This window comes from Carcharhinus amblyrhynchos, chromosome 7 (assembly GCF_965287045.1).
Source record: "Carcharhinus amblyrhynchos chromosome 7, sCarAmb.v2.hapA, whole genome shotgun sequence".
NCBI lineage: Eukaryota > Metazoa > Chordata > Chondrichthyes > Carcharhiniformes > Carcharhinidae > Carcharhinus > Carcharhinus amblyrhynchos.
The window spans coordinates 116868317-117012495 of NC_137330.1; the positions used below are offsets into that span (position 1 = coordinate 116868317).

The 144179-nt window shown below is 45.1% G+C and overlaps 1 protein-coding gene across 1 annotated transcript; it reads right to left on the reverse strand.

Moving 5' to 3' along the window:
- Positions 1 to 6045: 6045 nt before the first annotated feature.
- xdh (xanthine dehydrogenase) lies at positions 6046 to 110765 on the reverse strand. Its single transcript, XM_080193450.1, has 37 exons — positions 110754 to 110765; positions 109015 to 109072; positions 104914 to 105010; positions 103301 to 103409; positions 100764 to 100890; positions 100478 to 100539; positions 90595 to 90649; positions 87261 to 87265; positions 85950 to 86030; positions 84571 to 84712; positions 81497 to 81589; positions 79559 to 79710; positions 74895 to 74988; positions 74707 to 74816; positions 73168 to 73352; positions 69463 to 69634; positions 67423 to 67512; positions 65201 to 65370; positions 63743 to 63869; positions 61901 to 62020; positions 58425 to 58521; positions 56736 to 56860; positions 54010 to 54143; positions 50964 to 51051; positions 50786 to 50872; positions 49174 to 49365; positions 45964 to 46109; positions 43370 to 43451; positions 42261 to 42356; positions 38206 to 38334; positions 37998 to 38072; positions 37033 to 37085; positions 25905 to 26019; positions 25131 to 25196; positions 24176 to 24364; positions 20856 to 21023; positions 6046 to 6908 (listed from the first exon to the last, which is right to left on the reverse strand). The coding sequence occupies exons 1-37, from the start codon at positions 110763 to 110765 to the stop codon at positions 6858 to 6860; spliced, it is 3954 nt and encodes a 1317-aa protein (XP_080049576.1). The 3' UTR covers positions 6046 to 6857.
- Positions 110766 to 144179: the final 33414 nt, after the last annotated feature.

Below are 144179 nucleotides of genomic sequence, written 5' to 3' on the forward strand. Positions count from 1 at the left end.
CCTAACCCACACATCTTTGGACTGTGGGAGGAAACAAGAGTACCCAGAGGAAACCCACACAGACATGAGGAGAACGTGCAAATTCCACGCAGACAGTGACCCGAGCTGGGAATCAAACCCAGGACCCTAGAGCTGTGAAACAGCATTGCTAACCACTGTGCTATCATGCCACCTAGAATCAGAGAGACCAAATGTAGACTGGGTGATTGCTTTGCTGTGTGCTGTGCTGTGTTGTGTTGTTCTTTGCTGAGCATCTTCAGTCTGTGCCCAAGCAGGACCCTGACCTTCCGGTTGCTTGCCACTTTAACACACGATCCTGCTCCCATGCCTGTCCTTGACTTGCTGCAATGTTCCTGTGAAACTCAACACAAACTGGAGGAACAGCATCTCATCTTCCAGCTACGCGCTTTACAGCCTCCCAGTCTCAACATCGAATTCAACAACCTCAGATAATTTGCTCTGTCTCACCTCGACCCCTCTGCTTTCATTCTATTTTTTTTTACTGTTCTCTATACCATTTATTTCTTTATTGTCTTTCTCCATTTTCCTTCCCACTCTTTCTCCCTACTTTATATCCCTTTCCTTACCTTTTCTCCCCCTTTTCTAAATCTTTACCTATGTCCGATCCATTTTGCTCCCCCCAACCCCTCCAACAACATCTTCATTTTTGCTTCTCTGCAGTTTGACCGTTCATATTCTTTATTCTCTTTGTGGGCTGCCATTAGCAGCCTTTTCCCCTGGTTTCTGTGGCTATGCCTCATCTTTCATTCCCTCACCCTGCAGTATAAATATCTATGCTTTCTATGCCTTTTAGCTTTGGCAAAGGGCCATCCAGACTGGAAACATCAGCTTTTTACTCTCCTTACAGATACTGCCAGACCTGCTGAGGTTTTCCAGCATTGTCTCTTTTGGTTTCACATTCCAGCATCCGCAGTAATTTGCTTTTATCTAGGTTTACCTCAGCGATGCCCCAAAACTAACAAGAAACTAATTTCTCACTTGCAGGTATGAAATTGTCTGGTTTCTGTGGGAAAGAGAAGTCACAGACAGTTGAGTTTTGAAACTTCCTAAAGTTTATTTATTAGTCACAAGCAGGCTTACATTAATACTGCAATGGAGTTACTGTGACAATCCCCTAGTCGCCACACTCCGGTGCCTGTTTGGGTACACTGAGGGAGAACTTAGCACGATCAATGCACCCAGCCTGTATCTTTGGACTGTGGGAGGAAACCCACCCAGACATGGGGAGAATGTGCAAACTCCACACAGACAGCGACCCAGGCTGGGAATCGAACCTGGGTCCCTGGCACTGTGAAGCAACATTGCTAACCACTGTGCGCTCATCACAACGAAAGAAAACAAAGAACAAAGAAAATTACAGCACAGGAACAGGCCCTTCGGCCCTCCATGCCTGCACTGACCATGCTGCCCGACTGAACTAAAATCCCCTACCCTTCCAGGGACCATATCCCTCTATTCCCATCCTGTTCATGTATTTGTTATGATGCCCCTTAAAAGTCATTATTATATCTGCTTCCACTACCTCACCCGGCAGTGAGTTCCAGGCACCCACAACCCTCTATGTAAAAAAAACCTGCCTTGTACATCTCTTTTAAATCTTGCCCCTCGCACCTTCAGTTTGTGCCCCCCCTTGTAACTGACTCTCCCACCCTGGGAAAAAGCTTCTGACTATCCAAACAAATAGACTCTCACAACCATCTGCAAATTGCATTTTATTTTACATTTAATAATTTAATATTCAAATTTAAAATTTAAATTCAATACAGAGGTTTGAAACTGAATTTGAATTTAATTCATTTAAAGTTAGTACGCAGATACAGCAAATGATTTGAAAGGCACATCAGTTATTGCACAGGGAATGGAGTACAAAAGTAGGGCAGTTTTACTGCAGCTGTACAGGGCCTCAGTGAGACCGCAGGCTGCATTCTCTGATCTCGCCCACAGCTGGGATTCCCCAGTCCCGCTGCAGTAAATGGAGATTTGGCTGAGTGCCAAGTTTTCCACTCTCGTTGGTGTCGATGGCAGGGCGTGAATGGTCGGAGAACTCTAGCCAACATCTGGAGCGCTGTGCACAGTTTTGAGGTGCACTGTGACCGGCCGTTCACGCCACGCCCCCGCTGCAGCGAGGTTGGAGAATTTGGCAGCCAGCTAACTCTCTGTTCACTGCAGCGGGATGGGAAAACCCTGCGGTGGTAAGATTCCACCCACAAGCTCTTTATTTATAAAAAGATCTAATTTGATTTGATTTATTATTGTCACAAAAGTACTGTACCTTGCCCACTGTACAGGCAAAGCACACCGTTCATAGAGAAAGAAAGGAGAGAATGCAGAATGTGATGTTACAGTCATAGCTAGGGTGTAGACAAAGATCAACTAATGCGACGTAGGTCCATTCAAAAGTCTGACAGCAGCAGGGAAGAAGCTGTTCTTGAGTCGGTTGGTACGTGACCTCAGACTTTTGTATCTTTTTCCTGATGGAAGAAAGTGGAAGAGAGAATGTCCGAGGTGCGTGGGATCCTTAATAATATTGGCTGCTTTGCCAAGGCAGTGGGAACAGTCGACAGAGTCAATGGATGGGAGGCTGGTTTGCGTGATGGATTGGGCTATGTTCACGATCTTTCATAAGGTAGTTTAATTACCTTAGAAGCCACTCAGGGAAGGTTTAATAAACTCAATCCTGGGATGAAGGGCTTATAAGATTGAACATGTTGGGCCTACCTTCATTGGAGTTTAGAAGAAGGAGAGGTAATCTTATTGAAACAAGTAAGACCCTGAGGGGACTGGAGACAATGTTTCCTTGTGTCCGGGAGACTAAAACTAGGGGACATTGTTTAAGAAAAGAGATCTCCTTTTCTAGAAAGAAATGGGGGGATTTTTTTTTCTACCAGATGATCATTAATCCATGGAATTCTTTTCCCCAGAAAGAAATGGTGGCTGGGCCATCAAATTTATTCACAGTGGAGTTAGATAGATAGATCATGTTAGATAGATGTTTAACAGATAACAGAGTCAGGGAGTAGGAGGGGCTGACAGGAATATGGAGCTGAAATCTCAGTCGCTTCAGTCATGGTCTTACTGAATGACAGAACAGGTTTGAAGGGCCAAATGGCCTCCTCCTGCTCTTAAGTCCAATGTTCCTAATACGTGAATGGCAGAATACACTGATATGACTGATATATTTTATTGTAGTCTAAATATTAAAATCTACATACTGCATTTACTTATTCACGGTATTAATTATTCACAACCTCTTCAGAGTGAGAAGTGTGCATCTTCAACACTTTCTGGCATGTATATCTGTGCGTATGTTATTTTGTTGTCGTTCTGAATAAAAGGCACAATAAACATAAGATAACTAGAATCTATGAACTGGATCCAACCACGAAGGTGTTAGATTATACTGGTAATATTACAAGATGCTAGATTGTAAGGCTAAGTGTTAGTGTTAAATTATGTTAGAGTTTACAATTAGAATATGAGCATAAAGCTGCAATGTTAAATTGTTATAAATTATAACACTGACTGTAATATTGTTAAATTTTTATCTGAACTGTGGTGTAGATTTAATTGTAATATAAATTCTGCTAAATGATGTCAGTATCGAAAATTTAAATTGTACTGTCAATTCTAACAGATGATGATTTTATGGGGCAATGCTTAATGCTACAGAGTGCTTTTTATAATGTTGAATGTAAAGGCGTATACCATTAAAGATATTAAAATGTGGAATCCTTTACTACTGCACTTTTCACTATTGCACTTGCCACTATTGCAAGTCATTATTCTTTCATCAGCTATCAACTGTCTACGTAAAGATAACAGGGAAATACTTTCACATTTAGAATCCTTAGAATCACAAAAAAAAACCTATAACAATGGGTGGAATTTTCACTCCTGCGAAACTGAAACTCCTGCCCAACGTCAATGGACCGTTTACTGTTCCAGCAATCTTGCCATCCCACTTGTGAGGATTCTTGCGGTGGAAATTCCCACGGAACATGTTTATTTTCACTATCAGGTCAAATTGAATGTGTTTTTTTGATGGTGGGGGGGAATGGTGGAAACATAAACGATTTGCCATTTTTTCAATAACTGAAAGTTCTGATTTCCAAAAATAAAACAAAAAGTCAACAAAATACATATTTCATAAGAACAGAGTTAAATTTACTCATTAAAATTTTCTTTTGTGTTAGTAAATGTTTCTCTTTGTTCCCTCAGCCTGGGTTGTGAAAAGGTTTTTTTTAATCTTAGGAGATAGAGATAGAGAGAGATCTTAACCAGTTGATGTGCACTCAATGTGGAATGCAGTCAATATGCAGCTAACAGAGTTTCCTAGCAGGCTATCATTATATTAGACGATCATTACATTATCAGAAGGGGAAGGTTGGAAAGATGTACTACATGAATTTGGCAGAAAAAGGGAGTTTCTTTGCGTCTTCCTAAAGGCATGGCTTCTGAAAACTTTTATCCCACACAAATCCTGACACTTATTGTTCTGATATAAATTGTGGCCGACATCATCTCAGATCATCAGCAGCTGAAATTCATCACAACGACAGTAGAATCAAACAATGACACAGGAGGCCACTCAGCCCCTCAGGCCTATTAAAATCAGCGCAACTTGTGGGCCGAAGGGCCTGTTTGTGCTGTATTGTTCTATATTCTAAAATTGTGCCAATTGAGATTGGGATTTACTTTTGTTACAAGTGCTGTTAAAACATTTCCGTGTTCTGGGGAGGTGATGGCCTCGTGGTATTAATGGCAGACTATCAACGCAGAAGCTCAGCTAATGTTTTGGCGACCCAGGTTCGAATCCTGGCAGGACAGATGGTGGAATGTGAGTTCAGTAAAAGATATCTAGAATTAAGAATTTACTGATGACTGCGAAACCATTGTCGGAAAACCCCATCTCGTTCACTAATGTCCTTTCGGGAAGGAAATCTGCTGCCCTTACCTGTCTCACCTACAGGTGACTCCAATACCACAACAATGTGGTTGATTCTCAACTTCCTCGAGGGATGGGCAATAAATGCTGGCCAGCCAGCGAATCCTGTGTCCCATGAATGAACAAAAAATAAATTCTGATACATTTATAAGGCTTGAGGAATTTTTCCATGCACTAACACGAAATTGGTGTTCTTTGAGCATTTCTGAGGTATATTTGTTTGTTTCTATTTTGAAGATTGCGCAGGGTAGAGATGTTTCTTGGCCTTGCTCCTTTGGTTCATGGAAGATAACGGAGGTGGGTGACCCAGTGTGTAACTCTGAGATTATCGCTTTTACATTGGCAATGCCAGTTTGACACCAGATTGAAAACCACATCTTCATCTTTCTTCATCTCCCTGCTTCTCATGCATCCATTAAGACGGTGGGCGGGATTTTCTGGCTACGGTTCCTGTGGCAGGCAGGATGGGAAACTCACCTCCCAAGAGTTTGGCCAACTCTCACAGCGTCCCCTTCTTGGCTTCATATTCATTTTCACCCAACACAGTCTCTGTGGAAGGTCTCTGAAAATTTACCATGTTGAGAGAGGGAATGTGGTTTGTGACTGGGACCAACAAAAAAGTCTTCAACCCTCCAAATATTTAAATGAACCTTATCTCAACCAATCTTATACAGCGCTATCAAATCTCCCTTCAGTCATCTTAAAATCATGGAATCCCCACAGTGCAAAAGGAGGCCATTCAGCCCATCGAGTCTGCACCGACCACAACCCCACCCAGATCCTATCCCCATGTATTTGTCCAGCTAATCCCGCTGATACTGAGGGGCAATTTACCATGGCCAATCCACCTAATCTGCACATTTTTGGACTGTGGGAGGAAACCCACATAGACATGGGGAGAACATGCAAACTTCATGCACACAGCTACTCAAGCCGGGAATCGAACTCAGGTCCCTGGTGCTCTGAAGCGGCAGTGCTAACCGCTGTGCCACCATGTCGCCCAAACTTAGCTGGAAGGAGAATAAACCCACTCTTTCCAACCTAAATATTCTGGTGAACCTCCTCTGCCCCCCAGGGAACCGTACATCACTCCTCAAATGTGGTAGCCAGAACTGGATGCAATACTCGAGTTGGGGCCTACTTTATAAAGGTTTAGCTTAAACTTCCCTGCTTTTATTCTCAATACCTCCACTGATAAAATCCAAAGATGTGCGAGTTAAGTTGATTGGTCGTGTTAAATTGCTCCTTAGTATCAGTGGGATTAGCAGGGTAAAAGCATGGGGATAGGGGTCTGGTGGATTGTTGGTGCAGGATCGATGGGCTGAATGGCCTCCTTCTGCATTGTAGGGATCCTATGACGTCCCAGATCATTGATGCATTGTCAACCACTCACTTAGTATATATCGGTGCACAAACACCCCTGTGTCGTTCTGTTCTAGCACACATTAAGTCTTTCTTGCCTTCCTTAGCCCTTGTGCCAAAATCACACTTCCCTGTATTAAATCTGCCACTTGCCCATCCATTTTGCTAACCTGTGTCACATTGCAGTACCCGTCCATATAAAGCACCATATTAATTTTTTTGCACAGCAATTAGAATAGTTTTTCCGACTGCTCCTTTGAATTTAAATATTGATAGAACTGCCTGATTGTGTGATGTGGAAAATAGTCCATTAGCGGACAATCAGTTGGGTTCTACATGGTTATTTGATCTGAAGAGGGCATGTGTTGGGATGTGGGGTGGGCGGAGGGTGTGTGGTGGGGCTGACACTAGCTGTGTCAGTGTGGAGTGGCTAAACCCCACTTGATTGTATTTCATTGATGAGTGTTCCCGAGGTAAGGTGCAGATCAAAGTGTCCTTGGCCGAATGCTCCCTCATTGCTGGCCAGAGGTTACACCTCGATATTCCAGGGTGTAAAAGTGCCGGGCTCTGCAGGAGGACACTAGAAAAAAATTAAAACCAAGTTAATTCAGCTTCAGAGACAGAAACATTAACCCCGCTGTTAAAAAAATAAGAACAATACCTCTAATCAAAGACTTGTTAATTAAAATTCGGATATTAATTACCAGCTTTGGATACCTGTCATTATTTACAGATAATGTGTCAGTATTTACAATGAGTCCCCGGATAATGTGTCAGTATTTACAGTGAGTCCCCGGATAATGTGTCAGTATTTACAGTGAGTCCCCGGATAATGTGTCAGTATTTACAGTGAGTCCCCGGATAATGTGTCAGTGTTTACAGTGAGTCCCCGGATAATGTGTCAGTATTTACAGTGAGTCCCATGGATAATGTGTCAGTATTTACAGTGAGTCCCCTGGATAATGTGTCAGTATTTACAGTGAGTTCCCGGATAATGTGTCAGTATTTACAGTGAGTCCGCGGATAATGTGTCAGTATTTACAGTGAGTCCCATGGATAATGTGTCAGTATTTACAGTGAGTCCCCGGATAATGTGTCAGTATTTACAGTGAGTCCCATGGATAATGTGTCAGTATTTACAGTGAGTCCCATGGATAATGTGTTAGTATTTACAGTGAGTCCCATGGAAAATGTGTCAGTATTTACAGTGAGTCCCCGGATAATGTGTCAGTATTTACAGTGAGTCCCATGGATAATGTGTCAGTATTTACAGTGAGTCCCCGGATAATGTGTCAGTATTTACAGTGAGTCCCCGGATAATGTGTCAGTATTTACAGTGAGTCCCCGGATAATGTGTCAGTATTTACAGTGAGTCCCCGGATAATGTGTCAGTATTTACAGTGAGTCCCCGGATAATGTGTCAGTATTTACAGTGAGTCCCATGGATAATGTGTCAGTATTTACAGTGAGTCCCCAGATAATGTGTCAGTATTTACAGTGAGTCCCCGGATAATGTGTCAGTATTTACAGTGAGTCCCCGGATAATGTGTCAGTATTTACAGTGAGTCCCCGGATAATGTGTCAGTATTTACAGTGAGTTCCCGGATCATGTGTCAGTATTTACAGTGAGTCCCATGGATAATGTGTCAGTATTTACAGTGAGTCCCCGGATAATGTGTCAGTATTTACAGTGAGTCCCATGGATAATGTGTCAGTATTTACAGTGAGTCCCCGGATAATGTGTCAGTATTTACAGTGAGTCCCCGGATAATGTGTCAGTATTTACAGTGAGTTCCCGGATAATGTGTCAGTATTTACAGTGAGTTCCCGGATAATGTGTCAGTATTTACAGTGAGTCCCCGGATAATGTGTCAGTATTTACAGTGAGTTCCCGGATAATGTGTCAGTATTTACAGTGAGTCCCCGGATAATGTGTCAGTATTTACAGTGAGTTCCCGGATAATGTGTCAGTATTTACAGTGAGTCCCATGGATAATGTGTCAGTATTTACAGTGAGTCCCCGGATAATGTGTCAGTATTTACAGTGAGTCCCATGGATAATGTGTCAGTATTTACAGTGAGTCCCCGGATAATGTGTCAGTATTTACAGTGAGTCCCCGGATAATGTGTCATTATTTACAGTGAGTCCCATGGATAATGTGTCAGTATTTACAGTGAGTCCCCGGATAATGTGTCAGTATTTACAGTGAGTCCCCGGATAATGTGTCAGTATTTACAGTGAGTCCCCGGATAATGTGTCAGTATTTACAGTGAGTCCCATGGATAATGTGTCAGTATTTACAGTGAGTCCCATGGATAATGTGTCAGTATTTACAGTGAGTCCCCGGATAATGTGTCAGTATTTACAGTGAGTCCCATGGATAATGTGTCAGTATTTACAGTGAGTCCCATGGATAATGTGTCAGTATTTACAGTGAGTCCTGGATAATGTGTCAGTATTTACAGTGAGTCCCCGGATAATGTGTCAGTATTTACAGTGAGTCCCATGGATAATGTGTCAGTATTTACAGTGAGTCCCATGGATAATGTGTCAGTATTTACAGTGAGTCCCATGGATAATGTGTCAGTATTTACAGTGAGTCCCATGGATAATGTGTCAGTACTTACAGTGAGTCCTGGATAATGTGTCAGTATTTACAGTGAGTCCCATGGATAATGTGTCAGTATTTACAGTGAGTTCCCGGATAATGTGTCAGTATTTACAGTGAGTCCCCGGATAATGTGTCAGTATTTACAGTGAGTCCCCGGATAATGTGTCAGTATTTACAGTGAGTCCCATGGATAATGTGTCAGTATTTACAGTGAGTCCCATGGATAATGTGTCAGTATTTACAGTGAGTCCCCTGGATAATGTGTCAGTATTTACAGTGAGTTCCCGGATAATGTGTCAGTATTTACAGTGAGTCCGCGGATAATGTGTCAGTATTTACAGTGAGTCCCATGGATAATGTGTCAGTATTTACAGTGAGTCCCCGGATAATGTGTCAGTATTTACAGTGAGTCCCATGGATAATGTGTCAGTATTTACAGTGAGTCCCATGGATAATGTGTTAGTATTTACAGTGAGTCCCATGGAAAATGTGTCAGTATTTACAGTGAGTCCCCGGATAATGTGTCAGTATTTACAGTGAGTCCCATGGATAATGTGTCAGTATTTACAGTGAGTCCCCGGATAATGTGTCAGTATTTACAGTGAGTCCCCGGATAATGTGTCAGTATTTACAGTGAGTCCCCGGATAATGTGTCAGTATTTACAGTGAGTCCCCGGATAATGTGTCAGTATTTACAGTGAGTCCCCGGATAATGTGTCAGTATTTACAGTGAGTCCCATGGATAATGTGTCAGTATTTACAGTGAGTCCCCAGATAATGTGTCAGTGTTTACAGTGAGTCCCCGGATAATGTGTCAGTATTTACAGTGAGTCCCCGGATAATGTGTCAGTGTTTACAGTGAGTCCCCGGATAATGTGTCAGTGTTTACAGTGAGTCCCCGGATAATGTGTCAGTATTTACAGTGAGTCCCCGGATAATGTGTCAGTATTTACAGTGAGTCCCCGGATAATGTGTCAGTATTTACAGTGAGTCCCCGGATAATGTGTCAGTATTTACAGTGAGTCCCATGGATAATGTGTCAGTATTTACAGTGAGTCCCATGGATAATGTGTCAGTATTTACAGTGAGTCCCAGGGATAATGTGTCAGTATTTACAGTGAGTCCCCGGATAATGTGTCAGTATTTACAGTGAGTCCCCGGATAATGTGTCAGTATTTACAGTGAGTCCCCGGATAATGTGTCAGTATTTACAGTGAGTCCCATGGATAATGTGTCAGTATTTACAGTGAGTCCCCAGATAATGTGTCAGTATTTACAGTGAGTCCCATGGATAATGTGTCAGTATTTACAGTGAGTCCTGGATAATGTGTCAGTATTTACAGTGAGTCCCCGGATGATGTGTCAGTATTTACAGTGAGTCCCAGGATAATGTGTCAGTATTTACAGTGAGTCCCCGGATAATGTGTCAGTATTTACAGTGAGTCCCCTGGATAATGTGTCAGTATTTACAGTGAGTCCCCGGATAATGTGTCAGTATTTACAGTGAGCCCCGGATAATGTGTCAGTATTTACAGTGAGTCCCCGGGTAATGTGTCAGTATTTACAGTGAGTCCCCTGGATAATGTGTCAGTATTTACAGTGAGTCCCATGGATAATGTGTCAGTATTTACAGTGAGTCCCCGGATGATGTGTCAGTATTTACAGTGAGTCCCAGGATAATGTGTCAGTATTTACAGTGAGTCCCCGGATAATGTGTCAGTATTTACAGTGAGTCCCCGGATAATGTGTCAGTATTTACAGTGAGTCCCATGGATAATGTGTCAGTATTTACAGTGAGTCCCCTGGATAATGTGTCAGTATTTACAGTGAGTCCCCGGATAATGTGTCAGTATTTACAGTGAGTCCCATGGATAATGTGTCAGTATTTACAGTGAGCCCCGGATAATGTGTCAGTATTTACAGTGAGTCCCCGGATAATGTGTCAATATTTACAGTGAGTCCCATGGATAATGTGTCAGTATTTACAGTGAGTCCCCGGATAATGTGTCAGTATTTACAGTGAGTCCCCGGATAATGTGTCAGTATTTACAGTGAGTCCCCTGGATAATGTGTCAGTATTTACAGTGAGTCCCCGGATAATGTGTCAGTATTTACAGTGAGTCCCCGGATAATGTATCAGTATTTACAGTGAGTCCCATGGATAATGTGTCAGTATTTACAGTGAGTCCTCGATAATGTGTCAGTATTTACAGTGAGTCCCCGGATAATGTGTCAGTATTTACAGTGAGTCCCCTGGATAATGTGTCAGTATTTACAGTGAGTCCCATGGATAATGTGTCAGTATTTACAGTGAGTCCCATGGATAATGTGTCAGTACTTACAGTGAGTCCTGGATAATGTGTCAGTATTTACAGTGAGTCCCATGGATAATGTGTCAGTATTTACAGTGAGTTCCCGGATAATGTGTCAGTATTTACAGTGAGTCCCCGGATAATGTGTCAGTATTTACAGTGAGTCCCCGGATAATGTGTCAGTATTTACAGTGAGTCCCATGGATAATGTGTCAGTATTTACAGTGAGTCCCATGGATAATGTGTCAGTATTTACAGTGAGTCCCCTGGATAATGTGTCAGTATTTACAGTGAGTTCCCGGATAATGTGTCAGTATTTACAGTGAGTCCGCGGATAATGTGTCAGTATTTACAGTGAGTCCCATGGATAATGTGTCAGTATTTACAGTGAGTCCCCGGATAATGTGTCAGTATTTACAGTGAGTCCCATGGATAATGTGTCAGTATTTACAGTGAGTCCCATGGATAATGTGTTAGTATTTACAGTGAGTCCCATGGAAAATGTGTCAGTATTTACAGTGAGTCCCCGGATAATGTGTCAGTATTTACAGTGAGTCCCATGGATAATGTGTCAGTATTTACAGTGAGTCCCCGGATAATGTGTCAGTATTTACAGTGAGTCCCCGGATAATGTGTCAGTATTTACAGTGAGTCCCCGGATAATGTGTCAGTATTTACAGTGAGTCCCCGGATAATGTGTCAGTATTTACAGTGAGTCCCCGGATAATGTGTCAGTATTTACAGTGAGTCCCCGGATAATGTGTCAGTATTTACAGTGAGTCCCCGGATAATGTGTCAGTATTTACAGTGAGTCCCATGGATAATGTGTCAGTATTTACAGTGAGTCCCCGGATAATGTGTCAGTATTTACAGTGAGTCCCCGGATAATGTGTCAGTATTTACAGTGAGTCCCCGGATAATGTGTCAGTATTTACAGTGAGTCCCATGGATAATGTGTCAGTATTTACAGTGAGTCCCCAGATAATGTGTCAGTATTTACAGTGAGTCCCCGGATAATGTGTCAGTATTTACAGTGAGTCCCCGGATAATGTGTCAGTATTTACAGTGAGTCCCCGGATAATGTGTCAGTATTTACAGTGAGTTCCCGGATCATGTGTCAGTATTTACAGTGAGTCCCATGGATAATGTGTCAGTATTTACAGTGAGTCCCCGGATAATGTGTCAGTATTTACAGTGAGTCCCATGGATAATGTGTCAGTATTTACAGTGAGTCCCCGGATAATGTGTCAGTATTTACAGTGAGTCCCCGGATAATGTGTCAGTATTTACAGTGAGTTCCCGGATAATGTGTCAGTATTTACAGTGAGTTCCCGGATAATGTGTCAGTATTTACAGTGAGTCCCCGGATAATGTGTCAGTATTTACAGTGAGTTCCCGGATAATGTGTCAGTATTTACAGTGAGTCCCCGGATAATGTGTCAGTATTTACAGTGAGTTCCCGGATAATGTGTCAGTATTTACAGTGAGTCCCATGGATAATGTGTCAGTATTTACAGTGAGTCCCCGGATAATGTGTCAGTATTTACAGTGAGTCCCATGGATAATGTGTCAGTATTTACAGTGAGTCCCCGGATAATGTGTCAGTATTTACAGTGAGTCCCCGGATAATGTGTCATTATTTACAGTGAGTCCCATGGATAATGTGTCAGTATTTACAGTGAGTCCCCGGATAATGTGTCAGTATTTACAGTGAGTCCCCGGATAATGTGTCAGTATTTACAGTGAGTCCCCGGATAATGTGTCAGTATTTACAGTGAGTCCCATGGATAATGTGTCAGTATTTACAGTGAGTCCCATGGATAATGTGTCAGTATTTACAGTGAGTCCCCGGATAATGTGTCAGTATTTACAGTGAGTCCCATGGATAATGTGTCAGTATTTACAGTGAGTCCCATGGATAATGTGTCAGTATTTACAGTGAGTCCTGGATAATGTGTCAGTATTTACAGTGAGTCCCCGGATAATGTGTCAGTATTTACAGTGAGTCCCATGGATAATGTGTCAGTATTTACAGTGAGTCCCATGGATAATGTGTCAGTATTTACAGTGAGTCCCATGGATAATGTGTCAGTATTTACAGTGAGTCCCATGGATAATGTGTCAGTACTTACAGTGAGTCCTGGATAATGTGTCAGTATTTACAGTGAGTCCCATGGATAATGTGTCAGTATTTACAGTGAGTTCCCGGATAATGTGTCAGTATTTACAGTGAGTCCCCGGATAATGTGTCAGTATTTACAGTGAGTCCCCGGATAATGTGTCAGTATTTACAGTGAGTCCCATGGATAATGTGTCAGTATTTACAGTGAGTCCCATGGATAATGTGTCAGTATTTACAGTGAGTCCCCTGGATAATGTGTCAGTATTTACAGTGAGTTCCCGGATAATGTGTCAGTATTTACAGTGAGTCCGCGGATAATGTGTCAGTATTTACAGTGAGTCCCATGGATAATGTGTCAGTATTTACAGTGAGTCCCCGGATAATGTGTCAGTATTTACAGTGAGTCCCATGGATAATGTGTCAGTATTTACAGTGAGTCCCATGGATAATGTGTTAGTATTTACAGTGAGTCCCATGGAAAATGTGTCAGTATTTACAGTGAGTCCCCGGATAATGTGTCAGTATTTACAGTGAGTCCCATGGATAATGTGTCAGTATTTACAGTGAGTCCCCGGATAATGTGTCAGTATTTACAGTGAGTCCCCGGATAATGTGTCAGTATTTACAGTGAGTCCCCGGATAATGTGTCAGTATTTACAGTGAGTCCCCGGATAATGTGTCAGTATTTACAGTGAGTCCCCGGATAATGTGTCAGTATTTACAGTGAGTCCCATGGATAATGTGTCAGTATTTACAGTGAGTCCCCAGATAATGTGTCAGTATTTACAGTGAGTCCCCGGATAATGTGTCAGTATTTACAGTGAGTCCCCGGATAATGTGTCAGTATTTACAGTGAGTCCCCGGATAATGTGTCAGTATTTACAGTGAGTTCCCGGATCATGTGTCAGTATTTACAGTGAGTCCCATGGATAATGTGTCAGTATTTACAGTGAGTCCCCGGATAATGTGTCAGTATTTACAGTGAGTCCCATGGATAATGTGTCAGTATTTACAGTGAGTCCCCGGATAATGTGTCAGTATTTACAGTGAGTCCCCGGATAATGTGTCAGTATTTACAGTGAGTTCCCGGATAATGTGTCAGTATTTACAGTGAGTTCCCGGATAATGTGTCAGTATTTACAGTGAGTCCCCGGATAATGTGTCAGTATTTACAGTGAGTTCCCGGATAATGTGTCAGTATTTACAGTGAGTCCCCGGATAATGTGTCAGTATTTACAGTGAGTTCCCGGATAATGTGTCAGTATTTACAGTGAGTCCCATGGATAATGTGTCAGTATTTACAGTGAGTCCCCGGATAATGTGTCAGTATTTACAGTGAGTCCCATGGATAATGTGTCAGTATTTACAGTGAGTCCCCGGATAATGTGTCAGTATTTACAGTGAGTCCCCGGATAATGTGTCATTATTTACAGTGAGTCCCATGGATAATGTGTCAGTATTTACAGTGAGTCCCCGGATAATGTGTCAGTATTTACAGTGAGTCCCCGGATAATGTGTCAGTATTTACAGTGAGTCCCCGGATAATGTGTCAGTATTTACAGTGAGTCCCATGGATAATGTGTCAGTATTTACAGTGAGTCCCATGGATAATGTGTCAGTATTTACAGTGAGTCCCCGGATAATGTGTCAGTATTTACAGTGAGTCCCATGGATAATGTGTCAGTATTTACAGTGAGTCCCATGGATAATGTGTCAGTATTTACAGTGAGTCCTGGATAATGTGTCAGTATTTACAGTGAGTCCCCGGATAATGTGTCAGTATTTACAGTGAGTCCCATGGATAATGTGTCAGTATTTACAGTGAGTCCCATGGATAATGTGTCAGTATTTACAGTGAGTCCCATGGATAATGTGTCAGTATTTACAGTGAGTCCCCGGATAATGTGTCAGTATTTACAGTGAGTCCCATGGATAATGTGTCAGTATTTACAGTGAGTCCCATGGATAATGTGTCAGTATTTACAGTGAGTCCCCGGATAATGTGTCAGTATTTACAGTGAGTCCCCGGATAATGTGTCAGTATTTACAGTGAGTCCCATGGATAATGTGTCAGTATTTACAGTGAGTTCCCGGATAATGTTTCAGTATTTACAGTGAGTCCCCGGATAATGTGTCAGTATTTACAGTGAGTCCCCGGATAATGTGTCAGTATTTACAGTGAGTCCCATGGATAATGTGTCAGTATTTACAGTGAGTCCCCTGGATAATGTGTCAGTATTTACAGTGAGTCCCATGGATAATGTGTCAGTATTTACAGTGAGTCCCCTGGATAATGTGTCAGTATTTACAGTGAGTCCCCTGGATAATGTGTCAGTATTTACAGTGAGTCCCAGGATAATGTGTCAGTATTTACAGTGAGTCCCACGGATAATGTGTCAGTATTTACAGTGAGTCCCCGGATAATGTGTCAGTATTTACAGTGAGTCCCATGGATAATGTGTCAGTATTTACAGTGAGTCCCATGGATAATGTGTCAGTATTTACAGTGAGTCCCCGGATAATGTGTCAGTATTTACAGTGAGTCCCCGGATAATGTGTCAGCATTTACAGTGAGTCCCCGGATAATGTGTCAGTATTTACAGTGAGTCCCATGGATAATGTGTCAGTATTTACAGTGAGTCCCCGGATAATGTGTCAGTATTTACAGTGAGTCCCCGGATAATGTGTCAGTATTTACAGTGAGTCCCCGGATAATGTGTCAGCATTTACAGTGAGTCCACGGATAATGTGTCAGTATTTACAGTGAGTCCCGGATAATGTGTCAGTATTTACAGTGAGTCCCCGGATAATGTGTCAGTATTTACAGTGAGTCCCATGGATAATGTGTCAGTATTTACAGTGAGTCCCCGGATAATGTGTCAGTATTTTCAGTGAGTCCCCGGATAATGTGTCAGTATTTACAATGAGCCCCGGATAATGTGTCAGTATTTACAGTGAGTCCCCTGGATAATGTGTCAGTATTTACAGTGAGTCCCGGTCATGAGTATAGGGGGAAATTGGCCAAATGGAGGCAATTGGGATTAGTTTAGGGGTTTAAAAAAAAGGTGGCATGAGCAAGTTGGGCTGAATGGCCTGTTTCTGTACTATAAGCTTCTAAGACTCTGTGACAATGTCTCTGTGTATGGTCTTGCACGCCATATCAACAATGCAATTCTGTTCATACGGAAAGAAAGGAGAGAGTGTAGAATGTAGTGTTACAGTCATGGTTAGGGTGTGGAGAAACATCAACTTATTGCGAGGTTGGTCCATTCGAAAGTCTGATGGCAGCAGGGATGAAGCTGTTCTTGAGTCGGTCGGTACGAGAATTCAGACAATGGCGCCCTCTGCTGCTCCCAGCCAGCATTCAGGCGATTTCGGCCCCACCCCTCCCCTGGCAGGCAAGGGACCATTTGTGTTGATTTTCTAGTCATTTAAAATCGAGGTTGAAATGGAGAATCATAGAACCCCTACAGCGCCATTCAGCCCATTGAGTCTGCACCCATCACAATCCTAACCAGGCCCTATTCCCGTCACCCCGCATACTTACCCTGCTAATCCCCTGACACTAAGGGTCAATTTAGCTAATCCGCGCAGGGACATTATTCTCTGGAGAATAGGAGGCTTAGGGGTGATCTTATAGCGGTTGATAAAACAATGAGGGGCAATATAATTTTGTCTTTTAAAATGCATTTGTACAGTTGCATGGGTAAGATGGCTATAGAGGGGTATAGGTGGAACACTGGCAATTGGGACCAGGTCAATGATAAAAACTGGGCGGCATGGGCAAGTTGGGCTGAAGGGCCAGTCTCAATGCTGTAAACCTCTATGGCTCTACCTGAAATTCTACCACTTCACGCACCCCGGAATTGGGGCAGGTGAGGTTCTGGGAGAGGAAATCTCCACTGACCTTGCAGCCTCCTTGGTAAGACCGTTAAATCCTGCCCTACGCATCAGTATTTACAGGGGGTCCCCGGGGAGTGTGTCTGTATTTACAGGGGGTCCCCGGGGAGTGTGTCAGTATTTACAGGGGGTGCACGGGGAGTGTGTCAGTATTTACAGGGGGTCCCCGGGGAGTGTGTCAGTATTTACAGGGGGTCCCAGGGAGTGTGTCAGTATTTACAGGGGGTCCCCGGGGAGTGTGTCAGTATTTACAGGGGGTCCCCGGGGAGTGTGTCAGTATTTACAGGGGGTCCCCGGGGAGTGTGTCAGTATTTACAGGGGGTCCCCGGGGAGTGTGTCAGTATGTACAGGGGGTCCCAGGGAGTGTGTCAGTATTTACAGAGGGTCCCCGGGGAGTGTGTCAGTATTTACAGGGGGTCCCCGGGGAGTGTGTCAGTATTTACAGGGGGTCCCCGGGGAGTGTGTCAGTATTTACAGGGGGTCCCCGAGGAGTGTGTCAGTATTTACAGGGGGTCCCCGGGGAGTGTGTCAGTATTTACAGGGGGTCCCCGGGGAGTGTGTCAGTATTTACAGAGGGTCCCCGGGGAGTGTGTCAGTATTTACAGGGGGTCCCCGGGGAGTGTGTCAGTATTTACAGGGGGTCCCAGGGAGTGTGTCAGTATTTACAGAGGGTCCCCGGGGAGTGTGTCAGTATTTACAGGGGGTCCCTGGGGAGTGTGTCAGTATTTACAGGGGGTGCACGGGGAGTGTGTCAGTATTTACAGGGGGTCCCCGGGGAGTGTGTCAGTATTTACAGGGGGTCCCCGGGGAGTGTGTCAGTATTTACAGGGGGTCCCAGGGAGTGTGTCAGTATTTACAGGGGGTCCCCGGGGAGTGTGTCAGTATTTACAGGGGGTCCCAGGGAGTGTGTCAGTATTTACAGGGGATCCCCGGGGAGTGTGTCAGTATTTACAGGGGGTCCCCGGGGAGTGTGTCAGTATTTACAGGGGGTCCCCGAGGAGTGTGTCAGTATTTACAGGGGGTCCCCGGGGAGTGTGTCAGTATTTACAGGGGGTCCCCGAGGAGTGTGTCAGTATTTACAGGGGGTCCCCGGGGAGTGTGTCAGTATTTACAGGGGGTCCCCGGGGAGTGTGTCAGTATTTACAGGGGGTCCCCGGGGAGTGTGTCAGTATTTACAGGGGGTCCCCGGGGAGTGTGTCAGTATTTACAGGGGGTCCCCGGGGAGTGTGTCAGTATTTACAGGGGGTCCCCGGGGAGTGTGTCAGTATTTACAGGGGGTCCCCAGGGAGTGTGTCAGTATTTACAGGGGGTCCCCGAGGAGTGTGTCAGTATTTACAGGGGGTCCCCGGGGAGTGTGTCAGTATTTACAGGGGGAACATGGGGTGTGTGTCAGTATTTTCAGGGGGTCCCCGGGGAGTGTGTCAGTATTTACAGGGGATCCCCAGTGAGCGAAGAGAAGTCAAAAAGAGGACCTAGAGCCAGTGCCCACCATCTTTTAGCTAAAGGCAAGTGTAGGATTAAGTGTAGGATCAAGTAGTGCCTGTTCATGTCAGCATGGATCTAGTATGGTCCCATTTGTGGAGACCATGAATTGGATTCAGTTTGAATTTAGTTTTTGGAGTAAGCAAGGAGATTGATTAGGGGCTTGCTGTGTCCACTCTACCTGTTAGCTGTGAAACTCTGAGAAAGCAATGATTTCTTAAATCCAGAAGATTGGATGGAAAGCAGACGCAGAGGTAGTATCCACCACCGATGAAAAAATCGTGAAATGACTTGTGGAGGCAGTGATTACCGCCAAAAAGGACGGGTGAAAAGAGAACTCGGCAATGCCTGGAATGCACCCTCAGAGGCGTAGGTTGAAGCAGATTAGAAAGGTTTTGCATGTCAGTGCAGGCTTGATGGGCTGAAGGGCCTGTTTGTGTACTTTACTGTTTGTTCTTCGCTTAACAATGAATATAAATAATCCAAGGTAATATACAGTTAGGACATGGCAGGGCAACTCAGTTGAGTGGGATGTGTGTCCTGTAAAATGTGGGAAATCATGGGCACTATCAATGTAGTCGACCACCAAGTGTGCAGGAAGTGCTGTTGGGTTTGAGTGGTGACTGGAATCACTCAACATACCGCATTCATGAGGCTGAGAACTATGTGAACAGCAGTCATGGCATAACTTAGGAATTTGGAAGTAGATGGGGAATGGGTAAGCACCAGGCTGTCCAAGAGAACTAAGCAGGTTAACACAGGATCCCTCCAGGGTCCTGCTCATAAATCGATTTAAGAAGCTGGTGAGGGCGCTAGCTCCTCAGATGAGTGCAGTCAAAGCCAGGTCTGTGGCAGCACAAGTGGTTCAACTGCACTGGAGGGGAGGCAAAAGAAAGGAAAAGCAATAGAGCTCAGAGATTCATTAGTTAGAGGAATGGATAGCCGTTTCTGTGGCTGTAGATGTGATGGTATGTTGTCTCCCTGCTTCCAGGCTCAAGGATATCAGTGAGTGGCTACAGGGTATCTGGGGCAGGGTGAACGGCCAGAGGTCATGGTTTGAGGACTCTGGGTCTATACTCAATGGAATTTCGAAGGATGAGGGCAGATCTCATTGAAATTTACAGAATACTGAAAGGCCTGGATAGAGAGGATGTGGGAAAATTGTTCCCATTAGTAGGAGAGACTAGGATGCGAGGGCACAGCCTCAGAGTAAAGGCACGACCCTTTACAACTGAGTTGAGGAGGAATCTCTTCAGCCAGAGAGTGGTTAATCTGTGGAGTTCATTGCCACAGAAGGTTGTGGAGGCCAGGTCATTGAGTGTCTTTAAGACAGAAATAGATATGTCCGTGATTGGTAAGGGGATCAAAGGTAATGGGGAAAAGACAGGAGAATGGGATTGAGAAACTAATCAGCCATGATTGAGTGGCAGAGCAGACTCGATGGGCCGAGTGGCCTAATTCTGCTCCTGTATCTTCTGGTCTTATGGTCAATGTTGGTACCAATGATTTGGGTAGGAAGAGGGATGGGGTCCTGCAATCAGAATTTAGGGAGTTAGGCAGAAAACTAGTAAGCAGGAGCTCAAATGTGCTAACTTCTGGATTACTCCCAGAGTCAGTTGCGAGAAATGGTATAGAAGGATAAGGCTTGGTGAACTGACGGGCCCGTTCCTGTGCTTTACTGTTTGTTCTTTGTATAATAGAGTCATATAAATAACCCAAGGTAACATACAGTAAGTGTAAGGGAAGTAAAGTTAAGACATGGCAGGGCAAGTCAGTCAAATGGGATGTGTGTCCTGTGAAATGTGGGAAATCAGGAACACCACCAGTATATGAGACGACCATGTGTGCAGGAAGTGCTGTCAGCTATAGAAAGGTGTGTCCCGCATTTTGTGACTGGAATGTGGTGCGTTCATGAGGCTGCGCTGGAGGGGGAAGGGAAAGACTGTGCAGGAGGGAGATCTTTAGTTTCCTGGGACACCGGAGCTGGCTCAGCAGTCTCCTGAGACACTCAGCAGCAGATTGTGTTAGGCTTGAGGGATGGGGCAGACACTGTGGAAGAGTTAACTTGGCCAATTTTGGCCATGGGAAGACCCACATACCATCTGCGTCAGGTTATCGATGCAGGCGTTACGTATCTTCTCTGGTGTTGCCGGGCTGTTCAGTTGGAAGAAGCCCTTTACTCCGGACGCTGCCCTGGCAGTGACAATGGCATCCTTGATGGCGAAGAATACAGAGGCGGCAAGGAATAGAGGGGGTTCTCCAACAGCCTGGAATAAACAAACAGTGTTTATGTCCCACAATCCTGGGATAGGGTTAATCACTTACACCAATTCAGTTAATAAACAGAGATTGTTTAACCCAGTGGTATTACTGAACGGCGGAGCAGAATCGATCATTTGTATTTTTTTAGAGTTCAAATCTAACCATCTACTCTGGTGGGATTTGAACCTGGAACCCCAGAGAATTGCTCTAGATGTGTGTGGTTTAGTAGTTCAGTGACCTATACCACTAGGCACTGTCAGTTGGATTCCTGCTCCTATTTTCTGTACCCTTCTGTTCATCCATCCCTGTTACTATTTGAGTAAATGTCAACTGCACCCTCCAAGGACTTGGCATCCTTTCTATAATGTGATGCCCTCAAATGGGCATAACGCTAATTCAAAGTGATTTTGTTACATTGACTACCCCACAGGCACGGGCCATTTGATCAGTCGTTCCTGGCAGGGTTGATGTTCCACATGAACCTCCTCCCACCCCAGCTCAGTTAATCCAATTGGCAGCACACCTTTGCAGTTGGCAGATTGAACAGCACTGGCTCAACACTCCTGAGTGTGCTTACATCTACACTAACAACTAATTTAACAGAGGGCACAGCGGCTTCATGGCAATGTCACTGGACTCGTGATCCGGACTCCCAGGTTAAACAGGAAGCTAAACATGTAAAGCAGGGAGGGGAAATTAGAAAGATAGGTTGCTAAAAAGAGTGATGTGTGGCTGAATCTCACTCATCAGGACAAATACAAGAATACCAAATTTCACAACAAGTTATTCTACAGGAGAAAGGCATGCTGACTAGTAGGCAAATCAATTAATTGGCTGAGGTGTTGCCATAGAAAGAACAATGAGGAACTATAGACTCCAAAATTCCTGAGTAATTCATAAGCAGCTCAGGGCTTGAATGTATTCCTTTTGTTTGCAGAAGATGTGGATGAATGCATGGGTTTAAATACCACCAACTGGAATTTCAATTCAATTGATAAAAAAATTCTGGAATCAAAAACTAAACCCCAGGATGGTGACCATGAAACTGTCATCAATTGTTGTCAAAATCCATCCGGTTCACTAATGTCCTTTAGGGAAGGAAATCTGCCATCCTCACCTGGTCTGGCCTACATGTGACTCCAGACTCACAACAATGTGGCTGACTCTCAATTGCCCTCTGGAAAGGCCCACGAAGCTACACAATTCAAGGGCAATTTAGGGGTGGCACGGTGGCACAGTGGTTCTCACTGCTGCCTCACAGCACAACAAACCCAAGTTCAATTCCGGCCTCGGGTCACTGTGTGGAGTTTGCACATTCTCCCCGTGCCTGCGTGGGTTTCCTCACACACTCCAAAGATGTGCGGTTTAGGTGAATTGGCCATGCCAAAATTGCCCCATAGTGTCAGGTGGCTTAGTGGGACAAATAGTTGGGGTTACAGGAGATAAAGCCTGACAGGGTTCGTGTCAGTGCAGGCTTGATGGGCCAAATGGCCTCCTTCTGCACTGTAGGGATCCTATGATTTAAGAATAGGCTTGAATTACTGGTCTTGCCAGCAACACCCATCAAATAAGGAAAAAAAATACTGGTGGAGCTCATAATGTAGCTCATATGTTAACAAGAAGTGACGTGCATTCATCCACATCTTCTGCAAACAAAAGGAATACATTCAAACCCTGAGCTGCTTATGAATTACTCAGAAATTTTGGGAGTCTATAGTTCCTCATTGTTCTTTCTCTACTAACACCTCAGCCAATTAATTGATTTGCCTACTAGTCAGCATGCCTTTCTCCTGTAGAATAACTTGTTGTGAAATTTGGTATTCTTGTATTTGTCCTGATGTGTGAGATGCAGCCAAACATCACTCTTTTTAGCAACCTATCTTTCTAATTTTCCCTCCCTGCTTTACATTTTTAGCTTCCTCTTTAAGGCTTCTGTGCATGGGTGAATAAAGGCTGACCATAACTTCCTTGTTATGTTTACTCAAGGCCTCTAAAGCCAGAGAAGCAAACTTCTTCCAGCTCTACAAATCCTACAGTTCAGGCCAGAGCTGCTGTCTCCTCTGTCCTTATATTACCAATAATCACCAAGTCAGAAGAGGTGATGACCTAGTGGTATTATCACTAGACTATTAATTCAGAAACTCAGTTAATGTTCCGGGGATCCAGGTTCGAATCCCACCATGGCAGATGATGGAATTTAAATTCAATTTAAAAAATCTGGAATTAAGGAGCTACTGATGACCATGAAATGATTGTCGGAAAAACCCATCTGGTTCACTAATGTCCTTTAGGGAAGGAAACCTGTCGTCCTTACCTGGTCTGGCTGGGTGACTCCAGAACCACAGCAATGTGGTTAACTCTCAACCACCCTCGGCTAAATATGGGCAAGAAATGCTAGCTAGCCAGTGACGCCCATGTCCCATGAATGAATAAAGAAATAGTAAGTGTGTAACCAATAATATGATGTTATAACAACATGGGTGGCACTGTTGCACAATGATTAGCACTGCTGCCTCACAGCGCCAGGAACGCAGGTTCGATTCCTGGCTTGGGTCACTGTCTGTGTGGAGTTTGCACATTCTCCTCGTGTCTGCTTGGGTATCCTCTGGATGCTGCGGTTTCCTCCCACAGTCTGAAAGATGTGCTGGTTAGGTGCATTGGCCATACTAAATTCTCCCTCAGTGTACCCAAACAGGCGCCAGAGTGTGGTGACTTGGGGATTTTCACAGTAACCTCATTGTGGTGTTAACGTAAGCCTACTTGTGACTAATGAATAAATGAACTTTACTTTTACTTCAGAAAGTAGAAGCTGGAGTAGGCCATTGAGCGCTTTGAGCCTGCTCCCTCATTCATTTTGATCATGGCTGATCATCAAACTCAATATCCTGATCCCACCTTCTTCCCATATCCTTTGATCCCTTTAGCCCCAAGAGCTATATCTAATTTCTCCTTGGAATCACACAACTTTTTGTCCTCAACTACATTCTGTGGGAGTGAATTCCACACATTCACCACCCTCTGGGTGAAGAAATTCCTCCTCACCTCAGTCTTAAAAGGGTCACCCTTTACCCTTAAATTATTACCCCCTAGTTTTGATACTGGAGCAAATATTTCCTTCACTCTGCTGGTTAAACTATGGATAAAGGGGTGTCGTTACCTTGGAAGAATAGATAGCTTTCCGATTCGGACATTCCCGAAGGAGCGATACATTGAATTGAATTGGAATGTCGCCGGCTGATGGGATTTTGTACATCCCTGGCCCTCGGGTGTACAGGACACCTTCTGGTGAATACCGCAGCTCCTCCATGACAAAGTAGCCAAGGCCCTGTATAAAGGCTCCTTCCACCTGAACAATAGGGAGAGAGAATGACAAAATCAGTTTCCTTGCAAACTGCTGACGTTAACTTCTAGTTTTTCTTCTTTCAAATGATACGTCAAACCCTTTGCTGCGTCTTCGCGATGTGAGAGATCCAGGTTAAAGAAGAGCAGGGGAGCTCTCTTCAATATCCTGAGCTCATATTTATCTCTCAACAACATTGCCGGTATCTGCTCATTATCACATTACTCTTTGAGGGAATCTTGCCCTGAACAAATTGGCTGCTTTGTTTCCGCTATCAGTGGCACAGTGGTTGGGGTGGCACAGTGGTCAGCACTGCTGCCTCACAGTGCCAGAGACCCAGGTTCAGTTCCTGGCTTGGGTCACTGTCTGTGCGGAGTCTGCACATCCTCTGTGTGGGTTTCCTCCGGAAGCTCCGGTTTCCTCCCACAGTCCGAAAGACAGGCTGGCTATGTGCATTAGCCATACTAAATTTTCCTTCAATCTACCCGAACGGGCACCAGAGTGCGGTGAGCAGGGGATTTTCACAGTAATTTCATTGCAGTGTTAATGTAAGCCTACTTGTGACAACAATAAACTTTAAATATTCCCTAAGTAACCATACTTCAAAAAGCTTTAGCAGCGAGGTGACTAGGGAGATCCTGAGGTCACAAGAGGTGCTATAGGAATGCAAGTCACTCATTCTTTCTTCGTGCCTATTTTTAATTTTTTTTATTACAACCCCCTAACCCTCATCTCCACCCATCAGACTCCGCACAATGTTAAAGTAGCTCACCTGCCCAATATCCACCGCAGGGTTCAGGCTATTCCCCACATCCATGACGATGTCAGTGCGAATGTTCTGAAATCAAGAATATTTTGGAGTGAAACTCTGAATGTGACACTAAATCATCTGGATCTGTACTCTCTGACGGGGGTTCACACAACGATATAAGACAGTTACATGGGTAAGATGGGTGTAGAGGGATGTGGGCCAATTGCGAGCGATTGGGACTAGCTTAATGTTAAAAACTGGGTGATATGGGCCTCGAAAGGGAGCTGCCTTCTTGATCCGCTGCAGTCTCTGAGGTGTAGGTGATGTTAGGGAGGGAATTCCAGGATTTTGACCCAGTGACTGCAAAGGACCGGTGATAAATTTCCAAGTCAGCATGGTGTGTGGATTGGAGGGAAACTTGCAGGTAGTGGATCTGATGCCCTTGTCCTTCCAGACGGAAGCGATCTTGAGTTTAGAAGGTGCTGCCTAAGGAGCCTCGGTGAATTGCTGAAATACTTGAATTGTTTGGTGAAGTTTCTTGCCCCGAACACTTGGTGGGGAGAGTGGGGGATTGGTGGTGGATCCTGTAGATCCTCATCTACAGCTCGTAGTGAACTTACCCATCGTATGCCTCTTGCAACACGCTGCTCTATAATATTCTACCCTTTCGCCAAGTCTCATCTGCTTAATACCCCTGCACTCACTGCCCTGTAGTGACTCCTGGTTCAGACGAGAATGTTACTATGGTAAAGGCGCTATATCAATTCAAGTTTGTTGCTGTTGTTGAGTACTTACCTTGTGATCCCCAGTGAGGCAGTCGATTTCAACTTCTGAGCAAGCCACACCGTAGCTATAATAATGGAAAGCCTTTCCTTCATTCTTCTCAAAGTCATAGCTCAGATCAGGAGTCCTATTTGAGGAACACCAACTTGCGTCAGTACCTTTTCAAACCATAATTCGCTGCAACGACTCTTAGCAAAGCTCGACAGAACTGTCGACACACTTTATTCATAGAACATAGAACAGTACAGCACAGTACAGGCCCTCAATGTTGTGCCGAGCTTTTTCTGAAACCAAGATTAAGCTATCCTACTCCATATCATTCTGGTGTGCTCCGTGTGCCTATCCGATATCCGCTTGAAAGTTCCTAAAGTGTTCGACCCCACTATCACAGCAGGCAGTCTATTCCACACCCCAACCACTCTCTGAGTAAAGAACCTACCCCGGACATCCCTCCTATATCTCCTACCATGAACCTTATAGTTATGCCCCCTAGTAACAGCTACATCCACCCAAGGAAATAGTCTCGGAATTCCACTCTTTCTATCCTCCTTATCATTTTTTAAACCTCTATTAGGTCACCTCTCATCCTCCTCTTCTCTAAAAAGAAAAGCCCCAGCTCCCTCAACCTTTCCTCATAAGACCTACCCTCCAAACCAGGCAGCATCCTGGTAAATCTCCTCTGCACTCTCTCCAATGCTTCCACATCCTTCTTATAGTGAGGTGTCCAGAACTAACACAATATTCCAAATGTGGTCTCACCAAGGTCCTGTACAGTGCAGCATAACCCCACGGCTCTTAAACTCAAACCCTCTGTTAATAAACGCTAACACACTATAGGCCTTCTTCATGACTCTATCCACTTGAGGCAACCTTCAGAGATCTGTGGATATGAACCCCAAGATCTCTCTGTTCCTCCATATTCCTTAGAACCCTGTCTGTGACAGCTCTTTGAAATAATTAGCGATCTTTTATAAGACCATAAGATATAGAAACAGAATGTAATCCGCATTCAAGTTTATCCTACCAAAATGAATCACCTTGCACTTATCAGGGTTAAACTCCATCTGCCATTTTACGGCCCAGCTCTGCATCCTATCAATGTCTCTTTGCAGCCTACCACAGATTCAAGATTTACTTCCCAATCACCCAATCAACCAAAGGCTGAGAATTCTATAGTGAGTAACTCAACCTCCTGACTCCCAAAATTCAACTTTCTACTATGCCTAAGTTGCCTGCACTTAGGAAAAGATTTACTAGATGTGTAACCCCTGTCAAATACCAAAGAATTCATAAAATGATAGGGCATTGTGTCTGAGACAGCTCTTTGAAAGAACTAGCGACCTTTCATAAGACCATAAGATATAGGAACAGAATTAGACCATTCGGCCCATCGGGTCTGCTCCACCATTCGATCCAGGCTGATATGTTTCTCAACATCAATATCCCGCCTTGTTCTCCTGAACCTTCGATTCCTTTTCCAATCAAAAAATGTCTTAAATGCACTCAATGGGTGGAATTTTACGGCCTTACTCCTGCCGAAATCATAAAATCCCTCCCAAGGTCAACGGATTTTCCCATTGTCCGTCCTTCGCCTCTTCCGATTCCCTTGGTGGGCCAGGCGGTAAAATTCCAGCCAGTGACTTGTCCTCCAGAGCCCTCTGTGACAATGAATTCCACAGATGAGGAATTCGCCACGGTCCTGTAAATCAACGAATCCACTTCAATTCGTTTTTCAAACTTCCCGGCAAAATCTGCCTCTGCTCCATCCATCCTTACAGTGACGGTGCATTCAGATCACAATGACTTGCCACGGAAAAAAAATCATGTTCCCCCTTGTGCCAGATTTGTGTCGTCTGGTGAACCCAGTACCTTCTCAGGGATAATGGACGATAAAAATGGCAGCTGAGAAACTGATGCCCATGTCTCAAGAAGTATTGAAAAAAGAACCCTCTTGCCAATGGAAACTGTTTCTCCCTATCCACTCTATTAAAACACTTCCCAATTTTGGGCACCTCTATTAAGTGGAACTGAGCCACTTCGGATCAGCCATGATCTTATTGAATGGCGGGGCAGGCTCGAAGGGCTAGATGGCCTACTCCTGCTCCTATTTCTTATGTTCTTATTAAATCTCCCTGTATCCTTCTCTGCTCAAAGTGTATCATTCCATTTTCACTCGCGTGTTTTCTGAACAGAAATTCCTCTTCCCTAGTACTGCATTTGGAATATTGTGTGCAATTCTGGTCACCACACTACCAGGAGGATGTGGAGGCTTGGCAGACACGTGCAAAGAAGGTTCACCAAGATGTTGCCTGGTCTCAAGGGTGTTGGCTATGAGGAGAGGTTGAATAAACTAGGATTGTTTTCAACAGAAAAACGGAGGCTGAGGGGAGACCTGATAGAAGTCTACAAGATTATTGTTTGTTTATTCCTGTTACAGGTAGGCTTACATTAACACTGCAATAAAGTTACTGTGAAAAACCCCTAGTTGCTACACTCCAGTGCCTGGTCGGGTACACTGAGGGAGAATTTAGCATGGCCAATGCACCTAACCAGTGTGTTTTTCGGACTGCGGGAGGAAACTGGAACACCCGGAGGAGACTCACGCAGACACGGGGAGAATGTGCAGACTCCACACAGACAATGACCCAAGTTGGGAATCAAACCCATGTCCCTGGCGCTATGAGGCAGCAATGGTAAGCACTGTGCCACCATATCCAACCTAACCTATGAGACATATAGATTAGGGTGGATAGTCAGAAGCTTTATCCTAGGGTGGAAGTGTCAATTATTTGGGGGCACATGTCCAAGGTGAGAGATGATAAGCTTAGTGGAAGACGTGCAGGGAAAATTTTTCCCACAGAGGGTGGTGGATGTCTGGGACACACTGCCAGTGGAGGTAGTGAATCAGGTACGTTAGCAACATTCAAGGTGTATCTCGATAGACACATGAACAAGGCACGAACAGAAGGATGGAAACTGGGCTTTGGCGCAGGTTTGGTAATGTAGTCTGATTTCAAGAAGAAATTAGATATAACTCTAGGGGCTAAAGGGATCAAGGGATATGGGAGGGAGCGGGGGATCAGGAGATTGAATCAGCAATGATCATAACGAATGGTGGAGTAGGCTATAAAGGCCAAATGGCCTACCCCCACTTCTGGTTTCTTTGTTTCTATGTACTGTTCTTTGTTCATTTTAATTAAACCTTCTCTCTTTGAGGTCTTATCATTCCTCCTGAAGTCTGTTGCCCAAAATTAGCCTGGCCTGTGATTTATAAGGATTCAACATTCTGGTTTTTGAATTCTGTGCCTCTATTGATGTAGCCAAGGATCCTGCACATGCTTTAGATCCTTTCCTACAAAAGATTTGTGCGTAGACACTGTTCATTGATGGGAGGTGATGACCTCGTGGCACTGTCGTTAGATTATTAATCCAGCAATTCAGTTAATGTTCTGGGGATCCGGGTTCGAATCCCGCCATGGTACACGTTGGAATTTGAATTCAATTAAATAACTGGAAAGCAGAATCTACTGATGACCACGAAACTATTGTCGATTGTCGGAAAAACCCATCTGGTTCACTAATGTCCTTTAGGGAAGGAAATCTGCCGTCCTTATCTGGTCTGGCCTACATGTGAATCCAGAGCCACAGCAATGTGGTTGACTCTCAACTGCCCTTTGAATGGGCGAGTGAGCTACTCAATTGTTACAACCACTACAAAATCTCAACAAAGAACTGAAGCCAAATAAACCACCTGGCATTGACCTAGGCACCGGATAAGACAATGGCAAAACAAACAACCCTGTCGACACTGCAAAGTCCCTGTAACTTCATTGCAGTGATAATGTAAGAACAATGTAAACTTTTAGACAGGCATCATTTTTGGCGCAGGCTTGGAGGGTTGAAGTGCCTGTTCCTGTGCTGTACTGTTCTTTGTTCTTTAGTTATTACCTTCCAGCAACTCACCACAGCTATTTCAATAGCACCTTCCAAACCTGCACCCTCCACCATCTAGAAGGATAAGATCAACAGGATACATGGAAACACCATCACCTGGACGTTTAGGGCTAACGGTAGGACTCTGAATAGTGTGGATGAGCAGAGGGATCTAGGTGTATGTGTACATAGATCCCTGAAAGTTGGGAATCAAGTAGATAAGGTAGTTAGGAAGGCATATGGCGTCTTGGCGTTTATTGGTAGGGGGATTGAATTTAGGAGCCGCAACGTCATATTGCAACTGTACACAACTCTGGTGCGTCCGCACTTGGAGTATTGTGTGCAGTTCTGGTCCCCACATTATAGGAAGGATGTGGAGGCATTGGAGAGGGTGCAGAGGAGGTTTACCAGGATGTGCCCTGGTATGGAGGGAAGGTCCTATGAGGGGAGACTGAGGGATTTGGGGTTGTTTTCGTTAGAAAGAAGGCGGCTAAGAGGGGACCTTATTGAAACATATAAGATGATTAGAGGTTTAGACAGAGTGGACAGTGATAGCCTTTTTCCTCGGATGGAGAAAGCTAGCACGAGGGGGCTTAGCTTTAAATTAAGGGGTGGTAGATATAGGACGGATGTCAGAGGTAGGTTCTTTACCCAGAGGGTGGTGAGGGATTGGAATGCCCTGCCTGCTGCAGTTGTAAATGTGCCTAGTTTGGGGGCGTTTAAGAGATCCGTGGATAGGTTTATGGATGAAAAGGGATTGGTTTAGGTTAGAGGGTCATTGCTTTTTTAATTGGTCGGCGCAACATCATGGGCCGAAGGGCCTGTTCTGCGCTGTAATGTTCTATGTTTCCTTTCAAACTGCTCACTGTCCTAACTTGGAGATATATCAGCTGTTCCTTCACAGTCATAAGAACATAAGAACATAAGAAATAGGAGCAGGAGTAGGCCATCTAGCCCTTCGGGCCTGCCCCGCCATTCAATAAGATCATGGCTGATCTGTCGTGGCTCAGTTCAGTAAAAAGTCTGACAACACCAGGTTTTAGTCCAACCTATTTATTTGATAATATTCTCACTAGCTTTCGAGGGGACAGCCTCTTCGTCAGGTGAATGGAGAGTTCTGGCCTCAGACAGAGCATATAAAGCACAGACAGTTTAGAGATTACTGATTAAAATGCGAATCCTTACACCTAACCTGCTGTTCAAGACCTGAAGTGGCTGACAATGTGAGTGGTAGGAGCACTGATCACAGTTTAAAGAGATGTGTATTGTCTCCAGACAGTACAGTGAGTGAGGTTTTGCAAACCCAGGCAAGTCACGGGGGTTACAGATAGTGCGACATGAACCCAAGATCCCTGTTGAGACCATCCTCATGTGTGCGGAACTTGGCTATCAGTCTCTGCTCAGCGACTCTGCGCTGTCGTGTGTCGTGAAGGCCGCCTTGGAGAATGCTTACCCGAAGGTCAGAGGCTGAATGCCCGTGACCACTGAAGTGTTCGCCAACAGGAAGGGAACAGTCTTGCCTGGTGACTGTCGAGCGATGTTCATTCATCCGTTGTCGTAGCGTCTGCATGGTCTCCCCAATGTACCATGCTTCGGGACATCCTTTCTTGCAACTTATCAGGTAGACAATGTTGGCCGAGTTGCAAGAGTATTTACCATGTACCTGGTGGATGGTATTCTCACGTGTGATGATGGTGTCCATGTCGATGATCCGGCATGTCTTGCAGAGGTTGCTGTGACAGGGTTGTGTGGTATTGTGGTCACTGTTCTCCTGAAGGCTGGGTAGTTTGCTGCGAACAATGGTCTGTTTGAGGTTGTGTGGTTGTCTGAAAGCAAGAAGTGGGGGTGTGGGGATGGCCCTGGCGAGATGTTCGTCTTCATCAATGATATGTTGAAGACTCCGGAGAAGATGTCGTAGCTTCTCCGCTCCGGGGAAGTACTGGACGACGAAGGGAACTCTGTCCACTGTGTCCCGTGTTTGTCTTCTGAGGAGATCGGTGCGGTTTTTCGCTGTGGCGCATCGAAACTGCCGATCTATGAGTCGAGCACCATATCCTGTTCTTACGAGGGCATCTTTCAGGGTCTGGAGGTGTCTGTCACGATCCTCCTCATCTGAGCAAATCCTGTGTATACGGAGGGCTTGTCCATAGGGAATGGCTTCTTTAACATGTTTAGGGTGGAAACTGGAGAAGTGGAGCATTGTGAGATTGTCTGTGGGCTTGCGGTACAGTGAGGTGCTGAGGTGACCGTCCTTAATGGAGATGCGTGTGTCCAAGAATGCAACTGATTCTGGGGAATAGTCCATGGTGAGTCTGATGGTGGGGTGGAATTTGTTGATATCATCATATAGTTGTTTCAGTGATTGTTCACCATGAGGCCAGAGGAAGAAAATGTCATCGATGTATCTAGTGTACAGCATCGGTTGAAGATTCTGTGCAGTGAAGAAGTCTTGTTCGATCCTGTGCATGAAGATGTTGGCATATTGAGGCGCAAATTTGGTCCCCATGGCTGTTCCATGTGTCTGGATGAAAAACTGGTTGTTGAAGGTGAAGACATTGTGGTCCAGGATAAAGCGGATGAGTTGTAAAATTGCATCTGGAAACTGGCAGTTGTCAGCATTGAGTACTGATGCAGTCGCAGCAATGCCATCGTCGTGGGGGATGTTGGTGTAGAGCGCTGAGACATCCATTGTGACGAGGAGTGTCCCTGGTTCAACTGCTCCATGTGTGCTGAGTTTCAGTAGGAAGTCCGTAGTGTCGCGACAAAAGCTGGGGGTTCTTTGTACAATGGGTTTCAGGATGCCCACTGAAACAACTATATGATGATATCAACAAATTCCACCCCACCATCAGACTCACCATGGACTATTCCCCAGAATCAGTTGCATTCTTGGACACACGCATCTCCATTAAGGACGGTCACCTCAGCACCTCACTGTACCGCAAGCCCACAGACAATCTCACAATGCTCCACTTCTCCAGTTTCCACCCTAAACATGTTAAAGAAGCCATTCCCTATGGACAAGCCCTCCGTATACACAGGATTTGCTCAGATGAGGAGGATCGTGACAGACACCTCCAGACCCTGAAAGATGCCCTCGTAAGAACAGGATATGGTGCTCGACTCATAGATCGGCAGTTTCGATGCGCCACAGCGAAAAACCGCACCGATCTCCTCAGAAGACAAACACGGGACACAGTGGACAGAGTTCCCTTCGTCGTCCAGTACTTCCCCGGAGCGGAGAAGCTACGACATCTTCTCCGGAGTCTTCAACATATCATTGATGAAGACGAACATCTCGCCAGGGCCATCCCCACACCCCCACTTGCTTTCAGACAACCACACAACCTCAAACAGACCATTGTTCGCAGCAAACTACCCAGCCTTCAGGAGAACAGTGACCACAATACCACACAACCCTGTCACAGCAACCTCTGCAAGACATGCCGGATCATCGACATGGACACCATCATCACACGTGAGAATACCATCCACCAGGTACATGGTAAATACTCTTGCAACTCGGCCAACATTGTCTACCTGATACGTTGCAAGAAAGGATGTCCCGAAGCATGGTACATTGGGGAGACCATGCAGACGCTACAACAACGGATGAATGAACATCGCTCGACAGTCACCAGGCAAGACTGTTCCCTTCCTGTTGGCGAACACTTCAGTGGTCACGGGCATTCAGCCTCTGACCTTCGGGTAAGCATTCTCCAAGGCGGCCTTCACGACACACGACAGCGCAGAGTCACTGAGCAGAGACTGATAGCCAAGTTCCACACACATGAGGACGGTCTCAACAGGGATCTTGGGTTCATGTCGCACTATCTGTAACCCCCGTGACTTGCCTGGGTTTGCAAAACCTCACTTACTGTACTGTCTGGAGACAATACACATCTCTTTAAACTGTGATCAGTGCTCCTACCACTCACATTGTCAGCCACTTCAGGTCTTGAACAGCAGGTTAGGTGTAAGGATTCGCATTTTAATCAGTAATCTCTAAACTGTCTGTGCTTTATATGCTCTGTCTGAGGCCAGAACTCTCCATTCACCTGACGAAGAGGCTGTCCCCTCGAAAGCTAGTGAGAATATTATCAAATAAATAGGTTGGACTAAAACCTGGTGTTGTCAGACTTTTTACTGTGTTTACGCCAGTCCAACGCCGGCATACCCACATCGTGGCTCAGTTCCACATTCCCGCCCTCTCCTCATAACCCTTAATCCCCTCAATCAAAATCCTGGAATTCCCTCCTTAACAGCACTAAAAGGGGAGGTGATGACCTGCTGGTATTATCACTAGACTATTAATCCAAAAACTCAGCTAAAGTTCTGGGAATCCAGGTTCGAATCCTGCCAAGGCAGATGGTAGAATTTGAATTCAGTAAAAAAAATCTGGAATTAAGAACCTACTGATAACCATGAAACCATTGTCAATTGTTGGAAAAACCCATCTGACCCCTCTAGCTCTAGCTCATTAGAGGGGTCAGTTTTTGCACAAAGCGTGCAGGAAGGTTTTTTGACTCAGTATGTAGATAGACCAACTAGAGGTGAGGCTATATTGGATTTGGTGCTGGGAAATGAGCCAGACCAGGTGCTAGACTTGGAAGTTGGTGTGCATTTTGGTGATAGTGACCTCAATTCGGTTACGTTCACCTTAGTGATGGAAAGGGATAGGCATGAACCTCGGGTCAGTAGTTTTAGCTGGGGGAAGGGTAATTATGAGGCTATTAGGAGAGAATTAGGAAGCATAGGTTGGACTAGGAGACTACAGGGTCTCGGAACGTCGGAAATGTGGAGTTTTTTCAAGGAGCAGCTACTGCGAGTCCTTGATATGTATGTCCCTGTCAGGCAGGGAGGAATTGGTCGAGCTAGGGAACCGTGGTGCACTAGGAAAGTTGATTCGCTGGTTAAAAAGAAAAAGGAGGCTTATGTCCGGATGAGACTTGAGGGCTCGGGTAGTGCACTAGAAAGCTTTAGATTGGCTAGGAGGGAGTTAAAGAGAGTTAAGAAGGGCTAAAAGAGGACATGAGAAGACTTTGGCTGATAGGATTAAGGAGAATCCTAAGGCGTTCTATAGATATGTTAAGAACAAAAGGTTGGTTAGGGCAAGATTAGGGCCAGTTACAGACAGCAGTGGGAATTTATGTGTGGAACCGGAAGAGATTGGAGAGGCATTGAACCAATATTTCTCTTCGGTGTTCACGCAGGGGGACATAAACGTAGCTGTGGAGAACACTGGGTTACAGGGTTGTAAACTGGACAGTATTGCAGTTGATAAGGAGGATGTGCTAGATATTCTTGAGGGTTTGAAAATAGATAAGTCCCCTGGGCCGGATGGGATTTACCCTAGGATTCTCTGGGAGGCAAGGGAGGCGATTGCAGAGCCTCTGGCTCTGATCTTCAGGTCGTTGTTGGTCACCGGTATAGTGCCAGAAGATTGGAGGTTAGCGAATGTTGTCCCATTGTTTAAGAAGGGGAACAGAGTCTTCCCCGGGAATTATAGACCGGTGAGTCTTACTTCTGTTGTGGGCAAGGTTTTAGAAAAAATTATTAGGGATAGGATTTATAGTTATTTAGAGAGTAATGAATTGATTGGAGATAGTCAGCATGGTTTTGTGGAGGGTAGGTCGTGCCTTACTAACCTTATTGAGTTCTTTGAGAAAGTGATCAAAGAGGTGGATGGGGGAAAGGCAGTTGATGTGGTATAAATGGACTTTAGTAAGGCGTTTGATAAGGTTCACCATGGAAGCCTTCTGCAGAAATTGCAGATGTATGGGATTGAGGGTGATTTAGGAAATTGGATTAGGAATTGGCTGGCGGATAGGAGACAGAGGGTGGTGGTTGATGGTAAGTATTCGACATGGAGTTCAGTTACGAGTGGTGTGCCTCAGGGATCTGTTTTGGGGCCACTGCTGTTTGTAATTTTTATAAATGATCTGGATGAGGGTATAGTTGGGTGGATTAGTAAATTTGCTGATGACACCAAAGTCGGAGGTGTGGTAGATAGTGAGGAAGGGTGTCTTAGTCTACAGGGAGACTTAGACAAGTTGCAGAGCTGGGCCGAGAGGTGGAGGATGGAGTTTAATGCGGAAAAGTGTGAGGTAATTCACTTTGGCAGGAATAACGGATGTGTAGAGTATAGGGCTAACGGTAGGACTCTGAATAGTGTGGATGAACAGAGGGATCTAGGTGTATGTGTACATAGATCCTTGAAAGTTGGGAATCAAGTAGATAGGGTTGTCAGGAAGGCATATGGTGTCTTGGCGTTTATTGGTAGGGGGATTGAATTTAGGAGCCGCAGCGTCATGTTGCAACTGTACAAAACTCTGGTGCGTCCGCACTTGGAGTATTGTGTGCAGTTCTGGTCCCCACATTATAGGAAGGATGTGGAGGCTTTGGAGAGGGTGCAGAGGAGGTTTACCAGGATGTTGCCTGGTATGGAGGGGAGGTCCAATGAGGAGAGACTGAGGGATTTGAGGTTGTTTTCGTTAGAAAGAAGGCGGCTAAGAGGGGACCTTATTGAAACATATAAGATGATTAGAGGTTTAGATAGGGTGGGCAGTGATAGCCTTTTTCCTCGGATGGAGAAAGCTAGCACGAGGGGGCATAGCTTTAAATTAAGGGGTGGCAGTGATAGGACGGATGTCAGGGGTAGGTTATTTACCCAGAGGGTGGTGAGGGATTGGAATGCCCTGCCTGCTGCAGTTGTAAATGCGCCTAGTTTGGGGGCATTTAAGAGATCTGTGGATAGGTTTATGGATGGAAAGGGTTTGGTTTAGGTCAGAGGGTCATTGTTTTTTAACCGGTCGGCGCAACATCGTGGGCCGAAGGGCCTGTTCTGCGCTGTAATGTTCTATGTTCTATGGTTCACTAATGTCCTTTAGGGAAAGAAATCTGCCATCTTTACCTGGTCTGGCCTACATGTGACTCCGGAGGCACAGCAATGTGGTTGACTCTCACCTGCCCTCAGGCAACTGGGGATGGGCAATAAATTCTGGCCAGCCAGTGACGCCCATGTCCCAGGAATGAATAAAAGAAACTCTCCGGGTCTCTCTCTTCTTGAAACCTCTTTAATATTATAACACTTAGTTCATGCAGTGTGGCTCCTCAGTCTATTGATCACTTTGTCTGTTTTATTCATCTGTCTATCTCAGAAGCTGGTCCAGACATAAACCAACAGCAAGCAGACATCAGTATTTACCTGTAGAATCCAGCCGCTGACAGACTCACTCTCTCCATATAAGCTGCGGAGATCTAGAAAGGGAGAGACAGCACAGAATTAAACAGGAAAGTTAAAGATCTGTCCCGCGGGTTTGAATTCTGGGTCAACCATATCTCTTGTGATGAAGCAGCGTGGTAAGCAATTCTGCTGCCATGGCGATTTACTTCATGTCATTTTCCCGGGTTGGAGAACCCGGAACAAGGGATCACAGTCTCAAGGTAAGGAATTGGCCATTTAAGCCTGAGGTGAGGAGTTCTCTTCACTCGAGAGGGTTGAAGATCTTTGGAACTCTCTACTGCTAAGATCTGCACATAGAGTCATAGAAGGTTACAGCATGGAAACAGGTCCTTTGGCCCAGCTGGTCCATGCTGCCCTTTTTTATTAAACCCCTAAGCTAATCCCAATTGCCCGCATTTGGCCCACATCCTTCTACACCCATCTTACCCATGTAACATGCTTTTTAAAAGACAAAATTGTACCCGCCTCTACTATTACTTCAGGTAGTTTGTCCCAGACACTCACCACCCTCTTGTGAAAAAAATTGCCCCCCTGGACACTTTTGTATTTCTCCCTTCTCACCTTAAACCTATGCCCTCTTGTTTTAGACTCCCCTAACTTTGGTAAATATCTAGCTGGTCTATGCCCTTCCTTATTTTATAGACCTCTATAAGATCACCCCTCAGCCTCCTACGTTCCAGAGGAAAAAATCCCAGTCTATCCACCTCTCTTTATGGCATGCATTAGTCATCGAACTTATTCAAGACTGATTTTTATTAACAGATTTTGGGACACTAGGGCAATCAAAACCAGTCCTGAAGATTTCATTAAGTGCAATATGTAGACTCTCACCTCTTCCAACCATGAGATCTGGATATATTATCATCAGAGATGAGAGAGGTGTTAAATCTGAAATGAAAGGCCATTGCTGTTGATTTTGTACCTACCCATTGGTCCCAGGTCCCATTTGGATTGGCGAGCTTTATTGGTTCCAGCCTCTTCAGAAGGATCTGGCATGCGTTCTGAAACAAACAGCCACCACAGGGTTATTGGGGGAAGTTGAATCGCTGTTTATTTCGAGGGGGAGGGGTTTCAAGTGGAATCATGTAAAGAATTTAAGTAAAGCAGAGAGGTTTCCCAAGGCTGAACTCTTACATAGATTGCCATTCCATTCAGGTCAGAGCTCACAGAGGCCGCTGTCGGACTTGTGTTGGGGACGGTGTTGGTACTTGTCTCGGAGATGTGAATCCGGGATACTGGAATTCCCAGAGCTTTACTGGCAGTCTACACAACAAGGAATATTCAGAAAGATAGTCATTTAGTTAAATGTTGCAGAGCAAGGGCCCAGTGTAGGCTTTTATGTTTCTCTCCATTTGTTTTTGGGATGTGGCCATTAGTGGGGTAGGAAACATTTATTGCCCCTCTCCAGTTGCCCTGAGATGGAATGAGAGCAATGCTGTATTGACCTGATGGGCTAGATTCCAATCTTCCATCTTCCCAAGGTTTTACCTGGTCTGAAAGGTATTAGCTCTGGCGAAAGTTTGGAGAAACTCAGTTTGTTGTCACCGGAATGACAGAGATTGAGGGGCGACCTGATAGAGGTTTACAAGATGGAATGGCATGGACAGAGTGGATAGTCAGATACCTTCTCCTAGGGTAGAAAAGTCAAGTACTAGGGGATATAAGTTTAAGGTGCTTGGGGAAAAATTAAGAGGAGACGTGCGAGGCAAGTTTTTTCACGCAGAGGGTAGTGAATGTCTGGAACGCACTGCCTGGGGTGGGAGCAGATATGTTAGGGACATTTAAGGGGCATCTAGAAGAATACATGAGTAGGATGGGAATGGAAAGATACGGACTCCGTAAGTGCATATAGTTTTAGTTTAGTGGCAACATGGTGGCACAATGGTTAGCACTGGTACCTCACAGCGCCAGGGACACAGGTTCAATTCTAGGCTTGGGTTATTGCCTGTGTAGAGTTTGCGCATTCTCCCTGTGTCTACATGGGTTTCCTCTGGGTGCTCCAGTTTCCTCCCTCAGTCCAAAGATGTGCAGGTTAGGTGAATCGGTCATGCTAAATTCTCCCTCAGTGTACCCGAACAGGTGCCGGAGTCTGGTGATTAGAGGATTTTCACAGTAACTTCATTGCAGTGTTAATGTAAGCCTACTTGTGACTAATAAATAAACTTTTAGACAGGCATCATATTTGGTGCAGGCTCGGGGGGGTCGAAGGGCCTGTCCTTGTGCTGTACTGTTCTTTGATCTTTGTTCTTTAGTTATTACCTTTCAGAATCTCACTGCACCTGTTGCAATAGCACCCTCCAAACCTGTGACTTCTACCATCTAGAAGGATAAGGTCAACAGGTACATGGAAACATCTCCACCTGGAAATTTCCCTCTAAGTCACTCACCATCCTGATTTGGAAATCTGTCAACTGTCCCCTCACAGTCACTAGTTCAAAATGCTGGAATTCCCTCCTTAACAACACTAACAGGAGAAGCAATGGCCTCGTGGTATCATTGCTGGACTATTAATCCAAAAACTCAGCCAGTGTTTTGGGAATCCAGGTTCGAATCCTGCCGTAGCAGATGGTGGAATTTGAACTGATATATAATAAAAATCTGGAATTAAGAATCTATGATGACCATGAAACCATTGTCGATTGTTGGAAAAACCTATCTGGTTCACTAATGTGTTTTGGGAAGGAAATCTGCTGTCCTTATCTGGTCTGGCCTACATGTGACTCCAGAGCCACAGCAATGTGGTTGACTCTCAACTGCCCTCGGGCAACTAGGAGCAGGCAATAAATGCTGGCCAGCCAGTGATGCCCATGCCCCATGAATGAATGAAAAAAAACTGTAAGTACCTACCCCTAAGGGGATGGGGTGGTGTGGTGGCACAGTGGTTGGCACTACTGTCCAGCAACTCCAGGGGCCTGGGTTCAACTCCGGGCTTAAGTCATTGTTTGTGCAAGAGTTTGCACATTCTCCCCATGTCTGCATGGGTTTCCTCTAGGTGCTCCCGTTTCCTCCCACAATCCAAAGATGTGCAGGTTAAGTTAATTAGGCATTGTCCCTTAGTGTCAGGGGAATAGCAGGGCAAATAAGTGGACTTATGGGGATTGGGAAGGATTGTGATCGGTGCAGACTCGATGGGCCAAATGGCCTCTTCCTGTACTGTTGGGATTTGATGATTCTATGACTACAGTGGTTCAAGAAGGCTGCTCACCGTTGTCTCCCCTAGGGCAATCAGAGATGGGGAATAAATACCAGCCTAGCCAGTGACACCTCCATCTGGAGCAAAGTACAAAAATAACGTATCCTCAGGTTGCATTGCTGTTGCCACGATAATCGTTACACCAGGGGCTCCCAAGTTTTGACACAGCAAGACTGGTGAAAGGACTTAATGGCTAAAATTTTACCGGCACCCCCCCGTCCCGGCTCGGAGAGCAGCGTTCCATTAGCCTCGGGCGGGATTGTGCAAATGGGCTGTGCGATCTGGAAGTGAATCTTGAATGTGTTAGCATTCCCAGCAGATCACAACCTGTGTGTTCCATATGGATATGTGTTGTGAATCTGGGAGATTCTAGTGTTGGGGGGATGACGGGTGGTGTTAGAATCCTAGAATAATACAGCACAGAAAGCAGCCATTCTGCCCATTGTTGTCTCTTTAAAAGAACTACTTGTCAGTCTCGCTCTCCCTTTCCATTTATCCTCAGAAGCATTTCTGTTTAAAATATTTATCCAATTCTTTTTTAAAAGTTACTTCCCAGTAACCTTTCCAGCAGTGAATTCCAGACACAGAATGCGGATAAAAAAACCCCTACTCACCTGGTCTCTGGAACAACAACAAAGCGAATGACCAATCAGGCTTTTCTTCGCTCTGTCGGTTCAGGGACTGCTGCCAAATATTTGCAACCAAGGTGGCCATCTGCATCTGGAAATTTCCTGGTTCAGTGGGAAAAGGGTCTCAAATGTCCGAGGTGAGATGGGACGGGGCAGGACAGGATGGAGGAGGGAGGGGGGCATGTTTCGAGTCTGGAATAGCATGAGGTCAAAAGACTTTGGAAGCAGAGTATTGGAAGTCATTGAAATAGCCGAGTACTGAGCTGCGCTGGTTAGATGGCCACTTCCGTTTTCTGGGACATCACCCTAATTGTGTTGTAAGATATTAGGCTCTGCATCCCTTACCCTACCCACCTCCATAGTCTTTATACCTCCATGTCAACTCATCTAGAATCCACACTGGGCAGACATCAGGAGCCATGCGGGGATGAAATAAAATAATTTCTAAAATTCTCACACATGTTTTACCATATGCATTTGTTAGCAAAAAAAATTCATGAAATCCCATTTACTTTTTAAAAACATCATTAGTGCTTAGTTTTGTATACAAATAAACAAACTTTTATGCATTTCCCCACAAAGACAACTGATCCTTAATAGCCTCTTTGGGCTGTCAAACAAATTGTGAAATCAGAACTTCCTGCAGAGATAATTGTAGCTTTTGGAAACCAGCCAAGCATTCATTAATACCCCATGGAGAAATAGCTACAAACAACTATTGAAATGCTAGAAATGTTTTTAAAAAAATCTCATGGACACCTGCAATCAGTTTTGTTTGATTTTAGAGGTGAGAGATTTAGATAACATCAGATCAGACAGTTAAATGGCTCTGTAGAGTTCAGCTTTCCCTGATGTGTAAATCACACCCAATTCCCTTTCTTCCATTGACAAGAAATTGATGTTACACAAACGGAGGCAGGGGGTTGGCATCTGGATCCTTGCCACCATTTTGGAAGCTCTGTGGACTCAGAACCACTTTGTAAAAATCTTGGCCACCAGGTTGAGATATTATTAAGATATGGAAATGGCCAAGGGGACAAGTTAGATCAGGCTCGTGGGTCGTCACCAGCGGAAAATGTCCAAAAAGGGCTACTTTGGTGAATCATTTTGCGTAGGAACAATGATGGATAGAAATAGCTGGTCTATCCCACTTGGATGGCTTCAAGCACCAAAACCAATAGCCAAATAATCTGCTCGGAGAGCACGAGAAACCAGATACAGAGTTGGCATTAGCATCTCCGTCATTTCATTTCATTGCATTGCCTGTTCTAAATGGAGATGGAATATAAATATAACTCAAAGACAAAACATCGGATGTTCCTTGAATATTGAGTGTGGTTTTTATCCTGCGGAGCCTCTATTCATACCTGCACCATCTTGGTATGGAGGCCTTGTCCCATCTCAGTCCCACCATGGGTCAGTAGGACTGAGCCATCAGTGTAAATATGGACCAAAGCACCTGCCTGAAACAAAAGACAGGGGAAGGGTCATTCCATTGCTAAGGTGATAAGTTACCAATTACAAAGATGAAGTATCGTCCATTGCGCCCACCACAAATCCGCCCCACCCTGCATACCACCCCCCCCCCACCACAAATACTTTGATTTGTGCCCCCCACTAGTCGTGGCTTCTTGCCAGACCATTAAAGTTCATTGACTCTGGAATCACGTGTAGACCAGACCCAGGTTAGAGTCATAGAATCCCTACGGTGCAGAAGGAGGCCATTTGGCCCATTTAGTCTGCACTGACCACAATCCCCCCCCCACAGGCCCTATCCCCATAACCCCATACATTTACCCTAGCTAAGCCCCCTGACAGTGAGGGGCAATTTAGCATGGCCAATCCATCCACATCTTTGGATGGGTTAGTTGGATTGGGTAAGAAGGGCAGGTTTCCTTCTTTGCGAACCAATTGGATTTTTAAAGACAGGCCTCTGGTTTTGTAATTATTAATAAGATGACCGTTTTAATCCAGGTATATTAGTTAATTAATTGAATTTTGATTCATCCTCTTACCATGGCAGGATTCAAACTCATGTTTTCAGAGCATTAATCCAGGTCTTTGGATTACAAAGTCAGCTATATTACCACTCTATTCCAATTCACACCTTTCCTTCACCAACTTCCTCATCTTTGTGGTCTTTGGAAGCCACAATGTGCTCCAGAGGGGAGACGTTGCTGTAGTGGTATTATCACTGGGCTAGTAATCCAGGCCATATGCAGGGGAACTGGACTCGAATCCCACTATAGCATGTGGTGAAATTCAAATGAATTAAAAATTTGGAACTGAAAGTCTAAGGATTGTTGTAAAGATCCATCTGGTTCACTGATACCCCTTCAGGCAAAGAAATCTGCCATCCTTACTTGGTCTGGCCTACATGTGACATTTGGCTTGGCCGATTAAGGATGGGCAATAAATGCTGGAACAGTCAGAGATGCCAACATTCTACGAATGAATAAAACCCCTTGCAGTCTACCTGATTCAAGAATATAGCATTAAAGCTTATCCCGAACTTGGTTGGGATGATAGCCAGCCCTCTCTTCTTCCAACGGTGTTGCCTACACATAATGAATGAAGAAATAGTGAACTCTCGCACTCCAAAATCCTCTGTCTATAATGAAGGGAAGATCTTTGCATGTGTATAACACCTTAATGGTCTTTGATTTGATTTATTATTGTCAAATGTGTGCCACATTTAAAATAATGTGTACAGTTCTGGTCACCTTATTGTAGCAAGGATATTATTAAACTAGAAAGAATGCAGAAGACATTTACTAAGATGCTACCGGGACTTGATGGTTTGAGTTATAAGGAGAGGCTGGATAGACTGGGACTTTTTTCTCTGGAGCATAGATGCTGAGGGCTGATTTTATAGGAGGACTATAAAATAATGAAAGGCATTGATCAGCTAGATAGTCAATATCTTTTCCCAAAGGTAGGGGAGTCTAAAACAAGAAGACATAGGTTTAAAATGAGAGGGGAATGATACAAAAGGGTCCAGAAGGGCAATTTTTTCACACAGAGGGTAGTGAGTGGCTGGAACAAGCTGCCAGAGGTAATAGGTTCAATTTTGTCTTTTAAAAATTGTTTAGACAGTTACATGGGTAAAATGGGTATAGAGGGATATGGGCCAAATGCAGGCAATTGGGACTAGCTTAGGGGTCTAAACAAAAAAGATGGCATGGACAAATTAGGCTGAGGGGCCTGTTTCCATTCTGTAAACCTCTATGATTCTATGACTCTATAGAAAGTAGAGGCATTGGTGGGCTTTCTTAAGGATTTGAAAAGCAGTTGCCATTGTAATGTGTGGAAAATGGCAGCCAATTTGAGCCCAACAAACTCCCACAAACAGCTAGAAGGCCAGGTTATCCGAGGATTGAATATTGGCATCCACTTGAGATGACAGCTGGGAACTCTTGTCAAAGATGGCAACTCTGACAGTGCAGCACAGGAGCCTTAGGTTTTGTGCTTGAGTCAAAGATTCATAGGATGGGATTTCCCTGTCCTGTCTTGCTGTGGAATTGCAGCAGGAGGGGGGCAGATCATGTAAAGATCCATTGTCCTAAGGCAGGATTTTCTGGTCTTGGGGCAAGTGTGGTTAGCAAATCCTGCCCACAGAGTAATACAACATGGAAACAGGCCCTTCGGCCCAACCAGTTCATGCTGCCCTCCCAGCTAGTCCCAATTACCTGCATTTGGCCCACATCCCTCTAATTCCATCCATGAACATATCCAAGTGCTTTTTAAATGTTGCTATTGTACCTGCCTCAACCACTTTCTCTGGCAGTCCATATACCCACCACCCTCTGTGTGAAGAAGTTACCCCTCAGGTCCCTTTTAAATCTTTCCCCTCTCACTTTAGACCTATGCCCCCGAGTTTTCAATTCCCCTTTCCTGGGAAAAAAGACTATTTTGTGGCCTCGCTTGAGCAAGACTAGACATTCCTTCTCAAAGTCAACAGACATTTCCATTGTCTTCCCCTCGCTCCCTCCAATTCCATGGCAGGCGGGTTGGCAGCGTACTGGTGTATGTGCGTTCATCCTATCTATGCCCCTCATGATTTTATACACCTCAATAAGATCACCCCTCTGGAGAAGGGACATAAAACGTACAACTTGCTGTGATGTTAGTGTACCTTTAAGAAGGTTTTTTTTAAAATCATGGTCTCTGGATCTCTCACAGCTTCAGTGTTTCGCATTGCTGCTGAGCTGTCTACCAGATGTCCTTTTAAAGTGTCTTAAATGGGGACCTCAGGTACTTCCTGAGATTAGTTTTATGACCCTAAATTGTTAGGAAGAAAACTGGTTGGCAGGTCACTTGACAGGAGCTTTCTCATTTTCAGTTCTGAGTTGCAGGTCAGTTTTTAGAAGGGACAGCAAGCTAAAAAGAGATGTTTCTCTCTCTCTCCCTGTTTTATTTGGAAATTCTGCTGGTTATCTGAAAACAAGGCCTGGCCTTCCTGGAGTAGAACATTTGTTGTTGATGGCTTGACTGGAGTCTCTTCCTAGAGTTCTTAGAAGATATTCTGACTTCAAATTATTCTGGGTGTGTCAGGAGGTCTGTTAGAATTTACAAGATTGAGAATTTTCAATTCTCCAACCAAAAGACTCAATTCTAGCAGCACATGAGCATTAGACTTTGCTGCGTTAAACAGTGTTCATGGGATTGGTTAGATTGGAATATCTTAGATACATTTATTAAGGATTATACATTATCGTGGTTGTTTTTTGGTTGTAATTGATAAAAGTTCTTGCTAATTTTCTTATTATACATGTTAACTATATTCTTCAATAATCTTTGTTTGAAAAAAGCTCCCGAGTGGATCATTTGAATCATACCTGAAGTGAAACCTATCATGCTTATCCTAATCAAATTAAGATGCAAAACCTATGACCCAGGCAGACTCCATAAAACACTTTGGAGTTTCCGACCTGAACCATAACCCTTCGAACTCAAGAGGTGAGAATGTCACAAACTTAGTCACAACCAACAAGCTGACAGGCAAAGGAGGGAGCCGTGATTTTATAAAACAAGTTCAAAGCAACACACAGGAATGTTTCCATATCCCACCTGTTAAATTCATCCACTGCTTTCCTCCTGCTGTGATAGGATGAACTTTCCAAACATTCGTCCCAACATTTTCGGATGTTAACATCTTCCAGCTTTTGATTGGCGTAGGTAAAGTCTCCCTCCTGGTATAGGTTCAGCCTCTGGACCTTGAGATGAAAAGGGTGCAAGATTATTGTGGGTGACTGGTCACTCCTGCAGGGGGAGGGCAAGCGTGGGTGGCATCTGCGGCCAAATGATTGAACCTATCAACAGCCAGGCCGAAGAAGGTCAGTCAGCTCTTCAGTGCTACTTTCCTGTAATGGAAGGTCAGAAATGGACTCAATCCCACCCCCCTCACCCTCCCCCCCACCCCAGCCACTTCCTTTTCATCCATTCTCGGGGTACAGGCATTGCTGGCAGGTTTGATATTGACTGCTGGGCCCCAGCTGAGACAATTGGAGATGGGCACCTCGTGGCGTGTCTCACGGGGATCTTGTCAGAGACTCACTGGGATCATTCAGAGTCAGTGTGCGATGGGCATCATGTACAGGCCCGACTCTCGATAGCCATCCTTTCATGATCCTATGACCATGCTGCCCCACTCTCCCCACCACCATTCACCCCGCTCCCCCCCTCCCCACAACACCTCAATAAATCCTATTGCACCTTGCTAGGATTGCTTTTGGAGGGGTCGTTTAAACATTCCCCTCCCCACTAACACCAACCAAACCCATCTCCCACCAATCCATGTCACCAACTTGGATTCTTGCCTACCGTCATCAACACAGTAATTGTCCTTTAAGAGCAGGAGTTTGCTGCGGCTGTATAGGGCATTGGTGAGGCCGCAGCTGGAGTACTGTGTGCAGTTTTGGGCGCCGTACTTACGCAAGGATATTTTGGCCTTGGTGGGAGTGCAGAGGAGGTTTACTAGGCTGATACTGGAGTTGAGGGGGTTGAACTACGAGGAGAGGCTGAATAAACTAGGCTTGTACTCGTTAGAGTTTAGAAGAATGAGGGGAGATCTCATTGAGACGTATAAGATGATGAATGGGATGGATAGGATAGAGGTGGAGAGACTCTTCCTGCTCAGAAAGGACAGTAGGACTAGGGGGCACAGCCTCAAGATAAAGGGGGAGCGGTTTAGAACGGAGTTGAGGAGGAACTTCTTCACTTAAAGGGCGGTGAATCTCTGGAATTCTCTGCCGGTTGAGGTGGTGGAGGCTGCCTCGCTAAATATTTTTAAGACGCGGGTTGATGGGTTTTTGATAAGCGAGGGGATTAAGGGTTATGGGGAGAGGGCGGGAATGTGGAACTGAGCCACGACAGATCAGCCATGATCTTATTGAATGGCGGGGCAGGCTCGAGGGGCTAGATGGCCTACTCCTGCTCCTATTTCTTATGTTCTTATGTTATGTTCAAAATGGGAAGGAGCAGGCATTAGATTCCTGCCTCTGAGTCAAGTCTGTCGGAAGCAAAGGTCAGCTGTTATGATCTACCTGCGCCATTATTCTCATTTCATACCCTCAGGTGCACCATAGAAAGCATCCTTTCTGGTTGTATCACAGTATGGCTCCTGCTCTGTCCAAGACTGCAAGGAGCTACAAAAGGTCATGAAGGAAGCCCAATCCATCACTCAAATCAGCCTCCCATCCATTGACTCTATCTACACTTCCTGCCGTCTCGGAAAAGCAGCCAGCTTACTTAAGGACCCCACGAACCCCGGACATTCCCTCTTCCACCTTCTTCCATCGGGAAAAAGGTATAAAAATCTGAGATCACGTACCAATTGACTCAAGAACAGCTTCCTTTGATAAGGTACCTCACAAGAGGTTACTGCAGAAGGTCAGAGGACATGGAGTTGGGGGTAGGGTGTTAGCGTGGATAGAGGATTGGTTGTCAAATAGGAGGCAGAGAGTGGGGGTCAATGGGTGCTATTCGGATTGGCGGTTGATGACTAGTGGGGTGCCCCAGGGGTCGGTGCTGGGGCCTCAGCTATTTACCATTTATATAGATGATCTGGAGGAGGGAACCGAGTGCAGGGTGTCGAAATTTGCTGATGACACCAAGAATGGGGGAAAGGCAAATTGTGCGGAGGGTGTGGAGAGTCTGCAGAAGGATCTAGATAGGCTGGGCGAATGGGCCAGGAAATGGCAAATGGAATTTAATGTTGGCAAGTGTGAGGTGGTCCACTTTGGTAGGAAGAATGGTAGGAAGGACTATTACTTACGTGGCGAAAAACTGCAGCAGGCGACGGTGCAGAGGGACCTCGGGGTCCTTGTGCATGAGTCGCAAAAACCCAGCCTGCAGGTGCAGCAGGTGGTCAGGAAGGCGAATGGGATGCTGGCCTTCATAGCGAGGGGGATTGAATATAAAAGTAGGGAGGTCTTGCTGCAGCTGTATAGGGCATTGGTGAGGCCGCAGCTGGAGTACTGTGTGCAGTTTTGGGTGCCGCACCTGCGCAAGGATATTTTGGCCTTGGAGGGAGTGCAGAGGAGGTTTACTAGGCTGATACCGGAGTTGAGGGGGTTGAGCTATGAGGAGAGGCTGAATAAACTAGGCTTGTACTCGTTAGAGTTTAGAAGAATGAGGGGAGATCTCATTGAGACGTATAAGATGATGAATGGGATGGATAGGATAGAGGTGGAGAGACTCTTCCCGCTCAAAAAAGACAGTAGGACTAGGGGGCACAGCCTCAAGATAAAGGGGGGACGGTTTAGAACGGAGTTGAGGAGGAACTTCTTCACTCAAAGGGTGGTGAATCTCTGGAATTCTCTGCCCATTGAAGTGGTGGAGGCTGCCTCGCTAAATATTTTTAAGAAGCGGGTTGATGGGTTTTTGATAAGAGAGGGGATTAAGGGTTATGGGGAGAGGGCGGGAAAGTGGAACTGAGCCACGACAGATCAGCCATGATCTTATTGAATGGCGGGGCAGGCTCGAAGGGCCAGATGGCCTACTCCTGCTCCTATTTCTTATGTTCTTATGTTCTTCCCTGCTGCCATCAGACTTTTAAATGGACGTATCTCACATTAAATTGATCTTTCTCTACACCCTAGCTATGACTGTAACACTACATTCTCCTTTCCTTCTCTACGAATGGTATGCTTTGTCTGTACAGCGAGAAAGAAACAATACTTTTCACTGTATCCCAATACATGTGACAATAATAAATCAAATCAAAAAGTTATGATCTGGTCCCGGTGCCCCTCCCCAGTAGTCCTTGCCACACCGTACCTGATCTGAAGGCAGCCCGCACTTTGCAACAATATCGTTCATCCAGCTCTCGGCCAGCATCATTGCCTGAGGAGCCCCAAATCCGCGGAATGCCGTGTTGGAAGGTAGGTTCGTCTTGCAGATATAGCTGACCCCGCGAATATTCGGGATTTTGTATGCGTTGTCCATGTGGAATAAGGCACGAGTCATGACCTGGTTTCAGAGATGGACAGAAAGGAGGCTGTGTAAAGAACCTTTCTTTGTGTTTTTTTGAGTTAGAGTCAGCATGGAAATAAGCCCTTCGGCCCAATTGGCCCAGTTTTTAAGCGAGTCCCAATTGCCCGCATTTTGGCCCATATTCCTCCATACCCATCCATAACTGTCTAAATGCTTTTCAAAAGACAAAATTGTACCCACCTCTACTACTACCTCTGGCAGCTTGTTCCAGACACTCACCACTCTCTGCGTGAAAAAATTGCCCCTCTGGACACTTTTGTATCTCTCCCCTCTCACCTTAAACCTATGCCCATTAGTTTTTGACTCCCCTACTTTGGGAAAAGATATTGACTATCTGGCTGATCTGTGCCCCTCATTGTTTTACAGGTCTCAATAAGATCGTCCCTGAGCCTCCTACATTCAAAGGAAAAAAGTCACGGTTTATCCAGCCTCTCCTTTATAACTCAAACCATCAAGTCCTGGTAGCAGCCTAGTAAATCTTTTCTGCACTCTTACTAGTTTAATAATATCCTTTCTATAGTAGGGTGACCAGAACTGTACACAGTAAGTTTAAAGTGTAGCATCACATGTAGGCTTATATTAACACTGCAGTGAAGTTACTGTGAAAAAGCTCTAGTCGCCACACTCCAGCATGAGAATTTTGCATGGCCAATGCATCAAACCAGTACTTTCATTGCAGCGTTAATGTAAGCCTCCTTGTGACACAAATAAATAAAACTTTAAAAGCATGTTTTGAGGATCTCTGCCTCCATCACCTCTTCAGGCAGTGAGTTCAGACTCCCACCAGCCTCTGGGTAGAAAGGTTTTTCCTCACATCCCCTCTAAACATCCGGTCCCTTACCTTAAATTGATGACCCTGGTCATCGATCCCTCCACCAAGGGGAAAAGCTTCTCCTTGCCTACTCTACCTATGCCCCTCATAATTTTATACATCTCAATCATGTTCCAATTCAGGGGGAAATCTTATTGGCTCGCCACACCACTGGGACAGTGGGGCACCTGCGCAATGGCGCCCCTAGAGCTCAGCAGCCGGCTTCATTGGCAAGCTGAGGCTCTGCCTCTTCCCTCTGCTGACAAGATTTGCATTCTGGCTTCTGCATTGCAAAGAGTGCCATAAATTCGCATCCCAAAACTACTGTTTTCTCATCCATTCAATGCTTTGAGTTTTTTTGAGAAAATTTCAGAATTCCAAAAGTTCACAACCCTGTGACTGAAGAAATTTCTCCTAATCTCAGTTTGACATGGCCATCTCTCTTATTCTGAGACTATATTATAGTAGCCCTATAATCTCTAATCTGGAGCAGAGATATAATTGTCCCAAATAAAATCTCCCCTAGCGTCAATGGAACAGAAAGTTCCAATGTATTTTTTAAGGAATTCATAAAATGTTACGTACAGCCACTGAAAGGTCCAGACTATTTCCTGCATTCAGGTAAAGCTTGATATCCAAGGCGACTATTTTCCCATCCTTCTGAAAACCAACCTGGAAGCAAAACAGAAGAGGAGAAAAGAGCCCATGACAGTTCCGTCAACATTTCTCTTCCCCTTGTCCCCTGCCATTCCCGAGTCTTTACCTTGTAACGGCCCAAGAAAGGATTTCTTCCACCGCTCACTAACATGTCTTCATCACGGTTCAGAACACATCGAACGGGTCGTTTCATCCTGTTAATTAGGAAGGGGGGGGAGGGGGTGGGGGGCAATGGGAGGGGAGGGGGGAAGAAACAATAAATGTTTTTTGGTTTTTGGAAGTTTGTACGTACACTGAAACAGACTCTTTCCTTCTTCCTTTTGTCTGTTTTAGAACCTGTCTTGCAAATGGATTTGTGAGGCATTGGGCAGTAGTCTTCAAAGAGAAAAAAAATTAATCATTTGTGGGACATGAGCGTTGTTGACTGGCCAACATTTATTGCCCATCCCTAGTTGCCTGAGGGCAGTTGTTGTGGTTCTGGTAGGCCAGACCAGGTAAGGACGGCAGATTTCCTTCCCAAAGGACACTGGCGACCCAGGTGGGTTTTCTGACAATCGGTTTGGTTTTCATGTAAATTCTTAATTCCAGATTTTTATTGAATTAAAATGCCATGGCAGGATTCGAACCCGGGTCCCAGAAGATTAGTTGAGTTTCTGGACCAATAGTTTAGTGATAATACCACCAGGCCATTGCCTCCCCTGATTAAAATCGTGGGCAGGACTTCCTGCCTCGCTTGCCCTGAAACCGGAAAACCCTGCAGAGGTCAACGAACATTTCCATGGTCTCGTCCTCACCCACTCCAATTCCCAGGACAGTAAAATTCGGCCCATTAACTCTGTTTCTTTGCCTCCACTGATGCCACCATAACTGCTGAGGCTTTGCTTTTTATCTCAGATTTGCAGCATCTGCGGTATTTTGCTTTTATTTTGGTCACCTGTTGGTTATGCTCAGTTTCAGTCTTGTTCTTAATCCCTTTACCAATTTGTGTACAGCAGAGGAACTGTCCCACAAAGAGTAGGGGGTGAGGAGCAGATCATCAGTTGCAGGTTAGTGGTGATGGTTTTGGGATAAATATTGACTAGGACAATGAGATTATGCACCAAACCAGGAGGGGGCAGTAGACCCAATTTCAATGAATTGGGTGGATATTCATGGCAATTTAGGCTGGAATTCTGAAGTCTCGCCTTCCACGGGAATCAGTGCAGGCGAGGGGCAGGCCACGGAAAGGTCCGCTGACCTTGGAGGGGTGGTTTACAGTTTTGGGATGAGCGAGGCCATTAATTCCCCACCCTTGCATTGCATTGATTGTTTTCCCACTGTCAGCCCACAGACACTTCTCAAACCACCCTGAGCTTACGTCCAGCTGTGTCAGTCTCAATTACTTCACCCTTGTGTGCCCAAGGTGTAAACTCTCCCCATCAAATTCAACTTTACACCTGACCATGGGGCGATTTGAACTCACTATCTCCAGTGAGCCTCAGGTACCTGGGCTCAAATTTCGGCTCGATTCACTGTCTGTATGGAATTTGCACATTCTCCCTGTATCTGCGTGGGTTTCCTCCGGGTGCTCTGGTTTCCTCCCACAGTCCAAAGATGTGTGGGCTAGGTTGATTGACCATTCTAAATTGCCTCTTAGTATCCCAGAATGCATAGGTTAAAGAGATTAGAGGGTAAATATGTAGGGAGATGGGTGGGATTGTGGTTGGTGCAGACTCAATGGGCCGAATGGCCTCTTTCTGTACTGTAGGATTCCATGATTCTATCTCATGCTGATTATTCTATTGGAAACTAGTGAAGGCTTCAGTCCTGGAGGTCATTTTTGGCCATGTCAAAGTGCCACTCTGGCCCTGAAATGTAGCCATTGTATTATGATATACTAAAAGGTGTAGGCAAGCGAATAGGGACAATTCATTTAAATTGTAAGGTCCGGGGGCCACATGCGGTCCATCTGGGTTCTGAGTCTGGTCCACAAGCCATTTTGTTGACCATCGCCCAAGCACAGGATTGCCACACCCTGCTGATTTCTATCTGTGTAGTTGTTTTTCCTAACAGTTTGACTGGAATGATTGCCACAGAGCGCAAGGCCAAAGTGAGGGGCATACTGATTGCTCAGAACATTGTGAAACTCGCGCCCCCCCTTTGCTTCCAAAGTGTAAATATTTATTTTGTTTTAGCATTTGAAGTTGGTGATGGTTTCATTAATAACATAGAACCATAGAATCTCTACATTGCAGAATTTGGCCCATTGAGTCTGCACTGACTCTTGGGTATCTTACCCAGGCCCTCTCCCCCGCCATACCACCTAACCCCACGTATTTACAATGGCTAATTCATCCAACCTTGGAATACCAAGAGGCAATTTATCTTTGGACTCTGGGAGGAAACCGGAACACCCGGAGGAAGCCCACACAGACACGGGGAGAATGTGCAGACTCCACATGGACAGTGATCCAAAGCTGGAACTGAACCCGGCTCCCTGGCGCTGTGCGGCAACAGAACTAACCACTGTGCCTCCGTGCCCAGAATATATAGCTGATTAAGCATGGTTAGTGAACAAGCCACATGACAATTTTGCGGCCCACTGAGATGAAGCAGGACCCCCACTCACCCGACCCACTCCCTAGCCTCGGGTTGGCCGTCATTAATCTAAGGATTTCATTTAATGTATGACTATTACAGATTCTATTCTAAATTGAAGTACTTATCTAATGCAACTTGTAAAGATTCCATTGCTAACTGAGCTAACGCCTCACTTGTAGAATCATTATTGCTAATATGTAAACGTGGTGATAGATTTCCTCGAGAACTTTAAGGTAGAGCAGCATGGTGGCATAGTGGTTAGCACTGCTGCCTCACAGCGCCAGGGATTCAGATTCAAATCTGGCCTTGGGTGACTGCCTGTGAGGAGTTTACATGTTCTCCCTGTGTCTGTGTGGTGCTCCAGTTTCCTCCCATAGTCAAAAATTTGCAGGTTAGGTGGATTGGCCATGCTAAATGCAGGAGGTTACAGGGATAGGGTGTGGGTAAGATACTCTGTCAGAGAGTCAGAGCAGATTGATAGGCCGAATGGCCTCCTGTCGGGTTTCTATGACCGAGACCTTTATTAGATTCCAATATTATCCCCCCCCGCCCCCTGCTGTCTTGATACTTGCTTGTGAGCTGCGACTGCCACGGCAGTGCACAGCAGTGAGCTGCGCGATTCCTTCCCACCGAAACCCCCTCCGATTCTCTTAACCCGACAAACAATCCTGTTGGCGGGAACGCCCAGTGCTTTAGCAATGAGGGTCTGTGGGAAGACACAATGGGAAAGTTTAACAGCATGGAATCACAGAATAGAAGAATTGTCACAACGCGGAAGGAGGCCATTTGGCCCATCATGTCTGCACCAGCCCTCCAAGCAATCATCATGACTTAGCGCCATTCCCCTGCCTTTTCCCTATACCCCTGATCTTCTATTCAAATACTCATCCAATGCTCCCTTGAATGCCTCAGTTGAACATTGATGAGGCTGCATTTGGAGTATTGAGTTCAGTTTTGGTCACCTTGCTATGGGAAAGATGTTATTAAACTGGAGAGAGTGCAGAAGAGACTTACAAGGATGTTGCCAGGACTCAAGGGACTGAGTTATAGGGACAGATTGGACAGGCTAGGGCTTTTTCCTCTGGTGCGTAGGAGACTGAGGGGCGATCTTACAGAGGTTTATCATGAGAGGCGTGGATAGAGTGAATGCACTCAGTCTTTTTCCCAGTGTTGGAGGAATCAAGAACTAGAGGGCAAAGGTTTAAGAGGCGAAAGAACTAATGGAAACCAGAGGAGCAACTTTTTTTACACAGAGGGTGGTCCGTGTGTGGAATGAGTTGCCGGAGGAAGTGTTTAAGGCGGGGACATTGACAACATTTAAAAGGCATTCGGATAGATACATGGATAGGAAATGTTTAGAGGGATATGGGCCAAATGCAGGCAAATGGGGTTAGCTCAGATGGGCATTTTGGTCAATTAGGACCAGTTTGGGCCGAAGGGCCTGTCTCCATGCTGTAGATTCTATGGTTCTATGGTTCCACCACACTTCCTGGCAGTGCATTCCAGACCCAAACCATTCACTGTGTGAAAATGATTTTTCTCGCATCACATTTGCGTCTTCTGTAAATCGCTCTAGATCTGTGCTCTCTCCTTCATGATCCTTTTATGACCATAAGACATAGGAGCAGAATTAGGCCACTCAGCCCATCGAGTCTGTTCCACCATTCAATCATGGCTGATGTTTTTCTCATCCCCACTCTCCTGCCTTTTCCCCACAACCTCTGATCTCCTTATTAATCAGGAACCTATCCATCTCTGTCTTAAAGACACTCAATGACCTGGTCTCCACAGCCTTCAGCAACAAAGAGCTCCACAGATTCACCACTCTCTGGCTGAAGAAATTTCTCCTCATCTCTGTTTCAAAGTGTTGTCCCTTTAGCCTGAGGCCTTTCCAAGGCCAGCACATCCTTCATTAGAAATGGGATCCAAAACTGCTCACAATTCTCCAAATGGGTCTGACCAGAGCCTTATACAGCCTCAGGAGTACATCCCTGCTCTTGTATTCTAGCCCTCTCGACATGAATGTTAACATTGCATTTGCCTTCCTAACTGCCGACTGAACCTGCATGTTAACAAAAGAACAAAGAACAACACAGCACAGGAAACAGGCCCTTCGGCCCAACGAGCCCGTGCCGCCGTCCCACTGTCTGTGTCCTATTCTCTTAACCTTAAGAGAATCTTGAACAATCGCTTTGTGCTTCTGATTTCCTAAGTATTTCCACATTCAGAAAGTAGCCTATGCCTCCATTCCGCCTTCCAAAGTGCATAACCTCGCACTTTTCTGCATTGTATTCCATCTGCCACTTCTTTGCCCACTCTCCTAAGGAGTGTTTTTGGAGCTGCACCCATCCAGACAACTGGAGAGTATTCCATCATACTCCTGATGTAGAGTGGAAAATGTCTGGATTGTCAGGAGCTATCCTCCGCAATAGTCCGAACCTCTGACCTCTGGCCATTTTTATCTGGCTGGTCCAGTTCAGTTTCTGGTCAACGGTAACACCCAGGATGTTGATAGTAGAGGATTCAATGATAGTGGAATTGAATGTCAAGGAAAATGGCTAGATTCTCTCCTGTTGGCCATTGACTGGCATTTGTGTGGCATGAATATTACTTGTCACTTTATTAGCCCAAGCCTGAATTGTCTAGGTCTTTCTGCATGTGGGCATGGAGAGATACTGAGGAGACTTGTCTGTTAATCATCTGACCCATGGTGCCCATCCTGACCTGCAGAAACATAGAAACTAGAAGCAGGAGGAGGCCATTCAGTCCTTCAAGCCTGCTGTGCCATTCATTTTGATCCTGGCTGATTATCCAGATCAAAATCCTAATCCTCCCTTGATCCTTTAGCCCTAAAAATGATATCTAATTTGTTCTCGAAATTGAACAACGTTTTGGCCTCAACTACATTCTGTGGCAGTGAGTTCCACACATTCACCACCCTCTGGGTGAAGAAATTTCTCCTCACTTCAGCTCCAAAAGGTTTACCCCTTATCCTTAAACTATGACCCCTAGTTCTGGACTCTCTTACCATTGGAATGTAACCTGTCTAACCCTGTTAGAATTTTATAAGTTTCTATTAGATCCCCTTTCACTATTCTAAACTCCAGGAAATACAGTACTGATAGGAAATGACCCACAGAGTCCTGACCATAGACAGGAATTGACTTGATGGTGTTCACCATCCCTGCCATCTATGATGCCCATACAAACATTTCCTATGGAGGTTCGTCGTAGCAATGAAGTGTAATGCCAGCTGGTGTCATTGGCATCTGCGCAATAACCAGTCTGAAACACCTGCCTGCATTTGTGTAGGGCTCTGTGTTGATACGAAGAGTTCCATTTCACCGTCTTCACCCTTGGGTACAGCCACAGTGCACTGTGTCTCCAGGTAAAAATGCTCCTGACCTCCGATGTACATTTCACCTGCAGAGCACAATTGAAAGTGTTAGATGCTGCCGTGAATCTTGCGAGAGACAGGTCCCGTGTTGTTTAAAATGCAGCTCTCATTAAGGTGCTGGCAATCAGAAAAATCATTGACTTTTCAGGGATTGAAGGAGGACATTCAACGTGATGTGCCCACATCTTTGAAAAAGTTGCAACGTAATGAAGCCCTGGATTAGATTCCAGTCTGTAATCACTCCCAGGTATCCATTATTCTATATATAAACCATCTGAACCCCTCGATTAGATTCCAGTCTGTAATCACTCCCAGGTATCCATTATTCTATATATAAACCATCTGAACCTCTCGATTAGATTCCAGTCTGTAATCACTCCCAGGTATCCATTATTCTATATATAAACCATCTGAATCCCTCGATTAGATTCCAGTCTGTAATCACTCCCAGGTATCCATTATTCTATATATAAACCATCTGAATCCCTGGATTAGATTCCAGTCTATAATCACTCCCAGGTATCCATTATTCTATATATAAACCGTCTGAACCCCTCGATTAGATTCCAGTCTGTAATCACTCCCAGGTATCCATTATTCTATATATAAACCATCTGAACCCCTCGATTAGATTCCAGTCTGTACTCACTCCCAGGTATCCATTATTCCATATATAAACCATCTGAACCCCTGGATTAGATTCCAGTCTGTAATCACTCCCAGGTATCCATTATTCCATATATAAACCATCTGAACCCCTGGATTAGATTCCAGTCTGTAATCACTCCCAGGTATCCATTATTCTATATATAAACCATCTGAACCCCTGGATTAGATTCCAGTCTGTAATCACTCCCAGGTATCCATTATTCCATATATAAACCATCTGAACCCCTGGATTAGGTTCCAGTCTGTAATCACTCCCAGGTATCCATTATTCTATATATAAACCATCTGAACCCCTGGATTAGATTCCAGTCTGTAATCACTCCCAGGTATCCATTATTCTATATATAAACCATCTGAACCCCTCGATTAGATTCCAGTCTGTAATCACTCCCAGGTATCCATTATTCTATATATAAACCATCTGAACCCCTCGATTAGATTCCAGTCTGTACTCACTCCCAGGTATCCATTATTCCATATATAAACCATCTGAACCCCTGGATTAGATTCCAGTCTGTAATCACTCCCAGGTATCCATTATTCTATATATAAACCATCTGAACCCCTGGATTAGATTCCAGTCTGTAATCACTCCCAGGTATCCATTATTCTATATATAAACCATCTGAACCCCTCGATTAGATTCCAGTCTGTAATCACTCCCAGGTATCCATTATTCTATATATAAACCATCTGAATCCCTCGATTAGATTCCAGTCTGTAATCACTCCCAGGTATCCATTATTCTATATATAAACCATCTGAACCCCTGGATTAGATTCCAGTCTGTAATCACTCCCAGGTATCCATTATTCTATATATAAACCATCTGAACCTCATGATTAAATTGTAGAAGTCTTATTTGCCTCTCACTGTGAGCAGATAAAAACAGGCTACTTTAAAACAAAGCCAAGTGCTGACCCTCAATGATGTCATCAGACTGTGCAAATCCAAGTTCAATGTTTCCATTCTCCAGTTTCCTCGGAGGGAAGTAGAATGACTCATGGTCGATCGCATCCTGTTTTCAAAGAAATATCTGGTCAGTGTTGGCAATCATCATAAGCGGTGTTCAAATGGACCCTTTTATCTTGTCAATGCCCTCTCATCAACTGAGTGGATTTGGGCCAAGCACACTCGGGGACTTGGGTGGAGTGTGTGGAGAGGGAATAGAGCCAGTGTTTCGAGCCTGGATGAAGCCAGTGACGAAGGGTCATCCCCACGTGAAACGTTGACTCTACTCTCTCTTCACAGATGTTGTCAGACCTGCTGAGATTTTCAGCATTTTCTGTTTTTGTTTCAGATTCCAGCAGTGTTTTACTTTTCCGTCAACTTATCAAGCGGGTCAGCTGCCGGAGGCAAAGCGATGTCAACAGCAGATGGGGAAAGCCGATCGCTGGGGAGAATCCAATGGCCACAATTCTTTTTTAATTTTATCCAATCCAATCAAACCAAATCCAATTCAGAGTCCCAACAAGTTAAGACATTCCTGATCCAAGCTGACGAGACAGGGCTCTCACCTCCTGTCTTAGGCTTGATCGACATGATCCAAGCTGATTAGAGTAGGTTTAGCTCCTCCTCCAAGGCTTGATCTCATTTGCATCTTAGCCAAAAGGCTAAGGTACCGCTTTTAATAATTGCTTCAAATGAAGTTAAAATGTAACCTAATGACTTCAACCAAACGCAGCATGTCAATACTACACTAGATCCTAGCCAAAAGGCTGATAACAGATACTACACTTGATCGTAGCCAAAAGGCCAATGGCCACAAATACAATTGGCAATGGCACCTTCCACAATGCCCTCAAGGCTTCATAAAGTGTTTTACAGTCAAGGAGGTATTTGTGAAGTACAGTCACTATTATAGATTTGTAGAACTCCTGCAGTGCACTACTGTGCCACTGTGCCACCTTTATAAAGTAGGAAAGTGCACCAACAAGGTCCCAGTTGCTGTCAGACCTGCTGAGATTTTCCAGCATTTTCATAAAATCATAAATTCTTACAGGAGGGGGCCATTCGGCCCATCAAGTCTGCCTTGGCCACAATCCCCACCCAGGCCCTATCCGCATAACCCTATGTACTTACTCTAGTTAATCCCCTGACACTAAGGGGCAATCAAGGAGGTATTTGTGAAGTACAGTCACTTTTATAGATTCGTAAAGTGGGTACACCTGGCGCAAGTACAAACTCTGAGCCCCAATTCCAGCCCTCACTTTAACTCAGGTCAGCTGGGAACACCAGTTCTGTATTATAAGTTTAAACTTTATCTATTAGTGCTACAAGTAGGCTTACATTAACACTGCAATGAAGTTACAGTGAAAATCCCCGAGCTGCCACACTCTGGTGCCTGTTCGGGTACACTGAGGGAGAATTTAGCAAGGTCTATGCACCCTAACCAGCACATCTTTTGGACTGTGGGAGGAAACCGAAGCACCCCGAGGAAACCCACGCCGACACGGGGAGAATGTGAAGATCCCGCACAGTGACCCAAGTCGGGAATTGAACCTGGGTCCCTGGAGCTGTGAAGCAGCAGTGCTGACCAATGTGCCACTGTGCTGTCCAAAGAAAGGATTAATCTTTATTGCACAGCTCTGCTGGATTTTAACCTTTGGTTGTTCAGTAGGGACTCTTAAATTCTTCGAAGTCACGGACTCAAACAGAAAAGTTCAATTTCTTCACTTATTGGAAGGCTAACATTAAAGACAGACACCTTCCTGAGTTGACTCTTACCTCTGGAATGATAAGGTGTGTGGACAAGAGCTAACTATCAATGGCTACAGGACAGGATATCATCAAAGGAGTGCATCATGAAATGCAAAAATTGTCCTCTAGAAAGCAATGAATAAGGGAAAGGAAGTCTGGATTACAAGGGATATCTTAATATATAGGGATGAGGTATAGGAAGTCAATATTACAAGAGATGTTTTTAAGTATAGGAGTAAGGTATAGGAAATCTGGATTACAAGAGACATATTGAGGTATAGGAATAAGATACAGGAAGTCTATATTACAAGAGAAAAATTAAAGTATAGGAATAAGATATAGAAAGTCTATATTACAAGGGATATATTAAGTTATAGGAAGAAGGTATAGGAAGTTTATATTACAACGGAGATATTAAGATATTGGAATAAGGTACAGGAAGTCGATATTACAAGAGATATATTAAGATACAGGTATAAGGTATAGGAAGTCTATAACAAGAGATATATTAAGGTATCGGAATAAGGCATAGGAAATCTATGTTACAAAGAGATATTTTTAGACATAGGTATAGGTAACCTGGATTGCAAGGAATACATTAACACCAGAATTTTCCCATCTCATCTGCCACGGGATTTGTAGTGAGCAGGGGGAACCATGCAAAGGTCTGTTGACCTCAGGTGGGATTTTCCAGTTTCGGGACAAGTGCGGCCGGAAAATCCTATCCCAGAAGTCAGTTAAGATCGGATGAACCATGGAACTGTAACTCATTTGAAGTCAGCAGTTAAAACACAAGTTGACTTTGAGTTTGTGTTTAATCGTTGCATGTCTAACAAACCTATGCCATCTATCATTTGGGGTTGTGATTCCTCTTACTTTGAGGAGTAAATTATATCCATCCTTTAACAGATGGACATCGATTTCAGGAAGCATAGTGAAGGATGTGCCCCTGCCTACATAAAAGGGGATGGAGTAGAAATGGTCGAGAGCTTCAGGCTTTAGGTGTCCAGATCATCAACAACCTGTACTGACCCCTCCATGCTGACACTATAGTTAAGAAAGCCCATCAATGCCTCTACCTTCTTAGGAGACTAAGGAAATTTGGCATGTCCAATACGACTCTCGCTAACTTTTATAAATGTACCATATAAAGCATTCTTTCTGGTTGTATCACAGCTTGATATGGTTCCTGCTCTGTATAAGACCACAAGGAAATTCGAAGGGTTGAGAACGAAGCCCAATCCATCATGCAAACCAGCCTCCCGTCCATTGACTCTGTCTACACTTCTCGCTGCCTTGGAAAAGCAGCCAGCATCATCAAGGACCTCATACACTCCGGACATTTTCTCTTCCACCTCCTTCCGTTGGGAAAAAAGACACAAAAGTCAGAGGACATGTACTAACTGACTCGAGAACAGCTTCTTCCCTGCTGCCATTAGACTTTCGAATGGGCTTAACTCGCAATAAGTTGATCTTTCTCTACACCCTAGCTATGACTGTAACACTACATTCTGCACTCTCTCATTTCCTTCTCTATGAATGGGATGCTTTGTCTGTATAGCACACAAGAAACAATACTTTTCACTGTATACTAATACATGCGACAATAGTGAATCAACTCAAACCAAATCAGTACCATAACATTAAAGGGAGTAGAGGGTCTCTAGTAATCGGTACAGTGAGATGCAATGAATTACCTGAATGGTGATGATGGGTGGAAGCTTTTCATATGTGATCTTTACTGCTTTTGCAGCCATCTGGGCATGGGCCTGTGTGTCAGCAACAATTGCCCCAATAACATGCCCAACACACGTGACCTACACGAGATACAGAAAGAAGACTGAGTGGTTATAAGATAATGCAATCTCCAGGAATGATTTTCTGAGTTTTTTTTATATTTGATTACGGAATGTGGGTGTCACTGGCTGGGTCAGCGCTTAATGCCCATTCTTGAGGGTATTTAAGAGTCAAACATGTTGTTGTGTTCATATGTTTATAAGATGTAGGAGCAGAACTAGGCCATTCAGCCCATCTAGTCCACTCCACTATTCGCTCATGGCTCCTCATCCCTATCTTCCTGCTTTCCCCCCATAACCCTTCAACCCATTCCCAATTAAAAATCTGTCTCACTCCTCCTTAAATTTATTCACTGTCCCAGCATCCACCATACTTTAGGATAGTAAATTCCACAGATTCACAACCCTTTGGGAGAAGTAGTTCCTCAACTCTGTTTTAAATTTGCTACCCCTTATCGTAAGACTATGACCTCTCACCCTAGAATGTCTCACAAGAGGAAGCATCTGCTCCACGCCTACTTTATCCATACCTTTTATCATCTTGTATACCTCAATTTGATCCCCCCTCATTCTTCTAAATTCCAGAGAGTATCGGTCCAAACTGTTCAATCTTTCTTCATGCGACAAACCCCTGTGGCTCTGGAGTCACATATAGGCCAGACCAGGTGAGGACAACAGATTTCCTTCCCTAAAGGGCATTAGTGAACCAGATGGGTTTTTATGACAATGGTTTCATGGTCATCAGTAGATTCTTAATTCCAGATTTTTATTGAATTCAAATTTCACCATCTGACATAGTGGAATTCGAACGCGGATCCCCAGAACATCACCCTGGATCTCTGGATTACTGATCCAATGACGATACCACTCTGCCGCTGCCTCCCCTATGCGCTGTTCAAGGGAGCATCAGCATGTATTGGGGTAACACTTGCACATGCAGTGTAGATACACCCAACTGAAGATCATTCTGCCCATTGTGTCTGTGGTAGCTCACTGCAAGTCCCCCACTTCAGCCATTTTCCTGTAGCCAAGCAAATCATCTCTCTGCAAATAATTATCCAAAAGTTTTTTGAAAACCATATCCTCAGCATCACACTCACTGCAATCCTAACCACTTGCTGTGAGGTAGATTCTTCACTCAGAGAGTGGTTGGGGTGTGGAATAGACTGCCTGCTGTGATAGTAGAGTCGGATACTTTAGGAACTTTCAAGCAGTTATCGGATAGGCATATGGAGCACTCCAGAATGATAGAAAGTGGGATAGCTTGATCTTGGGATTGGACACAGCTCGGCACAACATTGAGAGCTGAAGGGCCTGTACTGTGTTGTAATGTTCTATGTTTCTAAAATAACACCTTTCCTCATTGCTTCTTTAGCCTGAAATCAGTGTCTTATAATTCTCGCTCCTTCAGTCAATGAGGAAAGCTTCCCTCTGCACCAATCTTCATCATCTTGAGCACTTCCATCAAATCTCCTCACAACCGTCTCAAAAGGCCCCAATCTTCTCCTGTCTAATCACATAACTGCGGTTCCTCATCCCTGCAAACATTCTTGTGGACCTTCTCTGCACCCTCTCTAATCCTTTTACATCATTCCTAAAGCACACTGCATAGAGCAGAGACACAAAAACGCCTTCCATTCCAGGGACCTCGGAGTTTGCAGGTCCGATAAACAGGCGGATGGCCCTCTCTCCCAACTTAGCATTCAGAGGAGTGAAACTTAAAGTGAAATGGTGATGACTAACCACTCCGTCAGCAAACACCGTCTCATCCATTTGAATATGGCCAGTCTCATTGCTCCCGGGAACATCCTTGGCAGTGAGGAAGCACTCGACTCCAGCCACTTTTAGGGCTTCAGTTGCATCGATTGAACTGCAGAAACAGCAGAAAGAAAGGGGTTAGCACACTGCAAGCAAAGAGAGTGCAGATAGAGTGAGAGAGACAGAGACAGAGAGCGATTGAGATAGAGAGTTAGATCGATAGATCAACAGACAGACAGACAAAGAGTGTGAGAGACAGACAGACAGATAGATAGATAGGCAGATAGATAGATAGATAGATAGATAGATCTTATTGCCTTCATAGAGTGAAACTTCTGCTGTTTGCTAGCTAGTAGCTACAGTATCTCTCTCTCCCTGGTGTTTTGGGAAGCTGTCCTGACTTCAAGCTTGTTTGTGTGTGTGTGTGTGTGTATGTGTGTGCGTGCGTGTGTGTGTGCGTATGCGTGCGTGTGTGTGTGTATGTGCCAAGAAAACTGCAGCATCGAACCAAAGGGTTAAGTTCCAATATCACATGACCATTCGTGTTTTTTCTGCTAAACTATGGCAAGGGTTTTGTTTGAGGAGGTTTATTTGCTTGGAAAATTTCATATATTTGTCAAGGATTATACAATATTATTGTTTTTTTCCTTGTTTGTAATTAACAAAAGTTACTGCTATTTGTGAACTGTATTCTTAAATAAACTTTGTTTGATAAAAGCTCCCTAGTGGGTCAGTTAAGTCATACTTGGAATGAAACATCTCATGCTTACCCCAGCCAAATTCAAATAGCAAAACTTAAGATGTTGGACTTCATGAAACATGTTGGCATTTCTGACCTGAATTATAATGATAGATAGACAGATAGATGGATGGATGGATAGACAATAAAGAGAGTGAGTCAAAAATAGATAGATAGATAGACAGATAGACAGACATAGACAGAGAGACAGACAGATAGACAGTTTGAAAGAGAGGTAGAGAGGCATTTGATTGATTGAAAAATTATCATGTTGGCTGGTACCAAATAGCGATGATGACACAATAAAATAAGTAATTATGATTCATAACAATTATTAATATAAAAATGAAGAATAAAATATGAAACCATCGATGTTTCAATTTACAAATAATACTACACTCGATATTTTGATTGAAAGTTAATAGATCTGTACAACAGGGTGCCATTGTATAATAGCCGCTGGAACTGATGAATATGAGCAGTATTTTAACTAAATTAATGGTGTCATTTTTTTGAAATCGGCTTTTTAATTCCAGAGATTTAACTCTGAATTTAAATTCTCGGGCTGAGAATTGAAGCTCCATTCTCCAGATTACCAATCCTATCCCGTAACACCAACAACAGACCCATGTTACTGCCCTCTGACTGATCAATGTTTATTTGCCAGGTCTCTGAGCTCCAAGAAAAGATGAGCGCAAAGTTACCTTATCTTGGCGTGAGCTTCAGTGCTGGTCACCAGGGCCAAGTAGAGTTCCCTCTCGAAACGGGGTAGGTCATCGCAGTAAACAGCCTCTCCCGTGGCCTGCTTAATGCTCGAGAGATGTGCCAATGGGTGGCCAACTACATCCGTGGGAGACTCACCAGGAGGCACTTGCTAAGGAGTGAAAGAGAGATAATGGCTGTGATTTCAATGGCCGCAATTAGAATCAGAGAATCGTACAGCGCAGAAGAGACCCTTCAGCCCTCGTCGAAATACCTGAACTCCCAGCTAATCCCATCTGCCAGCACTTGGCCCATAGCCCTGAACGTTATGATGTGCCAAGTGCTCATCCAGGTACTTTTTAAAGGATGTGAGGCACCTCCACCACCCTCCCAGGCAATTCATTCTAGGCTGCCTCTATCCTCTGGGTAAAAAAGTTCTTCCTCCCATTCCCCCCTTAACCTCCTGTCCCCTCACCTTGAACCCTACGTCCCCTTGTGACTGACCTTTCAACTAAGGGAAACAGCTGCTCCTTCTCCATTCTGCCCAGGTTTCTCATCATCTTGTACGCCTCAATCAGGTCACCCCTCAGTCTTCTCTGCTCCAGAGAAAACAACCCAAGCCTATCCAACTTCATAACTTACATGTTCCATCCCAGGCAGCATCCTGGTGAATCTCCTGTGCACCAACAACAGACCCTATGCCAACTGGAGCATGTTACAGCTCTCTTGATGACTAATGCTTATTCGCCAGGTCTCTGAGCTCCATGAAAAAATGGGCACAAAGTTACCATATCTTGGCATGAGCTTCATTCTGGTCACCACTGCAGGGATTCTATTCTATGATTCTTCTATTCGTCACAAATGTACCAATCATGTTCCAACTTAAAATCGGACCAATAATGTACACAGCATGATGTGGATTGAAGGATAAATGTTGACCAGGACATGGGGAGTAACTGCCCTGCTCTTTTCTGACACAGTGTCACGTGATCTTTTACACTCAGGTCAGAGAGCAAAGTCTTGGTTTAATGTCTCATCTCAGAGGTAGCACATCTGACAGTCGAACGCTCCCTCAGCGCTGCACCAGAATGTTAGCCTGGATTTTAGGCTCAATCTTACTATCTGTTCATGCTGCAGTGAGGTCGGAGAATTTGGCGGCCATCCAAATGTGTGCTCGCTGCAGCAGGATGAGAAAGTCTCACCAGTGTGAACGGTGGTCAGATTCCGATCCAAGTCTCTAAACTGGAATTTGAAGCTACAATCTTCTGAGACGAACCTTACTCATTCAACCTCAAATCTTTAAAGAGTCAACCTGTCTCTTTTTAAATTGTTCAGCGGCACCTTTAGTAAATATATTCAAAAGAAACGCGAGGTGAAAATTCTCCTCTTGATAACTGGGAAAGTTGGGGTGAGCGCACACAGTCTTTTTCCCAGAGAAGGGGAATTGAAAATTAGAGGGCGTAGGTTTGAATGGAGAGGGGAAAGATTTGGAAGGGAGCTGAGGGGCAACTTCTTCACGCAGATAGTGGCGCATGTATCATAGAATCCCTCCAGTGCAGAAGGAGGCCATTCAGCCCATCAAGTCTGCACCAATAACGATCTGATCCAGACCCTATCCCTGTAACTCCACACGTTTACCTTGCTAATCCCCCTGACAATTCAGCATGGCAAATCAACCTGGCATCTTTGGAGTGTGGGAGGAAACCAGGGCACCCGGAGGAAACCCACACATGCACGGGGAGAACATGCAGACTCCACACAGACAGTGACCCAAGCCAGGAATCGAACCCAGGTCCCTGGTGCTGTGAGGCAGCCGTGCTAACCACTGTGCCACCCATACGTGGAATGAACTGCCAGAGAAAGTGGCTGAGGCAAATACAATAGCAGCATTTAAAAAACATGTGGATAAGTAGATGGGTGGGAAAGGATTAGAGGGAAATGGGCCAAATGCAGGAAATTGGGACTAGTTGGGAGAGCATCATGGGTAGCATGGACTGGTTGGGCTGAAGGGCCTGTTTCCATGCTGCATTGCGGTCTGACTCTCTGATTCACTGACCACTTTTTACCCTAAAACCTGCTGGCAAAAGAAATCAGATTCCAGGCTCCACAGGCTCTAATAGGTGGGAAGGTTGGGGTTAGTTTGGAAACGAAGGATAGAGATTCTTCAAAGGCCAATGCTGTGCTCCTCGGGAGCTTGATGTGGTAAAGGCTGGGTGCCGCTAACCTGGAAGAGCTGGACTGCTGAAGGAGGATCCTTGTGGAACAGTTCCGTGGCACTGAGATAATCCGGAGGAATGGGCTCAACTTGAATATCCTAGAAAGAGAAAAGCAGCCGATGAAGAGAACAAACAATTATTAGTGACACGACAGCTGAAAGGGTTAATAGTCACACAAGTTTACAAATCACAGCAGCTGCATGCTGTACCTCAGTCACACAGGGAAAGCTCTGTGAAAACCATGGACTTTGACCAAGCAGACTCAGATAAGAGTCAAGGACCATTTAATTGAGCGATGTACAACCACATCTCCAGTTCACTCAGCTGAACAGGTAAGGTGTGGCCAATTAGTTGTGCCAAATCCATCTAAGCAGACCAGTGGCTGGCGATCAGAACTGGAGAGCCTTTTGGGCAACTTAATGTGTAGAAGCCTCTCTCAAGCTATAAACCTCTGATAACAGACTATCAGCTTGTTCCCCCAGCATAACAGGATGTTGCCTGGTCTGCAGAGTATTAGCTATGACAGGAGGTTGGATAAACTCGGTTTGTTCTCACTGGAACAGGTTGAGGGGTTTGCTAATAGAGGTTTACAAGATTATGAGGAGCATGGACAGATAGTCAGATGCTCTTTCCTAGGGTAGAACAGTCAAGTATTAGGGGACATAGAACACTACAGCACAAACGGGCCCTTCGGCCCACAAGTTGCGCCGATCATAGCCCTACCTACCAGGCCTATCTATAACCCTCAATCCCATTAAACCCCATGTACTCATCCACCAGTCTCTTAAAAGACCTCAGGTTTAAGGTGTGTGGGGAAAAGTTTAGAGGAGATGTGCGAGGCAAGTTTTTTTACTCAGAGGGTCATGAATGTAAAGTAAAGTTTATTTATTAGTCACAAGTATGCCAACTTTAAGGGCGTTTAAATGGTCAGTGGATAGGCATATGGATAACATTGGAATAGTTCAGGTTAGATGGTCATTAGATTGGTTCCACTGGTCGGCGCAGCATCGAGGGCCGAAGGGCCTGTACTGTGCTGGAATGTTCTATGTTCTATGTTCTATATTAATACTGCAATGAAGTTGCTGTGAAATTCTCCTAGTCGCCACACACCGACGCCTGTTCGGGTCAGTACATCTAACCAGCACGTCTTTCAGACTGAGAGGAAACTGGAGCACACGGAGGAAACCCACGCAGACACAGGGAGAATGTGTAAACTCTACATAGACAGTGACCCATGCTGGGAATCGAACCAAGGTCCCTGGCGCTATGAGGCAGCAATGCTAACCATTATATCACTGTGTGAATGTCTGGAATGTGCTACCCGGGGAGGTGGTTGGGAGCAGGTACGATTGTGGCATTTAAGGGGCATCCAGACGAATAAATGAATCGGATGGGAATGGAAGGATACGGACTCTGTAAGTGCGTACGGTTTTAGTTTAGGCAGGCAACATGATCAGCACAGGCTTGGAGGGCTGAAGGGCCTGTTGCTGCGTTGTACTTTTCTTTGTTCTTTGTATAGGAAGAGATGAAAATCTACCTTGTGCTTATCATAGATCATAGAACCCTACAGTGCAGAAAGAGGCCCTTCGGCCCATCGAGTCTGCACCGAACACAATCCCACCCAGGCCCTACCCCCATATCCCTACATATTATACCCACTAATCCCTCTAACCTACACATCCCTGGATACTAAGGGGCAATTTCTTAGCATGGCCATTCAACCTAACCCGCACATCTTTGGACTATGGGAGGAAACCTGAGTACCCGGAGGAAACCCACGCAGACACGAGGAGAATGTGCAAACTCCACACAGACAGTGACCCGAGCCGGGAATCGAACCCAGGACCCTGGAGCTGTGAAGCAGCAGTGCTAACCACTGTCTTGTTGTAGGAAGAACAACAACAACTTGCTCAAGTGATCCCATTCCAATGTTGAGTTTGAATGTGCGCCCCATTCTCAAACGGCCTCCTCCTCACGACAAGGGTGAAGCGTTTGTCACAATGTGTGAGGAGGGATCAGCCTGAACTCTGAAGCTGACAGTTACGTACCGTCTTGAAGTCTCGCCCCAGCTTCTGGAGTACGCTGAGGTAGAACTTGAAGAAGAAACTGAGGGTCAGGACGCGTCGGAATTGAACCATCCCGCCCGGGGCCGATGGTGACAGTGTGAGTTCATCTACGAGCAGCGAGCAGGCTTCCTGGAGGAGCTCCTTGTTCCACTTTCTAAATGGGGTGAAGGGGAATAATTGAGCTAACAACAGAGACAGCATCAACATTAGTGCACAATACTCAAAAGTGCAAGATGAGGTAAATCCACCTTTTAATGGACACTAATACAGTGTATGGAATATGGGCAAAACTGACTGAAATACTTAAAATTCCGTGTTTCAGAATATATTGACTTAAAACGGCTACAGGCAAAACAAGAAGAGAAAGAGATACACATCTGATCAAATCTGTCCAGGAGTTGCTTGAGCAGACAAAGAATGATAAATTATGGCAAAATTAGCCTGCTAGTTATACAAAAACTGGCCCTGCTAGACCTGGCTAACAATGCCTCCCCATTATAACACCTATGGACAGCACACATTACAGGATCCAAGTTGTCTGCAAAATCCAACAGGTTTGTGCCCGTGCTGCGTCGGGCAAAACTTTCCCACTCGATGGGAAAGTGATCGACACCTCCTGAGAACCGTCAAACACCATTTCGCACCTCGTCAGCTCCAAGCACGCTCATCGAAATTCGACCGACCGTTGGGAGAAGCCTGCCAGAGGTTCACAAGACTGCATCTTTTTAAAAGACAAAAGGACAGGAGGCTCTTTTAGCCGGAGCAGACGTGACGGTTCACTTCTCCACAACCACAGCCAGGGACTCCTCTCTGAGCAGAACAAACCAATTTCAACTGAGCTGTGACCTTGTTCCCTTACCAACTCCAACACTGGAAGGGCTCTAAAATTCCTCTTCAACCACCAAAGAAAGAAATTCAACAAGTACTTGTACAAGAAGCTGCATTTTTGGACAGACTGAAGCAAGATTGTTGCACCTACATAACCAAGGTGCCTGTCCCTTGAAGGCAAAGGGGCCAGACTGTTTAAAAGACAGTATTGCCTCTTTGACCCCAGGAGTGATGAGTATAATCTACAGTCCCCGGAAATCCCCACTTAGCCAGGTATTGAGGAAGCGTTGTTGGAAATTGTGTAAAATTGTGTAAACCTAAAAATATCCGTTGTGTCGTTATAGTCTCTTTCTTCCACAGCATAGTAACTGGTTATGTGTGCATGTTGAGTGGTCTGGTTAATTTTGTTCCTTCCTGGAATGTCACTCACTTGTCTCTCCTTCCATTCACAGAGTTAGAACATAATTCCAAAGTCTAGGACTGTAGGGATTCAGGCACCTCCAAAACGTTCACTCGAGTGGGTTCACTGGTCAGGCATAAAGAGTGGCTCACTTTCTCTCTTTCTCCTGTGAATTCATCCCAGTGAGACACTCCTGCCGTTTCCTTCCCCTTGCAGGAGGTAGCGGAGACCACCACTTGTGGAATAAAAGATCCCCCACACAATGACGACCGCGACAGGATTTCGGTGGGCTGGCATACATGATTTACCAGAAGGAGTGGGTGAAAAATTGAAAATGGAAGAGAGCCTGGGGCGATGTCAAACACACGGCTGGGGAATCTTTCCCAATCTTTCCAAATATTCCCTTTCGAAAATGACCACTGAATCTGATTTCACTGTCCTTTCCGACACTGCGTTTCACATGATAACACTTCACCCCATAATCTCTCAGTCATGTATCTGATACCCAAGCCACTGTAGAAACATAAACAAGCCCCGCGGCAATGTGGCACCCCCTCAGTATTCTTGTCTATTCAATTGTATTCCGTTGAAGGGTATTAACTGGGGATTGACTTGTTCTCCAGTATATAGGACCCGACTGAATCTGTGGATGTCGGGTTAGGAGGAGCACGTTAGACGAGTAATCCAAAGACCCACGGTAATGCTCTGGGGACCTGAGTTCAAATCCCACCATGGCAGATGGTGAAATTTGAATTCAATAAAATCTGGAATTAAGAATCTACTGATGACCATGAAACAAACCATTGTCGATTGTCAGAAAAACCCATCTGGTGGCTCTGACATCCATCATTATGAAGTGCTTCGAAAGGTTAGTCATGGCACAAATCAATTCCAGCCTCCCGGACTACCTGGATCCACTACAGTTTGCCTACCACCGCAACAGGTCCACAGTAGACGCCATCTCCCTGGCCCCGCACTCAACCCTGGAACACCTAGATAACAAGGACACCTATGTCCGGCTCCTATTTATTGGCTACATCTCAGCCTTCAACACTATTATTCCCACGAAACTTATCTCCAAACGCCATGGCCTGGGCCTCGGCTCCTCCCTCTGTGACTGGATCCTGAACTTCCTAACTCACAGACCACAATCAGTAAGGATAGGCAACAACACCTCCTCCACAATCATCCTCAACACCAGTGCCCCACAAGGCTGAGTTCTCAGCCCCCGACTATACTCCTTATACACCTGTGTGGCCAAATTCCCCACCAATTCAATTTTCAAGTTTGCCGATGACACCCCTGTAGTGGGTCGGATCTCACACAATGGTGAGACGAGTATAGGAATGAGATAGAGAATCTGGTGAACTGGTGCGGCGACAATAATCTCTCCCTCAATGTCAACAAAATGAAAGAGATCGTCATCGACTTCAGGAAGTATAGAGGAGAACATGCCCCTGTCTATATCAATGGGGACAAAGCATAAAAGGTCGAGAGTTTTAAGTTTCTCGGTCTCCAGATCACTAACAACCTGTCCTGGTCCCTCCATGCCGACACTGTAGTTAAGAAAGCCCACCAACATCTCGACTTTCTCAGAAGACTAAGGAAATTTGGCATGTCAGCTACAACTCTCACCAACTTTTACAGATGCACCATAGAAAGCATTTTTTCCTGGTTGTATCACAGGTTAGTATGGCTTCTGCTCTGCCCAAGACCACAAGGAACTACAAAAGACTGTGAGTGTAGCCTAATCCATCACACAAACCAGTCTCCCATTCATTGACTCCACCTAACTTCCCACTGCCTCGGCAAAGCAGCCAGTATAATTAAGGCCACACGTACCCCAGGCATTCTCTCTTCTGCCTTCTTCTATCACAAAAAAGATACAAAAGTCTGAGGTCTTGTGCCAACCGACTCAAGAACAGCTTCTTCCCTGCTGCCGTCAGACTTTTGAATGGACCTACCTCGCATTAAGTTGATCTTTCTCTACACCCTAGCTATAACTGTAACACTACAAAGAACAAAGAAAATCATAGCACAGGAACAGGCCCTTCGGCTCTCCAAGCCTGCACTGGCCATGCTGCCCGACTTAACTAAAACCCCTAACCTTTCCAGGGACCGTATCTCTCTAATCTCATCCTATTCCTGCATTTGTCAAGACGCTCCTTAAAAGTCACTACCGTATCAGCTTCCACTACCTTCACCAGCAGTGAGTTCCAGGTACCCACTACTCCCTGTGTAAAAAATCTGCCTTTAAACCTTGCCACTTGCACCTTAAACCTATGTCCCCTAGTAATTGACTCTTTCACCCTGGGAGAAAGCTTCACGGTGCCATCATGTTACAGACATCCTAATAGATGTGACAATAATAAATCAAATCAAATGGCTGAAAAGTTTTAATTTAGCAACCTTAGAGCAAGAGGTATCTGTTGTTCTGAGCGACAACTGAGGAGACTTACTTTCCAAGGAGCTGTGCACATGTCTTCTTTGCAAACACGGTCATAGGCCCCATGCCTCCGTAGCTCAGTCCCAACTCTTCCACAACATCGGTGCCTTCCTTGAAAGCAACTCTCAGCCCACAGTTCACTATCGCAATATCGTCCTCCCGTCTCTGGGCTTGTTTGAATGCTGAAAAATATTCTCCCTGCAAACAAACAGATGAAAGTCAATGCCCAACATTTTAACCACGCTTTAGGAAGGCTCTCAAGGCCTTGGAGAGGATGCCATGGAGATGAGGGACTTTTGTGGGATTATTCGAGGGATTGGAAAAGATGGAATTGTCCTTCTTAATCTGGAGAAAGTTAAAGGGGCGTTTTCTAGAGTCCCCTCATGATACTTGAAGTGTCACCTGACTTCTTTGGTTTGGTTGTTTGCATGACAACCACCCTGGTGTTGGTAAAAGGGTCTAGGTCAGGATTTAGGTTTTTACAACTTTAACTTCCCACCAAACCAAACCAGTCACGAGGTTAGAATTCCCCCCTATACAATTCAGTGTAGGTGATAACTACCACACTGGTCCAACTAATGTCCTTCATTCAGTTAGAATTACCTGGATGACTCTCTAATGCAGTAAAAAGTCTGACAACACCAGGTTTTAGTCCAACCGATTTATTTGATAGTAAACGCACAAGCTTTCGGGTTAGTCCCTTCGTCAGGTGAATGGAGAGTTCTGGCCTCAGACAGAGCATATAAAGCACAGACTGTTTAGAGATTACTGATTAGAATGCGAATCCTTACACCTAACCTGCTGTTCAAGACCTGAAGTGGCTGACAATGTGAGTGGAAGTGCTCCTTCCACTCACATTGTCAGCCACTTCAGGTCTTGAACAGCAGGTTAGGTGTAAGGATCCGCATTCTAATCAGTAATCTCTAAACAGTCTGTGCTTTATATGCTCTCTGAGGCCAGAACTCTCCATTCACCTGACGAAGGGACTAACCCCGAAAGCTTGTGCGTTTACTATCAAATAAATCGGTTGGACTAAAACCTGGTGTTGTCAGACTTTTTACTGTGTTTACGCCAGTCCAACGCCGGCATATCCACATCATGACTCTCTAATTACAGGGTCTCTCTGGTGTACAATGCTGCCTGGATGATATTCTAATTACAGGGTCTTTCTAGTGTACAATGCTGCCTGGATGATATTCTAATTATTGGGTCTCTCTAGTGTACAATGCTACCTGCTTGATATTCTAATTACAGGACCTCTTTGGTGTATAATGTTACCTGGATAATACTCTACAAGATCTCTCTGGTGTACAATGTTGCCTGGATGATACTCTAATTACAGAATCTCTCTGGTGGACAATGTTACCTGGATAATACTCTAAGTACAGGGTCTCTCTGGTGTACAATGTTACCTGGATGATACTCTAATTATAGCGTCTCTCTGGTGTACAATGTTGCCTGGATGGAACTCTAACTACAATTTTCAAGAGCACTTGGATATTTTAGAAGCAACATTGGAATGACTTACAATAAGCAGGATATAGTTTCTCACCTTCCTTGTGTAGGGGATTTCAATGGACAGCAATACTTCCTGTGGTTTCAGCACTGTTTTTCTATAGCCAGTGAAAAAATTTCCATCCATCCGCACATTTCGGGTGCTGCCTGTAAAAAGTCAAAAAGAGAGGGTTAACCACAGACACATGTAGACTCAGGCAGCAGACTGTTAGAGGTATAACCTACCTTCAGAGGCCAGGGTGAGCAGACAGCCAGAGGCCATGAAGACAGGGTTCAGGTCTGAGATAGGGCTTGCGGTCATGATGTTCCCACCAACAGCCTGGAAGTATACAGAGAAGGAACATTGTTAACTTTAAATGTCCACTAGCCTTCCAAATCCCATCCTGATCCACACCACACAACATTCCTGATGTGCACATAGAGAGAGACAGGACATCCCTGGCCACCCAATTGTTCCAATGCCGAGATGACTCCACTGGAGTCAGATGGCTGACCTGCGAGCTGGTGGTACCAAGTGGAGAAGGCGATTCATGGTATTCCTACAGTGCAGAAGGAAGCCATTTGGCCCATCAGGTCTGCACCAACCACAAACCTACCCAGGCCCGAGCCCCATAATCCCATACATTTACCCTAGCTAGCCCCCCTGATGCTAAGGGGCAACTTAGCATGGCCAATCCATCTAACCCATACATCTTAAGACCATGGGAGGAAACCAGAGCACCTGGAGGAAACCTACACTAAACATGGAGAACATGCGGACTCTGCAGTGACCCAAGCCGGGAATTAAACCCAGGTCCCTGGTGTTGTGAGGCAGCAGTGCTAACCACTGTGCCACCATTCCGCCCCAAAGAAGGAGATGGAATGACCCTGTTTTATATTTAAAAGGGTTGCAGGTTGCTGTATGAACTAATCACATGCTGATGTCATTAGGGTGTTTGCGAAGGCTGCTGTTTTACATTAGACCATCTCTTTCAATAAACCAGTTGTGTTTTGTTTGAATTTACATGTGAAAACCAAGTTTTTTCTCTCTGTGTAAAATGTACAACCCCCACCTCCCCCCCACACAGTTAGGACACTATAGAAAGAAAACTAACAATGTGGTAGAATTCTGTTTCCTTGGGAACGTCAAGAAAATATTAACAGGGAAAAATTGTAGTTCCTCAAACTTGGAATATCAGAAGACTTGGGAGAAGGAACAATAGGATTAGAGTTTGCTCGTGAAGGAAGACTCAAGTAATGAAAAAAAGCTCTCTATGTAGCTTTAAAAAATAGAGTTTTCTTTCCAATCAGAGATGGGTGAGATTCCAGGTAGTATCTGGCATTTTTGAAACGAGTGGATGCGTCACTGTACAGTTGGGCTATTTAAAAGTGCATCAAATCAAGGTAGAAAGGGAATACTAGGAAGACAGTAAAAAATTTGATTTAATCCGATTTCTTGATTTCAATTTGATTTATTATTGTCACATGTATTAACATACAGTGAAAAGTATTGCTTCTTGCGCACTATACAGACAAAGCAGACTGTTCAGAGAGAAGGAAATGACAGTGTGCAGAATGTAGTGTTACAGCTAGGGTGTAGAGAAAGAGCAACTTAATACAAGGTAAGTCCATTCAAAACGTCTGACAGCAGCTCGAGTCCATTGGTACATGCCTTCAGGCTTTTGTATCTTTTCCCCAGAAGAAGAAGTTGGAACAGAGAATGTCTGGGGTGCATGAGGTCCTTAATTATGTTGGCTGTTTTGCTGAGGCAGCGGGAAGTGTAGACAAAGTGAATGGATGGGAGGCTAGTTTGCATGAAAAATATAGACTGAGCAGTCTCAAGTCACTAGTGCCCACAGAGAAATGGGGGTTGACGTAGGAGGGCTAGATTAGGCTAAAAATCACATAATAATGGTTTTAAGAACACCAACACAATACTGACTTAATAGTGATTGATCTTAGGCTGTAGAGAATGCTGGCAAGAGCTGTTGTCATAGAAGACAACTGTGTATGAACAACAAGTATTTCTCGTTGAAAACATACATTTTGAATTTACAAAATATTTTAGATTTACAAGGATGTTGCCTGGATTGGGAGACATGCCTTATGAGGATAGGTTGAGAGAGCTAGGTCTTTTCTCCCTGGAGAGACGAAGGTTGAGAGGTGACCTGATAGAGGTTTATAAGATGTTGAGAGGTAGTGATAGGATGGATTCTCAGAGGTTATTTCCCAGGGCTGAAATGGTCGCTACGAGACGACACAGGTTTAAGGTGCTGGGGAGCAGGTACAGAGGAGATGTCAGGGATAAGTTTTTCACTCAAAGGGTCGTGAGTGAGTGGAATCGGCTGCCATCGGTGGTGGTGGAAGCGAACTAGTTGGGGTCTTTTAAGGGACTTCTGGATGAGTACATGGGATTAAGGGTTATAGATAGGCCTGGTAGTTAGGGCTATGATCGGCGTAACTTGTGGGCTGAAGGGCCTGTTTGTGCTGTAGTGTTCTATGTTCTATGTTAAAATGGATGCAATTTGCTTTTAGTGACATTTTGTGAAAGCTTCAGCCAGTGGCAAAATACAACAGGGCTTGATTGGGATGAGGTGGGGACAGTGCCTGCATTCCAGAGGACAATAGTTCCACTGAACGTGGCTATGTTGTCAACAGTTGTCGGGAACAAGATGGCACCAATGCCAGTTTGATGAATAAAGCTATCCAGCTCCAAACTGATAACAGGATGTGGAGATGCTGGCGTTGGACTGGGGTAAACATGGTAAGAAGTCTCACAACACCAGGTTAAAGTCCAACAGGTTTATTTGGTAGCAAAAGCCACTAGCTTTCGGAGCGCTGCTCCTTACATAGGGGATTTTGCAGAGTTGGACGAGAGTCATGTTCGAGTTGGCGGGAATCATTCTCCTGTCCAGCATTCTGTGTTGCTGGTCAACAGGAGGGTGTTAACATCTGTAGTTAATGATAAATGAGATCCCGTGAGGTCAGGATATATATTGTTATTCACTGGAGTTAATGATTATTGCCCTTAATGTTTACCAGTGATCTATATGGTGGACAATATGATTTTGGAAATGTATAACCGCCCTTACGGAGGCATTGATTTTCAGATTGCTATCGGGCTACCTGCATTCTATACCTTGAGTGCTGGGCGACTTTATATCATTGTCCCATTCGATCGTTTGGTTAATAAAGGCACATCTTGAATTCAGTACGCTGAGTTTCATGAGTCTCTGTATTAGTTTAAGTTTAGCAATACATTGCCTGGAGAGAAAACCCCCATCAACGCTGGTCAATTAATATCCATGGGTACATTCAGTAAAAAAAAATGATTCATGGGGTTCCTATGCAGAGCGTTTACATTGTACAATTGAATGAAATAAGAACATAAGAAATAGGAGCAGGAGTAGGCCATCTAGCCCTTCAAGTCTGCCCCACCATTCAACAAGATCATGGCTGATCTGAAGTGGATCAGTTCCACTTTCCTGCTTTCTCCCCATAACCCTTAATTCCCCTGTCTATCAGAAACCTATCTACCCGTGACTTAAATACATTTAGCGAGGCAGCCTCCACCACTTCAACGGGCAGAGAATTCCAGAGACTCACCACCCTTTGAGTGAAGAAGTTCCTCCTCAACTCCGTTCTAAACCGCCCCCCCTTTATCTTGAAGCTGTGACCTCTAGTTCTGCTATACTTTCTAAGCGGGAAGAATCTCTCTACCTCTATCCTATCCATCCCCTTCATTATCTTATCTGTCTCTATAAGATCCCCCCTCAGCCTTCTAAACCCCTAGCATACATAAATATGCAAAATAGCATACATACATAAAATAGCGTATAAAATGCTCATCCCAGCTTTTTACAGTACAATAGGAAGTAAAACCTACAATTTGCTTTGGAACTTGTTTCATCCAGAAAGTCAGGAATCAAAACTTACGATGATTTGACAAAGATCCTTTTAATCTCTAACACCGCTGATAATTGCCGTGAGATTCAGGTTCAACCGAAGGAATTAAGTGGAAAGCGAAAGCATTTCTCAGTTTGTGGAATGAAAAGGCTGGTGCAACATTGTGAGTCATTAAAAGATTCTCTTTGTGATCATCTAGTTTGTGGTTTCCATAATAAGTCTATCCAAGGATAGACATATGGATAATATTGGAATAGTTTAGGTTAGAGGGTCATTAGATTGGTTCCATTGGTCGGCGCAACATCGAGGGCCGAAGGGCCTGTACTGCGCTGTAATGTTCTATGTTCTATGAGTGCTGACGGAACGTGTTTTGACCTTAAAGACAGCTGTTGAAATTGCAGTGTTGATGAAATTGGCTGCTGAGGATACTTCATAATTTGACACAGGATTGAAGATTGGATGTAGAACATAGAACACTACAGCACAAACAGGCCCTTCAGCCCACAAGTTGTGCCGATCATATCCATACCTACCAAGCCATAGAACTATCTGTAACTCCCAATCCCATTAGATCCCATATACTCATCCAGAAGTCTTTTAAAAGACCCCAGCGAGTTCGCTTCTACCACCACTGACGGCAGCCGATTCCACTCACTCACCACCCTCTGAGTGAAAAACTTACCCCTGACATCTCCTCTGTACCTACTCCCCAGCACCTTAAACCTGTGTCCTCTCGTAGCGACCATTTCAGCCCTGGGAAATAGCCTCCGGGAATCCACCCTATCTATACCTGTCAACATTTTATAAACCTCTATCAGGTTTAATTAGAAGAAATCCCTTCAGAGGATAATGAAAGTTAAAACCCCGAGATTTACCATGAATAGGTTTGGACTAACATTAGGTGGCAGGTTTGATGAGGAGCAGAGCTCTTGTGACACCGGTCACCCTTGGGTGACAACGTGTCCACTTACCACCCTGCCTTGATTGGCTTGCAAAGTACTCACCGCGACATTGCGGATTTGCTGGCCCGCAAACCAACGTAGCTGTTCCAATACGGCCTTGAAAATCTCCGTCCTATAACTGGGGAGTTCTGCTACAGCCTGTTTCAACTGGCTCCCGATGTAGCTCAAAGTGCAGGCTGCCCCGAACAATATCCCTTCAGGACGACAAAGGTGTATTAAAAAAAACTTTTAACATCGTGCAACCTCCAAGCTTCTTCACAAGAGCATTTCTCAACAACAACTGATGTCAGACCACAAGAGGAGATAATAAAATTGGCAACTGTAATGACTTTAATCAGGCAATTGAGGTGGGCTTGTCACAACATGAAGTCCCTGGTTAAGGGACAAATTAATGGAACAACCAGGGAGCTATAGAGGGAATGTAAGAAGGTTTACCAGACCAATTCCTGGACTGACATATGAGGACAGATAGAGTCGGTAAAGAATACATTCGCTGGAATTTAGAAGAATGAGGAGGGATCTCATAAAATTCTGAGAGGAATAGACAAAAGTTGACGCAAGAGGGATGTTCCTGATGGTCGAGGTGGTCCAGAACCAGGGGTCATAGTCTGAGGATGTAAGATATATCCTTTAGGATAGAGATGTGGAGAAATTTGATCATTGACAACATTGGCAAGTCTTGTTGCAGCTTTATAGAGCCTTAGTTAGGCCACATTTGGAACATAGCTGGACCAATTCTGGTCTCCACACTACCAGAAGGATGTGGAGGCTTTGGAGAGGGTACAGAAAAGATTTACAGGGTGTTGCCTAGTATGGAGGGCATTAGCTGTGAGGAAAGGTTGGAGAAACTTGATTTGTTCTCACTGGAACAACAGAGGTTGAGGAGTGACCTGATAGAAGTCTACAAGATTCTGAGAGGCATGGACAGAATGGATAGTCAGAAGATTTTTCCCAGGATGGAAGAGTCAATTACTAGGGGACACAGGTTTAAGGTGCAAGGGGTAAGGTTTAAAGGAGATGTACGAGGCAGATTTTTTAAACAGAGAGTGGTGGATACCTGGAACTCGTTGCCGGGGGAGATAGTGGAAGCGGATCCGATAGGGGCATCTTGACAAATGCATGAATAGGATGGGAATAGAGGGATATGGTCTCCAGAAGGGTAGGGGGTTTTAGTTAAATCAGGCAGCATGGTCGGTTCAGGCTAGGAGGGCCGAAAGACCTGTTCCTGTGCTATAATTTTCTTTGTCCTTTGTTCTAAATGTCTTCACCCAGGGTGTGATAAGCCTGTGGAATTTATTACCACAGAAAACAATTGATGCTAAAACATTGTATGTTTTCAAGAAGGAAAACTCTTGGGGTGAAAGGATCAAAGGATATGGGGGAGGTGGGATCAGGCTCTTGAGTTGGATGGTCAACTATGATGACAATGAATGGCGGAGCAGGCCGGAAACAAAAGGGCAGTAGGCGCATGGGAACACCACAACCTGGAAGTTCCCCTCCAAGTCACTCAATGTCCTGACTTGGAAATATATGGCCATCCCTCTACAGTGACTGGGTCAAAATCCTGGAATTCCCTCCTTCACAGCACTGTGGGTGTTACCTACACTTCACGGACTGCAGCCATTCAAGAAGGCAGCTCACCACCACCTTCTCATTAAGGATGGGCAGTAAATGCTGGCCTAGCCCACTGAAATCCACCAACAAATCGGCAAAAAGGACGACAGTCCATCAGGCGGCTAATACCTGCATTTTACGCCTACATCTCAAGAATAAATGTCAAAGGAATGGTGATAGCAAGAGAGGAAATCTTCCCTGTTGGGAAGGAAATGTTGAGTCAACTTCAGGAGGCCATGGTTGTCAGTGGTCTGGAATCCAAAACAGCAGTGCGGACTCCTTAAGCCACACCCCCTGCCCCGCCCCCCTGACACCTCCCCACTTTATAACTCAAGTCATTGAGGACTTACAGTTTCTCCTACCTACCAGTCTCTGTGCGTTGGCTCAGGTTGAGCTCTGGGATATGGGCTGGAGCCAAGATCACTGGGTACAACATGTTCTTCAGCTTCATCTCGATACCTGCAGAGACCAGAGTTACAGTAAATATCTCCCTCCGGACGGTATCTCCCAGGTACGCCACTGAAACTACGCTCAGAGCCTGACTCTGTGGTACCCACTGGTCACCATAGCAACCCTGTCCGACTAGGTGAGGTGAATTTGCTTCTCATTGCCATATCAGTGTGAACTCACATAGGGGCGATGGTGGTGGAGGCCAGGGGTGGTTTTCAGGCCATCATTAGAGTGGGAAATGGGAGAAGCTTCAAGGAAATATTAGCGCACTAAGATTTAAGCTATCCAACATTGTCCATGTCTCACAGACCAATAAAGCAGAGCTCAGATGTAAGCCTCAGGCCTCAGGTCCAGAAAGGCCAGATTATCTATCCACTCTCCCTCAATGACATAACTGTCACCTCAGAAAAGCATTGTTCCCCTTCTTATCCACTTCCCAAATTTCCACAAAGCCTATCTCGCCTCATATCCCTCTTCCTACACCCAACTCCTTGCTCTCCTTCCTGTTCTCCATTCTCCCAAGTTCCCAACCCCTGTCCCCCTTCCTATTAAGTTTGTGTCTAATTATAAACTATAAAAAGACCATGAGGTAGGCCGGTATAACTCAAACAAGGAACAGTTTATTTAATGTCTCAGTAGTTGCTCAGTCTGTCCAAGACTGAGTTCACCCTGGATGGAGCTTGTTCCCTGGGTCACCTGACCCGCTCTCTTACATAAGGACATAAGAAATAGGAGCAGGAGTAGGCCATCTATCCCTTCGAGCCTGCCCCGCCATTCAATAAGATCATGGCTGATCTGAAGTGGATCAGTTCCACTTTCCCACTTTCTCCCCATAACCCTTAATTCCCTTGTCTATCAGAAACCTATCTACCCGTGACTTAAATATATTTAGCGAGGTAGCCTCCACCACTTCAACGGGCAGAGAATTCCAGAGATTCACCATCCTTTGAGTGAAGAAGTTCCTCCTCAACTCTGATCTAAACTGCCCCCCCCCCTTATCTTGAGGCTGTGCCCTCTAGTCCTGCTATCCTTTCTAAGTGGAAAGAATCTCTCTATCTCTACCCTATCCATCCCTTTGATTATCTTATACATCTCTATAAGATCCCCCCTCATCCTTCTAAACTCCAATGCGTACAGACCCACTAAACTCCAACGAGTACAGAGTTCTTAGAGGAACATAAGACCCCAAAACCACATAAAAAAAACAGTTCCCATCTCTCCTCCCTTCCTCTGAGTCCACCTTGTCATTCCTCTCTGCCCATTGCCCCAGCTCCTCTCCCTCACCAATCCATCCCTCTGCCACTTGTGGAAGAATCCAGCTCTGAGTGCTTAAAGGTTTAAAAAAACTCATAGGATCCCTAATAGTGTAGAAGGAAGCCATTTGGCCCATTGAGCCTGCACTGACAACTGTCCTCCCAGGCCTTATTCCCATAGCCACTCGTACTTACCCTAACTAGTTCCCCTGACACTACGGACAATATAGCATGGCCAATCCACCTGATCCACACATCTTTGCTCTGTAGGACGAAACCCATGATGTCGGCGTTGGACTGGGGTAAACACAGTAAGAAGTCTCACAACGCCAGGTTAAGGTCCAACAGGTTTATTTGGTAACAAACGCCACTAGCTTTCGGGGTTTGCCCCTTCGTCAGGTGAGTGCTCGCCTGTGGGGTGCGCCACAGCCTGAACCATTAAGGTCCATCGGCATGAATGGCCACAAGATTTTCATGGCTGTCTAGGATTTGGCTCACTTCGCCTTGGGTTAAAGGTGAATACTGAGAGGCCTAGATAGAGTGGATGTGGAGAGGATGTTTCCACTAGTGGGAGAGACTAGAACTCAAGGGCACAGCCTCAGACTAAAGGCACGCTCCTTTAAAACTGAAATGAGAAGGAATTTCTTCAGCCAGGGGGTGGTGAATCCATGGAACTCATTGCCCTAGACAGCTTTGGAGGCCAGATCATTGAGCGTCTTTAAGGCAGAGATAGATTCTCGATCAAAACAGGGTTAAGAGTTATGGGGAGAAGGCAGGAGAATGGGGATGAGAATCATATCAGCCATGATTGAATGGCGGAGCAGACTCGATGGGCTGAATGGACAAATCCTTCTCCTAAATCTTATGGTCTTCTGGTGTATGCTTGTCCTGGGGTAGTGCCAAGGATAAGAATTATATTCCACCACAGCAGATCAGTAAAAGTGACCATGAAGCTATTGGATTGTCAAAAAATCCCCACTGCTTCCCCAGTTTGCTTTTGGAAAGGAAAGCCATTGCCCTCCTCCAGCTGGCTGACACGTGAGGCCATTCCTAAACCACCAGAGTTGTTTCTTAGCAGTCCAGTGAAGTGTCCCAGAAAGCGACCAGCTGGAGAGGAAACCAGTTCAGATTGGTATCAGTTTTCCCTTTCAAATTAAATAATATTGCAGATGTTGGAAATCTGAACTAAAGATAGCTCTTTGAAAGAGTCACTCAAACTCTGTGCCTTCTCTGCATGGATGCTGCCAGACCTGTTGAGTTTATCCAATGTTTCCTGTTTCCATTCCCGATTCTCACCACTTGTCGCTTAAAAATGTTTTTCCAAATGGTCGTCTCTTAGTTCTTTTGCCAATCACCTCAATCTTGATCCAGCTGCCAGCTGGGACAAAGATTCTACTTCGGGCCCTGACAAACAGAATAAACAGTTCCATCCACTTCACATCCAAAGACCAAAGATACTAAGGTTGATTGGCCGTGCTAAATTGACCTTAGTATTAGGGGGACTAGCTTGGGTAAATGTGTGAGAATACAGGAATAGGCCTGGGTGGGATTGTAGTCGACGCAGACTCGATGGGCCAAATGGTCTCCCTCTATATTGTTGGGTTTCCAATTGATGATTTCTCAGAGCTATGCCTGAACCACTCAACTCAGCCCCAAAAGCCAGGTCCAATCTTACTGCGCTGTCGCGGGAAGGCAGGAAGAGGATGGGATATTGGCCTGTCGCAGTTTGCATCTTACCCACTTCCGTGTTGCCAACCACAAGCCTGGCCTCAGGGTACCTGCCCTTTAAGGCCAGCAGTTCGTTCAAAGTTGTTGGCTGAATCCAGGTGACGCGGTCCCCTTTAAAGGATAATGTACGCTGAGGTGTTTCGTGAAGTAACTGCAAAACAAATGGAGAAGAGTTGAGCCGTTAAAGATGATCAATGTTCCTCTCTGGGCAATTTGCTAGTTGCGTGTGTCTAATACTCCCCATCACTTCAGCTGGAGATATCCATGAATTGGGGATGGAGAGAGAAGGGCTCCTCATGGGCAGATAGAACATAGAACCATTACAGTACAGTACAGTCCCTTCGACCCTCAATGTTGTGCCGACCTGTGAAACCAATCTAAAGCCCATCTAACCTACACTATTCCAATATCATCCATATGTTTATCCAATATTAACAGGGTATATGTGGGGTTACGGGAATAGGGCCTGGGTGGGATTGTGGATGGTACAGACTTGATGGGCTGAATGGCCTCACTCTGTACAGTTCACATCCTCTATTCGGTACAGGGATTTTACAGTATGAACTAAGAGGAACTCCCTGTCCATGCTCCTTATAATTTTAAATATTCCCTCCCCATTTGCCTATTAGTTTGATCTCGTACTGCGCAAGAAACAATACTTTTCTCTGTATCCCAATATATGTGACAATAATAAATCAAATCAAGAGATGTTCTTATGAAAAGTGACCAATGACTTTGCCAAAACATTTGTTTTTAAGGAACATATTGAAGGGAAAGAGAGTGGTAGAAAAGGTTTAAGGAATGAATTCTAGAACTTGCAGCTCAGAGGCCTGAAGGTTTGGCCAGCAATGGCAGATGCTCCATAGGCCAGAGTTGGAAATAGTTCCGAGGTTTCAGACGGTTGTAGGGCTGAAGGAAGCATGAGACCATGGAGTGATTTGGAAGCAAGGGTGAGGATTTTATAACCAAGCTTTTCCTGGGCTGGAACCCAATGTTCGCCAACAAATACAGGAGGAAGGACTAATCTGTGATGAAAGATAGACCTGGAGCAGATGCTTCCTCTTGCGGGGCATTCGAAGGCGAGAGGTCATAGTCTTAGGATAAGGGATAGCAAAGTGAATCTGTGAAATTTGCAACCCCAAAGTGCATAAATTTAAGGAGGACTGAGACAAATCTTTAATTGTTAATGGGTTGAAGGATTATGGGGAGAAGGCAGGAAAATAGGGATGAGGAGAACATCAGCTATGATCGAATGGCAGAGCAGACTCGATGGGCTGAATGGCCTAATTCTGTTCCTAAATCTTATGAAGTTATGAACTTATGACATGTTTCAGCATCGGGGACATATATCCTTCCACAGAGGAAATCTTGCATTCTCCTGTACCTACCAGGAGTTCTGGGGGGAAGATCGGCTCCTGAGTGGGGTCCAGAGGCGTAAACTCCGATGCTTCAAAGAGTCTGGGTGATAGCTGTAACAAAAGTACACTTTTATTTATTACTTCCAGGTTGCATTTTGACCCAGTGAACTTGATACCACGCCATGAGTAACTATTAGTATTAAATAATCCTTCACCCACTTAAGTGGACAGTGTCGTCATTACAAAAGAGTCTGAGGCTATCAGAGATGGTTTTCCCAAAAGAATTCTAAGTGCCGAATTCATGTGAAGACTGGAGTAACTCCCACTGATTTTCCGAGCGGGGCTTTCAGAATGAATCTCCCATATTTGAGTACTGCAGAGTGTCCCAGCGGGATTCCCTCTGAAAAACAATGGACAGGACATATTCCTGCTGGAGAGCCAGCAGCATAGTGCAGAGTGGGCCACTGCACATGCGCTGGTCTGTCAGTGCCGAGATCAGTGCTTGCGTAGTGGCCTTGCACTGCCAGTGTCCCAATCGTTGGCCAGCCCTGTAATACCGCATCGCTGCTCTCTGACAACCCCACCCCCGATCGCTGGCCTCCCAGACCTCTCTGAGCAAGCCCCTCCCACCCCCTCCCTAGGCCAGTTCCGATCTCCCCAACAACCCTCCTGCTCCCCACATGGCATCCCAACTTCCCCCCAGTTCCGAACACCCACCATCTGGACAGTCCCAATCCCCACCCCACCCCCTATTCCACTAATCGGCCAGTCCCGACTTATAACAACATAAGAACGTAAGAAATAGGAGCAGGAGTAGGCCATCTAGCCCTTCGAGCCTGCCCTGCCATTCAATAAGATCATGGCTGATCTGAAGTGGATCAGTTCCACTTTCCCGCTTTCTCCCCATAACCCTTAATCCCCTTGTCTATCAGAAACCTATCTACCCGTGACTTAAATATATTTAGTGAGGTAGCCTCCACCACTTCAACAGGCAGAGAATTCCAGAGATTCACCACCCTTTGAGTGAAGAAGTTCCTCCTCAACTCCGAACTAAACTGCTCCCCCCTTATCTTGAGGCTGTGTCCTCTAGTCCTGCTGTCCTTTCTAAGCGGGAAGAATCTCTCTACCTCTACCCTATCCATCCCCTCCATTATCTTATACGTCTCTATAAGATCCCCCCTCATCCTTCTAAACTCCAACGAGTACAGACCTAGTCTATTTAGTCTCTCTTCATAGTCCAACCCCCTCATCTCCGGTATCAGCCTAGTGAACCTCCTCCGCACTCCCTCCAAGGCCAATATATCCTTCCGCAAGTGCGGGGACCAAAACTGCACACAGTACTCCAGCTGCGGCCTCACCAGTGCCCTGTACAGTTACAGCAAGACCTCCCTACTTTCATATTCTATCCCCCTCGCTATAAAGGCCAGCATCCCATTCACCTTCTTGATCACCTGTTGCACCTGCAGACTGGGTTTTTGTGACTCATGCACAAGGACCCCCAGGTCCCTCTGCACCGTAGCATGCTGCAGCTTTTCGCCCTTTAAATAGTAATCCCTCCTACTATTATTTCTGCCAAAGTGGATAACCTCACACTTGCTAACATTATACTCCATCTGCCAGGTCCTCGGCCACTCGCTTAACCTATCCAGATTGCTCTGCAGACTTTCCACACCCTCCATGCAATTTGCTTTACCACTCATCTTTGTGTCATCAGCAAATTTCGTCACCCTACACTCAGCCCCCTCCTCCAGATCATCTATATAAATGGTAAATAGCTGAGGCCCCAGCACCGATCCCTGCGGCACTCCACTAGTCACCAACTGCCAGCCAGAATAGCACCCACTGATTCCAACTCTCTGCTTCCTATTGGACAGTAAAAAGTCTGACAACACCAGGTTTTAGTCCAACCGATTTATTTGATAGTAAACGCACAAGCTTTCGGGTTAGTCCCTTCGTCAGGTGAATGGAGAGTTCTGGCCTCAGACAGAGCATATAAAGCACAGACAGTTTACAGATTACTGATTAGAATGCAAATCTTTACACCTAACCTACTGTTCAAGTCTTGAAGTGGCTGACAATGTGAGTGGAAGGAGCACTGATCACAGGTTAAAGAGATGTGTATTGTCTCCAGACAGTACAGTGAGTGAGGTTTTGCAAACCCAGGCAAGTCACGGGGGTTACAGATAGTGCGACATGAACCCAAGATCCTTGTTGAGACCGTCCTCATGTGTGTGGAACTTGGCTATCAGACTATCATGCTATCAGGCTATCAGACACATCATGAGTCCTATTAGACAACCAATCCTCTATCCACGCTAACACCTTACCCCCAACTCCGTGCACCCTAACCTTCGGTAGCAATGAGGCACCTTATCAAGTGACTTCCCTTCACTGCCCCCCCCGAACCTGGGTGGTCAGCCCCGATCACTGCCTTCCATCCCTCTCCCAACGATCCCTTCCGGTTTCCAGATGCAATCCCGCTCGGGCACTCTGCAGTGCTCAGAGTGTGGGAGATTCATTCCGAAAAAATCACACTCAATAACCAGCGGGCGTTCCTCGAATTTTCACGCAACTTCCGGTGCGGAGTTGATGACTCCGAAAATCTTAGCCCCGGAGACGCATACGGAGCTCGTGGCGCCCAGTGGGAAGTCTGCAGAAGGCTTCTGCTGACATCTCCCGGCCTGTTGCACTGCTGGAGGAACACAACAGGGCTCGGAGAACAGCCCCCATCAATTTTGTTGGGAGGTGTTTCTGATCGGAGAAGGGACCAGGAGATCCCTTCATTGCCTGTGAGTGAGGAGATGATCCACTCCTTGTATGCTCATCTCAAGTGGATAGAACAGGGAAGGAGTGTGCCAAAATAATTGATTGAGTTGGGGGGCAATGGGGAAACGACGAACCTTTAAAGTCATCAGCACTGACCAGAGGCAACATTGTGGGCAGTTACATGGTGTCGTCGTGTCTACTGAATAAATAAGTGTGGGCAGCATTTGTTCACACACACACACACACCACAGAGACTGTGCTGTCCTTTCATGAACAAGTCCAGACTTTCATTCACTTGAAGAAGTGGATGATTCAATCATAAGCTCACTGGATCAACCCTGCTCTGGATGAACATCGCTCAACAATCACCAGGCAAGACTGTTCCCTTCCTGTTGGCGAACACTTCAGTGGTCACGGACATTCAGCCTCTGACCTTCGGGTAAGCGTTCTCCGAGGCGGCCTTCACGACACACGACAGCGCAGAGTCGCTGAGCAGAGACTGATAGCCAAGTTCCGCACACATGAGGATGGCCTCAACAGGGATCTTGGGTTCATGTCGCACTATCTGTAACCCCCGTGACTTGCCTGGGTTTGCAAAGCCTCACTTACTGTACTGTCTGGAGACAATACACATCTCTTTAACCTGTGATCAGTGCTCCTTCTACTCACATTGTCAGCCACTTTAAGACTTGAACAGCAGGTTAGGTGTAAAGATTCGCATTCTAATCAGTAATCTGTAAACTGTCTGTGCTTTATGTGCTCTGTCTGAGGCTAGAACTCTCCATTCACCTGACGAAGGGGGTAACCTCGAGAGCTAGTGAGTTTACTATCAAATAAATCGGTTGGACTTAAACCTGGTGTTGTCAGACTTATTACAGTGCTGACCCTGCTGGCCAGTGCACAGCCAAACATCACTGGTAAGTAGGAGGCAATGTGGAAATGGCAGCCTCATTACCGAACATTGAGCTTTGTGGTGGTGATGTGATGTGAAGACGCCAGCATTGGACAGGGGTGGGCACAGTAAATAGTCTCACAACACCAGGTTAAAGTCCAACGGGCTTATTTGGTAGCACCAAATGGTGGTGATGTGTCACAGTTCACTCAGAGAACTCTGACACATCACCACTGATTTTTACATTACATGTTCTGCTCTGGAGCTGTGTAGAGTGACAGAGGCTCCATTTCTTTTCCATCCAGCGACTGGTCAGGAATCTCTCCCACTCACTGCCTGCTAATGGCGTGTTTTTAATACTCACCTTGTCCGGCTGCAAAATGAATGCACCTCCCTTGGCCCTCCAGACCTAGGTGAGGCTTTTATTAAAATTCATTCATTGGATGTAGGCGTCGCTTTCCAGGACAGCATTTATTGCCCATCCCTAGTCGCCCTTGAGGAGGTGGTGGTGAGCTGCCTTCTTGAACCATTGTAGTCCCTGAGGTTAGGCACACCCACAATACTGTTAAGGAGCAAATTCTAGGATTTTGACCCAGCGACTGAAGGAACGGTGATACATTTCCAAGTTAGGATGGTGACTGACCTGGAGCAGTGGCAGGGGGCAGGGGTGGTGACGTGACTAACTAGATAGCTGAAACTGAGTTACACAGCCTGGTAGAATGGAACTCACACAGAATCATACACGTGCACACACACTCACTCACACACATACTCACAGTGACCCAAGCTGGGAATTGAACCCGGGTCCCTGGGGCTGTGAGACAGCAGTGCTAACTACAGTTCCACCCATGTTGTATATTCACACACACACACACACAAAAAACATGTAGCACACACATGCAGTGATGCACATGCATACATGCAAGGAAAGAAATGCACACGACATGTAAAATGACACAGAAGTAGCACTGATGTGAGGATAAGTAGAGATGTTAACACTTTCTTGAGCAGTTCCACTCTGTCCCTTGCAGCAGATATTTTTGCCCCCACTCCCTCCGCAGCAGTTTGATGGCTGAAAGAGGATAAATTAAATTGAATATGCGCTGACTGTACAGTAACCCTGGTCTTGACAACTTGTTTTTTAATTTGTTCACGAGATGTGAGCATCGCTGGCTGGGCCAACATTTATTCCCCATGCCTGAGGGCATTTGAGAGTCAACCACATTGCTGTGGCTCTGGACTGTAGGCCAGACCAAGCAAGGATGGCAGATTTCCTTCCCTGAAGGGGAACCAGATGGGTTTTTCCAATAATCGACAATGATTTCATGATTATTAGTAAATTCTTAATTCCAGATATTTCTATTGTCTGTAAATTCTTAATTCCAGATTTTTATTGAATTCTGCCGTGGTGGGATTCGAACCCGGGTCCCCAGAGTGTTACCCTGGATCTCTGGATTATTGCCTCCCCAGTAAGCTACTGCTTCTTCAACTATCGGGATGAACAGCCTTCTGCGAGTGTGTGGGTACATTGGGGGTGAGGGCAGGATTCCTCTGGGATTTTCCCACTTATTCATCAGCTTAAGAGCCTCAGGAAAGCCTGGAAAATCTGTATAAACAGAGGTTAGTGACTGGGCTAATCTGGACTTTCCACAGCCCCTTCGCTAGCTGGCTCATGGAGAAATCCCTCATGTTGTTCAACCTTGTCTCAAGGCCCTGGATGTACATGACTATATTGGATGAATACAGAGTTGATTGGTCTGTGATTCCTTTCCCCGCTACCTTCCTTGTTCACTTTAACCAGATTACCATGAGAAAGATAAGAAGTAGGCTCATGGGAAACCCATATAGGCCCTGAAAGCAGCTCTGATCAGGACTAATCTTCAAATCCACTTCGGATAGGCCGTACTTGGCATTCAATTCTGGTCGCCACACTGCCAGAGGGTGTGGCGGCTTTGGAGAGGGTACAGGAAAGATTTATCAGGATGTTGCCTTGTATGGTGGATATTAGCTATGAGGAGAGGTTGGAGAAACTTGATTCTTTCTCACTGGAAAGACAGAGGTTGAGGGGAGACCTGATAGAAGATTATGAGAGGCATGGGCAGAGTGGACAGTCAGAAGCTTTATCCCTGGATGGAAGAGTCAATTACTAGGGGGCATTGGTTTAAGGTGCGAGGGGCAAGAGATGTACAAGGCAGATTTTTTTTTACACAGAGGGTGATGGGTGCCTGGAACTTGTTGCCAGGGGAGGTAGTGGAAGCAAATACAGTAGAGACTTTTAAGGGGCGTCTTGACAGATACATGAATGAGATGGGAATAGAGGGATATGGTCCCTGGAAGGGTAGGGGGTTTTAGTTCAGACGGGCAGTATGGTTGGTGCAGGCTTGGAGGGCCGAAGGGCCTGTTACTGGGCTGTAATTTTCTTTGTTCTTTGTTCACTTTCCTGTGAGCTCCTCATATCTTTCGACCTCCAGAGAGACCAAAACACTGTCTATTTTGGCTTTAAATTTATTCAAAAGGGGGCATGTCCACAATCTGTCGGAGTAGAGAATTTAGGGGTTTTGCAATGTGTTGACAGAAGGCATTTTTCCTCACCTCAGATTGGGACTTTATCCTAAAACTGTTCCAGATTCCCCAGCCAGTGAAAACAACCCTTCAGTACCTACACTGTCAAGCCCCCTCAGGATGTAGCACGTTTTAAAGAAATAATTTCTTATTTCTCTCAACTCCAGGGAATATAGACCCATTTTTTGCACCTTCTCATCGTCAGAAAACCTTCTCACCCCAGGAGATAAATTAATGAACTGCTGCTGCAAAGTTTCCAAAGCAACTCTCTGCAAAGTTCCTTACAATCGTGACAAAATCTTTTTATTCTGGTTCCCTAATCTCCTTGCAGTAAAGGCCAACATTCCATTTGCCTTCCTTATTGAGCTTTGACAAAGGGTCGCCTGGACTCGAAACGTCAGCTCTTTTCTCTCCTTCCAGATGCTGCCAGACTCACCGTGTTTTTCCCGTATTTCCTGTTCTTGTGTCCACGGGCTGCCTTCCCACTCGGACATTTGTTGAAGCCTCAGAGTGGGACATTAATGTCTACGTAAGGGCCTTATCGTGTCGCTGCTGGTATTCAGCTGAGTGAATTGTCAAACCTGTCAGCTGCTTACTGGCTCCCATGGATGTGAGTGGGGTGTTGGCCCTCACACAAGGGCACTCAGTACCTGATTGAGTGACTTGATATTCGGGAAGGTGGAGTGGAGTGAGGGTTGATGCCACTGAGTATCCCCCTCCTACCTCTTTTTCTGACCCCTCTCATCTCCCCGGTCAGTAACCTCCTTCCTGTGACCTCCCGTTCCACCCTCACTGAACTGTGGTGTAGGTCGATAGGTCTCTGGCTGGTGCAGTACCAGCAGCTGCCACCTGGCTTGATGGCGCTGATGTGCAATGGAAGAGCTCCAGCCTCCGATTGGCCAGCAGATCTCGGGAAGGGAGGGGATTTTCATCCTCCTGGGTCCTAAAGCCTGTGGAAGGTCCACGGCTGTCCAGTTAATAACGTAATATGTTTCCAGCGATTGGACGAGGTCAGGTTCACCAACTTTAAATACCACCCACGGTAGCCACTAACATATTGTAGAATCATAGAAGCCCTACTGTGCAGAAGGAGGCCATTTGGCCCACTGAGTCTGCACCGAATACAATCCCATCCAGGCCCTATCCCCAAAAGCCCGCATATTTACCCTGCTAATCCCACTAACACACAAATCCTGGGCACTAAGGAGCAATGTAGCATGGCCAATGCACCTAACCTGCACATCTTTGGAGTGTGGGAGGAAACCAGAGCACCCGGAGGAAACCCATGCAGACACTGGAAGAATGCGCAAACTCCACATAGACAGTGACCTGCGCTGGGAATTGAACCCGGGTCCCTGGGACTGTGAGGCAGCAGTGTTAACCATTGTGTCACCATGCTGCCCACGTCATATATTCACACACATACACACACAAAACATGTAGAACACACATGCAGTGATACACATGCATACACGCAAGGAAAGAAATGCACAGAAAGAACATGTAAAACGACACAGAAGTAGCACTGATGTGAGGATAAGTAGAGATGTTAACGCTTACTTGAGCCGCTTCACTCTGTCCCTTGCAGCAGATATTTTTGCCCCCACTCCCTCCACAGCAGTTTGGTGGCTGAAAGAGGATAAATAAAATTGAACATGCGCTGAGTGTACAGTAACCTTGGCCTTGACAACTTGTTTTTAATTTGTTCATGAGATGTGAGCATCACTGCCTGGGCCAATATTTATTCCCCAAGCCTTAGAGCATTTGAGAGTCAACACATTGCTGTGGCAATGGAGTTACACGTAGGCCAGACCACGCAAGAATGGCAGATTTCCCTTCCCTTATTGAGCTTTGACAAAGGGTTGTCTGGACTCGAAACATCAGCTCTTTTCTCTCATTCCAGCTGCTGCCAGACCTGCTGAGATTTTCCAGCAGTTTTCCTTTTGGTTTCAGATTCCAGCATCTGCAGTAATTTGCTTTCGTGCCTTCCTTACTGCTTGCTGTACCTGCACGCTAACTTTCTGTGTTCCATGAGCAAGCACACCCAAGTCTCTCTGAACATCAACATTTACAAGTTAAAGTTGACATAAAGTTTATTTGTTAGTCACAAGTAAGGTTTACATTAAAACTGCAATGAAGTTACGGTGAAATTCCCCTGGTTACCACACTCTGGCACCCGTTCGGGTCAATGCACCTAACCAGCACGTCTTTCAGACTGTGGGAGGGAACAGAGCACCCAGAGGAACCCACGAGATATGGGGAGAATGTGCAGACTCCACACAGACAGTGACCCAAGCTGGGAATTGAACCCAGGTCCCTGTGAAGCAGCAGTACGAACTACTGTGCCATGGTTTCACACATTTTCAAAAATGTTCTGATTTTACGACCTCACGCAGCCCCATGCTATACTGCCACCATGTTGCCCGCTCACTTAACCTGTCTATTATCTCAATGTCTTTCTCATAGTTTACATTCCAACCAGCTTAATATCATCAGCATAACTAGATACATTACTTTCTGACTGTTATAGATTGTAACTAGCTGAGGCCCCAGGTTTAGTCCTTGTATTAATCTCAACCTGCCAATTTGAAACATTGCTCCATTTATCCCAACTCCCTGCTGCCTGTCCATTAACCAGTCCTCCACCCATGCTAATATATTACCCCCAAATCCATGAACCTTTTTATTGTGCGTTAAAACCAGCCTCCCGTCCATTGACTCTGTCAACACTTCCCGCTGCCTCGGCATAGCAGCCAGCATAATTAAGGATCACACGCACACCCCAGACATTCTCTCTTCTACCTTCTTTCATCAAGAAAAAGATACAAAACTCTGAGGTCAAGACCCAACCGACTCCAAAACCGCTTCTTCCCTGCTGCTGTCAGACTTTTGAATGCACCTACCTTGCATTAAATTGATCTTTCTCTACAGCCTAACTATGGCTGTAATACTAAGTTCTGCACACTCTCATTTCCTTCTCTATGAACGGTGTGTTTTGTTTGTGTGCAAGAAAAGTACTTTTCACTGTATGTTAATATACCTGACAATAATAAATCAAATCAAAATCAAAACCTTCTGCATTCCTAATTAAATACCCTTTAGAAAACTCTTCTGGTTCCTCTCTATCTACCACACTCGCTACATCCTCAAAAACTTGACAAAGAGGATTTCTCTTTGGTAAAACCATGTTGATTTGTTACAATGATTTTCTCAGTGTTTTGTTCAGACTTTCCGAACAATAGTTTTCAGCACTTTGTCAATAGTTGATCGGTCAAAATGTGCTCCTTCTCCCTCCCTTCTTGAGCAGTAGTGTTACATTTGTGGCAGGTGGTTATCACTCCTGCCTCACAGTGCCAAGGACCCGGGTTTGATTCCCGGCATGGGTCACTGTCTGTGTGGAGTCTGCGTGTTCTCCCCGTGTCCGCGTGGGTTTCCACTGGGCCCTCCAGTTTCCTCTCACCAGTCCGAAAGACGTGCTGGTTAGGTGCATTGGCCATGCTAAATTCTCCCTCAGTGTACCCGGACAGACACTGGAAATTTAAAGTGATTTGCAAAAATAAAAACAAATGTAATTTGAGTGCAATGAAAAAACCCACACATCTTTGGAGTGTGGGAGGAAAACAGAGCACGCAGAGGAAACCCATGGAGACACGGGGAGAATGTGCAGACTCCACACAGACAGTGACCCAAGGCTGGAATTGAACCTGGGTCCCTGGTCCTGTGAGGCAGCAGTGCTAACCACTGTGCCACCATGCTGCCCAACTTACTTCAGATACTCTCTTTTCTTTATTATACTGACTAAAACTCTTACAATCTGTTTTACGTTCTTGGCGATCTCATAATCCATTTTTCTCTGTTGAGCAACTTTTACGCTGGCCCTTTGCTGGTTTTTAAGACTCTCCTCAGGCCTACAGCTATTCTTTGACTTTGTTTAGGTTTAAGATCCTTGTTTGTGATTGGAGTATATAGTTTTCAAACCAAATGTGGAGTTCAGCTGTATTATGATGACTATTTCTCAGTAGATATTTTCCTTTGAGATTATGAATTAATGCTGACACATTACTCAATAGTAAATCAAAAATAGCTTCATCCCTAGTCAGGTCCAAAACATATTAGCCCAGGAAGCAAGCATGGAAGTGTCCTATGAACTCATCATTCAGATTATCTTTGTCATTTTGATTTGTCCAGTCTACGTAGAGATTAAAGGACCCCATAATTATTACATTTCCTTAATGGAAGCTCCAGTAATTTGTTGTTTAGTGTTTTCTCCAGTAATATAGTTTCCAACTGCAACCTGCTGACCAGGCTCCACCCACACGAACTCTATCTGCTGATTCTCTGAGCCAAGATCATTTCTCACGAATATCGTTATTACATCCTTTGCTGTCACCTTGTCCTTTCTCTTTAACTTTCCAAATCTCCCCTTATGTGAACTTTCTCCCTGCAGTAACTGGGCTAAAAATCCTCCTCCTTTTCCATTCCGCACACCCGTTCAAAATATTGTGCATTTTGGAGTATTTATTTCCCAACTTTGATTGCCTCGCAACTTATACCTGAAATAGTGATTAGGTATGATTACTGCTAGGAATTCATCTATCTATTGGTAAAGGCTCTACTCACTGAGATAAAGTGAATTCAATTTATTGTTATTACGGTTCCCTGCATGGACTTTATTCACAGATGCAATGTCATCATTACAATATCTCTGACTCAGCTTTTCTATATCCACATGAATATACTTTTCTACTGTCTCAACTTTTGTCGTTGGATTTTTACGTCTCACCTCATCGAAGTCTTCATTCCTGTTGTTAGTTTACAGCCATTTTCCCCTATCCTGATCGTATTTGCTGGAGCAATCCTAATTTTGAACTGTCTTCCTGACACGCTCTGGCTACCAGGATCCAGATCGCTAGTCTGCACTGTCACCTTGTCCTTTCTCTTACTTTCCAAATCTCCTCTTACGTGAACTTTCTCCCTGCACTATTTGGCTACTGCTCCAGTTAAATATCTTGCCAAGGCAGGCACTGGTCCCAGCATGATTCAGGGCCAAGGCGATTCCAATGATACAGCCTTTGCTTTTCCCAGTAACTAATGCCAGTGCCACATGAAGATTTAATTTAATTGTTTTTCAATTTCATAGGAGGCCATTCAGCCCATCAAGTCTGCACTGACAACAATCCCAGGCAGGCTATATCGCCATTACCCCACGTATTTATCCTACCAATCCCCCTGACACTAAGGATCGATTTAGTATGGTTAATCACCCTAACACGCACATCTTCGGACTGAACATAAGAACATAAGAAATAGGAGCAGGAGTAGGCCATCTAGCCCTTCGAGCCTGCCCCGCCATTCAATAAGATCATGGCTGATCTGTCGTGGCTCAGTTCCACTTTCCCGCCCTCTCCCCATAACCCTTAATCCCCTCTCTTATCAAAAACCCGTCAACCCGCGTCTTAAAAATATTTAGCGAGGTAGCCTCCACCACTTCAACGGGCAGAGAATTCCAGAGATTCACCACCCTTTGAGTGAAGAAGTTCCTCCTCAACTCCGTTCTAAACCGCCCTCCCTTTATCTTGAGGCTGTGCCCCCTAGTCCTACTGTCTTTTTTGAGGGAAAATGTGCAAAGTCCACACAGATGGTCACCTGGGGAGGGAAAGGCCTAGTGGCATTAAGGCTCGACTATTAATCCAGAAACTCAGTTAATATTCTGGGAATCCAGATTTGAATCTCGGCCTATGGCGGAATTCGAATTCAGTAAAAAATATCTGAAATTAAGAATCTACCGATGACCATGAAACCATTGTTGATTGTCAGAAAAACCCATCTGGTTCACTAATGTCCTTTAGAGAAGGAAATCTGCTGTCCTTACCCGGTCTGGCCTACATGTGACTCCAGAGGCACAGCAATGTGGTTGACTCTCAACTGCCCTTGGGTGACTAGAGATGGACAATAACTGTTGGCCAGCCAACAATGCCCATGTCCCACAAATGAATTTAAAAAAACCTGAGGCCATATTCAAACCCGAGTCCCTGGCGCTGTGAGGTGGTAGTGATAACCACTGTGCCACCATACCCCTAGGTGTTCACGCTCTTTCAGCTTTCACATCCCCTTCCCTTTCTCAGTCATGCCCATCTCATGGGTACCGAGGTAGACTATGAGATCGGGATACTCCCATCTCAAGCTTCCCTCCAGCCCCAAGGAGATATCTTTAACCCTGGCACCAGGCAGGAAACATTACCTATAGGACTCAGACTCTTGGTGCTGAGAATCCTAACTATATTTACTCCTAATTCCTTTTTCCTGCCCTAACTTGAACGGATCTCTACGTCACAAAGCCATTGTGAGTTTGCTCAGTCTCCCTGCTATCCCTCTCTCATCCACACAAGCTGCAAATATTTCAGATCTGCTGAACTAGAGATCCTTTACTGCTACTTCCTGTACCCAATATCTGCCTCATGTACACTCACACCTTCCTGTCCTTGATGACAGGCCAAATCTAAAGTCATAGAATCATTTCCTAGACTTGCCCACCACGGGAATCGTTAAGGGTAGAACAAGCAAAGGTCCATCAACCTCAGGTGGGATTTTCTAGTTCTGGGGCAAGTGGGGCTGGAAAATCTAGCCCAGGGAGTCATACAGCACAGAAAAGGCCCTTCGGCCCATCTGAACTGGCAATAATCACCACTAAAGGTGCGCAAATCCCATTTTGCTGCACTTGTCCCAAATGTTATCCCTACTCACCCTGTCCTTACCCCTCGTAATCTTATACATCTCAATCATGTCTCCCCTCAGCCTTCTCTGCTCTCAAGAAAACAATCCAAATCGATCCAGTCTCTCCTTTTCGTTCAAATGTTCCAACCTAGGCACCCTTTGCACCCCTTCCAGTGCAATCACATCCTTCCTATAGTGTGGTGACCAGAACTGCACACAGCACTCGAGCTGTGGCCTCACCAATGCTCTGTGCAGCTCCCACATTACCTCCCTGCTCTTATACTCTGTACCATGACTGATAAAAACAAGCGTTCCATTTGCCTTCTTAACTATCCTGTCCACCTTCGAGGATCTGTAAATAATTACCCCAAGTTTCCTCTGTTCCTCTGAGCTGCCAATGCCTTGCCATTAATTAAATACTCCCTCACCTTGTTTCATCTTCCAAAAGTACATCACCTCACACTTAACAGGGTTGAATACCATCTATCTCTGCTCTGCCCATTTGACAAACACATCTATATCTCCCTGTAACCTAAGGTCAGAGGGCATGACTGTCTCCTTGAACAGTGTCTGGTTAACATCCCCCCCCCAGCTCTACAACTCAGAGCTGATGTTACCTGGGACTTTAATACTGACTGCCAACATGTTTGCCACATGTTCACCAGCTCCCACATTCTGCAGCTGTAACATATCACCTTCCCTGCCATCTTTATCATGTTTTATTTAATTAACTAGAGCCCAGGTTGAGAAACATCATCTATTGTGCTGTTATATTAAGTAGTTTAACTAGCAAAACTGTAAGGTTGGTAGAATCCACCCCATAAATCTACAGCACTCACTCAACGTAACAATACTGCCAGGAAATTTGGCATGTCCGCTACGACTCTCACCAACTTTTACAGATACACCATAGAAACCACTCTTTCTGGTTGTATCACAGCTTGGTATGGCTCCTGCTCTGCCCAAAACTACAAGAAACTACAAAGGGTCCTGAATGAAGCCCAGTCCATCACTCAAACCAGCCTCCCATCCACTGACACTGTCTACACTTCCTGTTGCCTTAGAAAAGCAGCCAGCATGATCGAGGACCCCATCTCCCTGGACATTCTGCCATCTTCTGTCAGGAAAATGATTCCAAAGTCACATACTAACTGACTCAAAAACAGCTTCTTCCCTGCTGCCATTGAACCCACCTCGCACTGAATCGATCTTTCTCTACACCCTAGCTATGACTGTAACTCTATATTCTGCACTCTCTTCTTTCCTTCTCTATGAACGGTATGCTTTGTCTGTATAGCACAAGAAACAATACTTTTCACTGTATGCTAATACCTGTGTCAGTAATAAATCAAATCAAATCAAAACCTTTATTGTGTTTTATTTAACGAATTAGAGTGCAAATTTAGAAATTTCACCTATTGTGCTGTTATATTAAGTAGTTTAACTAACAAAGCTATAAGATTGATATTACTGCATGCCAGATAAACCTAAGAAACTCACTAATGGAACTATACTGTTTTGATCTGAAGTAATGCATCTTTACATGAGTTTGCATTTTGCTCCAAACCCTCATGAGACAGAGAGATGGTAGACAAATTAACCACAACAATCTGAATGTCCTTACTTTGGCAAAGGTACTGAAACCTTCGAGAATGGCTCTGTATCCCGTGCATCGGCACAGATTCCCTGCAAGCAAAAAAAAACAGAGAAATTAGCAGTTATCAGTCCAATTAAAGGGCTTGATTTCCCTTACTGATTAAAAATCCGTCTATCTCAGCCTTGAACATACTTCATGACCCAGTCTCTACTGCCCTCTGCGGTAAAGAATTCCATGGATTCACTATCTTCTGAGAGTAGAAATTCCTCGTGCAGGAGCCCTTTGTTGCTGAGTTAGAACCAAAATACTTCACCTTGTAGGGTGTCTTCGATTTCCTCCATTGTGGGTTCTGGATTGTTCCGTAATAAAGTGTACACAGACATGACGATTCCTGGGGTGCAGAATCCACACTGGGAGCCATGAGCTTTGGCTATCCGTTCCTGGTAAAGCAACAACAGGAAAGCGTGACTGTAGGATGGTTGATAGCTAGGGGCGGCACGGTGGCACAGTGGTTAGCACTGCTGCCTCATAGCGCCAGAGACCAGGTTCAATTCCGGCTTCGGGTCACTGCCTGTGTGGAGTTTGCGTGTTCTCCCCATGTCTGCATGGGTTTCCTCCGGGTGCTGCAGTTTCCTCCCACAGCCCAAAGATGTACAGTTTAGGTGGGTTGGCATCTAAATTTGGGGATTATCAGTGTAATTACATGGGGCTATGGGCAGAGGGCCTGAGTGGAATTGCTGTCGGTGCAGGCTCAATGGGCTGAATGGCCTCCTTTTGCACTGTCAGGATTCTGAGCTCCTATGAACATGGACAAAGGGCTTTTGCGGAGCTAAACACCAACGCAGGCTTGATAGGAAATGGACAAGTGTAGCAAAATATTCTCTTCACCTTCTCTGCTCCGAGGAGAACAACTCGAGCTTCTCCAGTCTCTCCGTGTAGCTGAGTTCCTTTGTCCCTGTTAACCACTCCAATAAACTCCCACTGCATTCCTGCCTCGGCAGCTCAGCGCCACACAGCCCACGCATCATTCATTGCAAGACAACTTGAATACAGGGGCAAGGTGTCTTACTGCAACTGTACAGGGCCTTGGTGAGACCACACCTGGAGTACTGCAGACAGTTTAGGTCTCCTTATCAAGAAACAACCTACTTGTCACAGAGGGAGTGCAACAAAGGTTCACCAGAATGATTCCTGGGATGGTAAGATTTTCCTATGAGGAGATTTCCTATGAGGAGATCATACATGTGTACAGTTCTGGTCACCCTATTATAGAAAGAGTGCAGGAAAGATTTACTAGGATGCTACCGGGACTTGATGGTTTGAGTTATAAGGAGAGGCAGGATAGACTGGGACTTTTTTCTCTGGAACATAGTAGGCTGAGGGGTGGCCTTATAGAGGTCTATAAAATAATGAGGGGCACAGGTCAACTGGATTGTCGACATCTTTTCCCAAAGTAGGCGAGTCTAAAACTAGAGGGCACAGTTTAAGGTGAGAGGGGAGAAATATAAAAAGGTCCAGAGGGGCATTTTTTCACACAGAGGGTGGTGAGTGTCTGGAATGAGCTGCCAGAGATAGTCGTAGAGGCAGGTACAATTTTGTGCTTTAAAAAGCATTTAAATAGTTACATGGGTACGATGGGCATAGAGTGATATGGGCCAAATGCAGACAATTGGGATTAGCTTAGGGGTTTAAAGAAAGGGCAGCATGGACATGTTGGGCCGAAGGGCCTGTTTCCATACTGTAAACCTCTATGACCCGATGGCTATGAGAGACTGGATCAACTGAGCCTGTGTTAACTGGAATTTGGGAGAATGAAGGGAGATCTGATTGAAGCGTATAACATTCTGACAGACTGGATGCTGGATGCTGTTTTCTTTGGCTGTGGGATCTAGAACAAGGTGGTCTCAGTCTCTAGATACAGGGTAGGCCAACGAGGACTGAGACAAGGAGAAACATCTTCATCCAGAGGGTGGTCAATCTGTGGAATTCTCTACCACAGAAAGCTATGGAGGCCAAGTCACTGAATATAATTAAGAAGGAAATAGATAGATTTCTAAGTATGAGGCGAGCATAGCAAATGGAGCTCATGGTGTTGAGATTGAGGATCAGCCATGATCGTGGTGTTGGTGGAATAGGCTTGAAGGGCTGGCACGGTGGCACAGTGGTTAGCACTGCTGCCACACAGTGCCAGGGACCCAAGTTGGATTCCCATCTTGTGTTACTCTCTATGCAGAGTCTGCACATTCTCCCCGTGTCTGTGTGGGTTTCCTCCTGGTGCTCCGGTTTCCTCCCATGGTCCGAATGACATGCTGGTTAGGTTCATTGGCCGTGTTAAATTCTCCCTCAGTGAACCCAAACAGGCGCCAGACTATGATAAAAGGGGGGCGGTTTAGAACGGAGTTGAGGAGGAACTTCTTCACTCAAAGGGTGGTGAATCTCTGGAATTCTCTGCCCGTTGAAGTGGTGGAGGCTGCCTCGCTAAATATTTTTAAGACGCGGGTTGATGGGTTTTTGATAAGAGAGGGGATTAAGGGTTATGGGGAGAGGGCGGGAAAGTGGAACTGAGCCACGGCAGATCAGCCATGATCTTATTGAATGGCGGGGCAGGCTCGAAGGGCCAGATGGCCTACTCCTGCTCCTATTTCTTATGTTCTTATGTTCTTATGATGACTAAGGGTTTTCACAGTAACTTCATTGCAGCGTTAATGTAAGTTCACTTGTGATTAATATATAAACTTTAACTTTGGCCTTCTATGCTCATGTTGAATGGGGGAGCAGGCTTGAAGGGCCGAATGGCCTATTCCTACTCTTGTCTTCTACGTTTTGATACATTTGACATGAAAATCTTACCTGGACAGGGTGGATCCGAGTGGTGGTGCTACCAATTCCCTCCACGGTGGTCACGGCAGTCCGGTGCAGGGAGCAGAGCGGCGCGAGGCAAGCATTCACTGCAACATGCCTGGTGGCACCACGGTTAAGGAGGGTTACTCACCGTACGATGAGGCCCAATGGAATGAGGAACGACACATGTCTACATGAACCAGGAGCAGCCTCCATTCACGTAGGGAGTGGTGTTGGGGGGTGGGTGGCAGGAGGGGTGGGTCAGCTGGGCAGAACTATGACGTTAAAATAGCTAAACATGCCTGAGGAAGATTTTGTACTTTGGCATCTTTGGGATCCTCTAACCCAGAGGTTTGTGGATGTTAGATCATTCAATGGAGGGGTGGTGGCCAAGTGGTATTATCGCTAGAATACTAATCCAGAAACTGTTTTGGGGACCCGGGTTCAAATCCTTGGTGCCTTTCCAAAGGCACTCTATGCCCGATTGAGGGTCCCAACGTCAGGAGGTTGGGAGGAGGAAGTACTGAAACTCACCCGTCCTGCCCCTGCTGCCAATCATCATCTCCCCCCATGACTCCCTGCCCCAGTCCTGCCGTCCCTGCATCCCTCCTCAATCTGAAGCCTCAGGTGGGTGTCATACCCAGCAGCAGCCACCATCTTCCCAATGGCGCTGATGAGCACAGAAGATTTCATCCAGAGTGTGGGATCTCAGAGAAATTTCCATCTTACACCTCATAGAATGAGATTTAAGAGGACAGCCTGGGTTTGGATACTGAATGGTTCATCTTTAAGGAGGAGCTAAATAAAAGTGGACAGCTCACAGTGACTATACACTTTGAAAATGGCTCCCAGTCAGTGGTGGAAGACAAAGTGGGTCAGGGGAGGTGTTGGCCTAGTGGTACTATCACTAACTTAGACCTAAGACTTCAGTTAGGCTATTGAGGTTGGCCTATTGGAGTATGAACTCCCTGATTAAAGATCCAATTGAGGGAATCTTTGCCTTGTATGTAACTGGGCGTGTCAGTTCCTCTGACACCCCCTGGAGGTTGACTACCTATTGTTAGCACTTCGTGTACCCCTGTTAGACTTTAAAGGGATTTTGGTGAAGGGAGTTCTGCCTCTGGGGAATTATTACAGTCTGGGGGACCCGGGTTCGAATCCCACCACAGCAGATGGTGGGATTTGGATTCAATAAAAAATATCTAGAATCCACTGATAACCATGAAACCATTGTCAATTGTCAGAAAAACCCATCACGTTCACTAATGTCCTTCAGGGGAGGAAATCTGCCGCCTTTACCTGGTCTGGCCTACATGTGATTCCTGAGCTACAGCAATGTGGTTGACTTTCAAATGCCCTCTGAAACGGAGGGATGGAAAATAAATGCTGGGTCCAGTAAGCAATGCCTACACCCCATTAAAAAAATGAATAAATTAAAGTTGATTCCACAGTGGTGAAGAAAGTTTAGGCTACTTTGGGCTTAGGCTAATGGTTAGTGAGATCTGTACAATGGACAAAGTGAATCACTGGTAGACCTTATGATCGTCCCATTTCCTTTATGTATGCTCAGAATGAGAAGTGATTTTATTTCAGTGCTACTATAATTGCTAGCGAAAGGATACACGATAGTCTTCTGAAATGGGTTGTACTTGGAGACCATCACAGTGCAGGACCCACATCCTCCTTCTCCGCAGCCTAGCTTGGTCCCAGTCAGATACACTGATGCATTTAGTTATGTTAAGGAAAGAACTGGCCAGCGGTTACACAATGGCTGCACGCCAATCTGAAACTATTCTGGATCACTGCATTCGGTGTTGCTGCTCGAGATGTGAGATGAATAACACAGGGCCACCAACAACGAGAAACATCGCATGATTCCAAGCAGAAGGCTTGTCACAAACTTCCAGGGTAACGAAGAATGGGGAATAAGTGGGAGTTTGCCAATGTTGCCCACACTGTATGGACAGGTATTGTTAAAAACTTGACCAATGGAATTTAGCATGAATTTACAGTGGCACCAATTGGGCCAGTGATGGTTTTACAGTGAAACCAGTTGGGCCAGTGATGGGTTTACAGTGAAACCAGTTGGGCCAGTGACGGAGTTTAAAGTGAAACCAATTGGGCCAGTGACGGAGTTTAAAGTGAAACCAGTTGGGCCAGTGATGGAGTTTAAAGTGAAACCAATTGGGCCAGTGACGGAGTTTAAAGTGAAACCAATTGGGCCAGTGACGGAGTTTAAAGTGAAACCAGTTGGGCCAGTGACGGAGTTTAAAGTGAAACCAATTGGGCCAGTGACGGAGTTTAAAGTGAAACCAGTTGGGCCAGTGACGGAGTTTAAAGTGAAACCAGTTGGGCCAGTGATGGAGTTTAAAGTGAAACCAGTTGGGCCAGTGATGGAGTTTAAAGTGAAACCAGTTGGGCCAGTGACGGAGTTTAAAGTGAAACCAGTTGGGCCAGTGACGGAGTTTAAAGTGAAACCAGTTGGGCCAGTGATGGAGTTTAAAGTGAAACCAGTTGGGCCAGTGATGGAGTTTAAAGTGAAACCAGTTGGGCCAGTGACGGAGTTTAAAGTGAAACCAGTTGGGCCAGTGATGGAGTTTAAAGTGAAACCAGTTGGGCCAGTGACGGAGTTTAAAGTGAAACCAGTTGGGCCAGTGACTGAGTTTAAAGTGAAACCAGTTGGGCCAGTGACGGAGTTTAAAGTGAAACCAGTTGGGCCAGTGATGGAGTTTAAAGTGAAACCAGTTGGGCCAGTGATGGAGTTTAAAGTGAAACCAGTTGGGCCAGTGATGGAGTTTAAAGTGAAACCAGTTGGGCCAGTGACGGAGTTTAAAGTGAAACCAGTTGGGCCAGTGATGGAGTTTAAAGTGAAACCAGTTGGGCCAGTGACGGAGTTTAAAGTGAAACCAGTTGGGCCAGTGATGGAGTTTAAAGTGAAACCAGTTGGGCCAGTGATGGAGTTTAAAGTGAAACCAGTTGGGCCAGTGATGGAGTTTAAAGTGAAACCAGTTGGGCCAGTGACGGAGTTTTAAGTGAAACCAGTTGGGCCAGTGATGGAGTTTAAAGTGAAACCAGTTGGGCCAGTGATGGGTTTACAGTGAAACCAGTTGGGCCAGTGATGGAGTTTAAAGTGAAACCAGTTGGGCCAGTGATGGAGTTTAAAGTGAAACCAGTTGGGCCAGTGATGGAGTTTAAAGTGAAACCAGTTGGGCCAGTGATGGAGTTTAAAGTGAAACCAGTTGGGCCAGTGATGGAGTTTAAAGTGAAACCAGTTGGGCCAGTGACGGAGTTTAAAGTGAAACCAGTTGGGCCAGTGATGGGTTTACAATGAAACCAGTTGGGCCAGTGATGGAGTTTAAAGTGAAACCAGTTGGGCCAGTGATGGGTTTACAATGAAACCAGTTGGGCCAGTGATGGAGTTTAAAGTGAAATCAGTTGGGCCAGTGACGGAGTTTAAAGTGAAACCAGTTGGGCCAGTGATGGGTTTACAGTGAAACCAGTTGGGCCAGTGATGGGTATACAGTGAAACCAGTTGGGCCAGTGATGGGTATACAGTGAAACCGGTTGGGCCAGTGACGGAGTTTAAAGTGAAACCAGTTGGGCCAGTGATGGAGTTTAAAGTGAAACCAGTTGGGCCAGTGATGGAGTTTAAAGTGAAACTATCTGGATCAGCAGACCATATGACTTCTGCCACTTTATTATTCTATGTAATAATTAAATGTGTAATTAAATATGTAATAATTAAATAATTAACTATGGAATGAACTGTAGAAACTAAATCAACGTAAGCAATAAGAAGGTTCAATTAGGCGAGGAGAAAATAAATGTTGCATCTTATCTATTCAGACTTTATACATTCTGATAAAGAAATGATACAGAGGCATTGGAAAGGGTATAATAAAAATTTACAAGGGCGGGACTCACCAAGATGGTTATAACAATCGTAAAAATGGAGGTTGTGAACCTTTCCCCTAGAGAAGGAAAGATTGTGGCCTTTATGGGAAGTTTTGCCAGGGTAGATATCACAAAGACATTCTTGACAGGAGACCAGAGGTCACAAATAAATAAAAAAGTCATTAATAAATCCAGTGAATTACCTAGGGGCAGCACAGTGGCACTGTGGTTAGCATTGCTGCCTCACAGCGCCAGGGACCTGATTTGATTCTCGGCTTGGGTCGCTGTCTGTATGTAGTTTGCACATTCTCCCTGTGTCTGCGTGGGTTTCCTCCGGATGTTCCAGTTTCCTCCCACAGTCCAAAGATGTACTGGATAGGTGCATTGGCCATGTTAAATTCTCCCTCAGGTGTTGGAGTGTGACGACTAGGTGGTTTTTCACAGTAACTTCATTACAGTGTTAATGTAAGCCTACTTGTGACTAACAAATAGATTGACCTTTACCTACCACTGCTCTACTTCAATTAGTGAAATGGCCCAGTATCTCTGCTTACGAAATCATCTTGCGCAGCCTTGCCGCTGCTCTGGTTTAATCAAATGCTGCAATTGCAATCACTAGACACAGAATAGTCAGAGGATCGATGACCCAGCTTCTCTGACTTATTGTTATAAAAGCCTGGTTAACCAAAAAATGGTGGGCTTGCTTTGTGCGGTGAGTCACAGAAGGGAACATATTCCCTTCTGACCACATCTGTGGAGAGAGAATGGAGCCAACATTTCGAGTCTGGGTGACCCTTCGTCACGTAAACAAACAAGAGAACAAAGAACAGCACAGGGAAAGGCCCTTCGGCCCTCTATACCTGTGCTGATCACATTGTCCTATCTACACCAGTCGCTTGTATCCCTTTATTCCCCACCTCTTCATGTGTTTATCAAGATGAGTCTTAAATGTTGCTAATGTATCTGCCTCAACAATCTCACCTGGCAGTGCATTCCAGGCCCACACCACCCAATGTGTAAAAAAACTTCCTCCGCGCATTTCCACTGAACCTTTCCCCCCTTCCCTTGAACTGGTGCCCCTTGTAATTGTCATTTCTGCCCTGAAGTCATCCAGACTTGAAGCGTTGGCACTATTCTCTCTCAGTAAGAAGTCTCACAATACCAGGTTAAAGTTTGCTTTCTTGCCTCTTTGTGAAAACTTGATGTCTGTGTCAATATGCGCAATCTTCTTGGAGATCCTCTCCACTTGGATCTGTAGTTTGCTGCGTTGATGGTAGTCATGATGTGGAGATGCTGGCGTTGGACTGGGGTAAACACAGAATAGTCATGATCTCCACATCATGACTATTCTCTCTCCACAGATGCTCTCAGACCTGCTGAGATTTTCCAGCATTTTCTGTTTCAGACTGCAGAATCCTCAATATTTTGCTTTTAACAATTGCTGATGTATTCAGCTTAAATCTCCAAACCTGGAAACACCAGGGGAAAAGTATTTCCAAGGGCAGGATTTTCTGTTCCCTCCACTCTCCCATCTTGTGACATTTGGAGGATGGAAGACAGCCATTGGCTAGCGGAAGGATTTTCCAGTCCCGCCAATGTCAATGGATTTTCCCCTTCTGCTGCTGGGGAACCCAAGGCAGAGTTGGCAAGACTGGAAGATCCAGCCAGCAGAAACAGCTAGAAAATTTCAACCCCACCTATAATCAGACTTGGAATTTGCTACAAGATCAAGGCCGTTCCTCCCCCTTCCCTTCCCCCCCCACCCAAAATAAATCAAACACCAGGGACATCATTGCTATTCCAAACGCAGGGTCAGCTGTCATAGATACATTTGTTTCTCAGGTAGGTTAGAAGGTTCAATTCAGGATCCACGTTCTTCTCCACGATCTGTGGTCAAGGAAACAGAAACAGAAAGGAAGTTTAGCCACTGACTAGCTTGCTTTGTGAGATCAGACATTTCTCCGTCAATCCCATTCATTCAAGACTTAGTGCTTCATTCATTACTTCAGGGATAACAAGCTACTGGCCAACTAGTCAAAATGGCAACTACTCCATTTGGGTGACCAGTTCTTACAGTTTCAACAGTTTCTCCCCCACCCCAAACCTGGTTTGTTTAAGTCACACAGCACCCTGATTTGTAAAGATATTGTGACGGCATTTCACCTTTAAGAAATGTATTTGCCATGTGGCTTGTGCAGGATCTATATTTAGCGGTTTGCTTTATAATTGGAGCCATTCTGTCTGTACATTACAGCACTGCAGTGTTACTGCAGCAGCGCCATTGATCTTAATTGCTACAATGTCTGTATTAATCCAAACTAATGTAAGATTCCTTTATTTTGCATTTTCCCCTGGGATTTTGTAGAGTAGGGCTTTTTTTAGGATGACTGACAGGTCATGTCATACAATTGGGTACTGCCAGATCTTCACAGAGAAATCAACACAGTCTAGTTTTTAGGATCTTTAGAGTAATGCTGTATTGAGAGATATCATCAACTGTGATCTGTTCTGCATCTACATGGTGACAATTCACCCATCGACAGTATTTTCCAAACCAATGAATTCTATCACCTGGAAGGACAAGGGCAACAGTTTTATGGAAACACCACCACCTGCAAATTCTCCTCTGTTAGGGCCCTAAATTATCTTCTAACACCAGATCAGACCTTATTTTGGCATTAGTGTGAAGATAGGATGCTGCATTCCAGTAGTAATTCCACTGTCAAACTAGGGATCTTTTATAATAAAACAAACTTTAGTTAATTACACAGTCTAACTATAACTCTAACAAATGAAGCAGCTTAACCATTAACATTTGAACAATATTTAGAAATGAAAAGGATCTTAAAGGTCAAAGAATAATACAGCACATGAACAGGCCCTTCAGCCCCCCCAAGCCTGCATCAATCATATGTTCCTAACTAGACCATCTATTCGTATCCCTCTATTCCCAGTCTGTTCATGTGGCTATCTAGATAAGTCTTAAATGATTGTAGTGTGTCTGCCTCAACCACCTTGCTTGGTAGTGCATTCCAGGCCACCACCACCCTCTGTGTAAAAAAAATGTCCCCCGTAGATCTGTATTGAACCTTGCCCCTCTTAGCTTGAACTTGTGACCTTAAGTTCTAGCTTAAGTGATAAGTTTGAACTGAAGTTCAAACTTACCATTATTTCAGTGCCAAGTAAGCAACACTCCTCTAACAGACTGAAATGCCACTTTAAATGCAGTTAGCAACTATAAATATACTTGCTGCAATGAGTGTACACAGTTTTGAAACTTTCAGAAAGAGAGTTCCAGAAACCTGCAAAATCCTTCAGTTTCAATGAGGCTTCAGCTACAAACCAAAATGCTTTCGGCAAAAGCCTTTCCTCTCTAGTACAGACGCAAAGCTGCATATAAACCACACTGTCACATGACCTTGTCAATCGCTCTAATCAGAAATCCCAGTGGAACTTAAGTAAACAAAAGTCCATTAATTCAACCTGACATAACCATTTGCAAGGCAAAAATGAGTAATTATCCTGCTCTCCCAGCATCTGAGTTCCTTTCCCATACAGACATACTTACTGTCTGTAGCATAAAGCTGAATTTGTAAACATTCCCCTTTAACATTAAGATATTTATTCTATATATCCAAATTAAATGTACACCTCCAAGTCACACACATCTTGACTTGTAAATATATTACTGTTATCTTATTGTCATTGGGGCGTACTCCTAGAACTTCCTCCCTAACAGCACTGTGAGTGTACCTACACCACATGGGCAACAGTTCGAGAAAGCGGTTCCCCACCACCTCAGGGACAATTAGGGATGGACAATAAATACTGGCCTAGCCAGCGATGGCCACATGAATGAATTAAAAACATTGAATGACAGTACAGACTCAATGGGCTGATTGGCCTAGCCCTGCCCCCATGTTCCTGTGTTGCAATGTTAAGGGGTCAGAATTAAAAGATTACAGGGACCTCTGGAGATTGTGGGGCCGCAGGAAGTTGAAGAGATGGGCTTGGGGGGGAAGAGGAGGCATGAGACCACAGAGGGATTTGAAGGCAAGAACGTGAATTTTAAATCAAGGAGTTGCTGGAGGAGCTGACAAAGTAAGGTTCTGGTTGCTGTCGACCTGTCTCATACCTTGTGTCCATTGACGAAGAAAAGAAGCTCATCGCTTTCCTCCATTGTGGAACGGCCGCTAACACTGCTCTCTCGCTCCTCCCGCCAACACTGCTCTCACTCTCCGAGCTCTGAAAGAAAAAAGGATTGAGAAGCTGTGAGGCAACACGCAGTGCAGCCCAAAGAGAGAAAACGCTGGAAAATCTCAGCAGGTCTGGCAGCATCTATAAGGAGAGAAAAGGGCCGACATTTCGAGTCCAGGTGACCCTTTGTCAAAGCTAAAAGGCATAGAAAGTGGGAGATATTTGTAGAACATGGAACACTACAGCACAAACAGGCCCTTCGGCCCACAAGTTGCGCCGATCATATCCATACCTACCAGGCCTATCTATAACTCTCAACCCCATGTACTCATCCAGAAGTCTCTTAAAAGGCCCCAACGAGTTTGCCTGTACCACCACCAACGGCAGCCGATTCCACTCACTCACCACCCTCTGAGTGAAAAACTTACCCCTGACATCTCCCCTGTAACTTACCCCTGACATCTCCTCTGTAACTTACCCCTGACATCTCCTCTGTAACTTACCCCTGACATCTCCCCTGTAACTTACCCCTGACATCTCCTCTGTAACTTGCCCCTGACATCTCCTCTGTATACTGCAGGGGGAGGGAATGAAAGATGAGGCATAGCCACAGAAACCAGGGGAAAATGCTGCTAATGGCAGCCCACAGAGAGAATAAAGAGTGTGAATGACCAAACGGCAGAGGAGCTAAAACGAAGATGTTGGGGGTGGGTGGGGAGGTGCATTGGGGTGGGGTTGGGGGGGAGGGTAGGTGGAATTGATGGGACAGAGGGAAAGATTTAGAAAAGGAGAAGCAAATGAGGAGAAAAGGTCAAGGGAGGGGGATAAAGTAGGGGGAAAGAGTGGGGGGGGGGCGCGGTGGAGAAAAATGAAGACTATAAAGAAATGAAAGATAGAGAACAGTAAAAAAATTTAACTAAAATAGAATGAAAACAAAGGGGTCGAGGTGAGACAGAGCAAAATCATCTGAATTTGACGTTGAGGCTGGAAGGCTATAAAGTGTGTGTCTGGGAGATGAGATGCTGTTTCTCCAGTTTGTGTTGACTTTCACTGGAACATTGCAGCAAGCCAAGGACAGACATGTGAGCGTGGGAGCAGGATCGGGTGTTAAACTGGCAGCAACCAAAAGTTCAGGGTCCTGATTGTGCACAGACCAAAGGTGCTCAGCAAACTTGCGAGCATAACTGGTATTTGTATAACATCTTTAACACACTAAAACGTCCCACAATTAGTTTTAAAAGTGACTCGAAGGACGAGAGAGAAACAGAGAGGTAGAGAAATTTAGGGAGGGGATTCCGGAGCTTAGGGCCGAGGTAGCTGAAGGCACCCCTGACAAAGTTGAAGGGATTAACACTGAGGGGCATGCAATAATGATGTGGGTATGCCGGCGTTGGACTGGCGTAAACACAGTAAAAAGTCTGACAACACCAGGTTTTAGTCCAACCGATTTATTTGATAATAGACTCACAAGCTTTCGGGGTTAGCCCCTTCGTCAGGTGATAAGCCAGACTTGGATAGGTCCAGATTACACTGGAGGGGCACTCCTTTAAAACTGAGATGAAGAGGAATTTCTTCAGCCAGAGAGTGATGAATGTGTGGAACTCTTTGCCACAGAAGGCTGTGGAGGCCAGATCATTGAGTGTCTTTCAGACAGAGATCGATAAGTCCCCTGGTCCGGATGGGATTTACCCCAGGATTCTCTGGGAGGCAAGAGAAGAGATTGCAGAGCCTCTGGCTCTGATCTTCAGGTCGTCGTTGGCCTCTGGTATAGTACCAGATGATTGGAGGTTAGCGAATGTTGTCCCATTGTTTAAGAAGGGGAATAGAGACTTCCCCGGGAATTATAGACCGGTGAGTCTCACTTCTGTTGTGGGCAAGGTTTTGGAAAAAATTATTAGGGATAGGATTTATAGTTATTTGGAGAGTAATGAGTTGATTGGAGATAGTCAGCATGGTTTTGTGGCAGGTAGGTCGTGCCTTACTAACCTTATTGAGTTTTTTGAGAAAGTGACCAAAGAGGTGGATGGGGGTAAGGCAGTGGACGTGGTGTATATGGATTTTAGTAAGGCGTTTGATAAGGTTCACCATGGTAGGCTTCTGCACAAAATGCAGATGTATGGGATTGGGTGTGATCTAGGGAACTGGATTAGGAATTGGCTAGCGGATAGGAGACAGAGGGTAGTGGTTGACGGTAAATATTCATCATGGAGTTCCGTTACAAGTGGTGTGCCTCAGGGATCTGTGTTGGGGCCACTGCTGTTTGTGATTTTTATTAATGATCTGGATGAGGGTATAGTTGGGTGGATCAGTAAATTTGCTGATGACACCAAAGTCGGAGGTGTGGTAGATAGTGAGGAAGGGTGTCATAGTTTGCAGGAAGACTTAGACAGGTTGCAGAGCTGGGCCGAGAGGTGGCGGATGGAGTTTAATGCAGAGAAATGTGAGGTAATTCACTTTGGTAGGAATAACAGATGTGTTGAGTATAGGGCTAACGGGAAGACTTTGAATAGTGTGGAGGAGCAGAGGGATCTAGGTGTATGTGTACATAGATCCCTGAAAGTTGGGAATCAAGTAGATAAGGTTGTTAAGAAGGCATACAGTGTCTTGGCGTTTATTGGTAGGGGGATTGAATTTAGGAGCCGTAGCGTTATGTTGCAACTGTACACAACTCTGGTGCGGCCGCACTTGGAGTATTGTGTGCAGTTCTGGTCCCCACATTACAGGAAGGATGTGGAGGCTTTGGAGAGGGTGCAGAGGAGGTTTACCAGGATGTTGCCTGGTATGGAGGGGAGGTCCTATGAGGAGAGGCTGAGGGATTTGGGGTTGTTTTCGCTGGAAAGAAGGCGGCTAAGAGGGGATCTTATTGAAACATATAAGATGATTAGAGGTTTAGATAGGGTGGATAGTGATAGCCTTTTTCCTCTGATGGAAAAATCTAGCACGAGGGGGCATGGCTTTAAACTAAGGGGGGGTAGTTATAGGACGGATGTCAGGGGTAGGTTCTTTACCCAAAGGGTGGTGAGGGATTGGAATGCCCTGCCTGCTGCAGTTGTAAATGCGCCTAGTTTGGGGGCATTTAAGAGGTCTGTGGACAGGTTTATGGGCGAAAAGGGATTGGTTTAGGTTAGTGGGTCATTGTTGTTTTTTTTTAACTGGTCGGCGCAACATCGTGGGCCGAAGGGCCTGTTCTGCGCTGTAATGTTCTATGTTCTATGTTCTATGATAGGTTCTTGATCAATGAGGGGATCAAAGGTTTCAGAAAGAAGGCAGACAAGTGGAGGTGAGAATCAGATCGGCCATGATTGAATGGCAGAGCAGACTCAATGGGCTGAATGGCCTAATTCTGCTCCTCTTTCTTGTCATCCTATGGCTGTGTGGCTGGAGGGGGTTATAGAGATTGGGATGGGTGAGGTTCTGAAGGGATTTGAACCCAGAAGTGGGAATTTTCAAAATCAAGGCTTTGCTTGTCTGGACACCCATGGTGATCATAGAGCACAAGGCGATGGGTCATCCCTTTCTATGTCTCAGTTTAAAGTTTAAGCTTTAAAATTAATGTTTATGTATTAGTGTGACAAGTTTATGTATTAGTGTGACATTAACACTGCAATGAAGTTACTGTGAAAATCCCCTAGTCGCCACATTCTGGTGCACTGAGGGAGAATTTAGCATGGTCAATGCACCTAAACCAGCACGTCTTTCGGACTGTGGGAGGAAACCGGAGCACCTGGAGGGAACACACACAGACACAGGGGGAGAACGTGCAAACTCCGCACGGACAGTGATTCAAGCCGGGAATCGAACCCAGTCCCCAGTGGTGTGACGCAGTAGCACTAACCACTGTGCCATCATGTTGCAGACACCCTAATAGATGTGACAATAATAAATCAAATCAAATCAAATGATTAAAAAGTTTTAATTTAGCAACATTAGAGCAAAACTGCAGTGGGGGTTGGGGGGGGGGCAGTTGGGGTTGGCCCAGGAATTGCTGTGGGGGCTGTGATAAGGCCGTGGGGGGAGGTGGGCTGGAGAAGCAGCACTGCAGGAGTCCCGAGCTGGCCAGTGATCAAGCTGGACAGTAAATGAGAGGCTAACGGAGCGGGCCCACTGCGCACGTGCAGAGTTCCTGAACTGTCGGGCTCTGGTGTGAATAGGCCCTGCTCCCCCCGAGCTTCTAATGATATTTCAAGATTGTGGCCTCAGCAATGCACAGAGTGTGGAAGATTCACGTGCAAACTCCCACTGAAAAAACAATCGTGATTTACTCCAGTTTTCCTGCAAATTCACCATTTAGAACTTTTTTGGGAGAATCGCCCCTCCTGTTTCCACTGTCTTTTAAAGATGAGATTCGCAAAGACTCACAAACATGTGACAGAAATAGATTACTCCTCTGTGGGACTTGCCCTCTATCTATGTTACACCCAAGCTCATTAGTCCTGATCTTGTCAATTAACTTTCATTATTGCTCCTTATCAAATGCCTTCTGGAAATCTGGGAATATTATTGAGAATACAGCTGACGTCAAATGCTGGGGGTCAACTTTGGAATGCTTAGTTAATTTATTAGTGTCACAAGTCGGCTTATGCTAACACTGCAATGAAGTTGCTGTGAAAATCCCCTCGTTGCCGCACTCCGGCACCTGTTCGGGTACACAAATGCCAGTTCTTAACTATATTATTTGCAAATTGTTTAACATGAGGAAGGATGTGAAAACCAAAGAAGGATGTCCTGGAATCTTTTGTGATGACTTTAAACAAAGTACAAATTTATCACACAGCAAAACATGCAATAAGAAAGTCAATTAAATATAGAGTTAACTACAATGATGGCTAGCTACTGGATATTTAATCTGATTCAGTTCTCAACTCTCCATTTACCTAATCTCAGAGTCTGTTCCACAGGTTTTAAACCATAAGCAAAATCCAGCAATAGTTACCACACTAGGCCCTGAGAACTGTTGGGGTTGCTTCCAATTTGGGATAGACACAACTGGTTTTTCAAAGGAGCCTTTCTCCAGGTAGAACTGTGGAGCTTGATGGGAATGAACACAGCTCTCTGCTGTTTGGGCAGCAATCTCGAAACCAGCTCCCTTTTTTGGATACACCGGCCAGAATTTTTTGATCTCATTCATCCCACCATCGTTCCCAGCGAAAACAAAGAATTTGACGCTCAGCCGAAACTTCATCCACTGCAGCGGGACAGGAGAATCCTCGCCACGGGTGAGGTCAGAGAATTTCTGCCACTGTCTTTCTTGTTGAATTTTCCTTAGCTGAACTAACCTCCTCAGGACATCACTCATCATAACATTACTATTAAACAAGCAGACCTTTTAGAATGTGAATGTGAAAGCTACCCTCATCTTCCATTACTCCCAAATCTGTCTGAGGTAAAAACTTGTTCCCAATGGTGTAATACTAATCATCATGTCAAAGTCCTAAACATAGAAATATAGAAGATAGGGGCAGGAGGAAGCCATTATGGCTAGCACGAGGGGACGTTGCTTTAAATTGAGGGGTGATAGATATAGGACAGATGTCAGAGGTAGGTTCTTTACTCAGAGAGTAGTAAGGGCGTGGAATGCCCTGCCTGCAACAGTAGTGGGCTTGCCAACATTAAGGGCATTTAAATGGTCATTGGATCAACATATGGGTGATATTGGAATCGTGTAGGTTAGATGGGCTTTAGCTTGGTTTCACAGGTCGACGCAACATCGAGGGCCAAAGGGCCTGTACTGCACTATAATGTTCTATGTTCTATTTGGGCCTTTGAGCCTGCTCCGCCATTCATCACGATCATGGCTGATCATCCAACTCAATAGCCTAATCCTCCTTTCTCCCCATAATCCCATTCGCCCCAGGTGCTATATCCAGCCACCTCTTGAATACATTTAACATTTTGGCATCAACTCCTTCCTGTGGTAATGAATTCCACAGACTCACCACTCTTTGAGTGAAGAAATATCTCCTCATTTCCACCCTTGAATCTTCAGATTGTGACCCCTGGTTCTGGACTCCCCCACCATCGGGAATATCCTCCCTGCATCTATCCTTTCGATTCCTATTAGAGTTTTATAACTCTTTATGAGATCCCCTCTCATTCCTCTGAACTCTAGCGAAAATAATCCTAACCTAATCAATCTCTCCTCATACATCAATCCCACTATCCCCAGAATCAGCCTGGTAAACCCTCGCTGCACTCCCTCGAGAGCAAGAACATCTTTCCTCAGAAAAGGAGACCAAAACTGCACACAATACTCTAAGTGTGGCCTCACCAAGGCCCTGTATAATTGGAACAGCACATCCTTGCTCCTGTACTCAAAACCTCTCGCAATGAAGGCCATTTGCCTTCTTTACCGCCTGCTGCACCTGTATGCTTACCTTCAACAACTGGTGCACAGGGACACCCAGGTCCCTCTGCACACTCCCCTCTTCCAATTTATAGCCTAGTTCTATCTGACAATTCGTCTCTTCTCCATCTTAAAAATAATAGTTTATTTTCCCTTTCAACCTACAGCCACCAGAACACAATCCCAGCTATTGAATTTCTGATTTTTTTTTAAATCGCTATGTCTTAACAGTATTTCATCTACTGGCTCCCCCTTATCTAGTCCACTAATTACATCATCAAAAACATTAATATTTTCATCAAACATATTTCCTTTTGTAAAGAACATAAGAACTAGGAGCCGGAGTGAGCTCTCAAGGCTGCTTTGCCATTCAATAAGATCATGGCTGATCTTTTCGTGGACTGAGCTCCACTTACCCGCCCACTCACCATAACCCTTAATTCCTCTACTGTTCAAAAATTTATCTATTCTTGCCTTAAAAGCATTCAATGAGGTAGCCTTAATTCTTCACTGGGCAGGAATTCCACAGATTCACAACCCTTTGGGTGAAGAAGTTCCTCCTCAACTCAGTCCTAAATCTGCTCCCCCTTATTCTGAGGCTATGCCCCCAGTTCTTGTTTCACCTGCTAGTGATTCTTGCTGTAGTTTCCTCACTCGGAGATTCCAGAATGTTCCTGATGGAAATCATAGAATCCCTACAGTGCAGAAGCAAGCCATTTGGCCCATCGAGTCTGTACCTACTCTTAGATGGAGCACCCCACTCTCAGCCAATCTATGTAACCTCAAGCACGTATCCCACCTACACAGATTGGGACACTGGGGGCAATTTAGCATGGCTGGTCCAACCAACCCGCACATCTTTGGATTGTGGGAGGAAACCAGAGCACCTGGAGGAAACCCAAGCAGACACGGGGAGAAAGTGCAGACTCCACACTGACAGTGACCCAAGGCCGGAATTGAACCTGGGTCCCTAACTCTGTGAGATAGCAGTGACACTGTGCTGCCCATAACTACCTTGGAACTCCCTGATTTTTCCTCTCTTTCCTTTCCTGAATAGCATAGAAAAATCATAGAAACCCTACAGTGCAGAAAAAGGCCATTTGGCCCATCAGATCTGCACCGACCACAATCCTACCCCCCCGTATCCACCTGCTAATCCCTCTAACCTACACATCTCAGGACGCTAAGGGGCAATTTTAGCCTGGCCAGTCAATTTAAACTGCACATCTTTGGACTGCAGGAGGAAACTGGAGCACCCAGAGGAAGCCCACGCAGACACGAGGAGAATGTGCAAACTCCACACAGGCATTGACCCGAGCCAGGAATCAAACCCAGGTCCCTGGAGCTGTGAAGCAGCAGTGCTACCCACTGTGCTATCGTGTTACATTTGCTAATGTCCAATCCACTGGGACCATTCCAACATTCCAATTTTTTGGGAGATCATCCTTAGTGACTCCATAATTTCTGCAGCTAACTCTTTAGAACCTGAGGATATAGGCTTGGATATGTGCTGGGCTTTAGTCCCTTGAGTTTATCCTGTCTGTTTTCCACTGCTGAGATTCATTACTTCAATGTCTCAATCTTTTAGCTTCCTGGTTCCCTTCTATTTCCAGTGTGTGCTCTGTTGTGAAAATATTTATCCAACATCTCCGACATTTCTTCAGTATTCATAATAATTGCTCCTGTCTCTGCCTCTGGGGAATTCATATTTAAGAACCTAAGATGAGCAGGATTAGGCCACTTGGTCCTTCAACCCTAGTCCTCCATTCAGTAAGATCATAGAACAATAGAAACATAGAACATTACAGGCATAGAACATAGAACAGAAACAGGCCTTTTGGCTCCTCTTGGCTGTGCCAAACCATTTTTCTGCCTAGCCCCACTAACTTGCACCTGGACCATATCCGTCCACACCCCTCTCATCCATGTACCTATCCAAGTTTTTCTGAAATGTTAAAAGTGAGTCCGCATTTACCACTTCATCTGGCAGCTCATTCCACATTCCCACCACTCTGTGAGAAGAACCCCCCCCCCCAATATTTCCTTTAAACTTTTCCCCCTTCACCCTTAACCCATGCCCTCTACCTTTTTTCTCCCCTAGCCTCAGTGGAAAAAGCCTGCTTGCATTCATTCTATCTATAGCCATCATAATTTTATACACCTCTATCAAATCTCCCCTCATTCTTCTACACTCCAGGGAATGAAGTCCTAACCTATTCGACCTTTCTCTGTAACTCAGTTTCTCAAGTCCCAGCAACACCCTTGTAAACCTGCTCTACAGTCTTTCAACCTTATTAATAGCCTTCCTGTAATTAAGTGACCAAAACTGCACACGATACTCTAAATTCAGCCTCACCAATGATTAAACAACCTCACCATAACATTCCATCCCTTATACTCAATACTTTGATTTATAAAGGCCAATGTACCAAAAGCACTCTTTACAACCCTATGTACCTGTGACGCCACTTTTAGGGCTGGTCTCATCTCTTAAAGGATTAATGACCTCTTAGAGGAAGAATTTCTTCTCTCCCGTCTTAAATAGAAGACCACTTTAAAGTATGTTTACTAGTCACAAGTAGGCTTATGTTAACACTGCAATGAAGTTACTGTGAAAATCCCCTGGTCGCCACACTCCTGCACCTGTTCGGGTACACTGAGGAAGAATTTAGCATGGCCAATGCACCTAACCAGCTCATCATTTGGGCCATGGGAGGGAACCTGAGCACCCGGAGGAAACCCACACAGACACAGGGAGAATGGGCAAACTCTGCACAGACAGTGACCCAAGCTGGGAATTGAACCTGGTTCCCTGGCACTGTGAGGCAGCAATGCTAACCACTTGCCATTGTGCCACTGTTTGTCGAACCACAATAGCTAGCTTTATTGACTCAAAAATATCGAACAATCTATTTTATATTCCTGGTTAGTTTATTCCCGTATTCTATTTTTTACCCCTTCTTATCAGATTTCTGGAAGTCCTTTGCTGGTTTCTAAGAAATTCTTAATCCTCAGGCTATTTCCGTCCTTTGCCACATTATTGGCTTCTTTAAATCTCAAGCTTGATATTCTTAGTAAGCAACAGTTGAAACTTTTTTCGCTGAGTGTTTGTTATTTAATTGGACATCGTTGTGTATCTTTTACTGTGAAATTACTGATTAACCCCACATCATTGCGCAATGCTGGACCAAAATAGCTTTATCCCTCGCTGTTCCAAAGTGCATAGTTCCAGGAAACAATAAAAAAAAAATAGATTACAAACTCATCTTTGCCAATTTGATTGCTCCAGTCTACCTGAAGAAGATAATTATTCACTTGCCTTTCTGACAAACTCCCATCATTTCTTCTTTAATACTTTGTCCCATGGTGTAACTATTCCTTGAGGGCCAAGAAACTACCCCCATCAATAACTTTCGCAGAATTACTGAACTGTTATCGCACAGAAGGAGGCCATTTGATCCATCATGTCTGCACCGGCTCTCCAAATGAAACATAGAAGAAGATAGGAGCAGGAGGAGGCCATTTGGCCCTTCGAGCCTTCTCCACTATTCATCAAGATCACGACTAGTGTCATTCCTCCGCCTGTTCCCCTGTACCTCTGCACATTGTTTCTTTTCAAGTAATCACCTAATACCCTCTTGAATGCCTCGATTGAACCTACTTCCACCACACTTCCAGTCAGTGCATCTCAGACCCTAACCACTCGCGGTGTGGAAAAGCTTTTCTCACATCACATTTGCTTCTTTTGCAAATCATTTTGAATCTTTGCCCTTTCGTTCTCGATCCTTTTACAAGCGGGAACAGTTTCTCCCTGTCTACTCTGAAAAATCCCCTCATGATTTAGAACACCTCTATCAAACGTCCTCTTAGTTTTATTCTCTCTGAGGAGAACAGTCTCAAACTTATCCTTATAACTGAAGTTTCTCACCCCAGGAATCATTATCGTAAACCTCTTCTGCACTTTCTCCAATGCATTCGCATCCATTTGGTGCCCAGAACTGCACTCAAGGAGTAATTTAGCTCAAATATTACAATTAAGCTCATGCCCAAGCTTATTTGTAATACCCTTTCTTACCAGCTTGGACCTTAGAATCCTTACAGCGCAGAAGAGAGGCCATTCGACCCACTGAGCCTGCATCGCCAACAATCCCACACAGGTCCACCCCATAAACCCATGTATTTCCACTGCTAACCCCCTGACACTAAGAGACTATTTACCATGGCCAATCCACCGAACCTGCACATCTTTGGACTGTGGGAGGAAACCGGAGCATCCGGAGTAAACCCATGCAGACACGGGGAGAATGTACAAACTCCACAGAAAGAGTGACGCAAGCCAGAATGGAACGCAGGTCGCTGGCTCTGTGAGGCAGCAGTGCTAATCACTGTGCCACCGTGCTGCCCTAATCTTGTATGCCACTCTTTGGGGACCATGAATTGGATTAAGTTTGAATTGATCTTTTTGGAGCAGGCAAGTAGATGGATTAAGGGCTTGCCCTGTTCACTCCACGCATTGGCTTTATAACTCCGAAGAAAAAATTGTGCATCCTTGCGTTCCTGTCTAATATTCCCTCTTGGACCATACAGCCCTGCTGGGTTCATTTAAAGTCCTCCCAACAGCAATATCAAAACACCCTGCAAGGAAGTCAGCCCCAACTCTGTTCAGGTGCAACCCATCCTTGTACAGGTGCCATCTCCCGTAGCGCAGTCCCAGTGTCCCAGGAATCTAAAGTCCTCCTTCCCTGCACTATCTTTCCAGCTGCACCTTATCCTCTTATTTCTGTCCTCACTTGCACATGGCATTGGGAGTAATCCAGATTTTATACCATACTCCTTATACACCTATGGCTGTGTGGCCAAATTGCCCTCAAACTCAATTTTCAAGTTTGCTGATAACACCACCCTAGTGGGTTGGATCTCAAACAATGACGAGACAGAGTACAGGAATGGGATAGAGAATCTGGTGAACTGGTGTAGCGACAATAATCTCTCTCTCAATGTCAACAAAACGAAGGAGATTGTCATTGACTTCAGGAAGTTTAAAGAAGAACATGCTCCTGTCAACATTGTAAGGAGTCTCACAACACCAGGTTAGAGTCCAACCAGTTTACGTGATAGTAATCCCACAAGCTTTCGGAAATGGTGTTCCATCGTCTGGTGTGTGCAAGGTTCTGGTCAGAGAAAGGCATATAAAGACACACATAGTTTACAGAATACTGATTAAAATACACGTCTTTGTAGCTAACCTGCTATTCAAGTTGACATTGCCTGCATTTTTAAGACTTGAATAGCAGATTAGCTGCAAAGACTTGCATTCTAATCAGTATTCTGTAAGCTATGTGTGTCTTTATGTGCCTTTCTCCGACCAGAACCTTCCACACACCTGACGAAGGAACACTGTTTCCGAAAGCTTGTGGGATTACTATCAAATAAACTGGTTGGACTCTAACCTGGTGTTGTGAGACTCCTTACTGTGTTTACCCCAGTCCAACGCCGGCATCTGGACATCATGCCTGTCAACATCAACAGGGATGAAGTAGAAATGGTCGGGAGGTTCAAGTTTTTAGTTGTCCAGATCACCAACAACCTGTCTTGGTCCCCCCATGCTGACACTATAGTTAAGAAAGCCCAGCAGTGCCTCTACTTTCTCAGGAGGCTAAGGAAATTTGACATGTCAGCTACGACTCTCACCAACCTTTACAGATGCACCATAGAAAGCATTCTTTCTGGTTGTATCACAGTTTGGTATGGCTCCTGATCTGCTCAAGACCACAAGGAACTACTAAGGATGGTGAATGTAGCCCAATCCATCACGCAAACCAACCTCCCATCCATTGATTCTGTCTACACTTCCCACTGTCTCAGCAAAACAGCCAACATAATTAAGGACCCCACGCACCCCGGACATTCTCTCTTCCACCTTCTTCCGTTGGGAAAAAGGTACAAAAATCTGAAGTCACACACCAACAAAATCAAGAACAGCTTCTTCCCTGATGCCATCAGACTTTTGAATGGACTTACCTTGCATTAAGTTGATCTTTCTCTACACCCTAGCTACGACTGACGTGGACTGGTGTCAGCCTAGTGTTGTGAGACTACTTATTGTAGCTTTGACTGTAACACAACATTCTGCACTTTCTCTTTTCCTTCTGTATGAATGGTATGCTTTATATAAAAGCATGCAAGAAACAACACTTTTCGCTGTACACCAATACATGTGGCAATAATAAATCAAATCAAAATTATATGACTACATTGGAGGTCCTGTTTGCTAATTTTCTGCAAAATTCTGATTGCAGAATCCCAACCCCCTCCCCACCCAAGTTATTGATATGCATGAGGATCACAACCCCTGGTTGTTAGCCCTCCCCGAGAACAATATCCAGCAACCACTCTGTAACATTCTTGAACCTGGCACCTGGGAGACAACCTGCCATCCTGGAGTCGCAGCTACTAACACTGAAAGGCCTGTTTGTTCTCGTAACCAATGAATCTCTTGTCATTATTGCTCCTGTCAGCTTTTCAGACCCTGTTATTCCTAATCTCCACCCAGATAGATTCTATTCCCTGATTAACTGAGCTAAGATTGTTTCTCACTACTCACATCACACTTTGGGGAGGATGAGTGAGGTTGGAGGTTGAAGAAAGAAGGGATGGGTGTTGAAGGGACAAGTCGGTGGGGGTGCAGAATGGGAACAAAGAACAAAGAACAAAAACAGCCCGGGAAACAGGCCCTTCGGCCCAACGAGCCCACGCCGCCATTTTAACATTTGACAAGAGGTGACAGAGAGAAGGAGGGGTGGAGGGAACAATGGAGGAGAGGGAATGGATGGAAGAAGAGAGGAGAGAGGCAGAAAGATAGGATGAACTTAGGAGAAAGAAGTATGGGGTAAGAGTAAGAAGGAATGAAGGATAAGGTGAGAACGAAGGGAATGAAGGATGGGTTGAGACTTGAAGAGATAAAAAGGTGGATGTGAGAATGCAAGAGGGTGAAAATAGGAGAGCAGGAGGGAGCAAACAATGGGATGTTGAGGAAGGGAAGGATGGATGAGAAATATATTCTACAATAACAAAGAAAGGATTAAGCTGATATTGTTTGATATTAAAAGGGTTAATTTAATTTAAAGATATAAGACAGGACATATAGGAAGAATAAGTTGTTGAAGAGATGGTGTGAGGGGGAGGGTTTCAGATTCCAGGCCGATCCTGAGGGAGGTGGGACCTGTACAAACTGGACGGGTTAAACCTGGGCAGGATCGGGACTGATGGCCTGAGCGGGGTATTTTCTAGAGCAGTTGGAGAGGGTTTAAATTAAAATGGCCAGAGGATGGAAACCTATACAAGGGATCAGAGGAGGGGAAAACAAGGATAAGAACAAAAAGCAGATAGGGGGATAAGAAAAGTGATTAGCAGAGAAATCAAGGGCCAGAATCAAACAGGGCCGCAGTAAAATATTATTAGAATAAGACAAAGAATGTCAAAAAGCCAAGCCTTTAGAATATAGAAACATAGAAAATAGGAGCAAGGGTCGGCTATTCAGCCTTTCAAGCCTGCACCACCATTCAATATGATCATGGTTGATCAAGAACTTTCATTACCTCATTCCCATGCTCTCTCCATACCCCTTGATCCCTTTAGCCACAAGGGCTAAGTCCAGCTCCCTCTTGAACATATCTAATGAACTGGCCCCAACAGCTTTCTGTGATAGAGAATTCCACAGGTTCACAACTCTTCGAGTGAAGAAATTCTTCCTCATCTCCGTTCTGAATGGCTTACCCCTTATTCTTAGACTGTGCACCCCTCCCTCCCCCAGTTCTGGACTTCCCCAAGATCAGGAACGTTCTTCCCGTATCCAGCCTGTCCAGTCTCATCAGGATTTCATATGTTTCTATGAGATCCCCTCTCATTCTTCTAAAATCCACTGAGTACAAGCCCTGTCGATCCAGTCTCTCTTCGTACGTCAGTTCTGCCATTCCAGGAATCAGTCTGGTGAACCTTCGCTGGACTCTCTCCATGGCAAGAATGTCCTTCCTCAGACGAGGAGACCAAAACTGCACACAATATTCAAAGTTGTGTCTTCACCAAGGTCCTGTATAACTGCAGCAAGATATCCCTACTCCTATACTCAAATCCTCTTGCTATGAAGGCCAATATGCCATTCGCTTCCCTCACCTATACCTGCATGCCAACCTTCAGTGTCTGTTCCACCATGACATCCAGGTCACGTTGCTCTTCCCAAACTGCCACCATTCAGACAGCAATCTTCCTTCCTGTTTATGCCACCAATGCGGATAACCTCACATTCATCCATATTACACTGCCAAGTATTTGCCTACTCAGCCAGTCTGTCCAAGCCACCCTCTGGCCTTCTTAGCATCCTCTTCACAGCACACATTGCCACCCAGCTAAGTGTCATCTGCAAATTTGGAGACATTGCATTCGGTTCCTTGGTCATTAATATATATTGTGAATAGCTGGAGTCCCAGCACTGAACTCTGCGGTACCCCACAAGTGCCTTAATGCATGGAGCATTCGCAATAAAGCAGATGAATTAATCATGCAAATAGATGTGATATAGTCGGGATTGCACGGGCATAGCTGCAGGCTGACCAGGGATGGGAATTGAACATCCAGGGGTATTCAGTATTCAGGAAGGGCAGACAAAAAGGTAAAAACAGTAAGGTTGCTTTGCTGCTTAAAGAGGAATTAGCACCATAGCAAAGAAAGATGTTAGCTTCCATGATGTGGAATCTGCATGGGCAGAGCTGAGATAAACAAAGTGGCAAAAAAAAGGTTAGTGGGTATTATGTATAGGCCCCCAAACTGCAGTGTTGATGTTGGGGGTGGTCTTGAACAGAAAATTAGAGATTCTTGTGATAAAAGAACGTCTGTAAAAATAACATCTGTAAAAGAACATCTTGTGATAAAAGAACAACCTGGCACCCAGGTTGATAAGGTTGTTAAGAAGGCGTGTTAGCTTTTATTGGTAGAGGGATTGAATTTCAGAGCCGTGAGGTTATGTTGCAACTGTACAAAACTCTGGTGCGGCCGCACTTGCAGTATTGCGTACAGTTCTGGTCGCCGGATTATAAGAAAGATGTGGAAGCATTGGAAAGGGTGCAGAGGAGGTTTACCAGGATGTTGCCTGGTATGGTGGGAAGGTCTTATGAGGAAAGGCTGAGGGACTTGAGGTTATTTTCGTTAGAGAGAAGAAGGTTAAAAGGTGACCTAATTGAGGCATACAAGATGACCAGAGGGTTAGATAGGGTGGATAGTGAGAGCCTTTTTCCTCGGTTGGTGATGGCTAACACGAGCTTTAAATTAAGGGGTGGTAATTATAGGATGGATGTCAGAGGTAGGTTCTTTACTCAGAGGGTAGTAAGGGCGTGGAATGCCCTGCCTGCAGCAGTTGTGGACTCGCCAACTTTAAGGGCGTTCAAATGGTCAGTGGATAGGCATATGGATAATATTGGAATAGTTTAGCTTAGAGGGTCATTAGATTGGTTCCACTGGTCGGCGCAACATCGAGGGCCAACGGGCCTGTACTGCGCTGTAATGTTCTATGTAATTGAAGGTGATTTTAATCTGTATGTAGAAGGAGCTAATCAAATCAGTCACAGTACAATAGAGAGAGGAATTCCTGGAGTGTATACAATATGGTTTTCTGAACCAATACATTGAGGAACCAGCTGGAGAACAGCCCATTCTAGACTGGATATTATGCAATGAGAGAGGAATAATTGGCAACCTAGTTGTGTGAGGTCACTTGGGGATGAGCCATCATTATATGGTAGAATTCTTCAAGATGGAGAGTGACGTCATTGATTCTGAGACTAGGGTCCTGAATCTTAATAAAGGGAACTATGAGAGTATGAACCAAGAGTTGGCTATGATGGATTGGGGAAAGGATGATGGTGGATAGGCAATGGCAAACATTCAGAGGGCGCATGGGTAAACTGCGACAATTGTTCATTCCTGTTTGATACAATAATAACATGGCCAAACCCATGGCTTACAAGGGAAATTAGAGATAATATTAGATTCAAAGAGGCATACAAATTGGCCAGAAAGAACAATAGATCTGAGGATTTGTTCACAATGATTTTCTCTGCGTTGTCCAGTGTCTTGCATCTGTCCTCCCTGCATGTCCACCTTGCTTTTCCTCACCACTGTGCTCAATTCTCAGTCAACCAAGCCCAGCTCTGTGAAACTCCCTCCCTTAAGTCTTCAATTTCTCTAAGTTTTAAATTAAAGTTTATTAGTGTCACAAGTAAGCTTACATTAACACTGCAACTCAGTTATGTGAAAATCCCCGAACTCCGGCACCTGCTCAGATACACTGAAAGCGAATTTAGCCAATGCACCTAACCAGCACATCTTTCGCACTGTGAGAGGAAACTGGAGCACCAGGAGGAAACCCACCCAGACACAGGGAGAAAGTGTAAACTCCGCACAGACATTGACCCAAACCGTGAGTCAAATACATGTGTCTGTTCCCATCCTGCCCCTGTGCCGCCCACATCTACACCTAGGACTCCACAGACCCACAGAAAAGGTGCAGCACAGAAAGAGGCCATTCAGCCCATCTTGTCCCTGCCATCCCGAGGGCACCCAGGTGACCTTTCAAATCCCACCCTTCCTGCATCCGACACAGTCCCATAGCTAATGGCACTTAAATTACAGACTCAGGTACTTTTTTTTTAACCAAACCCACCTGTCTGCTCTTGCTCCTGTCACCCTAAACATAACGCGTAATAAATCTATGTAAATAGTAGCCCCTCTGCGCCTTACCCCCCGTCCCCTGATAGTTCAGTATTTTGTTGTTTCTGCCTTCCTCTGTATAACCCCTCAGGTCAGTGTGTATATTAAAGGAGCTGCTTAAGTTGTGAGTGACGGTTTCAGACGGATGTAATGAACAATTTCACTTGGTTTAAATTTTGGGATAAATTGAACATTTCCCCCAAGCCTTCCCACACTGAACACTGCCTGATCGATTGTGTTATTATAGAAAGAAGAGTAAGCCATTCAGGTCCTTGATAACCTGTCTTAACGTTCATTTAGATCAGTACAGATATCGATCTCAAGCCCAGTGATCTGCCTTTTCTCCCTAACCTTTGATTTACTATTGAACTCAGCTTTGAAAACAGAACTTAACCACTCTGACATCCTTCCGAACGAACAAAGGCCAGATTTCCAATTCTCTTTGGAAGAATTTTTTTTTCTGATTTCATGCATAGAAACATGGAAACTAGAAACAGGAGTAGGCCACTTGGTCCTTCGAGCCTGCTCCGTCATTCATTTCGATCATGGCCGATCGTTGAATTCAAAATCCTGATCCTCCCCTCCCCCTTATCATAGAATCCCTACACTGCAGAAGGAGACCATTCAGCCCATCGAGCTTGCACAGAGAACAATCCCATCCAGGCCCTATCTCCGTAACCCCACATATTTATCCTGTTAATCACCCTGACACTACGGGACAATTTGCATGGCCAATCCACCGATCCCACACAACTTTGGAGTGTGGGAGGAAACCGGAGCACCCGGGAGAAACCCACGCAGACACGGGACGAACATGCAAACTCCACACAGACAGCCACCCGAGGCTGGACTTGAATCCGGGTCCCTAGTGCTATGATCTGGCTCTGATCTTCAGATCGTCGTTGGTCTCTGGTATAGTACCGGAAGATTGGAGGACAGCAAATGTTGTCCCATTGTTTAAGAAGGGGAGCAGAGACTTCCCTGGGAATTATAGACCGGTGAGTCTTACTTCTATGGTGGGTAAGGTTTTGGAAAGGATTATTAGAGACAGGATTTATAGTTATTTGGAGAGTAATGAATTGATTAGAGACAGTCAGCATGGTTTTGTAGCGGGTAGGTCGTGCCTTACTAACCTTATCAAGTTCTTTGAGAAAGTGACCAAAGAGGTGGATAGGGGTAAGGCAGTTGACGTGGTGTATATGGATTTTAGTAAGGCGTTTGATAAGGTTCACCATGGTAGGCTTCTGCAGAAAATGCAGATGTATGGGATTGGGGGTGATCTAGGTCATTGGATCAGGAATTGGCTAGCAGATAGGAGACAGAGGGTGGTGGTTGATGGTAAATATTCGTCATGGAGTTCGGTTACGAGTGGTGTGGCTCAGGGATCTGTGTTGGGGCCACTGCTGTTTGTAATTTTTATTAATGATCTGGATGAGGGTATAGTTGGGTGGATTAGTAAGTTTGCTGATGACACCAAAGTCGGAGGTGTGGTAGATTGTGAGGAAGGGTGTCATAGTTTGCAGGGTGACTTAGAAAGGTTGCAGAGCTGGGCCGCGAGGTGGCGGATGGAGTTTAATGCAGAGAAATGTGAGGTAATTCATTTCGGTAGGAATAACAGATGTGTTGAGTATAGGGCTAACGGGAGGACTTTGAATAGTGCGGAGGAGCAGAGGGATCTAGGTGTATGTGTACATAGATCCCTGAAAGTAGGGAATCAAGTAGATAAGGTTGTTAAGAAGGCATACGGTGTCTTGGCGTTTATTGGTAGGGGGATTGAATTTAGGAGTCGCAGCGTCATGATGCAACTGTACACAACTCTGGTGCGGCCGCACTTGGAGTATTGTGTGCAGTTCTGGTCCCCACATTACAGGAAGGATGTAGAGGCTTTGGAGAGGGTGCAGAGGAGGTTTACCAGGATGTTGCCTGGTATGGAGGGGAGATCCTACGAGGAGAGACTGAGAGATTTGGGGTTGTTTTCGCTGGAAAGAAGGCGGCTAAGAGGGGACCTTATTGAAACATATAAGATGATTAGAGGTTTAGACAGGGTGGATAGTGATAGCCTTTTTCCTAGGATGGAGAAAGCTAGCACGAGGGGGCACGGCTTTAAATTAAGGGGGGGTAGTTATCGGACTGATGTCAGGGGTAGGTTCTTTACCCAGAGGGTGGTGAGGGACTGGAATGCCCTGCCTGCTGCAGTTGTAAATGCACCTAGTTTGGGGGTGTTTAAGAGATCTGTGGATAGGTTTATGGACGAAATGGGATTGGTTTAGATTAGTGGGTTAGTGTTGTTTTTTTTTAAAAGCTGGTCGGCGCAACATCGTGGGCCGAAGGGCCTGTTCTGCGCTGTAATGTTCTATGTTCTATGTTCTATGAGGCAGCAGTGCTAACCACTGTGCCACTGTCCTGCTCTGTATCCCTCCCATATCCCTTGATCCCTTTAGCCACACAAGCTATATCTGATTTCTTTTTGAAATCAGACAATGTTTTGGCCTCAACCACTTTCTATGGTAGTGAAGTCCTGATGTGGATGGAGGTGCTGGCGTTGGACTGGGGTAAACACAGTAAGAAGTCTCACAACACCAGGTTAAAGTCCAACAGGTTTATTTGATAGTGACTTGGCTTTTGCTACCAAATAAACCTGTTGGACTTTAACCTAATGTTGTGAGATTTCTTACTGTAGTGAAGTCCACCATGCACAGAATCCTTACAGTGCAGAAGTAGGCCATTCACCCCTTCGAGCCTGCACTGACAACAATCCCAGCAGGGCCCTACTCCTGCATCTCCGTGCGTTTACCCTGCTAATCCCCAGTAAAACTAAGGAGCAAGTTAGCGTGGTTGAATCCACCTAACCTGCGCATCTTTGGACTGTGGGAGGAAACCAGAGCACCAGGAGGAAACCCACGCAGACACGGGGAGAATGTGCAGATTCCACACAGACAGTGACCCAAGCCAGGAATCGAACCCAGGTCCCTGGTGCTCTGAGGCAGCTGTGCTAACCACTGTGGCACCCTGCCACCTACTGTGGCACCCTGCCACCCGTGCTCTGGGTGAAGAAATTTCTTTTCACCTTAGCTCTAAAACTAACTTCTAAACCTTTCTCCTCAAACTCTGACACCTAGGGTGGAATTCTCCCACCCTGCTCGCCCCAGGAATCATAGGAGGGGGGGACACGGAACATGCAAAAGTCCACTGATCTCGGGTGGGATTTTCCGGCTTTGGGGCGAAAGCGGACAAAAAAAATACCACCCCTAGTTCTGGACGCCCCCACTATTGGGAACATTCTTTCTGAATCTACCCCGTCCAACCCTGTTAGAATTTAATAAATTAAATTCCTAAGCGTTCTTTAATTTAAGTTTACGATCCTGAATATAATTCTGAAATCTCTTGTCTGGTAACCTCATAATCACAATTCTCTTTTCAAGAATGTAAACCTGGCTTCTTTGACCTCTCTATGATTCATCCTGGGGTATAGATTACCTTACCTCCTCGTTGGGGGGGTAGCGTTAGTAACCACGCTATGATTGGAGGATCGATATTTCATCCAGATCTTTTAGGATTGGAATCCACGCAGAGTTGTGTGCACAACCTCTTGATTTCTGAGAGATATCCTCTGTCACGTGAGCAGGTTACTCAATATCATGCTCTGGGTTTGTACAGGGATGTACACAATTCAGAGAATACATGCAGATGAATAGATTTGCCCCAAAGTCCAGTGACACCTCAGTTACGTTCAAGCAATGCTGAACTGTCGCGTTGAGTTTCATTCGCGGTCATGGCCAATTAATCAATGAGAAACTGATGCTATGGAAACACATGGCCCCATGATAAGATCATTCTAACCAGCAGAGAAGCAAAACCTGCTCCAACCTTTCCCAAACTAATTTGATAATCTTTTTTATGGGAGATAAAAGGAAAACATTGGCGATCTCTTTAGTATTGGACAATAACAATTTAGACATTCTTTTCTACAGTCTAATGCAGAACCTAGTCAAAAGTTGGTTATTGCTGTGTTCTAAGTTTATTTTTTAGTGCCACAAGTAGGCTTAAGTTACTGTGAAAATCCCCCAGTCGCCACATTCCGCCGCCTGTTTGGGTACACTGAGGGAAAATTTAGCATGGCCAATGCACCCAACCCGCAGGTTTTTTGGACTGTGGGAGGAAAGCATAATGGGTCCATTCAGGTGTCTCAGTGATGAGATCTTGAGATCTGCCTGTGTAAACATGAATTGCTTATTATTAATTAATGAACTATTGATCGCAGTTATTGTCATGTATGGCACTGTTTCTCCATACAAGGCTCCTTCCAGAGTGTTCCCTCTGTGCCTAATTCCATGTGACTTGATACATCATACCATGGGCAGTTCCATTTTCCAGTCCCTTGTTACCTCTTACTCTGCTGAACACCATTACTTTACAATTGTATATAGGCACACGATACAACAGTTATTGTTAAGTGTATGCTATGGAGAGAGACAAATTTTCTGAGAATTGATTTTAGCTTATTAATTTGCTCTTAAATCAGAAATGAAAGAGAAAATGAGAGCAGTTTAATTTTGAAAGGTCTGGATTGGCCTTAACAATTCCCTTACTTTATATTCTTACCAAGCTCCCTCTGAACTTTAATTGACTCAATTTCTCATGCTGACAATGGCTGCTGCTATATAGAGTGTTCATAGAATCCCTACGGTGTATAAGGAGATCATTCAACCAATAAAGTTTGCACCGACTCTCTGACAGAGTATTCTACCCCAGCCCTCTTCCTCACTCTAGGACTCAACTTCTTGGCCTCTCAGGGATATCCTTTACCTCGGGCACCAGTTATTCTAAAGGGTGGCTGCTTTGCCGAACCCCTTTGCTCAATTCACAAGCATAACCCTAACCATCCTGTTACTTTCCATTTTAACTTAGCACCTTGCTTTCATGTCCACCCTTGGCCTGCTGCAATGCTTTTTGAAGTTTAAGCTTATTTGTTAGTGTCTATACAAGTATTCTTACATTAACGCTGCAATGAAGTTACTGTGAAAATCCACACTCCAACACCTGTTCAGGTACACTGAGGGAGAATTTAGCACGGCCAATGCACCTAACCAGCACATCTTCCAAACTATGGGAGGAGACCCATGCAGACACGGGGAGAACGTGCATACTCCACACAGACAGTGACTTGAGGCCGGAATTGAACCTGGCTCCCTGGGGCTGTGAGGCAGCAGTGCTAACCATTGTGCCACTTGCATACTCCATAAACTTTTGCCTCTTTTGCACCTTTGCACTATTCCTATCCCCGTCTGTATCAGGATAACTGAAGCCCCCATCATACACTATAATTCTCGTACCTGACTGTAATCTCTTTTCAAATTTGTTTCTCTGCATCCTTCCCATTAGTTGCTGATCTACATTCTACACCGATCAACGTTATTGCACCTTTTTCATTCCTTACCTCCAGCCAAAGAGATTCCGTGTTTGATCCCTCTGGAACGTCCTCTCTCTCCAGTACTGGGGTGGCATGGTGGCAAAATGATTAGCATTGCTGTCCCACAGCACCAGGGACCCGGGTTCGATTCCCGGCTTGAGTCACTGCCTGTGAGGAGTCTGCACATTCTCCCCGTGTGCGCATGGGTTTCATCCGGGTGCTCTGGTTTCCTCCCACAGTCTGAAAGACGTGCTGGTTAGGTGCATTGGCCACGCTAAATTCTCCCTCAGTGCACCCGAATAGGTGCCGGAGTGTGGCAGTTGAGGGATTTTCACAGTAACTTCATTGCAGTGTTAATGTAAGCCTACTTGTGACTAATAAATAAACTTAACTTGCTGTAATACTATCTTCAATCAATATTGCCACTATCCCCATTCCCTTTTTTTCATTTCTTATCTCTCCCAAACACCTTGTACCCAGGAATATTTAACACTCACTCCTGCCATTTTTTGAAGCTCTGAGTTTCTGTTCCAGCAATAATAATTTGCTTCCATTTCTCAAACTGTGCCTGCAATTCGTTAACCTTATTAACCACACTCTGCATTCACATTAACCTAGATTTGACTTTTGACTTGCTGCCTTATTCTGATGACATCTTGTTTACACTATTGTCTACACTAATTCCACCAAACTCTCCAAGTGTTTTTAAAGTTCATTAATCAGTGTCACAGGTAGGCGTACATTAACACTGCAATGAAGTTACTGTGAAAATCCCCTAGTCACCACACTCAGGCGCCTGTTCGGGTACACCGAGGGAGAATTTAGCACGGGCAATGCACCCAGTCAGCACGTCTTTCAGACTGTGAGAGGAAATTGGAGCCACTGGAGGAAACCCATGCAGACACAGGGAGAATGTGCAGACTCCACACAGACAGTGACCCAAGCCAGGACTTGAACCCAGGTCCCTGGAGCTGAGAAGCAGCAGTGCTAACTATTGCACCACCGTGCCACCCCTATTAGGGGCATGGTAGTACTGGAAACATAGGAGCATAGGAATTCAGAGTAGGCAACTCAGCTCTTCAAGCGTGCTCCAACATTCTACATGATCATGGCTGATCTCCGTCTCATCCTAACTCCACCTCCCTGACTTTTCCCCATAGCCCTTTATCCTGCTTTCGATCAAATATTTATCCACCTCTACTCTATTCTATTCTTCTGCTCTGCCCAAGACCACAAGGAACTGCAAAAAGTTGTGAATGTAGCCCAATCCATCAGGCAAACCAGCCTCCCATCCATTGACTCTGTCTACACTTCCCGCTGCCTTGGCAAAGCAGCCGGCATAATTAAGGACCCCACACACCCAGGACATTCTCTCTTCCACCTTCTTCCTTCGGGAAAAAGATACAAAAGCCTGAGATCACGTCCCAACTGACTCAAGAACAGCTTCTTCTGTGCTGCTGTCAGACTTTAGAGTGGACCTACCTTGCATCAAGTTGATCTTTCTCTACCCCTTAGCTATGATTATAACACTACATTCTGCACTGCCTCCTTTCCCTCTCTATGAACGGTGTGCTTTGTCTGTATAATGTGCAAAAAACAATACTTTTCAATGTATATTAATCCACATGACAGTAATAAATCAAATCAAATCAAACCAAATCTATTTACCTTGATGTGACTCTCTGATGTAGACTGCTTGTCAGTTATTATTTCTCCACTTACCACTTCCAGTTTATCTCCTCTTTACTTTCACTTGTCCCGAATGTTCCCAGCCCCCTGCCAATGTAACTTTAACCTTCCCCAGTGTCACTAGCAGCATATTAGATGATGCAGTCTACATGTGAAAGATCTATCCCGGTACCCTGTGTTTCTGTAGCTTCAGTGACCTGTGCTCGACACGACAATGACCATGGGTAAGACTCAATGCTGCAGCTCAGAATTGCTTGGGCAGATGGAAGGAACATGTTATTGGACCCACAGGCAAAATCTATTCAGGCGCACATTTGTTAACAATTGAAAATAGCAAAACTAAATGGCGTTTTGGAATAAGCAAAATACTGCAGAATCGGATACCAGGTGCTGGAAAATCTCAGCAAGTCTGACAGTATCTGGAGTGAGAGAAAAGAGAGTTAACATTTGGAGTCTAAGTCTTCATTTGGTACGATGGTGAATATGGAACCTTAATGAAGGGAGCTCTGGGAAAGATGGGCAGAGATTTGGATGACCACAACATGTCCAAGGACTTTATAGTCCATCCCCTGTTGACTTTGAGAAGAGTGACCTTCTTCTTAACTGCAGTTTGTGCAGTGTAACCGCTGTGCAGTTAAGCAGGCAGCTCTCTCAGTTTGACCTCGTGACCATGGTGGAATGACAGCAGACAGCCCAGTCATAGTAGTGAGTGGCCCAGAGCGGATACTCAAACTGATAGTTTCCCCAAGAGCTTCTGTCTTTGTCCTAGGTAGTGTTTGAAGACCAGACTGAAAGCATTCTTTCTGGTTGTGTCACAGCTTGGTATGGCTCCTGCTCTGATCAAGACTGCAAGGAACTACAATGGGTTATGAACGAAGCCCAGTCCATCATGCAAACCAGCCTCCCATCCACTGATTCCATCTACATGTCCCACTGTCTTGGAAAAGCAGCCAGCATAATTAAGGACCTCATGCACCCCGGACATTCTCTCTCCCATCTTCTTCCATCAGGAAAAAGATACAACAGTCTGAGGTCATGTACCAACCCGCTCAAGAACAGCTTCTTCCCTGCTGCCATCAGACTTTTGAATGGACCTACCTCGCGTTAAGTTGATCTTTCTCTACACCCTAGCTGTGACTGTAACACTACATTCTGTACTCTCTCCTTTCCTTCTCCTCGATATACTCTATGAACGGTATGTTTTGTCTGTATTGTGCAAGAAACAATACTTGTCACTGTATTCTAATACATGTGACAATAATAAATCAAATCAAAAGATTCTCTTAACTCCTGCTTTCTGGTTTGTAATTATTTTTTAATGCCACTCCGACCTATCCCTTCTATCATCGGTCTGGAGACCTATGGAAAACATTCTGACAGCCCATACCATCTACTTATTTTTCTGTGATTACTTCAAAGACACTAATAAGATTTGGTAAAAATAACCTTCCCTTTAGAAATCCATGATTCTATTTAAATTATACTTTCCATTTCTGTTGTTTGATCCTTTATCAGGGAGTCATGCATCATTTGCACCACTTACTTAACTGGATTCTCCTTTCCTGGGTTAGTTTTATCTTTACTTGTGTAAATAGGCATTGCAATAGCTGTTCACCGTTCCGCAGGCATTACTACCTCTGAGATTCAGCTTTTTCATTTGGACCTTGAAACCTTTTAGAATAAGCAAACTACTGCGTAATCTGATACCAAGAAGAAGATGCGTCTTCTCAAAGTCCACAGGGGATGGACAATATAGTCCTTGAACATGCTATGGCTCATTCCCAGAGCTCCCTCCATCAAGCTCCCTCCATATCCACCACTGTGCTAAATGAAGAGTCAGACAGATTCCAAGTGTTAACTTGATTTTCTCTCACTCCAGATACTGTCAGACCTACTCCTGTCCGATGTGGACATCCATTGAAATGAGTTCTTCTCCTGCCATAAGGATAGGTCTTTCCCCCCCACTACCGGAACCAGGCAGGCAACACAATTATCATGCTCACCCCTCATGTGACCCTATCCCCATTTTAATCTTCCTTATATTAGGGGGTGGCAGGGTGGCACAGTGGTTAGCACTGCTGCCTCACTGCACCAGGGACTCAGGTTCAATTCCCGGCTCGGGTCACTGCCTGTGTGGACCCTACACATTCTCCCCATGTCTGCAAGGGTTTCCCTGAGTGCTCCGGTTTCCTCCCACAGTCCGAAAAATATGCTGGTTAGGTGCATTGGCCGTGCTAAATTCTCCCTCAGCATACCCGAACAAGCACTGGAGTGCGACAACTAGGGGACTTTCACAGTAACTTCATTGCAGTGTTAACATAAACTTTACTTTTGACAATAATAAACTTAAAGCTTAAATTTAAACTGGAACATCACCCTACTTGTGACGCTAATTAATAAACTTTAAACTTTATATTATTTTTGTGCCTATATTTTGATATTCGTTGATATTTTCTTTCCCTGCCACAGTGGTTAGCACTGCTGCCTCACAGTGCCAGGGATCTGGGTTCAATTCTGACCTTGGGTCACTGTCTGTGCAGAGTCTGCACATTCCCCCTGTGTCTACGTGGGTTTCCTCCAAGTTCTCCAGTTTCCCCCCACAGTCCAAAGATGTGCGGGTTAAGTGAATTGGCCATGCTAAATTCCCCTAGAGTGTCAGGGCCACTAACAGGGAAAATGTGTGGGATTACAGTGATACGGCCTGAGTGGGATTGCTGTCAGGCTCACTGGGCCAAATGGTCTCTTTCTGCACTGTAGGGATTCTATGATTCATATATCCTCTTTGCCTTCCTAATTTTCTTAGTTAGCCTTCTTTACAAAGCTTTTCAAGCACTCTGCTGTCTTTCCTGATCAGTTAATTTGATCCTTACCTCTGTCTTTACTCTTTAACGGGTTATACTTCTCCTGAACGCACTGCACCGTCCCGCTAAATAACACCCACGGCTTTTTCCAGCTCTTTGTAATTTTTCCTGGATGTCCCTCTGTAGCTGTAGCCACCTTTTTATGTAATTATTAACATGGACTTTACTTTGGGTCCAGTGGTGAGTTTCCCACACAGTCTCAGACCTCATATAGGAGGGTTGCACACTAATTCCGTTTCATGTAGTCACGCAAAGCATCTTCATTGCCTTCCAGCAAAGGTACAAATCTCACAAGTGGCTACCAGAGAATTCCAACTGCACAGAAGGAGGCCATTTGGCCTATCACGTCTCCGTCAACTTTCTGACAGCGAATGCTACACAGGCCCATCCACCCTCTACCCTAACTCCACGCATTTACTAAGATCAAGTGTAGTAGTGACATGCTGTGTTTGGTTGAAGACATTAGGTTACATTTTAACTTCATTTGAAGCAATTATTAAAAGCGGCACCTCAGCCTTTTGGCTAAGATGCAAATAAGATCAAGCCTTGGAGGAGGATCTACACCTACTCCAATCAGCTTGGGTCACGTAGATCATCCCAAGACAAGAAGGGAGAGCTCTGTCTCGTCAGCTTGGATCGGGAATGTCTCAACTTGTTGAGACTCTGAATTGGACTTGATTTAATTTGATTGAATTGGACTAAAAACAAAAAAAAACTCCCCCTAACCTACACATCTTTTGACACTAAGGAGAAATTTAACATGGCCAATTCCCCCTAACCTAGACATCTTTGGGCACTAAGGGGCAATTTAACATGGCCAATTTGCCCTAACCTGGACACCTTTTGACATTAAGGGGCAACTTAGCATGGCCAATCCACCTAACCTACACATCTTTGGGCACTAAGGGGCAATTTAACATGGCTAATTCCCCCTAACCTACACATCTTTGGGCACTGGCAGTACAGTGGCGTAGTGGATCACACTGCTGCCTCACAGTGCAATAGACACGGGTTCAATTCCCTTCTTGGCTCACTGTCTGTGCAGAATTTGCACTTTCTCCCCGTGTCTGCGTGGATTTCCTCTGGGTGCTCTGGTTTCAGTGTACCCCGGAATTGAACCTGGGACCCTGGTGCTGTTAGGTAGCTGTGTCTAACCATTGTGCTACCACGGCAGATGACCACAGCTTTGACAAAGGGTCATCTGGACTCGAAACGTCACCTTTTTTTCTCTCCTTACAGATGCTGCCAGGCCTGCTGGGATTTTCCAGCATTTCCTCTTTTGGTTTCAGATTCCAGCATCTGCAGTAATTTGTATTTATGAAAATTTAAAAGCTTCAGTAAGTTTTATGCTGTCACAAGATATAACATGAATCTTTAGACTCTCAAGAACTATCCTTTTCCATAAACCACAAGCACACTCGCCTACCTTGCCGAATGTTCCGAGGATAAACTGTTCCTGCCTCTCAATGTTTCAGCTTCAGGAACTCACTTCACAAATGAAAGATAAGAAGCTGTCAGATTATTATTCATTGGCAGAGTGACGCTGATCAACAACGGATCCGTAAAGGCACACGGCACTGTGATTAGTAGGTGTCTTAAAGGCACACTGCGCTGTGATTAGTAGGTGTCTTAAAGGCACACTGCGCTGTGATAGCGGGTGTCTTAAAGGCACACTGCGCTGTGATAGCGGGTGTCTTAAAGGCACACTGTACTGTGATTAGCAGGTGTCTTAAAGGCACACTGCGCTGTGATTAGTAGGTGTCTTAAAGGCACACTGCGCTGTGATAGCGGGTGTCTTAAAGGCACACTGCGCTGTGATTAGTAGGTGTCTTAAAGGCACACTGCACTGTGATAGCGGGTGTCTTAAAGGCACACTGCGCTGTGATTAGCAGGTGTCTTAAAGGCATACTGCGCTGTGATAGCGGGTGTCTTAAAGGCACACTGCACTGTGATAGCGGGTGTCTTAAAGGCACACTGCGCTGTGATTAGTAGGTGTCTTAAAGGCACATTGCACTGTGACAGCGGGTGTCTTAAAGGCACACTGCACTGTGATTAGTAGGTGTCTTAAAGGCACACTGCACTGTGATAGCGGGTGTCTTAAAGGCACACTGCGCTGTGATTAGTAGGTGTCTTAAAGGCACACTGCACTGTGATTAGCAGGTGTCTTAAAGGCACACTGCACTGTGATAGCGGGTGTCTTAAAGGCACACTGCACTGTGATAGCGGGTGTCTTAAAGGCACACTGCGCTGTGATAGCGGGTGTCTTAAAGGCACACTGCACTGTGATTAGCAGGTGTCTTAAAAGCACACTGCACTGTGATAGAGGGTGTCTTAAAGGCACACTGCACTGTGATTAGCAGGTGTCTTAAAGGCACACTGCGCTGTGATAGCAGGTGTCTTAAAGGCACACTGCACTGTGATTCGCAGGTGTCTTAAAGGCACATTGCACTGTGATAGCGGGTGTCTTAAAGACACACTGCACTGTGATCAACAGGTGTCTTAAAGACACGCTGCACTGTTATAGCAGGTGTCTTAAAGACACACTGCACTGATCTCAGCAGGTGTCTTAAAGACATACTGCACTGTGATAGCGGGTGTCTTAAAGACACACTGCACTGTGATAGCGGGTGTCTTAAAGACACACTGCACTGTGATTAGCAGGTCACTTAAAGACACACTGCACTGTGATAGCGGGTGTCTTAAAGGCACACTGCACTATGATAGCAGGTGTCTTAAAGGCACACTGCACTGTGATAGCGGGTGCCTTAAAGGCACACTACACTGTGATAGCAGGTCTCTTAAAGACACACTGCACTGTGATAGCGGGTGTCTTAAAGACACACTGCACTATGATAGCAGGTGTCTTAAAGACACACTGCACTGTGATAGAGGGTGTCTTAAAGGCACGCTGCACTGTGATTAGCAGGTGTCTTAAAGGCACACTGCGCTGTGATAGCGGGTGTCTTAGAGACACACTGCACTGTGATCAGCAGGTGTCTTAAAGGCACACTGCACTGTGATTAGCAGGTGTCTTAAAGGCACACTGCACTGTGATAGCGGGTGTCTTAAAGGCACACTGCGCTGTGATTAGTAGGTGTCTTAAAGGCACACTGCACTGTGATTAGCAGGTGTCTTAAAGGCACACTGCACTGTGATAGCGGGTGTCTTAAAGGCACACTGCACTGTGATAGCGGGTGTCTTAAAGGCACACTGCGCTGTGATAGCGGGTGTCTTAAAGGCACACTGCACTGTGATTAGCAGGTGTCTTAAAAGCACACTGCACTGTGATAGAGGGTGTCTTAAAGGCACACTGCACTGTGATTAGCAGGTGTCTTAAAGGCACACTGCGCTGTGATAGCAGGTGTCTTAAAGGCACACTGCACTGTGATTCGCAGGTGTCTTAAAGGCACATTGCACTGTGATAGCGGGTGTCTTAAAGACACACTGCACTGTGATCAACAGGTGTCTTAAAGACACGCTGCACTGTTATAGCAGGTGTCTTAAAGACACACTGCACTGATCTCAGCAGGTGTCTTAAAGACATACTGCACTGTGATAGCGGGTGTCTTAAAGACACACTGCACTGTGATAGCGGGTGTCTTAAAGACACACTGCACTGTGATTAGCAGGTCACTTAAAGACACACTGCACTGTGATAGCGGGTGTCTTAAAGGCACACTGCACTATGATAGCAGGTGTCTTAAAGGCACACTGCACTGTGATAGCGGGTGCCTTAAAGGCACACTACACTGTGATAGCAGGTCTCTTAAAGACACACTGCACTGTGATAGCGGGTGTCTTAAAGACACACTGCACTATGATAGCAGGTGTCTTAAAGACACACTGCACTGTGATAGAGGGTGTCTTAAAGGCACGCTGCACTGTGATTAGCAGGTGTCTTAAAGGCACACTGCGCTGTGATAGCGGGTGTCTTAGAGACACACTGCACTGTGATCAGCAGGTGTCTTAAAGGCACACTGCACTGTGATTAGCAGGTGTCTTAAAGGCACATTGCACTGTGATAGTGGGTGTCTCAAAGGCACACTGCACTGTGATAGCGGGTGTCTTAAAGGCACGCTGCACTGTTATAGCAGGTGTCTTAAAGACACACTGCACTGATCTCAGCAGGTGTCTTAAAGACATACTGCACTGTGATAGCGGGTGTCTTAAAGACACACTGCACTGTGATTAGCAGGTCTCTTAAAGACACACTGCACTGTGATAGCGGGTGTCTTAAAGGCACACTGCACTATGATAGCAGGTGTCTTAAAGGCACACTACACTGTGATAGCAGGTCTCTTAAAGACACACTGCACTGTGATAGCGGGTGTCTTAAAGACACACTGCACTATGATAGCAGGTGTCTTAAAGACACACTGCACTGTGATAGTGGGTGTCTTAAAGACACACTGCACTGTGATAGCAGGTCTCTTAAAGACACACTGCACTGTGATAGCGGGTGTCTTAAAGACACACTGCACTGTGATAGTGGGTGTCTTAAAGACATACTGCACTGTGATTAGCAGGTGTCTTAAAGACACACTGCACTGCGATTAGCAGGTGTCTTAAAGACACACTGCACTGTGATAGTGGGTGCCTTGGCACACTGCACTATGATAGCAGGTGCCTTAAAGGCACACTGCACTGTAATAGTGGGTGGAATCAAATCTGGAATTAAGAATCTACTGTTGACCATGGAACCATTGTTGATTGTTGGAAAGAACCCAACTGTTTCGCTCATGTCCTGTAGCGAAGGGAGGCGATGGCCGAGGGCTATTATCAAAGAACAAAGAGAACGAAGAACAGTACAGGACAGAAACAGGCCCTTCGGCCCTCCAGCGTATGGTGATTATGAAACCTGCCCAAACTAAAACCATTTGCATTATGGAGTCCCTATCCGTTCATTCCCATCCTATTTATGCATTCGTCTAGTTGCTCCTTAAATGCCATTATTGTACCTGCTCCCACCACCTCCTCAGGCAGCACCACCCTCTGTGTAAAAAACTTGCCTCGCACATCTCCTCTAATCTCTTCCCCATGCACCTTAAACCTACGTCTCCTAGTACTTGACTTCTCTACCCTAGGAAAGAGCATCTGACTATCCACTCTGTCCGTGCCAGTCATAGATACCTCGATCAGGTCTCCCCTCAACCTCCAGTGAGAATAAACTGAGTTTCTCCAACCTCTCTCCATAGCTAATACCCTCCAGATCAGGCAACATCCTGGTAAACTTCTTCTGTACTTTCTCCAATGTATCCACATCCTTCTGGTAGTTTTGTGAGCAGAATTGTACGCAATATTCTAAATGAGGTCTAACTAAGTTTCTGTACAGCTGCAGCATGATCTGCCAATATTTATACTCATTGCCTTGACTGATGAGGGCAAGCCTGCTGTATGCTTTCTTGACTAACTTCTCCACCTTTCAGTGATCAGTAGACATGTATGCTCAGATCTCTCTGCCCGTCAATGCAGGATCTTCCGCATGAAAGGAAATCTGCTGTCTTTACCTGCTCTGGCCTACATGTTACTCCAGAGCCACAGCAATATGTCAACTTCTAACTGCCCTCCAAGGTCAACTAGGGATGGACAATAAATAGCCATCGAGCGACACCCATGTAAGCATATTTAAGTTTCAAAGGATTTATATTGTCACGAGAAGGCTTATGTTAACAATGCAATGAAGCTGCTCTGAAAATCCGCCCCCCCCCCCCCCGTCGCCACACTCTCGCATAC

Bases quoted from the DNA above. Each gene is read 5' to 3' on its own strand.
- xdh (XM_080193450.1), bottom strand. The intron at 100,891-103,300 runs GTAAGATTTTCA...TTGCTTTACCAG, and splicing joins CTCGGATCCACCCTGTCCAG to GAACGGATAGCCAAAGCTCA. The intron at 50,873-50,963 runs GTAAAGACTCGG...TTTTGCTTCCAG, and splicing joins CTTTCTTGGGCCGTTACAAG to GTTGGTTTTCAGAAGGATGG.